At 44.7% G+C, this 144,179-nt stretch overlaps 1 protein-coding gene across 1 annotated transcript; it reads left to right on the top strand.

The window, feature by feature from the left end:
• The first annotated feature begins 29,555 nt into the window (after positions 1–29,555).
• LOC144821669 (E3 ubiquitin-protein ligase TRIM21-like) lies at positions 29,556–97,438 on the top strand. Its single transcript, XM_078678894.1, has 3 exons — positions 29,556–29,663; positions 47,288–47,365; positions 95,802–97,438. Exons 1-3 carry the CDS (start codon positions 29,556–29,558, stop codon positions 96,846–96,848), a joined length of 1,233 nt encoding a protein of 410 aa, XP_078535020.1. The 3' UTR covers positions 96,849–97,438.
• The last annotated feature ends 46,741 nt before the right edge of the window (positions 97,439–144,179 follow it).

Below are 144,179 nucleotides of genomic sequence, written 5' to 3'. Positions count from 1 at the left end.
CTATCAATTAGATCTGGCATAAAACCATTAAGGCGTAAGGCCAGTGCTTTAGCGAATATTTTGCAGTCAAAAACAATGTTATTTCGGCTCGTTTGAACCATAATATTTCACAGTGCAAAGCAATATGTGTAATTTAAACATTGAAATAGTCATCGCAGTTCATAGCAATAGATAAATAGTCACACAGCAGCATTTGTCAAATTAATTCGACAAAGCTCGGATGAAACCAAAGGAACAAAAACCTCGGAAGGAGTCATAAAAGAAAAACTCATAAGGGGTTGGCTAAGTCCCCCTGGGTTATCTAAGCAGAAAATGAACCATATTATGAACAGTCAATACTACAAATAAAAACACGGTGATCGATCTTAAATAAAAAATCCATAAAAGCCACTTAAGATTCATAAAACATCATATGGCGCTGGTTTTTATCCTGTTTTTACCCTGCTTTTAAACTGCTATTTCTTCGCTGCTATTACATTTATAGTTGCAGTTTTGCACACTCGGGGGCGCATACTTATTACAAATATTGTACCTCTCTTGAAGCGTATCTCTGCACTTGCACTGTAGATCATGCTAGTGCGGATGGCACGGTGATCCTTAGACAGTTCCAGCGGGCTGAGCCGGTTAGGTATTCTTACTTCCGGTGGTGAGCGGTCTAGTCTTTCTACCACCACAATATTTAAATGCACATGGAAAGGACGAGCAGCGGACGCACGCAGTGGGCACACCAGCGGAGGGCGTGCCGAAGGCGAGCCCGTCTGCGCCGTCCGCGCCTAGACCGGGCCTAGGGCCATAATCTCTGGCCCTTTAGAATCTGATGTTGTGCAGTATACTATAGAGATGTATAAACTTAATAAGCTTGACTTAAATCAAGGCTGAACCAGATGCATATTGGACAAAGGATCCGGGTCCCACCAGTTTACATGTCCCTGTGGTTTTGCACTTCCCGACCAACATCTGATAGAATCTGGCTTATCAGCTATTATAAAGCTAAAACCTAAACCATTACAGACTCTCAGATGGATAGAGAGACGCTGTGGTCTGATTAATGTAAGGTCACTTGCAAAACACAAAGTGGAAATTGCAGACACTATCCTGCAATACAACTTGGATGTGTTATTCCTTACAGAAACATGGGCAGATCCATCATCCGACTCTGACTTTGTGGTTGCTGTCCCTCAGGGCATCATCTCATCTAGACTTGATATACCCATAAAGCGAGGGGGCAGACTTTCTGTCATCTACCGTGAACATCTTAGAGCAACCTTTTCTCCAGTGCTTAATCCCCATTATGAGGGATGAATTTCTCGATTGAATTAAACCCAAAAAATACATTTAGGGGTACTCTTGTGTATCACCCTCCGGGGTCAAGAACTAATTTCCTTACTAATCTAGACTCACTTTTAGAACCTCATCTTACTACGAAGAGGTTTACAGTCTTGGGGGATTTTAACATACACCTTGAGTTGTTGTCAGCCAAAGACACAGTAATGTTTAGTGAAACTCTAGGCATGTTGGGGCTCACTCAGCTGGTACATAAATCCACACACCAGGCAGGGCACACCCTGGATGGCATATTTTCCTCTGTCCCTGAAATGATAGTTAAAAATATCCTTCCTATCTCTTGGTCAGACCCCTCTCTGGTCCTATTTGAATATCCCTCCCAAATCACACCAGAAGCCAGTACTATTAAAGCACAGGGAAAATATTTTAAAGCATGGAATAAGATAGATATTAATATGCTTGAACTCCAACTTAATCAGACGCGTCCGAGTTTGAGCAAACAGGTGGATCAGGCAGTAGAGGAATACACAGATTGGGTGTACAATGCCTTTACCGCGACGGTGCCAAATGGTAAAAACACCGGGAATCGTAACCGACCCTCAGCTCCCTGGTTCACGGAAGCTCTGCTACTGGAGAAACAAAAATGGCGCAGACTGGAAAGGCTCTGGAGAGTGAAATATGAAGCAGAGGGAAAAGAGAGCTATAAACATGCACTAGCCAATTACAAAATGTTACTAGCTACCGAAAAGGACCTTCTTTACCGAACAGATAGACTCATCAAAAAATTCAGCAAAACAGCTATTTCAGGTGGTGAAGAAGCTTACAACCTTACCCAATAGCTCATTATCAGAGGGCAGCCAATCTTTATGTGATTACATTGCCTGTGCATTCAGGAATAAAGTCAATGAGATATACAACATCTTCACTGCTACCCCCAATAAGACCGTTGAAGTGCTTTCCACCACTGAGACACAAAAGAATGAGCCACTAACCTTCTCACAAGTATCTAGTGAGCTAGTGGGAAAATGTATTCAGGAAACTCAGTCTGGATCACCTTCAGACCCTTGCCACCCGTTCAGGGTAAAGCACTGAGACAGCTCTTATCAAGGCCACTGAGGAGATTAGAACAGCGGCGCCACTGTGCTGATTCTCCTAGATTTGTCAGCAGCCTTTGATACCGTGCACCATGATCCAATGCTTCTACGCCTTGAACATATAGGGGTCAAGGACCATGCCCTTGCTCTAATATCATCATTCTTGTAAAATAGAAAGCAGACAGTGTCCCTTGATCAGTATCAAGCATCTCCCTACATATTGCCATGTGGGGTTCCTCAGGGCTCGTCGTTAAGTCTTCGTTGTTTAATATTTATGTTTCAGAACTTGCACCGTTAATACAGCAGTTCGGCATTAATTTGACATCTTATGCCGACGATACGCATATTGTTGTCGCAGCATATAAAAACACATTATCCCCGGCACTGCAATTTCAGCACTGCATGAGGGAAATCAGCCTCTGGGTGGGAAGACACTGTCTAAAAATCAATTCAGATAAAACCGAAGTGGTGACCTTCGGTAATCTTCAACCAAAATGGAACGGACTGTGGTGGCCAGCTGAATTTGGACAGACCCTAAACCAGTATCGAAGGTCAAAAATCTTGGAGTATTGATAGATAATAAACTTACCTACGCACAACAAACTAATGCCACAGTTTCAGCCTCATTCTATCTGTTAAAGAAACTCAAGAAGGTTATGCCATACATTCCCTATGATCTTAGGAAAACAGTTGTGATTATCTTGGTGCTGTCTAAGTTACATTACTGTAACGGTTTATACCTTGGATTACAGAGACAACATCTAAGAAAACTTCAGATGGTGCAGAATGCTGCAGCCAGGCTCCTATTGAATATACCCAAGTATCAATCAATTAAGGAAGAGATTCAGAAGCTCCACTGGTTCCCTGTGGTGCAACGTTTCAAGTATAAGGTACTCTGCCTATAAAGCATTGAACGGGACTGGACAAGTACTTCTGAAACACCTTTTCTCATGGTATCACCCAGGCAGACAGTTATGGTCTACAAATGCCAGACTAATGTTGGTACCAAGGATTCGAACTGTGAGCTGGGGAGGTCAGAGCACGGCCTACTGTGTGGCCAAATTATGGAATGCTCTTCCTGTTGACATGAGAGAGGCTAACTCTCTTGTTTCCTTCAGAAAAAACAAACTTGGTTGTTTTCAAACTAACCCCTCCTCTTCCATTCTACAGGGTTTTTACTCCAGTTCAGCGCCAAGACACCCCAGGGTATATGTGCACTTTAAAAGTTTCATTAACATTAACGTATAAAAACTGTAGCCCTCTGCTTAATAGCACCATCAAGATAAGTGGCTGCGGAGAAGCAGACCTTGATTGTGGGTAAGGTTTGTAGATAATTAAAAGCAGCTCTACAGTAACAAATGTTGGCCTCCCTTAGGATGAGCAGCAAATAGTGTTTCCTCAATAATGAATAACATTTACAGAATAAAATAAAATGTAAGGTAGTCAGTATTGATAAGTGATATGGGGCGATAGTTCTTGTAGAAAGAAGGATCCGTGACTTTTTTATGAATTTGCAAAAATTATAGCCTCCGTAAACGAACCCGATGTTGTGTGCAATGAAAGGAAATGAGTATTATGCCACCATCAAAAAGGCCAAAGGCCACTTTTATGCGGGGAGCATTGCTCAATCTAAAAATAACTCTAAGGAAATCTTCGCAATTGTCAAGAGTTTCCTGAAGCCATGTGCAGAACGCATGGTCGCTCCCGTCACTAACACTTGGTGTGAACAGCTATCTGGTTTTTTCATAGATAAAATCCAAGCAATTCAGGATAGCTTTGGGTCTGCTCTCCATGTGCAGGCGGAACACCCTCTTTGGGTGACCCCAGACTCAGACCTAGCCTGCACCCTACTGACAGCTTTTACTCCTATTCCTCTGCCAGACACTTTGGCTATTCTTAAATCGCTTAAACCAGGTTCTTCAGCTGATCTATGCCTAGCCAGGCAGTTAGCTGCGGTGGCAGAGGTAGTTAACCCTAAAGTGAACAATATCATTAATCTTTCGCTTCAAACAACCACGGTTCCATCTGAGTGAAAACAGGCAAAACTTCTACCCCTGCTAAAAAAATCTTCATTGAACCCCGCCTCTCTGGCTAACTACCGACTGATCTCACTTCTCCCAGCTGTGGCGAAGGTGTGTGAGAAGGCAGCTCACAAACAGCTCTCTGAGTTTGTGGAGACTTCTGGTGCCCTCCACCCAGCCCAGTCGTGCTTCAGGGCCTCATATAGTACTGAGACGGCCCTGGTTGACATGGCGGAGGCTATTAGAGAGTGCCTTGATTCCGGCGGCAGAGCGGCCCTGGTTTCATTGGACCTCTCTGCCACCTTCAACACGGTACCGCATCGCCAACTCCTGGCCCGTATTTCCGATATCGAAATCTCTGGCTTGGTGTGGGATTGGAACGATTCATTCTTGGCGAATAGAACGCAGCAGGTATGGCTGCCTCCATTCTTTTCCACACTGAGAAGCGTGACCCCAGGGCTCAACGTTGAGCCTTCTTCTCTTTAACATTTACGTGACGCTGCTAATCTATCTGGCCGAGGAGCTGGATGCTAAGATCATAGCGTACGCTGATGATACCCAGCTCCTCTTCACATGGAAGAAAAATGATTTATCTCCTGATTTAGCTAAAAACTGTCTTGCTGAAGTTTTTAAATGGCTAGCGCATGCCCAGCTCAAATGCAATGAGGACAAGTCCGAGATACTCCTCTATGGGTCCTTCCCGCCACATTTCAGGGATGACCTTTGGCCTGAAGCTTACCCCATGCCCAAGTCTATGGGTAGCCCAGTAAAGAAATTGGGGTCTGGTTCAGTGAGGACCTCGGATTCTTACCGCAGATAAAAAAATAATTGGCCGTAGTATGCTTTGGCACTCTGAAACTACTTAAGAAATTCCTGCCATTGCTGCCTAGAGCTGCAAAGGAAATGGTGACCCGCGCACTCATTCTCTCGAGCTTAGATAACGCCAATGCCCTAAACATTGGCCTCCCTGGCTACCAAACTGTCCAAAATGCGGCCGCTAGAGCGCTTCTGGGCATCTCTGGTAGGTCAAGCACAAAGCAACTTCTCCGGGATCTGCATTGGCCTCCGATGGGTCAGCACGTTCTGTTTAAGGCTCTCACCATTGCTCACTGTGCCTTATACAAATCGGGCCCAAGGTATCTCAGGAGACGCTTTGGTTTCTATGTGCCTCACAGACACCTACACTCCACTGGGCAATGCCTTGCTGCTATTACCCGCTACCGCCTCGCGAGAACAGGAGGTAGCTCCCTCTTTGTCGAGGCGGCCAAAGCCTGGAATGCCTTGCCCTACGAGCTTCGAAACATTCATGACCTTAGGCTGTTTAAAAAGCAGCTGAAAACCTTGCTATTTAACTAATCAACCAGACATGGCCTACGCCCCTCTGTCTCCTTTAAACTGGCTTTCGCACCGTGACACTTCTGAGTATCTGTGCGCGTTACAAATTTCGGATAACATAACATAATTAACTTAAATTATTTAGGGAACTGTAGTTTTCTTTACAATGATACCTTTGTTTATATTGGTTTATCTCCTATGCTCTCTGAACATTGTAAAGCGTACCTGCCCTTTTCTGGGTACTACCTTATCCTGTATTTTTTCTCAGATATGATATTATTGTTGTTATTGTCTCTGATATCTGTAAATTTGTAAAATGCTCTTATACCCGCAGGAGTCATGTTCGCGTTATGGAAACCTATCAAAATATCTTTTTTTAAAGTATAATGCAATAAGATCAACAGAATAAATGCCACAGAAAGGTTGAGACTAATAAGGAGAAAAGATCATGAGTCATCATGTGCTGGGATTATGAATTTGACACTTGAAAAAGGGCTTCCTTGGTTGAGTAGAGGGCTTGGATTTTAGAGTAGAGAGGATTAATAAGATTGTGACCCAAATGATAATCAGAAGACAGTTAAACATTAGACAGAGTCTTGGAGAAAACGGACTGTGGAGAGGCAGAAATATTTTTGGTATGTGAAGGATCCAAGGAGGTCTGCCATGGGCTCTAAATGGCAATGGCAGTTTTGAAATGTCAGGGTATATGCCAGATAGAAGTTCTGGAAGAGAGAGGTGGGAAATGAGAGACCCCTGAATGAGAGAGATGTTTCTTTGGGATCAGGAAGTGTTTGAGGAAGTAACAAGTAGGATAGCATTCTCAGGTATAGCAATAAGCTTAAACAGCGTGTCGAGAAGATGAGCGAACATGAGGGGGTACATGGGGTAGTTGAAAGGGAGGGTGGAGTGCAGGATGTTCCATGTGGAGTAAATTGTAGAGATTTTGGAGGAGAAGTAGGTGGTAGACTTCTTTGAGTTTTTATATAGGAGGAAAGCTGATAATGGGCAAAAGAAGCTCGTGATGTAAGTGTTGTGTAAAGTTGAGGGATTGTTTTTGCAGAGTGAAGTGAAGATGCAATGCCAGCAAGGGTCCCCTTACGTCACCATGCTCCTCAAAAGTACAGGAGTTCCTCCATTTGTGCAAAAGTGAGAGCATTTTTCTTCTGATGCTGAGTATCGTAAGGGTTGTCCAAGTTAGGGGCTAACTTCTATAGTCACACATTGTCCAGTTCAATGGCTGCAGCAGTGAAGCACACTCACACTGACGTTCCACATGGACTAACCATAAGTAGCTTACGTTTGTTTGGTTTGCAGACCTCCACTATGCAAGTACATTCATTCATTCATGCATCCGTGCACTTTTCCTTTTAGTCACTGGAGCTGCCATTACTTTGACGTGACTTCGACGTGACTTTGGCCTTATCAATCAGAAAAGGAACATTGAACAGTTTCAGGATAACTTTACAACTTTCCAGATATCACAATTTGAGAACTAATATCTAAATAAAACTATTAGCAATTAACCTCGCTGTAGAAATATAGGAAGTACACAATCGATACCAGCTGGCAGCTGCACACAGAGTCCTGGTGTGCATTACACAAGTGAAGAGGCTACAAACGCAGGCTGACACAGTTCCCTTCTGCAGCTGTGAATTGTGAGTCGAGCCGAGAACAATTCAGTGGCACACATTTCATATCTGGTGCGTCCATCCCTGCCTTATCCTCGGCGTGGCCTTTCTTCCTCCGTAACTGAAGGCAGGGGCGGCACAATGCCTGCTTTTGTGAATGATGTTTGGGGCAGATTGGATGGGAGAGCAGACGCAACGGCTATAGGGGCCCGGGCTGCGTGGGCCTTTGTCTGTCACATAATGTACCGCGGACGCGCCCGCTCATTAACCAGTTCACTGCTGCGCTTCAGTACTTACCGCCGACGAGTAAATCCCGGTTTTAGCCTCTAATCAGCTTGTGTTGTGCAATTAAACCTTGCTAAAACCATTTCAGAAATGATGCGGACCCTGGACGCTAATTTCTTTAATGAAGCTCGAAAAACATTGCAGGGCAGCGGTCTTCTCCATGGAAGTGGGGCGCTTGGTCCCTCAGAAACCTCTTCAATTAAAAAAAACCAAAAAACGCTTAAAAGCAAATGTCGCCCGATTTATGATTACAAATGCACAACTGTATATGCTTCGTAAACTGCAAATCCCTCTAAAGTGTATTTGATTGACGGAATAATTAAGAGAGGTTTAAAGTATTAGGTAGCTTACTTAGAGATTACCAATGGGCCCGCTCGCCATGTGGCTGTTTTATTTTCTTTTGCCTGAATAATGCATATACTTATAGTGACATGAGGAATATGGCATTTAACTGCACACATATATAAACCAGTGCGTAATTTGTAAGATAATTAGTCCTAGGGGCCCAAAGATTTGTTCAGAAGTCCCAGGCCGGCGCTACTCGGGGTGAGGTGCCACCTACCGAGGCCGGGTAGTCTTGGTTCCACTTCATGACTCTTTAATTCACCCCCAGACACTCCTCACCGGCGCTACTCGGGGTGAGGTGCCACCTACCGAGGCCGGGTAGTCTTGGTTCCACTTCATAACTCTTTAATTCACCCCCAGACACTCCTCACCTGTTTAGCTCACTCTTGCAGGTTCTTTTTCATCCCTGCTTTCACCCTTTGTCACTATTTTTCAGTCTTTCTATCCCCTTTTCTCTTCCCCTTTGTGTTTTTTTCTCTCTTTCTCTCGAACAACGTTCCTTGAGCAAAAAAAAGTGCTGTCCCCAACAATGAGGGTCAGAGGAAGGGGGATACCACCTGAAACCTTAGCCGCGTCTGGTGGCTCAGTGGACTAATGCGTCCATGTCAGGGACCTATGTACAACCTCATGGTCACAGGTTCAAATCCTGGCGGGTCCACTCAGCCTTTCATCCATCTGAGGTTGATAAAACGAGTACCATTGAGTTGGGTAACAATGAACATCTGTTATTTAGCGCCAAGAGACCTCTAGGTGAACATGTGCCTTACAAATACTTGTGTTATGTTTAAACCAATGCATCAAATTAACCATTGATTGGAATTGCTCCAAAATGGTATTCCAGATTGGGAGCTGTACATTACAGCAGTCGACTAACAGGAAATGCGAAGCAATTCAGAGGTTCTTAACGGTATGTATGTTGATCAAAAAATAAGTCTCTTTTTCAGGGTGAGCTGGGGTGGGGGCGTTGTTAATTAGACTTTTAAGAAGTCATGATGAGATGTCAAGGGTAGATAACTGTAGCCACCCTTCTTCTCGGAAGCTTACTACAGGGACACACATTGGTGTTGAATAAAGTGGAACATAGGACAACCATGATGGGCATGTCCTTTAGGAGTGGGCAATGGTTTTAGCTAGGCCAATGTAGTGGATATATGTGGGATTCATTTGGTTTTCTGCAGCAAAGAAAAGTTTTCAAAGTGTGCCATGATAGCCTGAGTGTAGCTGTAACCCAGTTGAACCAACTCCACATCAGATTTCAAATGGGCAGGGTATCCACCACCAGAAAATCCAGCTTCTGCAATCCTTATCTGAGGAGATGAGATTTGCTGGGAGGAAAAAACAGAAAGGGGTGCAGGGATCGGGTGGGAAGGGTAGAAGGGCCAGGCTGGCTGTGGTAATCATGACACTCATATGATCTAGGGTAGCGCCTTGAGACCTCACGGTGAGTTGTGCGCTATACAAGAATGTTTGACATTGACATACTACCTTTAGGGATGAGTACGGAAGGGTGGGCGACACTCTGCTCAGGGCTGGACTGGCCGTTTCAGGCACCAGGCATTTTCCCGGTGGGCCAAAAGAGTGGGGGCATTTTTTGACCCATGGGGCCGGTTTTGTCACAGGAGGCTGGTTTTGAAGCAGTGCTGCAGTGTCAGCCCTCTGTAACAAAAGTGGCAGCGGTGTTTGGAACTTGCACCCTATGGGGCAGACACTTCTCAGTAGCATCCCCTATCCTCCCCACTGGGGGAAGTCAAGCGGAATTGCCCGGGCTGGTTTCTGTTCCAAGTCCGGTCGTGACTCTGCACATGGTTGTGGGCCCGAATCATGCTACAGTGGGTTGGTTTCCCATTGTTTCAAAGAGCTATTGAAACTGTCTCTTTTGTAGACAAATATCTCAAGGCTCATTCTTTGCTTCCCACATTTCAAAGCTCTCAGGGTTTTTTTACTAAACATTTACAATGTTCCAAGACTGAGGCACCAAGCATACCTAGGGCTAGATGTAGGTAGATGGCATTTACCGATTCGTAAATACCGAATTTTACCTATTCGGTATTTACAAATCGGTAAATGCTATGTAGGTATTTTTACCGAAAAATTTAACGAATCGGTTCAATTCGGTAATTACCGAATCGGTATTTACCGATTCGGTAATTGCCATTGATTCCTATGGGCTTTGAGGCCCATAGGAACCAATGGCAATTACCGAATCGGTAAATACCGGTTTGGTAAAATTACCGATTTGACAAGGGGGACAGGGTGTCACTTTGACACTCTGTTGACCCCTGATTCAGGCTTGTGTGCCATTGTGCCATGTGTCACACATACATGCCCTTAGGGCCCTTAGGGCATGTATGTGTGACACATGGCACAGGTGTACATGCACAGATGTGCATGTACACAGGAATTCGTTATTTACCATCAAATAGTATTTGATGGTAAATAATGAATTTTGAAGGGTCTGTGGCACTGTTTTCAGTGCCAACTACATCACAAATTACCAATTCAGTAAATTTACAGATTCGGTAATTTACAGAATCGGTAAATTTACCGAATCTGTAAATTTACCGAATCGGTAATTTTAAGGCCCCCTACATCTGAAACTCCAAATACCGGTCGGTAACAGCCGAAATCCGCCGTTACCGACCGGTATTCGGCCACCTACATCTGGCCCCAAGTGTCCTATTCCAATCGACTGTCTTTCATAAGAAACATATGATATCATTTAATCTAAGGCAGTTCAAGTCAACCCCATTTACATCTGAAGATGTTGAGTAAGTTACATTTTGTAGAAAGAGGTTCAATGTTTATATTTCATGCTTTGGAACTCCTAGGAGTTCCTCATAAAAGAGAGACATGCAATATAAAACATAAACAAATTAAGTAACATATCAAAGACAAAAAATGAATGTTAAATGTAAAATAGGTTTTTAAAAAAGTAAAAAACCTGAGGGTTATGTAACAATTGGAGTGCCTCTGCATTTGTTCATACCTAATACTTAAAAAAAGGAGGACTCAACAACTTTCATTGACATAACAGCAAAGCAGGACAAACAAATAAAACATGTTTCACATCCTGGATTCTATTTTGGCATACATTACAAACTGTTGAGGTACCATATCATTTAGAATTTAAAAAGTTTAAACTGAAGCATGTCTAATCTTAATATTTATTTTATTTATTTATTTAACACTTAAAAAAAAAAAACGCCTAACACCATTCAGTAAATTCCATGGCAGATATGGTTGCGGACCATTTATGCAGATTTTACTAAACCTCATAATTTCTTTCTAAGACTACAGAAAGAGGTTAAAAAGAGAGTAAGTATGCCAGAAGTCCCTTATTCAGACAGATAAATTAGTCTTCTAAAAAATCAGCTAGCAGTGATTACATTCCTTTCACACAACTCTAATGCACAATGAAAGCAGAACTAAGTAAAATGGCACTATCTCTCTTTGAGCTGGACTCGTGTTTAATTGACCCACGACAAACGGGGATAGTGCACCATAAGACACTGAAAATAGCCTGTCTCCAGTGCAAAGACTTGTGCATTATCTGGAGACAGAGCAGCATTAAAAATAAGACAGGGATTCGAAACCAACAGGAGGGCCACTGGAATTATGCAATTTGCAGCCATGACTATTTTGCATAAATATGGATTAGACGCATTTACCACATACTCCATCATCTGCTGCAAAATCTGCAGATTTCAACAAAAATATATTTTGTTTCTAGCTCAAATGGATCAAGAGTTACTAAAAACATGGCAACATGTGTTCAGGTACAGTAGAAGGCCTTTTGCAAAGGTTAACTGGTCTTTCATTGGCTTATTTCTATATTTAGGTGTTAAACAGACACTAATGAGTTAAAATCTGTGCTAAACAGTATTTCCATTTGTAAAAATGCCCAAAAATTAAATAATACTATAAAACGCTGCATAATTTGCCTTATCTTGCTGCATGATTTAGTTAACCCTGCTGCATAATGTGATGCTCCCCTGCTGCATAATTCCAGTTGCTCTGGCTAATTCGTTGCTTGTGGTTTGTGAAGGATGCCTGCGGGATCCCTGTGACCCCTTTCCTCCATGTCAAGGGGTGTGCTTCAGTGTCCACAATGACTGTGCACCAATTCTGTTGTGTCACACATACAGTGTGCTTCCCAATAGCCTGTTTGCCTCTGCATGCACTTCTGTAATCAAGTGTGGTCACAGAGGTGAAGCAAACAAATAAAGTGATGTGCAGAATGTGTGCCAGTGTTATCCATATTACTGAAGAGGCCACACTAGTATTGGCTGCCCCTATCATAATAACAAAGTTCACCAAAAGTGCAAAACAAATAGGTGCAAATGCCCACTGCAGAGCCCCACTCCACATCTGGCCCTCCCTCCTCCCTCCCCATGCCCCTGTCCGTAATATGGCCAGTAGTGATCATAAAAGCATGATAGCTACTATTAGATTTCACTTACTCCAACTGCTGGATATAAATTGTGAGTACCCTCACCTTACACTGGCATGGTGAAATATGGCACGTTAGAAATTGAGTTGTAGTTAGATGGATCCAAAGAGTTTGCTTTATCTTGGTTCAAGAATTTGTTTTAACCCAGTGGGAGGGCACATCTGAGCTTGTAAGTGACATTTGATGCTAAAGTGTTGGTGTTTCTTCAGGAATGATACTGAGAAGAATTAATTTGGCGTGTAAGCCTCAAAACCTGGGAGTGTCCCTGTTAAGGGAGGGATTGAAGAGTTCTTGGCGAGAATTTAGGATTGTCTGTGTTACTCACCCTATCATTAGGTATGTTTGTAGTAATGAACATTACAAGAGACATAGGGCATATTTACAAGCCCCTATCGCCACAGGAACATTACTTTTTCTGATGTTCCTGTGGCGACAGGTGCTTCGCCTTATTTCCAAGGCGGCGTTAAGCCACTCAACATGGCTTGAAGCCGCCTTGGAAATAAGGCTCCCTTTCACGCTATACTTAGTGTGAAAGGGGTGGGCAATGGGTGTTGCGGTGGGCGTTCCACCGCAACATCCATTGATTTTGATGCTGCCCCCTATTTACAAGGGTGGCATAAATAGGAGGCAGCCACAAAATTAAGACCAGGGAAAACCTGGTCTTAACATTGTGAATTGACGCAAATGGCTTTATTTCTCTTCATTTTTGCTGCTTCTGTGTGCTGCACACATAGAAAACAGCAAATTGCCATGAATGGTTGTTTATATGCAGGAAGGTGACCAACACATCCGTGGTAGGCCCTCCTAACTGAAAGTAGGGGACCTAAACGGCCACCCTCCTGTAGCTACAGATGGCCCTGGGGACCACCACCCCCAGGGTACAGCTGCTGCTATGTCCTGGGGTCCGCTTGGGTGCTGAGGGTCCTTGGGGGCCAACAACCCCTCCTATTACCTTCAGTAAGTCCCACATAGTGGGATTGCTGAGAAATTGTCAGAGGCCCCAACCCCTTTCCCCACCAATCTGCAAACGCGCCTCCTGGTGCACTACTTGTTAGGGGATGAAGTATCTTTGGATGATAAGGGTCCTTGTGGGCCAAAAAGCCCTCCTGTTACCTGCAGTAAGTCCCACACAGCGGGATTGCTGAGAGTGGTTGGAGGCCCCATCCCCTTTCTCCACCACGCTGTAAACGTGCCTATTAGTTAAAAAGCATAGATATTCTCTTTAAAAAAACAAACCTTTCAGGGACGTTACAATTAGGAAATAGATTTCATAAAAAATTATAAATTCACTGAAAAAAGCAAAGGTTGCAGGTATGTTATAGTTAGGAAACAGAATTATAAAAACCGTAGAAATTCACTGAAAAACCAAAGGTCACAGGGACATTATAGTTAAGCTCAGATTTCACTCATTCAAAACCATTGAAATTCAGCAGTTATGGTTACCTGAGCTAACTATAACTAAATGCTTGATTAGCGCACTGACGAATGTTAGTGCGTCCCTGTTGGCACACTGTATGGTTCGTTATGAAACACAGACTCCGTTATAAATGATGTGTTAATTTATTCTTGATCATAAATTCAACAGTTCATTTGTATCAGGGTTAACTTCAAGGATATTTCATTTCATATCCAATTATGATTGAGTGGCTGAACAATATATATTTGTCAATGCAAACAAACACGCTCCAATGCATTTCGGGCGTGGCCCTTTCTCAAGGAGCTCTGTAAAATGAAAATAAAAAACGCTATTGACTTATTGCGATAATTCAAGAAGTTCGTCTCACAACTTTAAATGAAATGGTGACATGCAACAAAACATGCGACTTTGGTTAAACATAAGGGAGGGGTGTGGGAGTTTGAGGAAGAAACCGTGATGGTGTGCTGGGTGGTGACCGTGTAATTTAAGAAAAAACGTACCGGTTGTTACTTGATGGCGTTTTGTAAGTGATGAGGATAAATATCGCTGTTGAAATAAAAGGTGGGGTTAACAATAGGTCTCTTACGATGAGAATTGCTAATGAACGTTAGCGCATTAAAGTACTAGCTCGCGTCTCAACTTACTTCAGATGATGAAGCTGAAAAACTCAAAGTAAGGTCTGGGAACTCCTCGGTTCGAGGACCGTCAAGGAGACTGGATCGTGGGTTTGTATCCCGCGTTGTTAGGATGTTTAAATCGGCCGGGTGTCCGGACGTGTCATCTTGTCTGATTAGACATTGAAGATGGACTATAGGGCTTTACCAAAAAGTGGCGGCCATCTTGGAATAGTAAAAAACAGCGTGAAGGGAAACTGTTATGAAGCGATAATAAGTGTGGGATGAGATGAAGGCTGGTGGTTGTGTGTATGGAACAATAAAATAAAGTAAAAACATATACAGTAAAGTAAAAACATAATAAGTTACGACATCAACCTTACATATTTGCAATGCGTACTGATACAAGATTGTGCTTTACAGGTAACAAATAAATTCGATGCGATCGTTAAGACCAAATGGTTACAAAGATTGCAATCGGTAAATCCAAGATGTTTCGCGTTGTAAAAGAGTTCTATTGTTGTCTTTGCCTTCTTTCTTTTCCACCAACTCTAGTACCATATATTTCAGTTGCGCTATGTTGTGCCTTAGTTCATGGAAGTGCATAGCTACACTTGATCGTTCATTTCTTGTCCGTATATTAGATTTGTGCTCATTGAGCCGTGTTTTTATTTTCCTATCAGTCTTCCCTATGTTGATTTTTCCACATGGGCATTTTAGAAGATAGATGAGGTTCATGGAGTCGCAAGTGGCATTGACATTAACCTTGAGGTTGTGCCCCCTCATGGGGTGGTTGATATGGTTTCCTCTTATGACATTATTGCAACTGCTGAAATTGTGACATGGAAGGGTACCATTGTATGTGGTTTGTTTGGTCGGTTTTTTGGACAATATCTCTTTGAGGTTCGCTGTCCTGGTGTAAGCGAAAATTGGAGGTTCGCTGAACAATTCTTTAAAGTCTGGTTCAGTGGCGAGTGTACGCCAGTGGTTTAGTACGATCTTTTTGTATTGGTAACTTTGGGTGGAATACTGTGAAACCACAACCATGCGGTTATCTTCTTTTTTTTGTGGCTCTTGTGAGAGCTTTGTTGCGTGTGATAGTTTTTGCTCTTTCAGTTGCCTCAATTAAGATGTCTTGGGGGTACCCCCTATTTTTGAATCTAATTTCAGTTTCTTTCATACGAGTGAGACATGTGGTGGGTGATGATGTTATCCGCTTAATTCGCAACATTTGGCTGTAAGGAAGATGCCTTTTGAGTGAATTCTGATGGAAGCTGGAGTAATGGAGGGTGTTATTTCGGTCTGTTTCCTTCCTGAACAAGTCTGTTACAATTTTACCTTCTGTTAACTCAATGGAAACGTCCAAGAAATTTATCATGTGATCACTAATGTTCCAGGTTAGTTGACTCCTCTGGTCTCTGGTGTTTAATTGAATGAGTTCATCTTCAAGTTTGGTTTTGGTATCTTTCCAGATGAAAAAGAGGTCATCAATGTATCGGACAAAAAGTTTTAAATTGTCTGTCCAATTTTTGTTGTCATAGATGTGTGTGTTTTCAAACTCAGCCATGTATAAATTAGCATACGTTGGCGTGGCGCAGTTGCCCATGGACATTCCGGACAGTTGTGAGTACCAGTGTTGGTCATGAGTGAAATAACTGTGGTAGAGTGTGTAGATCATGAGTTCCATAAGGAATGGTTGTAGGGTCGTGGGAATATCACTGTTTAAAATGGCTTTTTCAATGGCTTCTATCCCTCCACTGTGGGGAATAGATGTATATAGGCTGCTGACATCGGCAGTGCATAGGATGAGGTTCTCACCTTCTTTTATTTGTACTTCAGCGAGTTTAGCCAGAAACTCAGTGGTGTCTTTTATATAGCTCTTTTGGATCTTAACTAAGGGCTGTAGATAACGGTCCAAGAATTTGCCAACCGGTTCATGAATAGAACCTCTGGTGGTGACTATCGGTCGAAAAGGTGGGTTCCTCAAGTTCTTGTGGATCTTCGGGAGCATAGTGATGGTTGGACTGCGGGGGTTCTCTACTGTGAGGTATTTCCTGGTTCTTTCGTCAATGATCTCATCATTCATTGCTTTACTAATGAGTTCCATTAATGTTTTCTTAAATTCAGAGGTTGGATTCCCTTCAAGTAGCATATATGTGTTGGGATCAGAGATGTGCTCCAATGTTTTAGATATATACATGCTGGTGTTTACGATGACTAATGCGCCACCTTTGTCCGCTTTGAGGGATTTGATTGCATTGTTGTTGGCTATTTTTTCAAAATGTCCTTATCTTTTCGAGTGATATTTGATTGTGACTTTTTTCGGAAGTTGATTCTGGCAATATCTTGTTTAACCAAAGTTTCAAAGGTATCAATACTTTTGTGACTACTATGGCGGCATATATGACACGTCCGGACACCCGGCCGATTTAAACATCCTAACATCCTAACAACGCGGGATACAAATCCACGATCCAGTCTCCTTGACGGTCCTCGAACCGAGGAGTTCCCAGACCTTACTTTGAGTTTTTCAGCTTCATCATCTGAAGTAAGTTGAGACGCGAGCTAGTACTTTAATGCGCTAACGTTCATTAGCAATTCTCATCGTAAGAGACCTATTGTTAACCCCACCTTTTATTTCAACAACGATATTTATCCTCATCACTTACAAAACACCATCAAGTAACAACCGGTACGTTGTTTCTTAAATTACACGGTCACCACCCAGCACTCCATCACGGTTTCTTCCTCAAACTCCCACACCCCTCCCTTATGTTTAACCAAAGTCGCATGTTTTGTTGCATGTCACCATTTCATTTAAAGTTGTGAGACGAACTTCTTGAATTATCGCAATAAGTTAATAGCGTTTTTTATTTTCATTTTACAGAGCTCCTTGAGAAAGGGCCACGCCCGAAATGCATTGGAGCGTGTTTGTTTGCATTGACAAATATATATTGTTCAGCCACTCAATCATAATTGGATATGAAATGAAATACCCTTGAAGTTAACCCTGATACAAATGAACTGTTGAATTTATGATCAAGAATAAATTAACACATCATTGATAACGGAGTCTGTGTTTCATAACGAACCATACGGTGTGCCCACAGGGACGCACTAACATTCGTCAGTGCGCTAATCAAGCAGTTATTCATTCAGCGTAGTTGGTCGGTTACGCTACTTGTTGGAGCACCCAAACCTCAGCAAAACAAACCTAAAACTTTGCACAAACCTTCTATGAACCACAGCTGTGCACTCAGCCAACTTTTTTGTTTATACATTCTAACTATAACTAACACACCCTTAATGCAATGCTTACAACCTCACATATTACATCACTCATGACATGGTCAGTGACATCACTGATGACATCTCAAATGACATAACTGATTACATCATCCACAGAATCACTCACACCCCCATACAACCTCTCATATACCCACTCACCCACACAACCATTCACATACCCATTCAGAGACTCATACCAGTACTCACACACCCACTCACTCCTCCATAGAGCCACTCATACACCCACTCACTCACTCATACAGCCACTCATACAACCAGTCACACACCCACACAGCCACTCATAGTCATTCACTCATCCATACAGCTACTCACACACAGACTCATTCACCTATATAGTCACTCACACACACATTCACACACCCATACAGCCTTTCAACACATCCACTCACTCACCCATACAAACACTCAAACACACTCACTCACAAACCCACACTACCACTTACATACCCATTCACACATCCATACACGTACTACATATTCCACTCACCCATACATTAATTCAAACAGGCACTCACTCTCCAATATAATAATTCACATATCTCAATTAACCAAGCACTCACTCAAACAGCTACTCACTCACCCATACAGTCCCTCACACACCCACTCACTCATTAATACAGCCACTGAAAATGCCCACTCACTCAGCAACATAGTCACTCACTCACTCACACAGCTACTCACATACCTACTTATAGGTCACTCACTCACTCACACAGCTACTCACATACCTACTTATACACCCATAGAGTGACTCAAACACCCATTCACACACCCATACAGCCACTCACATACCCAGAAAACCACTCACACACCAATGCCATCACTCAGATACCCACCCGCATGCCCATACAACCACTCACACACCTACAGACATAGTCAGAAATCCAGTCACTCACCCATACAGTCGCTCATGCATTCACTCACACACCCATACAGCCACTCACACACCCCACTCACACACTGATACAGACAGCCACAAACCTACTCAGATCACACATGTTAGAGATAGTATCACTCATTAGTAGTACAACTAGTATACTAATCTAACTTCCATAGTAGGTTAGTATATATGTTTAGCACCCATACATTGTTAATAACACTTACAATCACTGTGAGAAGCTGGGTTTCTGTTGCAGTAACCACACCCCCCCACTTTTTGCTAGACCACTGATGCACTTTTACTTGATTTGCCCTGGGTGCCTGCCAAACTGGTTCCCAGGGCCTGTGCTCTTTCCCCAAAACTGTACATTATACACCCAATTGGCACTCTATGGCCACAGGTCAGCCCCGGTAAATGGTACCACAGGTACCCAGGGCACTGTGATCAGGGAAGACCTCTAAGGGAAGCGGCACTTATTGTGCTATCCTTAGGGGCCCTATACCATAACACCCTCACACTGCCTTTGCAAGCTTGGTATCTTGGTGCAGAACAAATTGAAGAGTCGACATGGCACACATCCTTGTGTGCCATGCCTACAACCCACTGCCCTGGCATAGATCAGTCACCCCTCTAGCTGGGTGCCCTATACCAGTGGTGAGGGTCCAGGTGCATGAGCCCTGTACCCCTACAGTGTCTAAGTCCATTCTTAGACATTATAAGTGCAGTGCTGCCATTAAGAGTATATGGTGCTGGGAGTTTGTCATTACAAACTCCACAACACCATAATGGCTCCCCTGAAAACTGAGAAGTTTGGTACCAAACTTCTCAGCACATTAAACCGACACTGATGCCAGTGTGAGGTTTAATTAAAAATGCACACAGAGGGCCTCTTTCAGCTGCCACCACCAGACATGTTTCTGGACCCCTGGGTTGAGAGCCTGCTGCTCTCTGGGGCATGAATCAATACACATCCTGGGATGAGGTGCCAAGCCTCCTCCCCCAGAATTGGCAGGGTCCACAAAGGGGAAGCATCAAAGGCTTGCCACCTTTGTGAGCTTCCCGAGGCCACTTGCTGCTTTCAGTAACTGGTCCCCACTGGTTTTGACCCCCACTTTGGGCGGGAGAACGGGCGGGAAAAACAAGTGTGGAAGAGAGGTGTGCTCACATCTGCCAACTCCACCCCTCAGGTGGGGGAGGTGAGGTGAAGCACCACACTCAGTCCCCACCATCTTGCAGATGGGGGACCCAGCCAAATAGGGAAAGTCTTCTGCCCCCTCCAACTGGAGGGTGGCATAATAGGGGGTGTACCCACCCCAGGAAAGGGACACAATGGTCCCAACCTTTTTGCCTACCTGTAAGACCCCTAAATCTAGTATTTAGGGGCACCCCTGAACCTCGCTTCCTCAGACAAGAACCTGCAAGAAGAAAAGAAGAAGGGCCGAACAGCCGTGCCAAAGCTGACAAGAGGAGGACGCCCATTGACTTGGCCTGAGCTCTACCCGCCTGTCCCCACCTCGAACCTGCTCCAGCCAAATTCTGCGGTGTCCTGCAGCCAGCAACGTCGAGAAACCCAGAGGACCTGCCTCAATCCCAAAGACTCTGTCTCCCGTGAACACCAGATTTGTTTCAACACCAGATTCCAGTTCCGCAAGGATCAGCGAGTTTGCACCACTCTGCACCCGATGCCCAGGGCCCGAGTTCGAGTGGCCCACGGTGACTGACCCGAGATCCAGTGACCCCTGACCTGCCTCAAGCCTCCAGCTGACACCTGCAGCCTCAAACCGGAAGGTCCCCCAACCATGACCAGGAGCTGGTAGGAAGGTCTGATCCTAAAAGGCACCCCTGCACCCGTCGCCCCCGGCACTGGGAGGCCCAACCATCAGTGCCAAACCAACTCTCAACATCCTAGCTTACCTTTCCAAGTGGTGGTGGTCACACCCAGAAGACCTTTGTCTCCGAGCCTGCAGTGCTTTTGCAAACCAGAGACTCCCCATTGAAAGCTACAGGGCTTCCGACACCAAAACAGCACTCTGCACCTGGCTGCCCCAGTCCAGCTGAGGGTGCAAATTTTGTGCTGGCCTTTTGTCCTGAGCTTAAGTCCATGAGCTTTGCTCCCACAACCCAGTGGCCTGCTCGTCAGCAGCCACCAACTGGAGGCCACCTATCCCCTATTGGATAACATTGGGCCTCAGCACTCTGTATGCGGCCACCCTAGTGCCGCAGAGGGTGTAACAAGAGTGCATCCTTGACCCTGGGAGACCCCTGAGTCTAACCCCAGAACACAACTCCCACAACACAGTACTTACCTTTAAACTGATAACACTATTTTCCTCCATAGGATAACATTGACTGTTTTTCTATGAAAAGTTTCTAAGTGTGGAGTTGGACAGGAAATGTCCCAGTGCAGTATCCAGGTATATTACACTGTGTAAGAAAAGTAATCTCAAAAGTAACTTACCTGTAATTTTACTAAAAATCCCATACAAAGTATATGTACTGTATCCTGAAAAGCATTGCATTATCAGTAACACTACTGTAATCAAATCAAAGTACATTTACAATTGCAATCCAAACTGCAAAGTATTTATCACTTACCTCTGCCAGGCTTGCATGGTTCTAAAAAATATAATAACTAAAAGAATATTTTTATACAAAAACAATTGGTCTTTGAGTGTAAATGTAAATTGATACTTGTATAGCGCTCTACTCACCCGCAAGGGTATCAAGGCGCTTCTACGAATACCGCTGTGGAACCCATCCTGGCTTTCCCTGTGAGGTGTCCACTCCTGGGCACCCCCAAGGTGGAGGCCAGGCATCCTTAGCGTTGTGGGGGCCGTTGTGGAGATTAAGCAAGCTATTGCCCAGAGTTGCAGAGTGGGACTCCATGATTGGAATAGGCACCGAGGCGAGAATTAATAGGTCCGTGGAATTTTGAGCCCAAGACCCGCCGAGGCAGGGAATTGAACCCTGGTCCCGGGCTAAACCTCTGCATCAGGGTCTGCCGCTCTAACCACTGAGCCACACTTCTCCAGTGTGTGAATTCATTTGCTGATTGAGTGTGTACAACAAATGCGTAACACTGTCCTCTGATAAAGCCTTACTCTGCTTGACCACACTACCACAAATAGAGAGTATCGTGCTATCTAACTCTACCTCTAACTACCTTTGGGGTTCCACTGCACTCTGTGCACACTATACCTCAATTTGGCATAGTATATACAGAGCCAGGTTCCTACACTCACTTTATAATGTCATTAAAATGTAAGTATTTTGTAGATAACTATAAATACTTCATATATGTGTGTGTGTGTGTTTGCAATATATATATATATATATATATATATATTGCAAAACGCAAAACCCCCCAAAAAAAAATATATATATATATATATATATATATATATATATATATATATATATAACAAAAGACTTTATCCATACCTGTTAAATACTTACTTTTTCATTTGTAGCGGCATGTGTGGTAGTAAAGGCATATACATGGTAAAGACGTTTGTTGTAAAGGCATGCATTGTAAAGACGTGGATGTTGTAATGACTATATTGTTAAGGCATGAATGTAATGGAAAACCATCGAGGTTGATCTCCCAAGCCTATCCGATGTCATTGTGTCAGACTTTTAAAATTATAATCCCAATCTGCTGCAGAATGAGTAATCTACAAAGAAGAAGTGTTGTCTTCCAGGAGTGCATACGTGAATTCGCATTTTTGGCAGTGGTGATACTAGGGTAGGTAGTGTCAAAGCTGCTGGAGCTGTGTGGTGGTGTTCTGTTGCCTGTGATGGGTTTCTTTATACATTTGGATGAAGATAGATCTGCCCCTCGCTCACCATCCTAGGCCAGTTTTCATTATTATATCTTGTTTAAATCCTTTACCCTCTTCTGAGATGGATATAATTCTGCCATTTCTTGCTCATCGGATTCTTATCCCGATAGTGTCTGTGATGTTGTTTATTCTCACACTCCTCTTTCCCGTCAAACCTCTCTCTCTTTCCTTCCTGTTGATTAGTTATTTAATTTCGCAAGAGGCATTCATTTATATCATATGTTGCATCTCATACCTTTAAATGCATTCTTTCCACATTGTCTATAGTATTGTGTAGTGCGTAGAAGGCACTAGCCCCTAGATTCATCATTGTCCCGTTTTGCGAGTCCTTAATCGCCATTATTAAGGAATCGCTAATAAGGACTTGCAAAACGGGATTCATGTAGAAATCGCAAATAAAATTGCGATTCCTACAGCTTCCTTATTTGCGATTATCAAATTGCTAATCGCAAATAAGGAATAACTCCCCATTCATTCCTATGGGCCTATGGGCCTAAGGGCCCATAGGAATGAATGGGGAGTTATTCCTTATTTGCGATTAGCAATTTGCTAATCGCAAATAAGGATGCGATTTCAAGGGTGCAGGGGTGTCCAAAGGACACCCTGTAGCACCCCTGAAATGCAAATGTACACATGTGTTGCGCACACACATGTCCAAAGGACATGTGTGTGTGTGTAACATGCAACTTAGAAAAATGCAGTAAAGTGCATTTTTCTAAGTTTTCGCTATTTACCACGAAGTTACAATTCGTGGTAAATAGCGGCCAAAAATTTCGATTTCGCAAATTAAAAATGGTTAATGAATTGCATTTAAGGAATCTCAAATAGAGATTCCTTCAATGCAATTCCTCGCAAAAATGTGAATTCTATAATAGCGATTTTTGCATTTGGGATGATGAATCCCAAATGCAAAAATAGCGCTCGCAAAGGGCCAGATTCTCAGAATCCGGCCGTTTGCGAGCCGATTTCACGTTGATGAATCTAGCTGTTACTCATTAAGGAGTAACTGCCTTCTGTGAATACCAAAATGAGTAAATGGTAGTAAGTTTAGGATTTTGTCCTAAGTTAGTTCTGTGAATCGGGCCCAGAGTTCCCAGTAGTAGAATTTATGAAGACATATTCTCCAATGAAAAGAAAGAGCAGGAATTGTACACAAACTACATATTTTGAAAGGTAACTACACAAACACAAACACAAATGAAGGAAATTCACATAGCCATAGACAAAGCAAAATGAACAGGAGAACATATGCAGCTGTAGAAGTCGCGGGTATTCTAGGCTGAGACGACATAAGGCATCAACTGGGATTGTGTGAGAGGAAATAGAGGAAAGGTTGAGCACAGCATACCCATCATAGATATGCACCTGGACTCCGTGATGCTGGACTTTTCTGAAAGGAAGTAGAGCTACTCTTTGAGCAATCTAGTAGTGACTATATTTTTTTGGAACCAGAACAAGCATTAGCACTAGCATTTTATTGAAGTGATCAAATTTCCATCAGAAAGTAATATTCTGGAGCATTTGGAAAAAAAAAACGATGACATCAACTTTATTTCTCTTTTTCAAACAGAGCTCATAGCCGCAGTCCTACTTCCCTAAAACATGATTTGTTTCAAATATGACTTCACCAAATGTTTCCCTTACATATGGGTTAAACATCTGTTCCCTTTTAAGCATGGATTTATGGGATCATTTAGATCATGGCGTATGGACCACCCTGGCAGAAGACTTTCCATCTTTTTTAAAGAATGCTGACTGCCAGGAGGCTATGAAAGGAGCCTGGGCTTGACTTCTCTGACACTCTTTAGAGCGGGGACTATGGGCTAGATGTAGGTAAATCTTTTTTACCGATTCTAAAATATTGTATTTTACTGATTCGGTATTTTAGAATCGGTAAATTAGATGTAGGTAATAATTCGGTATTTTTTACCGAATCGGTAAGATTCAGTAATTACCGAATCGGTATTATTCGGTAATTTTACCAAATCGGTAATTTTACTGAATCAGTAAATTTACCGATTCGGTAAAATTACCGATTCTGTAAAATTACCGATTCTGTGTTTTTAAATGCCCTACATTTCAGTATCCAAGTACCGGTCGGTAACAGCCAAAAATCGGTATTTTCGTCCGTTAACGACCGGTATTTGGAAACCTACATCTGGCCCTATATGTTTGGCGAAATGGGGGCACAACTGATTTATAGTGGCGCTTGTGCATGCTCTATCAAACTCTAAATAAGGTGTTTCGAGGGTAGATGCAATAATGACCTATGACAAATGACCCCGTAAGCTGGCAAAACACGCTTGAAGACAATCAGTGTGCAATCCATGATGTCACAGTGCTTCAGACAATGACACAGATGCTACCACTGAGAATATTAGCTTTTTTAAACTTTCAATGAAAGCCAGAGAATGAGATGCCTTGCAACGTTTTGAGGAATCAGAATAGTCAGTTCAGTGCTTTTCATTGTCAGTACAACAGGAAAGAGAAAGTGGCAATTCCCATCCACTGTGTTGAAACCAGAAATGACCCTCAATCATTTGAAAAGCTAGCTGTCCACTTGCAGCATGAGAACGGTGAGGTCTTCCATCCCCACTACAGAAGGACAAGAGGGCCTTTTTGAAGGCCTAGCATTATAACAGCCTTTTCCCCAAAGTGTTTGTTGGCCAAAGCCCATATCTCTGAATGGTAAGAAAGTGATTTATTAAATGGGGTGGATGGTAGTCCACCACCAGTAATATCGTCACTAACCTGTAAGGTCCAGGCAAGGGTTTCAGTAATTTTGAACCTCAGCTCAACCCCTGGGAGCTATGGTACAGAGCAGACAGGTTCAACTTACAGAAAATGGGTAAAGGATTTAGAAGTACCAAATCAGTTAAAAGGTCAAAACACAATAAACGTTCTACTTAAATTTATAAAAAAATAGAGAAAAATGTCATGGGCAAAATGACAGCAAAACAACAAATAGTTATTAAGGGGAACCGGAGATATGGGTTTTTAAATATTTAAGGCAAAATGTTCCAATAAAAAATAAATTGGCAATCAGTAGTCACTCAAATGGCATTGGTAACAGTCCAGCCCAAACTGCCAATGGAACCAAGCTATATCTGGCTGATGAGCCCTAATAAGACTATAACCAGGCTTGGGTTGCTAGTGTTACAGTTCAGGGAGCACCTGGGCTGTAGTGGCATAATGAAACTTGAGGGGGCCCCCTGCAAAGTATATGATGCCCCCCCCCCTCCCTCTAGACTCACTCAGGACCTCTTAGGACAGGTTTTTGTGCTGAGGGGGCCCCCTGGAGCTCAGGTTACTCTGCACTGTGGGGGCTGCGGGGACCTTTGTTATGACACTGCTGGCTGGACTGTTCTCCTTGAATTAGTGTCAAGACTGATTTACATATGGCTGGATCAAACCGGAGGAGGCATGGAGAGCAAAATAACGATGGACTGGGAATACCAGTGGCTAAGACAAATTCAATCATTTCATCCATAACTTTTTTTATACTTCAGTGTGGCGCTATAAGTGGAACAGGCATGACCAGATGTGATTCCTTTGTACACTTCCCCACTGGACCCTGATATATCTGGGTGATGAGCCCTAATCGGGGTGAAACAGGTCCTGTGTTGCTTGGTCCTGGTTCAAGGAAGGCCCATCCTGGCATTTCCGTCTGGGCTTTTCACACTGGAGAAGGGTCAAGACTGATTTGCATATGGCTGGATCCAAACTGAGGCAGCATGCCATGAAAAATAATCAGTGACTGAATCAGCTACACTAAGTCCTGCAGGTATAGTCATTCTTCAATTCACGGCTGACACAGAAGACTTATGACTTGATACAAGACTGAAAGGGTGTATTTTAGGGATTCAGAGGGTTTCAAAGGGATTCTTGCTCCAGTGAATGTCTCAGACCCAACTGGCCCCTAAATGTGTACCGAAACATGCTGGCATAATACCTGGGGACCTCACCACACAGGCTCCCTGGATCTCATGTTTTAACCATATTATATGGAGTGGGAATTAAAATGTACACAAACTCACCCCTTCCACATTTTCACAGTACTAGTTTCTGGTCCCTGAGAAAGGTTGCAAATAAACAGGCATACTTCACCTACTTCTTGAACTAAAGAGCTTTGAGAACACACTGTTTGTGACCATGCCATATAAACAGTGAAGGAGGGGCACGATGATGAAGAATGTCACTTCAGTGAGTTAGGGCTTTCGTCTTTTTTATTGGGAAAATAGTAAAACCATGGATCCAATTTGGTAGTCATTGGGACTCCTAGTAATGTCACAAAACTATGAGGGATTGTCAAGTACCTTGGTGGTGAAGCTACTGTGCAGTGACCAACAGGTTTGCCCAAGCATAGGTCAGTAGGACCAAGAATGTCAAGTAAAGCCCATTTTCGTTCTTTCTTGTTGTCTTGACTGAACCTGCATCAGATATAGATATGATAAGGTTGTCAGGCAGTCAAGCAGCTTTCCAAAATAAAGGACAGTTATTGGTTGTTTAAAAAATACAGATGTTAGACTTATTTGATTGCCCTTGTGGATCCTCCAATGGTGCGTTTGACCCACAACTGTGCAGATGTATTTGCCAAGGTACACCAACAGTGATGTTTGTGACTGTAATTCCAATAATAGTTTTACAGATGGAATAAAGGAAGAAACATTTTACACAGAAGATGTGCCATTTAATGGCACATCCTCCACCTGGGAGTCATTGACAGCATTTAATCTATGTCAGGGTTATCAAGTGCATGCTTGTGCTTGAACAAGTTGCAATATTGGTGCACAAGGTTGATAGTAGCGGAGAAGGTGAAAGCTTGTGTTTGCAGAAGTATTGTTGAGAAGCATCACTTACCAGGGAGTGAGTCATTGCTATAGGTTCAGTGACAAGATGCCTCTTAGGAGTGTAAGGGCAGTCACAAAATCATTAACATAAAAGGACACGCCACAGGCCCAAATAAAAGCAGTTTCTTCTAAGTAAAGAAAGAGGGCTGATGTTCTTAAGTGAAACACTCCAATTTACCAGCCAGTGGAAATAATACACTTGTCAACGACTGGACATTGAAAAGGTCTGTTAGATTTTGCTCTTAATTGCACAAGGAAAGGGCCACTTCTCCCAGTAACCACAATACCACCCTGCACAGAATAGTTCATGTGAAATGTGAAAGTATTTCCTTTAAAGGGTTCCAGTTAGGAAAGCCGCAAAGGCATTTTGTAGTTCTTGAAGAAAGATGAAGATTGATGCAGAGGTAAATTCCAAGGCACTAATTTCTCCCTGACACAAAGCAAGAGGAAAGAGCCAAGCAGAGACATCCATCAGGAGATCCAAGGGCGAGTCCAACAGTAAGGACCAAACTGTGGAACAAAAATTGCATCAAGTGAGTGATGAACCTGATGAAAATAAAGGAAGAAATACTTTGCAATAATTCAACACTCATAAATGCCTCCTTATATAAGATTAAATCAGTAATTATATCACAGAAAATACCTCATCTTGCATTGGGAACCTTAGACAGCTGCAATTCTTCTTCCCAGAACAGACCACCATCTTTGAAAGAGCAGTTCATAAGGCACGTCCATTCACTTGTCCTGTAATCCATGGCCTAACAGAGGAAGGCGAAATCCAAGTTTGGAAGCCTTTGCGTAGCCCACAACTCCTCAGTCCTGTCTCTGTCTTTTCTATCTGGCACTGTGACAGTCTGCACTCATACGGTAACATCATTCCAGGTTACCACAACCGTGGAATGCTAGAGCATCAGTCCGCGTGGGCCCCAGCCATGTGCTGAGTGCACCCCCTTATGACACACTACCTGTGTGGGTTGTATGATAGAGGCACAACTGTATAAACCACGCGTGCCTTTACTACACAGCCTAAACCATGAATGCATCTTAACCACACATTCCTTTACGATGTATGCCTTTACCACATAATTCTCTGGTAGGGCACGAATGGTAAAGGGGTATGCATGGCGAAGGTTGTAACGCCCTCCCCCTGACCTAAGCTTCAAACTCCCCCATCCCCACCCTGAGGTCCAAATACCCCTACCTCCTCCCAACCCCCACGCTGTCCCTAACCATTAAACACTACCTCATCCCCCTCCCAGCAGTCCCTTGCATTGTCCCTACAACTACCCTGATCCCTTCCACTGCCTTAAGGCAAATCCTTATTTAACAAAACTTCCCTGACACCCTCCAGCATTATAAACTATCCGCCCTCATCTAAGCCCTAAAAACTACCCAACTACCTATTCCCCTCCCCCTGCCCTAAGGCCTAAAACCCTGTCCCTTAACCTGATCCAGCCCAGCCCTGACACAGCCCTGACCCATTCCTAAAAACTACCCCACCCTCCCCTAAGCCCTAAAAACTACGAGACTAACCATTCCCGTCACCTGCCCTGAGGCCTAATACCCTAACCCCTAATTAAAAAACTATCCTCGACCCATCTTCCTTCCCAAAAAGCTACTCCCGTCCTACCACCAGTCTGGAAAACTACCCCTGACCCCCCTTGTCCTGAAAATGACACCGATCCCCCAGCCCTGAAAACTAGCCCGAGCCCCTCCAGCCCTGAAAACTACCTCCACCCCCTCTAGCCCTGAAAACGACTACGACCCACCCCAATCCAGAAAACTACCCCCGACCCATCCCCCAGCCCAGAAAACTACCCGACCCCCCAGGCCAGAAAACGACCCCAACCCTGTCCCAGCCCAGAAAACTACACCCAACCCACCTCCCAGCTCACAAAACTACCCCGACTCCCCGGCCCCGAAAACTACCCCGACCACCCTTAGCCCAGAAAACTACCCTATCCCACCCCAGCCCACAAAATTACCCCTTACCCCCACCAGAAAACTACCCCGACTCACCTCAGCCCACAAAACTACTCCTAACCCCCCCAGCCCAAACTACAGCCCAGCCCCACTTACCTCACAGCGGATATCTTCCTGTGAGGTCTTCCTGATTCCATCCTCATCAGTCAGCAGCTAGACCGTGCACTGCCTTAACCACGCATATGTGTGGTTAAGGCATATGCATGGATAAGGCAAGCATGATTGAGCTTGCTGTGTCGGAACACGCGTGGTTAAGACCACAGTGTTCCGATGGTTTCTCACCTGTGTGGTATGTGCATCATCATCTTCTTGATACTCAAGTTCTGGTAGGTTTGTGATATGTCTACATCAATGAAGAAGGTGGGCCTCAACATGTTCATGCATGTTCTAACATGTAAATGAAAATGTAGGGCATGATGGGATAGTATACCTTAGAGGCAGAAGAGTAATATTTTTCTATGAAAGAGGAGGTTAGCAGGACAAACATGTTTGATAAAGAGAACTGCACATTTGTATATATCATACAAATGTATATATTCATCGGTTTTGTACTGCAAATAAGTAAGGTATGTTGAGGCAGTCAAACTTTGGTTCTAGGAGGCAAAATGAATATGTTTACCTAACTGTTGGTTATGTTTCTTTTCCCAATGCAGCAGTGGAGAAGAGGCAAATTACAGACTAGACCCAATATGTGTCTAGCAATTTGGTACTGTAACATATTTTATTTCATTGTCAGTTTCATATCTCTAAAATAATCATGAACAACCATTCACTATTGAAGACGTTGCCATTTCATAATTTTTCCCCTTTTATATTGCTCAGGCTGATTAGATGGACTACTAACTGTACAAAACATTTGTTTGCAGTTAGTGGGAGTATTTTTTACAAAATAAATAAATAAGGGGACTGTTTGTACATTATAACGTGCAACCCGAGTACTGTGGTTTGCATGTGGGTTCGACCTGACATCCTTGGTGCTGGTTTCTCCCTAACCTTTTGTCTTCAGACCTCCTGTTTTTGTTGATTTAGTAGTTGCTGGCCTTAGGACTCTGCAAACTTTACCATTGCTAACCAATGATAAAATGCGTGTGTTCTTTTCCTAAAACATGGTAATATTGGCTTATACCCAACTGGCAAATTTAATTTTCTTTTAAATCCCTAGTACAGTGTGATTACATGCCCATTTATTAAAGGCTACTAGTGGGGCTGCAGCACGGTTGTGCCACCCACTTAAATAGTACTTTAAACATGTCTCAGGCCTGCCACTGCACAGCCTGTGTGTGCAATTTAAACTGCCGTTTCAAACTGGCAAAATAAACCTTTTGTCAGGCCCAAACTTTCATTTTTACTACATTTAAGTCACCCCAAGGGTAGACCCTGGACTGCCCAAAGGGAAGGGTCCAAAGTATTTAAAAAGGAGGACAGGTACATATGAGTTTTACTTGTCCTAGTAGCGAAAAATTCTTACATTCATTTTTCATGGCTTATCTCTCCCATGGGATAACATTGGAGTTGTTTTATTGCATTTTATAAGTGTAATTTCCAAAAGGGAAGAGATACCCAGTTCATGCTTGGTGTCTCTGAAATCCTAATTTAAAATCCTAACTTTCTTGCCTTAGCTATTTGGTGCCTGCCACCTGTCTCTGGGTCACATGACTGGGTGTGGGTGGCAGTTGGGCTTTTGTGTATCCCTCCTAGACAGCAACACACAATGGGAGCTTAGATCTGACTGCACGGGCCATCATTGACAGGAAGGGAGGGATGAGCTGGGCACAGCCTCAATTACAATTGAATATGCTGTGACCTGTCTCCCTATAGTTAGTCGGGAGCCAAGGACAGGAAGGCAGGGCATCTATGCACTTTAAAGTCATGCATCTAGAAGTCTCTACCCCACTTTAATGGCACAACTGTGTATAAATACTAGACTGCAGACACCAACTCTACAGTACACTTCTGGACCTGTGGATACCCTGCCAGGAAGAAGGACCGCTGTGCTGCTACAAGGATTGCTACTCTGCTGGACTGCTGTTCTAGGGGAACTGCTGCCCTGCTGTGCTGACCTCTTTCTTTGGAAATAAATACTTGATCTGCAGCTTCATCTTGAACCCAGGCCCAGAGTGACTCAAAGGACTAGTCTGCTGGTCTCCTGATCTGAACCTCAAGGACATGAAAGGCTCCCCAACAACCCTCTCCTTGATCCATCTGCAGTGAGGTACTGACCTGCAAAGTGGTCCCCCAAAGGTCCTCAACCCTTGGCGTTGCTCAGGGGCTCTTAAAATCAAGCTTTTGGGCTCTTTGCAAATAGCCATTCCCACCCAGACTGCGCTGCTCACACCAAAATTCAGCATGAGCTACCACCAGCCTGTCTTTTCGCACAGCAAGCATCTATTGCCCGTGGAGGACAGCCAACATGGAGCACCAGCCCACCAGTCTGCAATGCCCAGTCTACTCTTCCCGTCATGCCGACTACCACCCACAATGCTCTTCTCGCTCCACACGACCCTCTCCAACGTGAACAGGACTCTTGACACAAAAATTGAGAAGGTGAAACTTCAAGGACTAGTCTGGGACTGTATCCGACACGCATCCAGCAACAGCAGCTACATTTGACTTTGACCTGGTCCAGCACGACCAGATAGCTGTGGTTCGCGCTTTCTGCTTTTAGGCGCTGTATTACACTTTATTCTGCAAAACTTCATAACATCAGTTCTACTGATTTGTTATTTGTCATTTTGGTTTTGTTTTATTTATTGATTACGTTCTATTTTTCTAACCTGGTGTGGGATCTTTTAGTGTGGTTGTTTAATTGTTTTTCCGGTTTGAAGAGTTGCACAAATACTTTGCACATTTCCTCCAAGGTCAGCCTAACTGCTCTTTGCCAAGCTACCAGGGGATTGAGCTTAGGTTAATTTGGGGTTTGCTTGTGCCTTACCCCGACAAGGATTGTGGTTGCTGCTTGACCGGGGCTCACACCCCAGTCAACCAGTAACACGATTTCAAAAAATGGGCATCAGGCACAATGTTTCTTAAGGCAGTTGTTGTTAGTGGATCTTGAGTTCACAGAGGAGAAGGAACAGAAATGACTGACAAAGATATGATGCAAAATGAAAAATGGGAGCACTTGGGAACATATAACATTAAATAAGATTAGTGTATTATCAGATAAAAGTGGGCGTATAAGTGTTAAAAAATAGACTATTTCAAAATTATGTTAGAAAACAATTTTTGCAAAATCCACATACCTCTGAGCCTGGGGTGAGGTAAAGTAAAAAATCATTGAACTCAGGGTATATTTCCCTACAGTATTTGAACTGTAGACCTTTTTGTTACCTATTTTTTCAAGGGCAGTGTATGGGATAAGGCATAAGAACTGTTTTTCTCCAATGGCATGTTCGAGTTTAAGTAATTGTTACACATGACAGCCTTATGAGGGTCTTCCTCCAACTTTGTTCGCCTACCTCCCTCCATTTTCTGTACCCATTTTTGCTGGCTCTAGGACTATGCATACTTTTGGCTCTACTAATCAGTGATAAAATACTTGTGTCCTCTCCCCCAAAATATGGTAACATTGGATCGTACCCAATTGGCATATTTAATTTACTTATAAGTCCCTAGTAATGTGCAATACAGGTGCCCAGGGCCTGTAAATTAAAGTCACCCCTAAGGACAGCCCTTGGCAACCCAGGGGAGAGGGTGCTATGTAAGCAAAGGGAATGACATGTGTTTGTCTGCTTTAACATGTCCTGGTAGTAAAAAACAGCTTATTTTGTTTTTCACTATGGTGAGGCCTATTCCCCTCAGAGTAGCACTGGGAATTACCTCACGTGCTTCTAAGTGGTTATTCCTGATCCCAGGGGAGTAGCTTTATCATGTTTGGTATGGGTGGAATAGTAGTTATAAATGTGCTTTGTTGGTAAGGTTGGATTTAACACTACTAGTTCAGAAATGCTACTTTCAGACAGTGGGCATTTTCCTGCTCTTAATCTTGCTCTATCTGACTTCCAGCCTGTCTCCAATAGACATCTGAATGGGGTGACAGTTCCTATTCGTGCATTCTTCACCAACACCGATATACATCCCTCTGCATAAATCTGCATTCTGATGGCCAGCCTGGGCAGACGGGAGGAACGGGGGCTCACAGCGGGCCATCAAGGAGCAATGACGTGACCCCACACAAATGGCTGGTGATCCCCATAGTCAACCTGGCAGACAGGACTGGCTTGAAAGGGGAGCTTGTGCACATCAAAACCATTCTTTGAAATTTCCCCCACAACAAAGGTACATTTGGGTATAGGTACTGGGTCTCTGACCCTCCCAAATCAGACACACTGGACTTAAACCAAATCTCTTTCAGAAGAACTGTGGTGCTGCTCAAATGACTCAACTGGATTGTTTTCTGGAAGGACTGTTTTCCTTCTTGTTGCCCTGCTGCCTACAGTTCTCTGAGTCTGCTGGAAGGAGAGCTGGACTCTGCCTTCCCGCCAAAGTGATCTCCAAGGCCTTGTTAGCTTCCCTCCTGTTTCTGAAGTCTTAGGGACACATAATGTTGAAAATAGCAATGTGTATGTACATAAGCGGCGTTCATTTGTGTTCACAGTACCCCTTGTTGTAAGCAGAACGAAGATCGCTAAAACACTGACTGTGTTATCCCGCTAGCATAGACCCATGCACACACGTACACGACAGCCATTTTAGGTACCATGGTCTCTCTGTTTGCGATCGATCACCAGCGCCCCTTCCCTGACCCTGCAAGCTTCCCCCATGCACCCTGACCGCCCCCGCTCTCACATGCACAAGTCATGAGCCCTCCCCTCCCGCATGACTCTGTCTCTGAGAATCACACCCCGCGCCTGACCAACACCTCCTTTCCCTCCATGAATACCCCTCCTTTGATGACCTCTTCCTCTGAACCTAATTGTCTACATGGACCACTGGTCATCCCTTAGCCTGAGGATACAGTTTATTGCCCACTACTGTATGCACTCGCCTCTCTTGAAAAAGAGCCACTATTGATCCTGACCTCCCCACCCCCTGAGATTCGATCAGGAGCACACATTCCAAAGGAATCAGCAGAACACTCAGCTGCATGACAGCCCCCTCCTATTGTATGGAGGATAAGGGCCCCTACTGTAGCCACGTGTTGGAATATCTTCGTACTTCACAATGTCTTGATTGTAATAAAGGATGCCTGTGTGCCACAAACCTGTGTATAAAAGACGAAGCCTCAGAGAAACTTGTTAGAGCACCTCCCGAAGACACAATGCGAGTGTCCCAAATGACAGGCTCTCCTCATGAGAAATAAACCTTTTTCCTTGTCTTCCTGCTTCCAGCGCCCGTCTCTTTATTTGGTAATTATTCAAGAAGGGAACTAAGAGTCGCCCTGCACCAGCAGCCTGGGCATCGGGTGCGATATGGGCTCACTTTTCTACAATTGGCGTCCCAACGCGGGGCCCATCAGCGACATAAGGTCCGGTAAGAGAGGTCCAGACGATGAGGTGAACATCTAAATGATTGGAGTATACCTGCCTTGAGAGGGCCCTCGTCCGGCTGCCGATTGAATGAACTTCACCGATTCCGAACGGACCTCTCTCAAATGACCTATTGTCCTGACTGGAATCCCACAGGAATGCTGCGGTAAAAACATGGAGAAAGAGAACGATCGGGCGCTGGAAAAGGGAAGGCGAAGAACTGTCCACATGGTCCGGTCCGGGTAAGGTCGTGACACACGACAAATTGCGAAATTGATTGATTGATTGTTTGAAAATACTAGTATTACTCACTTTATTGTCTCTGAGAGATTCTCTATTTGCAAACAAGCACAGAGTCGCCATACTCTGTTTAGTCTTTGCAGATAGTGAAGGATAGGTAATGCAGACTTTTGTCCCCATTGTAATCCGTCATACCTATTTTTCTCCCCATTGATTGATTGTTTGAATCGAGCATTGAATTGTTCGAAGTTGGTTCTCTTAAGGATCTTCTCTGCCTGCAAACGGGGAAGAATAGGAATATTCTCTCTCCCTTTGCAGATAGTGAAGGGTAGGTAACGCAAGCTTTTAACCCGTCGTGCCTATTTCGTTCCTCATTGATTGATTGATTGTCCGAACATTGACTGTTTGGAATTGTTCTTTTTGGAGGTATTCTCTGTTTGCAAATAACGTGGAATAGAAATGTTCTGTCTAGTCTTTGCAAGTAAGGAAGGGTAGGTAATGCGGACCTTTGTCCCCCGTTGTAATCTGTCATGCCTATCTACTCCCCACTGATTGATGCCCCAGTCTCACCCGGACCATTCACTAGAGGTAGGTCATCTGGCCCGACCGGAGAGCACCCCTAGTGAAAAGGACATATGCAATAATAACGAAGTGATCACTGTATCCTGTTAACAGAAACTTTAGCATGAAACAACCTGGAAAGAAAGGAATAGGAAAACGAAATCAGTAGGCCACTGATGAACTTTTTATTAAATAACGAACAAGGAAACGATAACAATACTTAATGATAAAACCTATTATTGTCCTAGAAACAATAAACGTTAGAAATAAGCCCTTAATAAGAAACCTGAAAATGATAAGAGAAGCCAAGCTTGACATTGCGACGGCCACGAGGCAACGAGGCTTCATCGCCCCTCATTGCTCCAAACATGTCTGTCCCACCGCCTGCCACGCCCAAATAACGGCAACCTGGGAAAGATACAAGTCAGCAGGCATCCGCCCCCTTTCTGGAAACTCCCAAAGTGCAACAGGTTTGCGGCTACGCCCAGCCGGAAGCAACACATGTAGGGCGGGTCCTGCTGCCAACCGTCGGCCGGAGATCATCACATAGGGTGTAGCCGGAGGAGAGGCCGAGGCCGACGGGACCCGGCCAAGGGGACTGCTACGACAACCCTGGAGAGTTGCAGGGGGGGGAATGTCCGTGTCCTCGACCCCCCCCTCTCTCTCCCAGTCTGGACCAGCATCCATGGAGGGCCTGGGAGTGGAGAGGCCACTACACGAAAGGCCCAGGAGAGGCGCCACACGCCAAGGCCTGCCCCACCGGATGAACCAAGGAACCCGTTCCTGGGGCCGGAGCGAAGAGCGTCCGGCCACCATCAACCAGAGGCCCGGCCCAAAGACGGACGGGACGTTTCTTCTTTCTTCTATAATTGCTGCGACAACACTGGTGGGGGATGTCTTGCACATGCCTCCGACCCCCCCGCCCTCATCGCCTGGTCCGGCCATAACAAATGTCAAGTGAGACGCCGTGGGGTGCACCGGGAGGGAGAGGCGGCGCGAACGAGCCTCTCCCACCTCCTCAGGTGGAGGCTCCCCAGCTGCGCCCTCAACGCACCTCGCACCCGGCAAAGGGTTCGTCCACTCTTGCGGTGCAGCGACGCTCCACGCACCCGGAAAAGGGTTCATCCACTGTGGCGATGCTGCAACACCTCGCCCGGCAGGTTGGAGCCCGTCTGCTCATTTGACCCCGCGATCGCCGGTAGCTGCCGAACTCTCAAAATGGCGGTCGACCTTGCAAGAGTGGGCCCAACATGAAGGAATGTCCCGGTTGCTTGTGGATGCCACCATCATAAAAGTTCTCCTCGTCCCTGAAGATTCTAGAGGAGCCGCGGGAGTCCCCGACTCCCGCAGATACCCCCGATGGGGAATGACTGCCATGATTGCCCACGGAACGATGGAAATGTAGCCGCAGGACGTCGGCGCTCCCATGCTGGCGCCAGCCTCAGTTTGAATGACTAGAATCCTGCAGACTACAGTTCGGATCAGTTCCGGTGAAAACACAGTATGACCCGGTAGAAAAGATTGTTGCCTCCCTCCCCCTTTGACTGATGGTTCAGACCACCGATCCTTTCTTTTGCCCTTTGACGGAACTCTTTGGACTGCCAAAAGGAAGCTCTGGGCCAATCACGAGTTAGTAGAGATTTAGACTATGCCTGGTTCTGCCTGACTGCACCCAAAATGGCGCCGATGCAAATGAAACTTTCAACTCCTTGTTGTACCCCGATTGTTCAGCCCTGGTGTCATGAGATATGTATGCAGGGTTTTTTTAACCACATGGATTGATATAGGATGTGTACTGATTATATGTTCGGACAATTAATTGATTCAGGATGTGTACTGTCAGTTCGGGAAATGAATTGATATGGGATGGGTACTGGTTATATGTTCGGACAATGAATTGATATTGGATGGGTACTGATTATGTGTTCAGACAGTAAATTGACATCAGATGGGTATTGATTGAACATTCGGACAATGAATTGTTGTTAAGTTTGACGCATCATGATTATTGAAAGTTCGAAGCCCAACACTTATGACACTCGCTCACACTGAAGTCTCGACATGATTTTATTACACTTTTCGCACTGTTTATGAAATTAACGACCACCGACTCCATTAAGTTTTCCACTAATAAAGTATCCCCACATCTACAGTTCCAGCCTGCTCCGTGGCCGGCCCACGGGGTTGTAGGCCCGTATTTGTGCACCGACATTCTTATTAAAGATTTTTGGAGAAAGCAAATATAGTTGTCCCGCGTAAATTGATAAGTCTCGAATGAATGATCACTATTTTCGATATAACTAAAATATAGGTGAAATGACTCAGCTCGATTAGATAAGGGTTAAAGGGTATAGTACGCAGAAATACTGCAAACATGAATGGTCCATGTTTTTGTTGTATGTACTTTGCACATTTTTGTACAGCCTAAAGCAACCGCTAAAAGACCCTGGAATTCAGTCTATACTTTATATGCCACCTGTATCAGGAAAATTGTGCTAAAATGCCCCTAAGTCGCTCCGAAGGAGTGCCATCTGGCCTCACTACATACGATCCGTAATACCACACACTGGCTTCCGATAATCATCTCTCCCACACTAAAAGGTTCATCTGGGCTTAAATGCCGAGTTGGCAAGAACTGCGTTCCGTGGAGATAGACCGAGTATGTAGTAAGTAAAAGCCTTTTCGGGTTTATGCGCGCTGATGTGTTCTTAAATGCTGCCCCCGCCCCCCTTCTTTTTCCCTCTTTCTGCAGGTCACTTTGGAACATCGATTAAGAATACAAAAAAGGAAAATGGTGATCTAACGGACGAAGAAGACGGGAAAAAGGCGTTCGATTATGGTGCCCACGCGGTCCGAATAATACCACCAAAAATAATGTGCACACATGATTAAGCACTCCACACTTAACTAAATAGGGAAAGTTTAGGGTATATTTCGAGGTAAGGTTTACACAAGTATCCTCCGCCGAGAGGACTAGGAATATTGCCAATATTTAAAAACCTACTACCCCCCCCTTTTTTTTCGCATCCTCATAGACATGTAACTCAAAGCTGCCCCATTGTTCTCCAACTGACACCGACTATTGTCTCAGCCTGGAAGCACATTTGCTAAAATGACTCGAAAATACCACCGTGAGCACTAGCCCGACCATGTTAGTTCATGACCAAGTGGCAGAGACGTAAGTGTGTGCAACCACAACCTCCAGTAAAGGCAGCCGACAATAAAAAGAAAAGAAAAAGTAAAGAGAGCTTAGGATGCTGAGAATGCGCAGCGTACAGGAGGAGATCATTTTGGCCAATAACTGTTCTATGTTTTGTCTTGGATTTTTGTATATAATACATGTACTGTCTCCCCCGTCTGAGTTTGTGTGTACGTGATGCATGAATCTACGTCATCCCTCTGCCTGTGTTTCCGTATTACTTAACCCCTGTTGTTCTGTGTTGTGCGCGCACTGAATGGCCCATTGTTGTACCTCTCTCTCTCTCTCTCTCTCTCTCTCTCTCTCTCTCTCTCTCTCTCTCTCTCTCTCTCTCTCTCTCTCTCTCTCTCTCTCTCTCTCTCTCTCTCTCTCTCTCTCTCTCTCTTCCCTCTTTCCTTGTATGGTGACGTTGTGCCCCTCCGGCACAAAACATAATTGGGTTTCCTCGAACGCAAAGGTGTTCAGCAAAATTGACCAAAACCAAAACGATTGTGACTTGCCATATTACTACCTCTCCTTTCTGCAAAACGATAGAACCCGAGTTGGTAGTGAAGGAAAGGACAGGTAAGACGACGGACGTCCCCTAATCTGGCCTTTTATAAGGGAACTATAACGTCAATGGTCTTCTGTTTCTCAGTTCGTTAGAAATGCGATCCCCAATGCCCCGATTGCCCCACCCCCCTGCGCCTAAGTGCGGATATCCAGAGTACCCCACTTCTCCCGATCGACCCCAGCTCCCTGCCCACGCGCCCCGATTAACCCTAGCCTCATGTCAGCTACCCACGAAACGTAATTGATGACCTTGATTAACGGTCATTTCCCAGGAAAGCCATGTTCAACATCTGCCCCCTTCCCCCTTCCCCCTTCTTCATGACGATAACGCCCCTGCTTGCAAGAGTTAGCCGACCCCGAAGGGAGATGTAAGATTGTCGATACTTGGGTTAAAGGGAAGGACGAGTCTCTACATAAGGACTCGATTTTGAATTTGACGTAATACACTGTGTATAAAAGTCCAACTTCTCTCATCATATGTCGCAAATGAACGCTAAGCAGGTCTATGAATTCAATAAGCAATGCCCTTCTACAGACTCCATAAGTGACGACTTCTGACTGTGACCGATGAACTTATTCCCCACCTACATAGGATTGGGGACGGAATTGAGATGTATAAATGTCTTCTCCTGCCAGTTTTTCTAAAACTTGTTTTCTACCCATTCAAAGATACAATCACCGGAGGAGAGGAGCTGGACATAACGCACAGCCTGGCCACAGATCATGGAGCACGTGTGACGACCAAAGGTGGAACTGCAGAGCAACAAGACGCGGGACGAGGCATAACTTTCAAACTCGTCCCCTTTTGAGTCCGACTGTTGGGCTTGCCTGCTCGTTGTCCTTTGCTCCCTTGGTCCCTTGGTGTGTTCAAAGATCTGGCCCCACTCCGCCCTCTCTTCCCTCGATTATTCAACAAACTTTTTCACATAAACTTTTGACTATAGAATGAGGTTTTGCCACGGAAAAAGAAAAGACACGCAGGTGCCCAGCTTGAGGCACCCCATAGAAAATAAGTTAGGAAACAGGACTGTGATCTAACAGCAGAGGACTGATCGCACCCTGCAACGTGTAAGGATGAATCCGAGCTGGACCTATAGCTCCACCGCCGGTGCTCAGCAGCGCCAACAAAAGAAGACGGACTCTGTTAAAAGACATTGCGACAAAGACCCTCCCCCTTTCCAGAACTTTCTACTCACCCCTTGACTAATTGCTTGTATCGAATTGAATCCCTCCCTCAACCATTTTGTATTGCCTTTTAAAATGTTTCATCGGTCACTCATGTAGTTAGTTTTTCAAACGTCTCTTATAGTACTGACAAGACCCGAAGGTATCAGAGCATTTTTCCTGTATGTTGATGTCACTGGAGAGACAATGTGAACCTGATTTTATAATGTGTCAGAACATTCTTCCTTGATTCTACACCGACTAAACATTATGCCGATCTCTAGGCTTGTATGAAGAACCCAACAGATGTAAATTAACATGTATTGCATTCTGCCTATAGCATCGACTAGATAGAAATTGAACTTGCTTATGTAAAAAAAGCGGCGACTGTTGAAAATAGCAATGTGTATGTACATAGGCGGCGTTCATTTGTGTTCACAGTACCCCTTGTTGTAAGCAGAACGAAGATCGCTAAAACACTGACTGTGTTATCCCGCTAGCATAGACCCATGCACACACGTACACGACAGCCATTTTAGGTACCATGGTCTCTCTGTTTGCGATCGATCACCAGCGCCCCTTCCCTGACCCTGCAAGCTTCCCCCATGCACCCTGACCGCCCCCGCTCTCACATGCACAAGTCATGAGCCCTCCCCTCCCGCATGACTCTGTCTCTGAGAATCACACCCCGCGCCTGACCAACACCTCCTTTCCCTCCATGAATACCCCTCCTTTGATGACCTCTTCCTCTGAACCTAATTGTCTACATGGACCACTGGTCATCCCTTAGCCTGAGGATACAGTTTATTACCCACTACTGTATGCACTCGCCTCTCTTGAAAAAGAGCCACTATTGATCATGACCTCCCCACCCCCTGAGATTCGATCAGGAGCACACATTCCAAAGGAATCAGCAGAACACTCAGCTGCATGACAGCCCCCTCCTATTGTATGGAGGATAAGGGCCCCTACTGTAGCCACGTGTTGGAATATCTTCGTACTTCACAATGTCTTGATTGTAATAAAGGATGCCTGTGTGCCACAAACCTGTGTATAAAAGACGAAGCCTCAGAGAAACTTGTTAGAGCACCTCCCGAAGACACTATGCGAGTGTCCCAAATGACAGGCTCTCCTCATGAGAAATAAACCTTTTTCCTTGTCTTCCTGCTTCCAGCGCCCGTCTCTTTATTTGGTAATTATTCAAGATGGGAACTAAGAGTCGCCCTGCACCAGCAGCCTGGGCATCGGGTGCGATATGGGCTCACTTTTCTACAATAAGACTTCCTGCAGTTCTTTGCTGCTGCAGGGCTCTGCCTTCTGTGAGTCCTAACCTTGCCTGAGGTACCCCCTCCAAGTTCTAGGTCTCAGAAGGGGATTCTGCAGCTGAGTAATTGCCCAATTCATCATGATGCAGTGCGAAGCCTCGCAAAGCCTGGCTGCAGTGCGGACAGCTCTCAGAAACTGCGCCAGACGGCACGAGTACAAAGTCTCACAAAACCTCACTGCACAGCCTGTCGGAATCAATGCCTGATGATCCAATTTACAGTTCAGTGGACACAGGTGGACCCCTGTAGCGGGCCCGTGCTCCATCGTGGTCGGTCTGGACTTTGGATTTGCACTGGCAACTTACGACCTTTTTAGTGTGACCTGCTTCTAAGTACTTTACTGCATTTATTTCTTCAACATTACATTACTTCTACATGGTGGATATTGATAATTTTGATCTTGTTTTTCTCAGATAAATATTCTTTATGTTTCTAAACTATTGTAGAGTCTCTTTGTGGTCTGTTTACTGTTTACTGTATTGTTGTAAGAGTTATTGCACAAAACTTTACACACTGCCGTCTAAGTTAAGCCTGTCTTCTCTGTGCCAAGCTACCAGTTTGGGATTGTGTTGCGATTTACCCTAACTAGAATTGCAGTTCCTACTTGGATAGGGTGCTAACCTCTGCCAACTGGAGATGCGATTTCTAACAGCAATCAAATGAGGAGCAACTTACAACTCACTCACAAATTGAGCAACGGGTGAGTTAATAATAGCATGCTCCCAAGAGAATGAAAATGTCCTACGTCAATAGAAATTAATGGTACATCTCTTTAATATTTTTATAATACGTATACATAATAAAACAATGTCTAGTGCTGATAGAAAATATAATGATCGAATAACATTTATGCATTGAAGTTGTAATCTCCTTGGAGCCAGTGGGAGAGAACAATAGTGGGTATAACAATGCAAGCGACAACATGTAGGAGTCAAGACACTTAGCCTAACATCACCATTCCCTCAAAAGGAAGTCATTTAATCTCCCCTGTTTGAAAGGACGAACATCTGCAGGGCCTTCTGCAGCTACAGGTGAGTGGGTTGAAAAGCCACGGGGCAGAAAAGCATTGACGGAGCAGCTGCCAAGTGTATCGCAACTGAAAACAGATGTGAGGCCCTGAAAGAAAATCTCAATTTATGAGATTGCAATGGAGTAAATAATTTACTAAGATTGCCACAATGAAACCAGCAATAAGCAAAATACATGTTTCACTTTGAAACTATTTAACATTTACGTTGAGTTTCTGATCTACGAATTATAAACTGTGAAAAGAGACTTCCTGAAAGCCAGGGATGCTGAAGTCCTGCAAGTCAAACCTTTACTGTAATCCTTAAACCACACTTGAAATTCTGGCTCCGGCCAGAGGAAGAAAGACCCAGTTAGGTGTCAAATCAACCAACAGTGGTACAGTGGAGAGCTTGCCAAGCTGCAATACACCAGCTGCAAGCAGTGGTGGGAGACGATAAACGAGACTGGCTGGAAGACATATTGAAGAGACTGGCATAAAGCAGCCAAGAAGGTTTAATGAGCTAAATAAATCTATGAAGTCCCTAATCAAATAAAAGAGATTCTCGGCATTTACCAGAGATTAGTTACTCCAGATGCATTGAATTAAGTCTGTATCCCACCAACATGAAAAACAGGTTCCGGGGTCCCGATTCACCTAACTACAGACCCATCACCCTCCCTCATTTACAGTCTGCCCTGGGTCCTTCAGGCTCTCATAAAAATCATAGCAGAAAACAACTCATGAACCTTGCTTGGTAATGTCCATGGAGCACTTCTGCTGTAGTTTCTCCTCTTTTCCTTCTGCCCCTTGGTATATTCCCTCCTCCCCTCCCTGTTTGGAACATTCCTGCAGTTTGCGTTAAACTTCCTTTCTGTATCCATGATCAACACCTTCCTGCTGACCTACTCAGTGTAATCAATCTCCGCCATTGTAACCTACTTCAAATGATACCTTCTGTATAAAAACATCCCTTTGTAACTAGAGATTTATGTTCAATACCATCCATCTCCAAGTCTTAGAACAGTATCCGGTTAACTCTCAAATGCATTCTAATGACTAATGACAGAAATTAATTTCTGACTGGAAAGACAATGGAACCAGGTTAACATCACTTCAGGCCATGATCACACACTACAAAGAATAAGGCAGAGTTTCCTCTGCCTAAACGCAGCCAACGCTTCAGGTGCTGCAGAGAGGAGAGGCCCACTCACTGCCATCCATTGACTGTCCTATGTGTCTGGGAGAACCCTCATCTACCTCACTTGAAATAAATGGTTCTTCTAATTCCCATTCATGCACATAGAGATTTCTGTAACACTATTAACATGAACTGCCTAAAGAAAGTAACACAAGTGCTGCAAAGATTTCAAAATCCAGCAGCTAAAGTGTGTCATAATTTCCAAAGGGCTTGAGCACATAATGCAAGCCCTACCCACCCCCGATATCACAGAGGATGCAAGAATCACATTTACAGGCCTCTGTGCTGCGGATTAAAAAACAACTAGGCAAAGGTCTAGGTAACATGCCATGCAGAAATTGGTACCCCACTATTTGTTGTCTCTAAAGTTACAAAGCATTACCACACATCAGTCAATGGACCAATGTAGATAATTGAGTATTTGATTGAAGGGTTGAAGACCCGTCTCATTTAACAACCACAGACCCAGTCAGGGTGAACCACAAAAGCCACCAAATGCACCTGTGTTCACCCTTTGGTAGCTTAGCACAAAAGAAGTCAGCCTGAACTTAGAGGCAATGTGTAAAATGTTTATGCTGCACTCAAACAGTAATAATGTGAAACACAACACAAGAATAATCCCACCCCAATGTAGAAAAATAGCAAACATTTTAATAAATGAAATGATACCCAAAAAAATAAAATCCAATTAATAGAACCAGGGTCATGATTTGTTAAATAGTTTAGTGAAAAATAGTGCCTAAAAGATCAAAGCACAAACCGCTGACATCTAGTTGTGGGAGACCAAAGCAAAGTTGAAAGTTATGAACGTCTGCGATGGAGCGCGGTTTTGATACGTAAAGTGGATTACACCTGGCCTCGGTTTACCTTCAGACTTACATGAAATTTTAAAGAAAAATGTCTGAACAGGTAAAGATCAGTGGGGGAAAGGCAGACAGAGGTGTCTGAGGAGAAGGTGTCATTATCAGGGAGTGTCTGGATGAAGTTGTGGTGCCAATTTCTACTTTCGGACATTGTAACTCTTTTGGAAGTCGAAAATATGCAAAAGTATTAAGCTGCAGACTGTAACCAATGAGGGTTCCACAAGGCCAGATAGCCTTCCGAAGGGGAGCCTCCGAACTAAATTTGCTGCTGTGGAGAAGAATGTAGTAGGAGCTACCGCAAAGTCGGGTTGACCAACGACACACCATGGGCGGATCTTGCAGGTCTTCGATCAGTTCTCAGGCCACTTTTTGGTACAAAATTATTTAGGTTCTCAGCTTCTGTTTGTGGCTGTTTGGGCAACTTTAGCACCACTAACAAAGGTCCAGGACTGGGTGGGCACCACTGGACGGGTAGGACTCACTTCCAGCAGGGTACAGGTACAGGGTTCAAGTTGTTGTAGATTTCTGTGCCCCTGTAGCTCACAATTAGCCATTGGAGTCAGTCTGGCAGTCCTGGAATCAAGCAACAAGGCAGGCTTCATGCAGCAGGGCAGTCCTCTGGAGTACAAAGTAGGCCTCATCAGCAGGGCAGTCTTCAGAAGTACAAGGCAGTCCTCTGAAGTACAGGGCAGTTCTTCTGGTGGTCCTTCACATGTGAAGGAGGGAAATTAAGAATTGGCCTGAGTGTATGATATTTGAAATGGGTGCCAGTCTTCTAAGTGGGAGAAACTTCCAGACTTCCCCCACATCTGGTTCTGGAAAGGTTCCATCTTCTCCTGCCCAGATTCAGAGGGGGTGACAAAAGCCTGGTGGCAAGTTCTTTGTGTGTGTGCTGAGGTAGCCCCTTTGAAATGTGAGTGGGACAGGGAACAGCTGAGTCCCTCCCATCCTGGCAAGATGGCCCATTCTACCAACATCTAGTTCCCCTTTGTCTCATTGTCTGGGAGAAGTACACAAATGCCAAATGCCAACTTTTAACTGTCATGTGACCCATGATACAGACTGCTGACATCAAATGGTTAGGACAAGAAAATGTCAAATTTCATACGTGGGATTTTCAGATCTGTGGCTTAAAATCCGACATTACCTTTAAGGAAGATTTGAAATTATAATTCCCTTGAGACCAAACATGACTTTTTTATCTGTTCCCTATCAAAGGTTTCCACTTATTCAATGTAAGAACATAACTGAACATTATCCTAATAGAGAGGTAGGCTTCTCAGTAGTACAAAGAATGGCAGTTTTTCACTACGCGGAGATAAAAAAATTAAAAAGTACATGTCCAAATTTTTATATACACTGCATCCTGCTCTATGGCCTTTTTAGGGTCTACATCAAGAAGGACATATTGTATTTAAAAGAGATGTTTAGGCCTAGCAAGAGGTTTTTTGCCAGGTTGCATTGGCAGTTTAAAACTGCATACAGGTTGCAATGGCAGGCATGAGACATGTTTTTAAGGGCCACTTAAGTATCAGATTACAACAATGCAGTACTTACCTACTTACCTGACAATCCGCACTGCCTGCTTCACAGAGATGTTAGAGACCCAGTTTCTACCTGTGATATGAATTCCCACAAGGGCAATGTGGTAAAGTTTAGGAGAAAGGTCTGGATTGGACGCTGTCTTTGGTGCCCGGGAAATAGTTGTTGAACCTTAATAAAAAAAAAAAGAGAGGATTATGAATTGGCCTGTTCTGGAAGCATGGATGTACCTATTCTCCAGTGGGTTGTCCTGTAGTGTGCTTAGTCCTTCACCTACCTGCAAACAACTATGTCAGTCGTGGCATCCGTTGTGTATTCGTAGTTCAGATTCGTCTCGGGACCTGTTAATGTACAGTCTAGGAACGTAACAAAACATGTGTATTACACCCAAGGTTATCTCTCATACAGTTCCTGTTGACATACAAATGATGTAACACACTACGCTGCCATAGTGCGCGTACTGTCACGGTCTTTGGCCACTATAAGTGTAGTCCGATACTTCTCAGATTCCCCTAAGTTCTTGACCCACAGGTAACAAGGTTAAAAGTTCCTCATGTTCTGAAGGCTCGCGGGCACTGTCTAATCAAATGTCCAAAAAGCAAATGTTCCACAAAAAGCAAATGTTCTCAAGAACCAAGTTATGTTCACTTATGTCATATGTTCAAGTACAATCTCATTCATAATCAAAATCAAGTGAGTAGACTAGAGCGTGGCTTCTGCGTTATGCAAACTTCGTTTTACACCATCTAAATGGGCTCATTGGCTTGTGGCTGCGCTAGCTTGCATTTGCTACCTTTTTAACGTTGAATTGTTTGTTCTTTCTTTCAAGTTCAAGAAAGGCCGAGTAGCGTGGACTTACTTCTTGAGGAGGATGGACCATGGTGGCTGCTTGACAGCTTCACTGCAGGTAAGTGCAGGTCTTTTGGTGCTCCTCTGATGTCCAAATCGGGTTCTGGACGTTTGGATGTGCTTTATATGGGAAAACCACACCCAAGATTGCTGCTGAGAGATGCTCTGGTCTTACAAGATCTCTGCAACTCTTGTGGTGGGCCCTGCAACAGTGAACAATGGCAACAGGCATATTGACTCACTGCAAGCTACGGCGCGCGGTGCCAGTGGCAATCAAGAAAACTCTTTTACCTTATATGACTACTAAACATTGAAACCAAATAAAATTTGCACATTGAAACTAATTCAAAACCAACACATACATGTATAGGTACTGGTGCACAGGTTGGAGGGCAAGCTTTTATGGGATGAGGACTAGCTTCTCAGGCTAGGCCCAAAACTAGCATGTAATATACAGGCCCTGGGTACATGTAGTACCACTTACTAGAGACATATTAGTAAACGAAATCTGCTAAGTGAAGGTAAGCCAATGTTATCATGTTTCAAGGAGAGAACACAAGCATTTTAGCACCAGTTAGCAATGGTAAAGTACAGAAAATTCTAAAAGCCAAAAAAACAGGTTCAGAAAACAGGAGGAGCAGGTGCAAAATGTTTGGGTGTGGCCTTGCAGAGAGGGCCAATTCCAACAACAATATGAACCTGAATCATTGACGTTCAAATTGTGCACTTTAATTGAATGTGGCACTGATATAAGAGCAAGATTACATTTATTTCAATAAGTTCCTCGAAACTGAGCTGTTAAACATGCCTTTCATGGGTGTCCTCTAGAGGAGAGGGGTCCCGAATCCCGATGGAAAAAAATTGGACTTAAGTCCTTCGTGACTAAACCATAACATTCCCATTTCTCAAGCAGGCGTTTCTACAGCCTGGTGCTTGAACTAACTGAGAGATGATGTGCAGAGTTTGTATAACATTGCTAAATAAATAAGTGAATCAATTACTAACTGATGCAGTGATGACCAATCATATTAACTTTTATCTGCAGTTTTCATTTCTCTTTTCTGAGATGAGAGAGCTGAATTCAAGCTTCATAAGTGAAACTGAAATGCGATTATATTTTGATCATATCGCTAGCAACATCTGTTTCCAGATATTTTGAAGGTATATGAGTGGAATAGAGCTACCATCAGTGCAATGCACTCCTATTTATGGATTGAAAGTGAAGTCCAATTCCAAAATCCCAAAAGTTGACTGTGCTTGTTAACCTAGAACTGAATTTGCTGTATCCACTCTCCCTAGAGTATAAGCATTCAAGACAAGCACTGGCAACGCCAGTAGATCTCAAAGATAATAGGCCGAGCAACTAGCTTTTCTAATGCTTTCTTTATTAGCACTAACATGCCAAAGTGTACACCAGTGCATTACAACGCATGTGCCCACATGCAGATGTATGGCCAGCCCTCTTATAATGAGATTTCTTTAGAAATGCAAGATTGCTGCATGGTTGTGCATGTATGATTCGCAACACATCATGTTGCATGCTCCATAACACACCAGCAGTAATTTTAATTGATCATTTTGTAAAGGTAAGTTAGAAGTATTAAAAATAAAGAGCAGGCCAGCGGAAAAAAGAAAGAAAACATCCGGGTAGCACTTTCTGCCAGCCAAATCCTCATTAAAAAAAATATGAAACCAATAATTGATGATGAGGAGTGCGCAGCGGACAGGGATGAGTCACATCAGGGAACAGAGGGAGGGGAGTACATACAGAGTGCATGGCAGCAGAGGAACAAGTGAAGGAGAGTCCAAGGAAACACCCCTAGTAGCAAGTACTGATACACAGTGAAAAAAGCACCCTGAAGGTAGCAGTGGGAGGATATACCTCGTCCATTCAGTACTCTGTAAAACCACAATACTCCTGGACAGGACAGACACAAGAATAGGAAAGAAAAGCTTCGAACAAGAAAAGATACCTGATATAGACAAGAAGGTCATCCAATCATAAGCAAGGGGATGACCCAAACGCCCCTCTAAAGTTTATGTTTTGTGTTAGAAACAATAGGTTTGCCTAACAGACTGCCTGTAGCTGAGAACTAGAAAGGCATCATTGCCCTCTTAGGCGTTAGACTGTTCAAAGATTATTCGTGCTTATCTGTTCCTTTAATTATTACTACCTCAATATCTAATAATTCTGTAAATTCGAGCCTTCAAACCCATAAGGAAAAATAAAATTGCATGCCAGAAAATATATATGGGTAAAGAAGTGTAATAAGAACTGGAACAGTGAAGGGAACAGAGGCACAGTTGAGAGGTCAGTGAAGGACACATATAAAATAGACACACTTCAAAGGAGATATTTTTTTATGCAAAGTCCATATGGTGGTGATATAGGCCATTGCCAGGTATTTCAGTTTAGTCAAGTCAAAATCTTTTATTCGATTAATCATTTTGATAATCATAAAAAGTACATCATAGAAAAATAAATACATTTGCATTAAATAACATTGTTACATTACAGTACAAAATTGGTTCAAATGAACGAGGATTCAGTTAAACATTTACTCCATAGCATTACGGACCGTTAAACATGATTTCAAAAACTGCGCTACATTCTTTGCCACGTATTGAGTCTAGTTGTTGAAGTGCTAACATGGCTGGACGACATGTTCTCAACCCGATTTGACGTAGGAGTGGAATAATCCAACGTTTACGCGCTTGGCCATAGTAGCGACAGAATAAAACAACGTGAATAGTCGTTTGAGGAGAGACATGATCGCATGGACAATTAATTAGGTCATGCGACCAGTTTGATACTGTTGGAAAAGAAACAAGACGAAAAAACAAATTGAAACGAAACCTGGTTAATAGGTATTTCTCATGATTCGATGTAAAAGAAGTAAGGTAGGGCTGGATACCTAAGGACATTTGAACCATCAATGCATGAGCATTTGCTGGCTTATGTGCTTCGGTGGATAGACGCAATTCTCTTAGATGGTTAAGGCATTGATTTTTCAATGCTTTTCTGCTTATTAGATCTAGGGAGGATGGCTCAGTGAAGTAATGAATGAGATTCAGGTCCTTCAGAAAATTGGCAACATACGTTAACCATGGAATTCGCTTCCAGGACGACATTTTTAAACAATCAGAGATCAGTGCGCGGGTTAGGTGACATTGTGGCTTAGTCCAAATACGGTGCCATAGGAGAATTGGTTGACATTTGATGTTATCCGATAGAAAGTCAAAACCAAGCTCGATATGGCAACCGTATATTGGCGCGCTCTGTGGAAGTGCCAGAAGATATTTTGTAAAGCAGTTTTGTATTTTTTGGAGTTCTTCAGTATTTATATAACCCCAGACACCTGATCCATAAGTTGCAATACTCTGGCACTTTGCTTGATAAATTTTGATCAGCTCAGGTGGGGCCGGTTTACCCAATTTTCTGGAGAAGGAAACGAGAGCCGAAGTCGCTCTCTGGAAGAGTAATTTCCTACTTGCCATCGCCCTTTTCCAAGTTAACTGATCATCTATTAAAATACCAAGATAGGGATATTCCCTGGTTCGTTCTAATTTGGTTTGATCAATATAGAGATGTTTGGAGTTTTTTACTTTGGGGCCCGTGTACATGACAAAGGTCTTACTTTTGTTCACTTTTAGGCCCAATGAAAGCATGTACTTACAGTATTTATCAAGTTGTTTTTGAAGCTGTACTAGGGTTCTGGCGAGTATAACGGAGTCGTCACCATATAGTAATGCTGGAATAGGGCGGCGGTTGATGGTAGGTAGGTCCTGGCTCCCTTCTAGCATGGCTGTTTCCAGCCCGTTAGTATAGAGATTAAACAAGAAGGGGGCCAGGACACAACCCTGTCTGACTCCACGTGTGATAGGGAATGAGGATGACAATTCTCCTCCCAGCCCGTACCTGACGCAGGCTGAGGCATCGGAATAAAGCTCGCGCAGGAACTTGATGAGTGGAGGATCGACACCCATTTCTTCCAATATAGACCACAACCTGGCGTGTATCACACAGTCGAACGCCGCACTAAGGTCGACGTAGACCAAGTATAAGTTGCCCCGTTTAACCTTCACGTACTTTCCTATTAAAAGGGTTAAATTTAGGGCCTGTTCTACAGTCCCCAGTCCCTCCTGGAAACCATACTGGAGATCGGTAATGATGTTCTTATCCGTCGCCCAATCCTGGAGACGTTCCAGGATTAGGCGACCCGCGATCTTCCCCAATGAGTCCAGGAGGGAAATGGGCCTGTAACAGGCTGGGTTATTTCTATCGCCCTTTTTGAAAATTGGGAGAAGGATGGAGGAGGACCAAGAATCCAAAAGGCCAGTTTTTAAAACTGCCGCCATCAGCTGGGTAACGATTGGGGACCATAAATCAATATTAGCGACAAATATATCAAGGGGGACGCCGTCGGGGCCAGGAGCCTTTCCGGTTTTTGAGGAGGATAGGGCGTGCGTGATCTCACTAAGAGTGAAATGCAGATCTATTGGATATATCTCCGTTTTGGGGGTGTCAGCTAACGAATCAACCTGAGCAGGGCAGTCCGAGGGGGAATCACTAAAGATCTTTGAGAAGTGAGTCAATCACTCGTCTGCGGTCACAGCCACATTCAAATGCTGCTGTGAGTTCTCAGCGGCCATAAAAGGGGATTTGACTACCTGCCAAAATTGAGAGCTGTCCTTATTGCGGGTACTCTCATGTAATTGAGCCCATAGTTTTTTCTTGTGATCTTTTTTACAGTTAGTTCGAGCCTGTTTATACTCGGATCTAAGTTTAGCTACTTCGCTTTTGTCTCTGGCTTGATTATGTAGAGCCTTTTTTAAAGCGTTCAACGCTTTTCGACATTCGGTGTTAAACCATCTAGGTGTTGATTGGTTACCTGGATTGTGATTACAAAGTAATTCGGCCTGGATTACTTTTAGGATCTCCCTAAAGCTAGATATAATTTGCTCGGGGGGAGAATCCACCGACAAACAATTGTTAACCCATTGGGATGCCTTTAATATAACCCTTTTAGTAGTTGTTATGGGGTCAATCTTTGACCATTTCACAGAGAAACCATTAGTTCTGTCCATGGTCAAGGATTTCTGGGTCAGTTGGCTCATCCTTATGGGATTAGAGTCGATGGTGGTCAAGTTAAAAGTAATGCTATTAGGGAAGTGATCGCCTGAAACTTCTGAACCTGTGAAAAACTGAGAAAGTATACCCTTTAGGAAATATGAACACAGAATAAAATCTATAGTACTTGAACAATCCCTGCCGTGAAAAGTGGGTTTAAATTCCACGGGGGGGTCTACAAGTTCGTTGGCATACATCAATTCTAAAGATGTGATGCTGTCGTTAAAAGAATCACCTACGTGGGAATGAGCAAAATGAGTCATTGGGCTGTCTTGTTCATCTAGGATGCCACAATTACCGTTTTTATAAGTTGGACATAGTGGGACATTAAAGTCCCCACCCCATACTAAATTACAAGCAGATGATAATTTCTTGGAGCGTTGTTCTTTTATAAACAAAGAAAGTCCTGAAACAGTTTTTACACATTCTACAGGAGGTAAATTGTTATAAAAATTAATAAAACAATATGATGTACCATTGTTAAAAATAACCAATAATATTTGGTAGTTCAGAGTGGTATGGAGAATGGAAATATTCCTTGCTGGCAGATTGTTTGAAACATATATTACTAAGCCGCCCATGGGTCTACCGTGGGTGGATGGACTCGCTGGAGAATGGAATGTTTTGTAGCCTTGTATGTGTAACGGGTTGATTGTCCAGGTCTCCTGTAAACAAATTATCTGGTATGTAGAAACAAATTTCAACCATGGTTCAAATGAGATCTTTGATCGAAGACCTGCTACATTCCAGAATAGTACAGATACTTGCGAGGTCGATGATGTTGTAGAGTTAGGAACTAGTATTCCTGTTGGAGACAAAATGTGAGAGGAAGTCTGATTGTCTACGTTATCAGAATGGAGCAGAACCTCAACATTTTGTTGTAAATGTGCATCTGTTGGAACCATTAGCTCTACAATGGGGGGTGGAGGCATAAGTCGGGGAGGTGAGGTCGGAGGTAATAAAGGTCTAGATGGCAAAGGTGATGAAAGACCTAAAATAGGGGGATTCCTATTATCCTGGTTGTTGGCCGATGGTGGTCAATCCACCATCTCTAGGCAATCAAATCTGTTGTACGTGGGAATACCCCTCCAGTCATAAGATGATCTAGTGTCTCCACCTCCATGGCCCGTCCAGGATGGCCAGTCTGGTTTTCTGTTCCAATTCCCTACCTGTGTCCAGTTCCACTCAGGGCCTGAAACGTAGCGTTTAGCTGGAGGGTAGAAGAAGGACAGTCTTTTCGTACCTATTCCTTCTAGTGATATTTGGGAACCCCCAGAGGAGGAAATATATTCGACCGTTTGGGGATCTTCAAAAGTTATTATTACACAGTCTCCGGGAATGGTTTTTGGCTCTTTCCCCACCCAAGGAGCCCTGCGAACTGATGTGACTCTGTTATTAGCATATGGAGGAAGGGGCCTGTTAATTGATAGCCAATGTAGCACTTTGTTTTTTAAGGACCATCCTGGTTCCTCTGAGTTTGAATGCAGGTCGGGAACCCCGGTCATAATAATGACATATGGGGTTGCTTCTGGCGGGAGGTGGGCTGGGCGAGGACCGTTTCGCCTGGTGTTATAAGCGGCATTTTTAGTAGCGGGTGTTTTTAATGGATTTATTGCATGAAGATGCGTATTGGTTAGCACTGTTGGCAAGGGCTGAACTAAAGGGGATGGAGTAGCAACACTCCCTTTTGCAGCGGTAGTGGGTAACGTTTGTTGCACGTTCGAGCTCGTTGGTTTCTGGTGGACTTCCACTATAGTAGTTACAGATTTATGTGATTGGAGGGATTGATGGGTTGTTGGTGGTCCTGCTTTATTAGTTTTTAAGTTAGTTGTTGTAGATATTTGGGCCACTGGAAGAGTAGGAGTTGGAATAGAACTCTTCTTGGAATTTAAATCAGATAGTAGTGATGCTAATGATTTTTCTATCTTAAGCAAAGATAGCTCAATAGGTTTCATGTATAGTTTAATTAATGTCTCTAAAGAAACCAGTATATGTGTGTCATGAGTGCAAGTGTCCCGCCCATTGCCCACATTACCACTAGTGGTGGGGTTGAAGGTGTCGGATGAAAGATTTATAATATCTGCCAATATGGCGGTAGCCTGTTGTTGGGGCAGCGTTGATTGGCTTATACCTTGTTCAGCAGTAGGAGACTGGACCATAGATTGGGTCTGGGGGATAATTTGAGGCGATTCCTTTTTCCCATTACACTCCTTTCTGTTTTTTGGAATAGCTCCTTCCCTCTGTCCCCTAGTATTAGGTGAAAGAAAATCCTCCTGAGTTGGATTAGTAAGGAGGGACGGAGTTCTCTCGATTGATAGGGGTGAGTGGGATGGGGAAGGGTGTGATAGTTGCGTAGCTGACAGATCGATGGTCACTGATAAGTCCACAGTGCCCGGGGCCATGTTGGTAGCTAATAAAGCACCGGGTTCTGAATTACGTAGAGGGGTTTTGGCTGCAGCCAATAGTCCCAGAGAGGATCGCTTAGCTGTAGCAAGATCTTGGGAGACCCTCCTCTCTAGCAATAGTACGCCTTGATTTATTGCGTCATTTGCTTTTGCAATAAACTGGTCAATAGGGCCTATTTTCTTGGCAGCGTGAGATGGTTTGCTGCTTCTGGTGTTTCTTGGTGACATACTTGCTATATGGATGAACAATGGTCTAATTTGGAATGAAAAACACCGAGACACAACAATAAATTAGCAGGTGGTTTGACACGTGAAAGTAAATTCGATGAAATGTCAATGGAGTGGCCCAGTCCAGTCTTACCCGGTCTTGAACGGGCTTAAACGATCCCGCCCTTGGCCCGGGCTTCGCCCGGCGTCCCGCGAGACGGGGGTGACGCTCTATTTCAGCGCCTCCTGGCGCGCAAATGTCGCGGCGTGCGCCGCTAGGAATGCTGGGTCTTGTGGTCTATTGCCCTTCGACCGCGCTCCACTCGGCAACCCAAACTCCAAGGTGACAGAGGAGTCGGGCGGCGCGAGGCGGGAGGGCTGGCACCCAGATTGGTGGTCCTGGACAAGCAAGTGGACGGCAGATTTTCAGGCAGCAAGAGCTTTCCACAACAGTAAGTTCCCCCCCTCGACCGGGGTGACGCTCTATTTCAGCGCCTCCTGGCGCGCAAATGTCGCGGCGTGCGCCGCTAGGAATGCTGGGTCTTGTGGTCTATTGCCCTCCGACCGCGCTCCACTCGGCAACCCAAACTTCAAGGTGACAGAGGAGTCGGGCGGCGGGAGGCGGGAGGGCTGGCACCCAGATTGGTGGTCCTGGACAAGCAAGTGGACGGCAGATTTTCAGGGAGCAAGAGCTTTCCACAACAGTAAGTTCAGTTTAGTGAATAAATGTATTCACAATGTTTGACCAAATCAGTCGTAAGATTCATAATAAACAATCTGAATCCAGGAATTTTTCTTAAGCTTATGATCCGCTTGTGACCATTACTGAGGGCCTGATTTTCAATAGTTGTGTCAAATGATTTTGGATACTAAGAGGCTGATTACGATGGCGGTGAAATCGCGACCGGCAGCCTGCCGGTTGCGGTTTTACCGCCATCGTAAAGCACTTCTCTGCCTGCCAAATTACAATGGCGGGCGGTGTGCTGGCGGATGCACAGTCTGTTCACCATGAGTCCGCCACAGGCAACCGTTACGATTGCCTGGCGGACCCACCCTGCATCAACAATATTATGGCGGTGCCTAGCAGGCACCATCATCCATATTACGATGTTGCCTCCCCACCAGCCGGTGTATGGCGGTGAAACCTTCATTCATAGGCTGGCGGGGATTCCATTGGGAGGCCCGTAGCGGGTCCTCCTTGTGTTGGGGGAGGTAGGTATGCACAGGGGGGGTACCTGAGGTACTCCCCTACACTTCCCTGCACCAGGTTGCTGGCACTGCATGATGCCTTCCATGTAATGCAGAGAAATGCACACACAGTATTTCTGACATTGGAGCGGGTGCTGCCGCCAGCAGAACCCACCGCAATGTCAGAGATACACAAGTGACTGCCACAGTGGCGGTCGCATGGTAATCTTGTGTGCAGGACCTCCACAATCCAGGCGGGAGGTCCCAAGCACCGGCACAATAGAGGACGGACTTCCGTTCTTCCACAATCGTAATGACCCCCTAAGTGTAGAAAAAAATGTACACCACTGGTTTTCAACTTATTTTATATATTTAGTGTATGTGTTGAGCAGTTCTACCACTAGGGTATTGAAGGAGTCTATCTGGTCCTTCACACCATTCTACACCAAATAAACTCAATATTGTATTTTACACTAGGGCCTTCATTATGGTTTGCACTGTACTGGCGGGGTACAAGCTAATCATTAAATTAACATTACCATGCTATAATACCCTGCAGTGTTACACAATTAAGAGTTAATTCCCACAGAATTGAAAACTTGTGTTAACCTGATTTACCCAGCTGAAATTCTGCTCAAATTTCCCTGGTCCATGGGGGGAAAGAAATGGGAGATTAACACACACATGACCACCTGCTCTGAATGGGGAGAAGGTGCTGAGTTTGGGTGGTGGGAGGCAGTGGCGGCTACCAATATAAAATGTGGTGGCCGCGATGGCCAAAAACCCACCAGTACTGTTCCTGCCAGTGCAGCACTTCTATCCCCGAACATGTCCACAAGCAGGAAAGGGAAGGGATTCCTTCCTGCTCATGGAACGCAAATCCAACCCATCCTGGAGGTGCTCCTATGCTGTTTTCAGCAGTAAAGCAGCTTCAGGATTGTTGGGAGCAGGCTAACCTAGCACTTATTTTGAGGCTGGGGACCTGTGTAGCAACCCTCCTGGCTGTCTAATAGCCAGGGGATTGCTGGGTCTACAGTGCGCATGTCGGGCTGGCTGTAGCAAGAGAGCCAGCCAACCCGACATGTGCAGGGCAGCTGTGATCCTACAATGCAGATTTCAGCCCAGCCCTCACATTTGCGCGAGCTGGTAGAAAATAAAATGACATGGCTATAAATTGACATTGACATGCCATTTTTTTTCTTTGTGAGTGCCTGCTGCACTGCAGCAGGTGGGGTGACGCCACTGCACTCTTTAGGAGGTCCCACCCCTGGTGGGAGGAGAAGGGAAGAGGAAAAAGGTTTCCTTGCAGGTGGGAACATAACATACTCCCACTTACTGAACAAATAGTTTGGCAAGGACAGGGATGGAGTTTTGGTTGCTTTTGCAGCCAGAGCCTCATGTCATCTAACCTGTCAGAATTGTTGGCCAGTAAAATCGGGTCTAGTGCTCTCGCACCCAGGAAAACTGGGTGCTGGGACTCTGGGCTATTCCTGATTGGGTGCAACGGTGTCCCACCCAAGGGAACTGCTCCACCTGGCTATGAGAGCTTAACTGTAAGAGGTGAATCAATGTAACTGTTGACTGTGACTCACAAGTGCATCTTAAACCCACTTCTTGAACATTGTACCTACAAATTCTGTTTTCTTATATAATTACGTACTGATTTCAATCAACAAAGGGACAAAACATGATTATTCTAGCCGCGTTAGCGCATAAACATTAAATGAAATATATACGTATCCTGGCCCCAATTTATAAGCAAATTACTGAAACAAAAAGTAGTTGTTGTTAGGATAGGGCCACAAACCTCCAGGAAATATCAGACAACTTGAATAAACAACCAATGGCCTGAAGGGACTCTGTACTCATGGCGTAGGCCCCGTAGTCCATGCAGAACCTCCGTACTGCAGCTATCCATTGAGGGGCCCCTGCTACCAATGCGCGTCCCACCAGAACCCCCGCCAAGAGTGTGGGGCTATGCGACCTGTGCAGAGGCCCTTTGTGAAAAAAAACCTTAGTCTGCAAATTATGGCCCACTGCTTGGATAAATGAAACATGATCTATAAAATGAGCATATGCAAGTATTGTCAAAGTTTGGGAGAACATCAGCAGGAAAAATAGCTGTGCTACCCAAAATCCTCCTCGTTGTTCCAGTAATAACGCTATGTCCGTTTGTGCAGGATATTCTTAACTATGTGCGCCAGTCCCTTGCAGAGATACGCTACTCTGAATTTCCTGAATATGCCTCTTCATGAGCAGATCAGGATAGCAGCACCTGGACAGCGGCCTCGCATATCAGCTAGACACCAATAACTTAACACCTGAGGGAACGTTCATATTCCACTTGATTATTTTTCAAGGTGTCATCCACTAGGATTATAGACTCTCATTTTGTACTTTTTCAGTTTCCACAAGGAGTCTTCCATTACCAACTCTTATTTGCACTATTCTGTTTGACAGGAAAGAATCCCTTTAGAGTAAGAACTCAATACTGCTTCTGCATTCTTTCTACAAGAGGAATCAGTGGAATCTCATCTTGCACAGTGTTAGAAATGGGATTTCTGGGTGGCTAGGACATGCGCCAAAGCCAGGCAGAAACCACCACTCTAGTCAGTGTAAGGGAGTTACATGCTGAAGATAACCCCAGCTCACCCCCTTGGTAGCTTGGCACGAGCAGTCAGGCTTATCCCTGAGGCAACTTGTAAAGCGTTTGTGCAACACCATTACCAACTCTTATTTGCACTATTCTGTTTGACAGGAAAGAATCACTTTAGAGTAAGAACTCAATACTGCTTCTGCATTCTTTCTACAAGAGGAATCAGTGGAATCCCATCTTGCACAGTGTTAGAAATGGGATTTCTGGGTGGCTAGGACATGCGCCAAAGCCAGGCAGAAACCACCACTCTAGTCAGTGTAAGGGAGTTACATGCTGAAGATAACCCCAGCTCACCCCCTTGGTAGTTTGGCACGAGCAGTCAGGCTTATCCCTGAGGCAACTTGTAAAGCGTTTGTGCAACACACACACACACACAGCAGGAACACACTAGGCACACTACCAAAGAAACTCCACACAAGGCTATATAAAAATAGCCTTTGTATTATCACAAACACATTAGAATCATAATCACAAATGTACACTGTGCCACCTGGCACTAGGCAATATTTCACAGGGGATTATATACATGTCAGGGACAATCGGGCCACTGTCAGAACTATTAGAACAGGTAATAACACAACCAGTAAGTACTGGCAAAATACTGTACTCAGCATCATCACAAGCAGCATAAACGCATTATGTCTGTATCACATTAGGCATAAACAACATAGCATGACATTTGGCATAAACACAATATGCTACACCTTAGGAACTCGCCCTACAGAAACACAGAATGATCCCTGGCCAACTCGCCTCCCTTGGGGGCCCATCTGGCTGTCCCAAATGCCCTTTGTCCCAAAAGTCAGGGCGCTAAATCATAGGACCTTCCAACTTGTCCTCTGGCTGCCAATGTAACCACCACAAATGTGCGAGATGCACTGGAGGTGAGGGTGCCTCTCACCCCTTACTCGTTCTGAAGAGAAATGCCTCCTGTCATTGCAGCTGTCTGCGCTCTTGCGGTGCAGCTGAAGAAAATGAACCTTGGCACTACAGTGCCTTGAGAGCCCAACTCCAGGACTCTTAAATGCTAAATTTCCCCCCTGTTGCAGCTGCCCTCCAACAGGCGGTGAAGCCGTGCAGATCAGCACTAATGCCCACAATGCATCGAGAGACCCCTTCACCGGGGCTCTCCTCGTGCCCCTCCTGGCACCACCACTGCTCCAATTTCAGCCCCACTCACTGGGCACTTTGTATACTCCTCTGCTCTCTTTGGGCAGGGGGAAGGTACCAACAATGTTCCTCGGCAGGCCCCCACTCCCAGGGCCTCTCCTCACCTTGCCTGGCAATGCGGAACATCGACAGGGAGCCCGCGAGGCTACGATCCTTCTGCTTGTGAGGCTCCAATCTTCAGGCAACCTGCGGGGCTCCCACCGGCACCCGGGGGCCCGCCTTCTTCCAGACAGGGGATGCCTGTTTGCCGCGTTGGGCTGCCTCACCTCTGGCCTGCCGTCAGCCTTCTGGTACTGGCCCCGCCCACAGTCAGGAAATGGACGCCTGGCTTCCGGGTCGCTTTTGGCGGTGGCTCTCAGCATGAAGAAAAATGCTGGGTAGGCTCCCGCTTTAACGTGCATAAATGCGTTGTGATTTCCCGCCCAATGTGGCACAGAAATGCGGGGTAGGCGTTGGGTAGTCCCCACGCCGGGATTCCCCCTGAAGACTTCGCAGCCCAGCGCTGCAGGGCTCCAACACCCTTCTTGTCTCTGCCAGATTGGAGTCCCTTTTTCTGGGGCTCCAGCAATAATGATGTAGCACTCACGAGGTGCTAGGACCAAACCCCAAAAAGGCAAGGCCAGATCTCAGGGCATTCCAGCAGAGGGGCAGTCCCTCGTGGTGGTTCCTCCTGGTGCCTAGCAGGTACAGCAGCACCCAAGAACAGCACAAGGAAGCACACAGAAATGGGGTCACAGCACCAATATTTATATTGCAATTCACTTTGTTCTGCCCTGGCACAGGGCTTGGAGAACCAGTCCCAGCTGGTTCTGGGGGTACTGAAGCACTCTGTTTACAATGCCTCTCTTCCCCTTTGTCAGGTGGGGGCTCGGTCATCAGACACACCACAGGGGGGCAGAGCCAGCATTCACCCAGCATTCAAGGTCAGGGGACTACTCCTCCCACTACTCAAAAATCCAGATCTCCTATTCAGCCTAGCTCTGACTCACCCTGCCCCTCTGGAGCCACACATCTCACCAGCCCCTGTCACTCCAGAGCCAGACATGCAATACACATAACATAAACATAACATGTGTATTTGTAAAGCGCACGTTCACCCTAGCAACGGGGCATCTTGGCACTGAAATAACAGATGTGTATTGTTACCCAACTCAATGGTACTCATTATATCGACCTCAAATGGATGAAAGTCTGAGTGGACCCGCCGGGATTTGAACCTGTGACCATGAGGTCGAACACAGGCCGCTGCAGTATATGCATTAGTCCACTCAACCACCAGACCAGGCAGGCAGTGTTACATAGCACACAGAAATGCCAACCTCTAAAAGTGGCATTTCTAAAATAGTGATAATAAATCTGCACACACCATTGCGCAGAATTTATTATAACTATTCCAAACATACCAAACCTGACCACGCTGCTCCTCTCATATCAGGAATTACCACTGAAACACTTATCAGGGAATCCCGAATGCATTCCTATGAGAGGACAGCCTCACAGCATTGAGAAACCAAAATGGCTGTTTGTCACTACCAGGACATGTCACACACTTAAGGTACATGTCTTACCTTTCACCTACAATGCTAGTAGGGCTAGCTAGGGCCTACCTTAGGGGGTGACTGACATTCAGAAAAAGAGGGTTACAGACGCGGCAACCATTTTGGGTGCCATGTCACAGCGGCAGATGGCAGAGGCCTGACAGGTTTGAAAGGCTACTTTGGTGGGTGGAGCAAGCAGCCCTGCAGCCCACCAGAAGCATTTAATTTACTGGCCTCCAGGTATATGAGATACCACATTACTGGGGCTTGACAGGTAAATTAAATGTGCCAAACAGGTGTGGAGCACTCTTACCATGTTTACCACAGAGAGCACACACACTTTACACTGGACACACTGAACAGCAATGCTAAAGTGCCCAGAGTCCTAAAACCACCAACACCAGGTCAGAAAAAAGACTAAGAGGAAGACAAAAAAGTTCAGGGACGACCCTGCAAAAAGGGCCAAGTCCAACACACAGAATTCGGGTTGCTATTACGACATGTATGGTATTAACATGTTAATTTGAATGTGTATATGTTTTGTAGTTGTGTGGGTGTAATACACAATATTCATCAACACTTTTCATATTGCTGTTAGCAACCAGTTATATTGGATGTAAAACGAGACATATCACATAATATTGAAGGTAGCTCTCTTTGGAAAACAATGTGTAAAAATGCAGAGTGTTATTCACTGATATCAAATCAACTCTAATTACAGTTCAGGTCAGAGAAGTTATCGAGTTTCATTCCAGGACAGAGAGCTGAGAATACACACAGTGTCAGCAGATATATATCATAGATATTATTAGATGCCAAACAAATGCCATGGACGTTATAAAATTCTTCCCTTGTCTTTAAATATCAATGCACCTGCAGTGTAGTTCGGGTGCAGCTGTGCTGGCAGGCAGTGAGACAAAAGACAATGGGCCTGATTTAGATCCTGGCAGATGGGTTACTCTGTCACAATGGTGACGATATCCTATCCGCCGAAATATAAATCCCATAGGATATAGTGGGATTTATATTTCGGCGGACAGGATATTCATCACCGTTGTGATGGAGTAACCTGTCCGCCAAGATCTAAATCAGGCCCAATGTCTATGCTTCTCTTGCTTATCCCATTCTACTTTCCATTGGTCCACTTCTGAGCTACATATTGTGTAAAGTGGGTGGTATGTTCCTAGAAATATAGATGCTCACGTCGCTCCTGTTGGATCTGGATTGCACGGATTGTGCATTCTGACACTCTGTCCCTGCCAATCCCATTGATGGAAAATGATGGATTTAGGCCCAGATCTCTGTACTGGGGGTGAATGTTTGACACTGTTCAGCATTCCTTCCATCAATTGCTCTTTTCCATTTGTCTACTTAAGTAGAAAGGCTGGGCCCAGACGTGGCTCCTGTGCTCACCATGCCACTGGAGGCAAGCTATCCTGGCTGATGTGGGGTGATACCCCGAAACCGGTTCCAGGATGCTTGTTTCCAGTCCAGGGAATACCTGGCCTGTCAGTTCGGGCTGGACTATTCCCATGGAGCACAGGGTCAAGTCTAATTTGCGTATGGATGGCCTAAACTGGAATGGCATGGTGTGTAAAAAATATGATGGATTTAGGCCAAGATCTCTGTACTGGGGGTGAATGTTTGACTTAGTTCAGCATTCCATCCATCTATTGTTCTTTTTGCATTTGTCGCAGTAATTGGGAATGGTATGCCCAGACATCGGTCCCGTGCTCACCATGCCACTGAAGTCAAGTTAGCCTGGATGATGAGGGGGTAATACTCTGAAAGCGGTCCCAGGATGTTTGTTTCCAGTCAAGGGAGGACGTGGCCTGGCAGTTAGGGCTGCCCTGTTCTCATGGGGAGCAGGGTCAAGACTGATTTAGATATGGCTCAGTCAAAAAATGGAATGGCATGGTGTGCAAAATTTTTTTAATGGATTTAGTCCCAGATCTCTGTCCTAGGGGTGAATATTTGACATTGTTCAGCATTCCATTTATCAATTGTTCTTTCTGCATCTCATTATTTCAGCAGTTCTGAAGAGAAATAGAAGATGTTATTAAGTTGAGCAAGAAACCTAGACTAGCAAGATTTCAGACAAATTAACCAATACAAATAGGTGAGCTAGCTACCGCCAACATTGCCAAGTACTACCAAGAGAATGGAGTGGGGAAGGTCAAAATCAAGCAAACAATGTTGTTATGCAGATCAGGTCATAGCTGGAGAGAAAGATCTGGAAGGTGCTGTGGTTAGAGAGCAGACACAATGACTATGTTATGTTCTCTTCTCTGGTCATCCTGTCCACCCTTGAGGTCTGGAACAAAATCACTACTGAACAGCAATTCACTACATTCCCTACACCGTTCGCTCTGTTAATGAGCACCAAAGTATCTCTCAAACATTCACAAGGACAAGGACTGATAGAGGTTTTATAAGACGGGGACTTCTTCAAGAGGACAAATAGTATTCCCTATTCAAATGGGGACTATAGTTTAACAGAAGCTGGGAGGGTCCCCTGTTTTCACCTGGGTCATTGGGCCTTCTATCAAACAATTAGGCCCTTTGCTGCTGTGCAAATGAGTACATTTGAAAGGCGGCTTAAAACTAAGGCGGGCGGCAATGAGTGTACCTCTGAAATACACAAACTATTAGATCATACTGTTACTGAAGTAATATCTATAACAGTGTGCACAAACTGACTAAGTGCCTGATTGAGAGTTTGGCAGACTGGTACTTTTCCCATCCACCTTATTACAAATGCATTTTATCCACCGAATGCACTTGTAATAGAGCAGACAGGATATCTGTCATGTTTGTGATGGAGTATCTGGGCACCAAACTCTAAATAGGGTCCTAAGACAAGAGCCGCTGTCTTCTGAAATTGTTCACTATTTAAATTACACAAATAGGATAAAAGACCCTGGAAAGTTTGCTGAAGGGATGCAGAGAGTTGGGTACCTGGCCAACTTACAGTGGCAATGGCCTAAGCCACACTGAGTTTGGTCTGAGGTGTTGAGCACTAAAGATGTGATCTTACAAGCTTCTATTATAACTTCTATGGGGAGAGGAGTTGGCCTAACGGCTAGGGCGGTCGACCTCGAATCTCTGGGTAACTGGGTTTGAGTCTCGGCAATGATGCGGAACATCCTGTGATTCTGGGCAAATCCCGTAATCTTCCCGGGCCTAACAAAAAAATGAATGTATCCTCATGTAACGCAACTGGTACTATGTAAAGCTCTCTGATACCCGATACCTTCGGGTCAAGTTCGCACTATATAAAACTCTGTAAAAATAAATATTCCTAGATCTACATCATACACCTTGCTGAGACTTACAAACCCAAAGACCATTGTGGATGAATAAAAATGACTGAATTTCAGCAATGCCTCTTAATGCCTGAATCATAGGCATCTGGGGCTAGATGTAGGTAAGTTGTATTTACCGATTCATAAATACCGATTTTTACCGATTCGGTATTTATGAATCGGTAAATATGAAGGGGGGAGATGTAGGTATTTCCAGATGTGGAAATACCGATTCGGTAATATTCGGTATTTACCGATTCGGTATATACCGAATCGGTATTTCCTATTGATTCCTATGGGCCGTGAAGCCCATAGGAATCAATGGGAAATACCGAATCGGTAATTACCGATTCGGTAAATACCGAATTCTGCAAGGGTGCAGGGGGTGTCACTTTGACACCCTCTGACACCCCAAAAATAGGCATGTGCGCCATGTGGCACACAGACATGCCCTAAGGGCATGTCTGTCTGTCACATGGCTAGGTGTGCATGCACACATGTGCATGCACACCTGAATTCGGTATTTTAACACCCAATTGGATTGGGTGGTAAAATACCGAATTTGTAGGGCCTTTGGGACTCTGAAGAGTCCCACCTACATCTGAAAGTTTCTGAATCTGTAAAAATACCGATTCGGTATTTTACCGATTCGGTAAATTTACCGATTCGGTAAATTTACCGAATCGGTAAAATATGCCCCCTACATGCCAATTCTTAAATACCGGTCGGTAACGGCCGAAATCGTCCGTTACCGACCGGTATTTTGGCTCCTACATCTGGCCCCTGGAATCCAGGCCATTCTTCTGTGCTCTCTTCATTATAGTCTGCATGTACGTTGCATTGCTTCCTAGAGAGGGTTGAAGAAATGGTTAGATAGAAGAGTCTTATAGAGTCTAGAGACTATCCTTTGTTTTAACCTTATCTTTACAAATAGTCAAGCATCAATAATAAAGGGCTATCTTTCAAGTTTCCCTAGTAAATAGTGGGATGCTTGGTTGAACCTCTAGAGTTGGGCTCCCCCTTTCTTATCTGTTTTTCTGTATTTGTCTGTAAATCATGGAATGGTGTTGAGACATTATCCATAAATAGTTTGTCCAGGTTGTGTATGTCTGCAACCATCCATGCATTCAAGAAGATAGTACCACCTCCTATTCGAATGGTTGCATATTACCAGATGGCGGCCTGTTTATTGTGAGAGGATCCACCTTGCAAAGGTCCACCTTTATAGGATACATTCAGTGAATGATATCACAATATGTTCAAAAGCCCAATCAGACATCATCAAAGCATTGTGCCACTGGAACCAAGCTAGACCCATCTGACGAGTTTCAATAACGGAGAAACCCATCATGGGTTGCTTGTGTTACAGTTCATGGAGGACCTGACCTAGCAGTTCAGGATGGACTGTTCCGATTGGAGCAGAGTCAAAACTGATTTGCATAGGGCTGGTTCTAAACTGAGGTGGCATGGTGATCAAAATAACGATGGGTTGGAATGCTAGCCAAATTAATTTCCAGTGGCTTGACTTATGGCAAGTATTCCTCCCATCACCTTTTATGTGTTTGATCATCAAACAAAGAGCATTCTAGAGTGCTTTTTGTTGTCAGTATTAACTTTATTCGAAGTTATCATCAAATCATAAAAGTACATACAATACAGAAAAGCCCTCATAAAATGAAAGAAAAAGGAATCTCCCTGAATAAAAACAAATATCCGCTATATCATAATAAGAACACATAAGTACGGTGATAAAATATACTAACACAGACATAGCGTAATATAGTACAACATAGGTGCCTCAAAAGAGATACAAAATTAATAACAGAGACACATACTGACACAGTTTAAAATTCCAATAAAAGTACTCAGCGCCAATGAAAATGCCAGATAAAAAATTTGACACAAAATAACACACAATAGGAGATTGTAAAAGTTGTAAAAACAGAAACGCAGATCTCAACTAACTGAAATTTAAGAGCAAGAATAGCAGACGGATACACTGATAATGTAAACTATTAAATTTGTGACAAAACATGACAATGTGCTTTTTGTTGGTGATTGCTAGTGATAAGGGACTGGGTAAAGATGTTTATTCTCATTACATTTGGTGGTGGAAGGTAGGGATAGAGCCAGTGGACAAGCCAAGGCATATCCCACAGGAGTATTTACACCAGTTGTGAACAGTGTAAGTAGTGTAGGAGGATTCCATGTGTAGCCTCCCGATGTGTCTTTCTGCTATAAACGTTGCGTCTTGTAATCTTTGTCTCATTGTTCCAAACACGAAGGATGTAAAGTTTCCATCCCATGCCTCAAAGCTGGAAATTGGCATGATCAATGGCAGCATGCCAAGTATGTAACTGAAGCAAGTCACTACCACTATCTTGACTAGCTGAGATATTTTCCATAGAGATAACCTTATTTTGGAGCAGCAGGCATAATAATTGTCTGTGTTCTAGAGAAGGTGGTTCAGGTTTAGATCTAATGTATTCCTCCCCCATTATACTGCCTTCACTGAAAGCTGTAACCCTTAATAGATGAGATGGGGGTAATACTGGGCAGTGTTTTGCGCTTACCCCAGTTTATTCTGTATGATGCAAAAGATGGAGTGGTAGTTGATTACAGACAGGGAGCAAGCAGAAATCTAAGAGTAAGTTGTATGTCATCTGCAAATAGCAGAGGGTTGGAGATCCTACCTGTGTGTGATTACCCACAATCTCAGCGGTGGCTACAGCGTCAAGGAAGAGGAGCGTCACCCCACTGCTCTTTCAGCAGTGCACACAGAGAAAACAAATGATAATAAATCAAGTTTGCTGTCACTGAGACGACTCTTGGGGGTGGGGCCATCCTGATGGAGAGCCAGTAACAGAGAGGAGGGATGGTGGGCACTCAATGTGCAAATTGGTTTGGCCGGCTGTCTCAGCCCAGCTAAACTGACATGCAGACATTAGCATTTCTCCAGCCTGAGCTGTGTAGTACGGCTGGGTGAAGAACATGCACAGACTCCCAATCCCTACTGAGCACCACACCAGGCCGCTCAGTCCAATTGTGGTACTGCCCTCATGCCGGTAATAGCATTACTAGCATGAGAGCAATTTCAGGATTGGCTACAGGGTGTCTCGGAACCTGTGATTTGGCTGCTGGGAGTCAACAGGAGCAGACAAGCAGAACACCACAGAGGCAGCGGCCAGCAGATAAGCAATATTTTCCTTTCCCTATTTTCTCCCCTGCATTGCCTGTCCCACCCACTTTGCCTTCACAGTCGCCAGTGCACACTCTATGTTTTGTTGTTCTGCAGCAAGTAGAACAAATAGAAACAATAATGGGAACAATGTTCACTCTTGCTTTGTGCTTCTAATTGCAAATGTATCGGAAACAAAACAATGTATCCAGGCTATTATAGTGTTATGCAAGAATCTTATTTTGGCAATGAAATCATTCCCCTATCCTGCTGTCTAAAGCGTTCAGCATAGGTTGACCCAACTAATTCTGTGTCAATGATTTTGTCTTCTTTGCATGACTCATATAAGATGTCAACCAACTGTGCCTTGCACATCTTAAAGAATTCTTATCAAGAGCCATCTGCTGTGGTGGGTTAGCAATCATATATGACCATGCAGACCACAGCAATCACCTCTGATAATTCTCCCCCCAGAAGCTCTCTCTCTTGCTCAGATGGTATATTTAAATTCCAGCCCTGTAATGAATTATTCTTCCTCCTAAGTTGAATCTTGTACATCAGAGTTGTACAGATCTGTGTGAAAAGCAGCAAACCTGTTTATTATTTCCTAGGCAACTTGTAAGCAACTCTGTTCAATGCTGGAATTGTCTGAGACTTTTCTCTTTCTTTAAGCTGAATGGCTAGGAACCTGCCAGCCTACATACACTTAGGTAACAGGGCACATTCAGCATTCGCGGTATAAAGAGATTTGAAAGCTAATGTTGCTTGTTCAGTTCCATTTGATTATAAAACATCCAGGGGCAGAAGTACAAGGATTTTTTTGTAAATCACAATTAGGAAATCACTATTCCTAATGTATGAAACTATTTTGAGTTTCATTAGTGATTCATAGTGGGTCACAAATAGACCTACCTCATGAATATTAATGAGGTTGGTCGCAATTTGTGATCCACTGGGATTCGCTGCCATCACAGGGATGGTGGCCTGCTGGGGTCAGCACTCTACTATGTCTGTAATTGGTTTTTAAAAAGCAATCTTTCTTTTTTTTTTAAAACTAAGTCCTTTTTCCTTAAAGGAAAATAAGATGCCTTTAAAAACAAAAAAATCAAACTTAAAAGTTAAATTTTTTTAAGAGCAGGCAGTGAATCATTGACTGCTCTTAAAAAATATTTTTCCACCCACTCTTAAAGAGGAGGGGGTCCCTTGGTGCCCCCCTCACATTTGCGAATGGGTTACTACCAACTGTGAGTTGGTGGTAAATCTCAAATGTTTTGTGAGCGTATTTTGGTCACAAAACATTCGTACATGGCACTGAGATTTGGTATTAGGAAGGGACGCCCTCAACACGCCCCTTCTAAATACCGAATTGCAAACCCAAGATGCAATTTGGTAACAAGTTACCGAATTGCAAATTAGGCATTGTACATAGGAAAAAGCATTTTTGCGGTCGGAAACAGTCCGATTTTGTGTTAGACCGTTTGCAAACACAAAAAAGCTTTGTACATCTATCTAGCACTAAGTTTCTTAGCATTAGCACATGTTTGATGAAGGCCTGTAACTTTTGGGGAGCGATGAGTTTTGTATCATTTGTTCTCTCAGGGATGCTTTAAGAAAATGACAATTTGCGTGGACACCCCTTGACTCTTTGCTAGATAGTATTGTTGGTGCATAGATTCTGAACACGGAGATACTGCTGTCCATTGCCCAGTGTATTTGGTGTTTTCCCTAAAAACCTGTAAACCTGGCTACTCCCTGATTGGCTTACTTATAAGTCCCTAGTAGATGGTACTCTGTGTACACATGGCCTGTAAGTTAAATGGCGCTAGTGAACTGCAGCACCTATTGTGCATCTACTAAAGTGACCATGAAAACCATTAGTTTAGGCCTGCCACAGCCGCTGAGCATGGCAATTCTAAAACTATTATTTTGACCTGTTAAAATCATGTTTTTAACAGGCCTGAACCATCATTTGTAATACTTATAAGTCACTACTAAGATAAGCACATAGGGCAGGGTGTATTTCATAAAGCAGGGCATGTGTTCTGAAGCTTACATTTCGTGGCAGAGAAAAATCTTCAAATTTGTTTTTTAGTATGGCAAAGCTGGATCTCCCATAGAAAAGCAATGGGTTACATTATAACACTTTATAATGCATAACTCTATTTTGGGAATAGTTAGAACTATGGTTCAGCAACTCATATTAATAAGAATTTAAAATCCAATGTGATGGCTGACTCACATTTTAAATTATTTTGGTGGATTGTCACTTTTAGAAAGTTGGCATTTTCCTACCTAAAACATCTAATAGCCTTTTCGGAGCTAATCCCCAACTGTTAACTGACAGCCTGCTGGGAGGTGTGAATGGCTCTCAGGAAAGGGAACAAAAGAGCCTTAGCTGTGAGAAGATGTGACCTCTTCCTGACAGGATGGTGTGAGGGTTATGCCCACCAACTGCACATACTTCAAAGGGGCATCCCCTGTCACAGGCAGATATAATTCACACCTAGGCCTGCCCCTGCAATTGTCCAAGTAGCCAGAGTGGCACCAATCCCAGTAGTGGGAAAACCTGTTCCATAACTGGTTTGCAGGGGGAAGTTCCTTATTTCCTCAGAAACGCCTCGGGCCTGCCCAGAGCTCTAACCAGGTAAAGAATTTTGGATTTTGGCAGAGCAGGACACTCTGGGATTGTTTAGGGCCACAATCTAAGGAAGAATGTCAAACTGGGTAGGGTGCCCCTGGGATCTTTTTCCCTATTGATCAGAGAGCTTACCCCACTGACAAGCGTGTACCTGGGCTAAAAGTGACTCCACTGGATACCTTCTTTATGGACCTGAGACAGACGGGTCCAGCAGTGTTATGGGGAAGGCAGAAGAAGGATTGCTCCTGCTGAACCCTTTGAACTTCAGAATGAAGACTGTACCTACTGTAACCTGTGAAGACGAACCCCAGGGGCTGGACCTGCTTCCACCTGAACCCAAGATAGAAGAGTGGACTCCAAAGGGTAGTCGACTAGCCTTCTGTTAAGCTACAGACACAAAAGCTGCAAGAAGTCCACCTTCCTAAAGAGCCTAGCTAACCAGTTCCAACTAGATGTGCCCTGGACTCTGTTGGTGGCTTCACCAAAAAGTGAGTCCTGATACCCAACTGGTGTCCCTAAGGTGCTGCATCCCTTGTATAACTGTCAGAGTGAACACCTCCTGCATAAACGCAGGTGTCAAAAGTAACCGGCTGGCAAGGCACCTTACTTGGGCGCCAGTTTAGGTTTTCTCCCACTCAGAGTTTTCCTGCCAATAGTCAACAGCTTCACTGGCAGCTATCCAATCTTGTCTAACCCATCTCGTCCACAGCTTGCTGAGAATTTTCGACTTCCGTTCCAGAGACTAAGATTAAAATATAGGCGGGAGGGCTGTCCTCTGCCAGGGCAAAGGAGTATTTTACTCTGTCTTCCTGTCAAACATCCTGACATTCAAATTTAGAAACATCCATTGGGCCATCGGATTCAAGCATTCAGAGGAAGTGCCAACAAGGTGGTGCCTGTGAATGAATTGACGTATGTCTCTGTCAAACATGATGGAGCCATACAGCAAAGTTAAAAGCATTTTTTTGTATTTTAAAAATAAAACCCCAATGAGGGATTTTGTTTTTGAAAACAAAAAACAATACCACCTCACCATGGGAGTCATCCCCCATGGCGAGGGTGGCATTTTTTTGTTTTAACTGCTTTACCACAGGGTTTTCCTGACAGTGATGGGCAGTAAAAAACAGCTATATGTTTGACCATCTGAATTGAGCAGGCGAATATATAGACAATTCTATGATGACCCTTACTCTGTCGGGCCATCTGCGATGTTTGGCCATGTCGGAGATGGAGTAGTCACCAAGCCATGGTCCATCTGCTTTTGAATATGGAGAGCAGACTATCAAGTTGGTGGGAAAGGGCCCTCCATCACCTCTGCCATGGAGTACCCTTTCTACCAACTTATAAACTAAGTACTAAACCAGAAGGTAAAACCTTCCACTGTACTGAACCAGGTCCCTGCATTCGACCCGTGGCTCGGTCGGCCTCAGCTTTTGTCTAGCCCAATCTAGTGTGATCTGATACCTGTGGCTGGCCCTCTGCGATATTTGGTGGTAGAAATGTCTAAAACATTGAAAAATCATGTCTTCGGTTCCCTACATCCAATTTTTTTATTTTGGTGTTTATTAGCTCATTCAAATTTTCTGCATTTTACATAAACTGGAGTGGGATTTTGTTTTACTGCGTTGTGTTACTTTATTGTGTTTGATCCTGTTTAACTGTTTGGTATTGTTAAATGTTCTACCCATTTCTCCTAAATTAAGGCTGGCTGCTCTGTGCTACATCTACCAAGGGTTGGGCCCGGTTTTCAATGAATGAGACCTAACTACACCAAGTAAAGAATAGTGTTATTATTACTTGAAGAGGACAACCATCCTCTGTAAGTAATAACCCACTTTCTGACAGATGCCTTCAATGCCACCCTAAAATACACTAACACAGACATAGTGTAATATAGTACAACATAGGTGCCTCAAAAGAGATACAAAATTAATAACAGAGACACATACTGACACAGTTTAAAATTCCAATAAAAGTACTCAGCGCCAATGAAATATGCCAGATAAAAAATTGGACATAAAATAACACACCTTAGGAGATTGTAAAAGTTGTAAAAACAGAAGCGCTGGTCTCAACTAACTGAAATTTAAGGGCAACAATAGCAGACGGCTACACTGATAACGTAAACTATTAAATCTGTGACAAATCATGACAATGTGCTTTTTGTTAGTGATGAGGGACTAGGAAAAGATGCCTGTTTTTTTCTCAGTACATTTGGTGGAGGAAGGTAGGGCTAGACCCAGTGGACAAGCCAAGGAATATCCCACAGGAGTATTTACACCAGTTGTGAAAAGTGTAAGTAGTGTAGGAGGATTCCATATGTGCCTCCTGAGGTGTCTTTCTGCTATAAACGTGTCTAATCTTTGTCTCATTGTTCCAAGCACAAAGGATGTAAAGTTTCCAACCCATGCCTCAAAGCTGAAGATTGGGATGATCAATGACAGCATGGCAAGTATGAAACCGAAGCAAGTCACTACCACTATCTTGACTAACTGAGATATTTTCCATAGAGATAACCTTATTTTGGAGCAGCAGACATAATAATTGGTTGTGTTCTAGAGAAGGTGGTTCAGGTTTAGATCTATAATGCATTCCTCCCCCATTATACTGCCTCCACTGAAAGCTGTAACCCTTAATGGATGAGATGGGGGTAATCCTGACAGGGCAGTGTTTTGCGCTTACCCCAGTTTATTCTGTATGATGCAAAAGATGGAGTGGTGGTTGATTACAGACAGGGAACAAGCAGAAATCTAAGAGTAAGTTGTATGTCATCTGCAAATAGCAAAGGTTTGGAGACCCTACATGTGTGTGACTGCCCACAATCTCAGCGGCGGCTACAGCGTTAAGGCAGAGGAGCGTCACCCCACTGCTCTTTCAGCAGTGCACACAGAGAAAACAAATGATAATAAATCAAGTTTGCTGTCACTGAGACGAGTCTTGGGGGTGGGGCCATCCTGATGGAGAGTCAGCAACAGAGAGGAGGGATGGTGGTCACTCAATGTGCATATTGGTTTGGCGGCTGTCTCAGCCCAGCTAAACTGACATGCAGACATTAGCATTTCTCAATCCTGAGCTGTGTTGTACAGCTGGGTGAAGAACATGCACAGACTCCCAATCCCTACTGAGCACCACACCAGGCCGCTCAGTCCAATTGTGGTACTGCCCTCATGCCGGTAATAGCATTACCAGCATGAGAGCAATCTCAGGATTGGCTACGGGGTGTCTGGGAACCTGTGATTTGGCTGCTGGGAGTCAACAGGAGCAGACAAGCAGAACACCACTGAGCCAGCGACCAGCAGAAAAGCAATATTTTCCTTTCCCTATTTTCTCCCCTGCATTGCCTGTCCCACCCACTTTGCCTTCACAGTAGCCGCCAGTGCACACTCTATGTTTTGTTGTACTGCAGCAAGTAGAACAAATAGAAACAATAATGAGAACAATGTTCACTCTTGCTTTGTGCTTCTAATTGCAAATGTATCGAAAACAAAACAATGTATCCAGGCTATTATATTGTTATGCAAGAATCTTATTTTGGCAATGAAATCATTCCCCTATCCTGCTGTCTCAAGCGTTCAGAATGGGTTGACCCAATGTAAGCGTGGAGTGGGAGCGGACCGGAATAACAGGCGTGGAGGCCGTATGTAGTGGGCTATCACGTAGCCGGTTTTATTAAAGTACAGGGTTCAAGGGATGAGGTACACAAGAGAGAAGAGGGATCTGGAGGGCGGCTGTTCCTGGTCGGTGGTGATGGTTCCTCGACTGGGGATGGTCGCCGGTCGTACGCTGGTTGGCCGGTCTGTTGAGGCACTGTTCGGTTCAGTCGCGGGACGGTGGCTCCTCGGAGGTATGTAGAGGGAGAGAGAAAAAGTGGCCGTTAGTTCTTTTGGTCAGAACTACTGTTGTACCTTTTACCGTCACCGGGAGTGTGGGGGAAGAAGAAAACTAACGTGAGGCAGGGGGTGGGAGAGGAACGAGATGGAAAGAGGCAGCACGGGTAAGGAGGAGGGTGACTCTGTGCCGGTAGGGGAGGGGTGCTATTAACAATCGTGACAGTGACACACACGGATATATACACTATTACACAGTGCGAGGTGTATGGTGAGGGAGGAGCTATTATACAGATACTATTTTACAGACGATGATATTTACACAAAGGGAGAACAGGTACTCACTTGGCCCACCGCAACTCCGTCCTCGAGTTGCGGCCGCTCTCCAGCTTCCTCCTCTGGCCTCCACCAGTCCTCCGTCCAGACGTCGTCTCCTGCTTCTGGTTCCTCGCTCTGCTCCCGGGGTTCGTTGCACGCCGTCTCCTGCCACGAGTCTTCCTGCTTGAACGCTCGGGTGTCTGCTGTTCCGGCTTTTCTGTGGTCCGCCTCCGGACAGGGGGAGGGACTTCCGGGGTTACGGGGAAGCACTTCCGGTTTCTCCCTCGTCGGGACTGGTTCCTGTAAGGAAGAAGAAAGGGGTGGAGTCCTGGTTGTTATGGACGCCCTTGTGTCGGAGGACTGCCGCCAGGACCGGTAGGGGAGGTGCGGCATCGGCGAGGTAGGGATCGCGGCCCCATCACACCCAACTAATTCTGTGTCAATGATTTTGGCTTCTTTTCATGACTCATATAAGATGTCAACCAACTGTGCCTTGCACACCTTAAAGAATTCTTATCAAGAGCCATCTGCTGTGGTGGGTTAGTGATAATATATGTCCATGCAGACCACGGCAATCACCTCTGATAATTCTCCCCCCAGAAGCTCTCTCTCTTGCTCAGATGGTATATTTAAAGTCCAGCCCTGTAATGAATCATTCTACCTCCTAAGTTGTATCTTGTACATCAGAGTTGTACAGATCTGTGTGAAAAGCAGCAAACCTGTCAATTATTTCCTAAGCAACTTGTAAGCAACTCTGTTCAATGCTGGAATTGCCGGAGACTTTTCTCTCTCTTTAAGCTGAATGGCTAGGAACCTGCCAGCCATTTGAAAGCTAACTTTGCTTGTTCAGTTCCATTTGATTATAAACGTCCAGGGCCAGAAGTACAAGGATGAAAATTGTGCATACCTAAGTGCGATTTTTCGTAAATCACTATTAGAAATTCGCTATTCCTAATTTATGAAAGTCTTAGTGATTCATAGTGGGTCACAAATAGACCTACCTCATGAATATTAATGAGGTTGGTCACAATTTGTGATCTAGTGGGATTCACTGCCGTCACAGGAATGGTGGCCTGCTGGGGTCAGCAGACTACTATGTCTGTAATTGCTTTTTAAAAAGCAATCTTTCTTTTTTTTTAAAAGCAGTCCTTTTTCCTCAAAGGAAAATAGGATGCCTTTAAAAACAAAAAAATCAAACTTAAAAGTTTAATTTTTTTAAGAGCAGGCAGTGGATCATTGACTGCTCTTAAAAAAAAGGAGGGGGTCCCGTGGCGCCCCCCTCTTATTTGCGAATGGGTTACCACCAACTTTGAGTTGGTGGTAAATCTCAAATGTTTTGTCAGCATATTTCGGTCACTAAACATTCGTACATAGCACTCAATCAATCAATCAATCAACAAAATTTGTATAGCGCGCTACTCACCCATAAGGGTCTCAAGGCGCTGAGGGGGGTGGGGGAATGGGGGGTTGCTACTGCTCGAACAGCCAGGTCTTGAGTTGTTTCCTGAAGGAGAGATGATCCAGGGTCAGTCGTAGGTGAGTGGGGAGGGAGTTCCATGTCTTGGCTGCTAAGAAGGAGAAGGATCTTCCTCCGATGGTGGATTTCCGAAATCGTGGGACGGAGGCGAGGGCGAGGCTGGCGGATCGGAGCTGGCGGGTGGGTGTGTAGAATGTGAGGCGGCTGTTGAGGTACTTCGGGCCCATGTCGTGGAGAGCCTTGTGTGCGTGGGTGAGGAGTCTGAACGTGATCCTCTTGTTGACGGGGAGCCAGTGCAGGTATTTCAGGTGGGCAGAGATGTGGCTGCGGTGAGGGATGTCCAGGATGAGTCGTGCTGAGGCGTTCTGAATGCGCTGGAGTCTTTTCTGGAGTTTGGCTGTGGTTCCAGCGTAGAGGGTGTTCCCGTAGACCAGACAGCTGGTGACGAGGGCCTGGGTGACCGTCTTCCTGGTTTTGGTGGGGATCCATCGGAAGATCTTTCGGAGCATGCGCAGGGTGTTGAAGCAGGATGACGAGATGGCGTTCACTTGCTTGGTCATCGTGAGGGAGGAGTCCAGGATGAAGCCCAGGTTGCGTGCGTGGTCCATTGGTTTGGGTGCGATGCCCAGGGCAGGGGGCCACCAGGAGTCGTCCCAGGCAGAGGGAGATGGTCCGAGGATGAGGACTTCTGTCTTGTCTGAGTTCAGTTTCAGACGGCTGATCTTCATCCATTCTGCGACGTCTCTCATTTCTTCCTGGAGGTTGGCTTTGGCGGTGGCAGGGTCGTTGGTGAGGGAAAGGATCAGCTGGGTGTCGTCGGCGTAGGAGATGATGTTGAGGTTGTGTTGGCGGGCGATGGCTGCAAGAGGGCTCATGTAGACGTTGAAGAGGGTGGGGCTGAGTGAGGATCCTTGTGGAACGCCGCAGATGACTTCGGTGGCCGCGGATTGGAACGGGGGGAGGCGGACTCTCTGGGTTCTTCCGGCGAGGAACGAGATGATCCACTCTAGTGCCGCTCCTTGGATTCCGGTGTTGCTGAGGCGCTGTATCAGGGTGCAGTGGCATACGGTGTTGAAGGCTGCTGAGAGGTCCAGGAGGATGAGGAAAGCAGTTTCCCCGTTGTCGAGCAGGGACCTGATGTCGTCGGTGGCTGCGATGAGGGCGGTCTCGGTGCTGTGGTTTGCTCGGAAACTGGACTGTGAGGGGTCGAGGGATCCGTTGGTCTCGAGGAAGGCGGAGAGTTGTCTATTGACGGTCTTCTCAATGACTTTGGCTGGAAAGGGGAGGAGCGAGATGGGACGGAAGTTCTTGAAGTCCCTGGGGTCTGCGGCGGGTTTCTTCAGGAGGGCACTCAGCTCAGCATGTTTCCAACTCTCCGGGAAGGTGGCGGATGCGAAGGAGCTGTTGATAATGTTCCGGAGTTGGGGTGCGATGATGGAGTCAGCTTTGTTGAAGATGTGGTGTGGGTAGGGGTCGTTCGGGGAGCCGGAGTGGAAGGTGTTCATCAGGCGGGTGGTGTCTTCGGTGCTGACAGGGGTTCAGGTGCAGAGGGTGGTGGTGGGGGGCGCTGGTTTGGTGGTTGATGCGTGGTCAGTGCGCCGAAGCTGTTGTGTATGTCGGCGATCTTGCGGTGGAAGGATGAGGCGAGTGAGTCACAGAGGTCTTGCGAGGGAGTGATGTCGGTGTTGCAGGTGCTGGGGTTGGAGAGCTCTTTACCGATGCTGAAGAGCTCCTTGCTGTTGTGGGTGTTGTTGTCCAGTCGTTCTTTAAATGCTGTCTTCTTGGTGGTGCAGATCAGCTGGTGGTGTTTGCGGGTGGCGTTCTTGAGGGCTGTCATGTGTTCTGCTGTCTGGTCGTGGCGCCAGGCTTTCTCGAGGGTGCGGCAGGTTTTCTTGGAGTTTTTGAGGTCGTTGGTAAACCACGAGGCTTTCCTGCTGCCGGGTCTGCTGGGAGGGTTCTTCAGTGGTGCGAGTTCGTCGGCGCAGTTGGTGAGCCACTGTGTGAGGTTGCGGGCTGCTTTGTCGGGGTCCGTCGTGTTGGTGGGCGGGTTCTGGCTTAGGGTGGTGATGAGCTAGCACTGCGATTCGGTATTAGGTAGGGACGCCCTCAACATGCTCCTTCTAAATACCGAATTGCAAGCCGAAGTTGCAATTTGGTAACAAGTTAACGAATTGCAAATTGGGCATTGTACATAAGAAAAAGCATTTTTGCGGTCGGAAACAGACCGATTTTGTGAGTTAGGCCATTTGCAAACACAAAAAAGCTTTGTACATCTATCTAGCACTAGGTTTCTTAGCATAAGCACATGTTTGATGAAAGTCTGTAACTTTTGGGGAGCGATGAGTTTTGTATCATTTGTTCTCTCAGGGATGCTCTAAGAAAATGACCATTTGCGTCGTCATCCCTTGACTCTTTGCTAGATATTTTTGTTGGTGCATGGATTCTGAACATAGAGATACTGCTGTCCGGTGTTTTCCCTAAAAACCTGTAAACCTGGCTGCTCCCTGATTGGCTTACTTATAAGTCCCTAGTAGATGGTACTCTGTGTACCCATGGCCTGTAAGTTAAATGGCGCTAGTGAACTGCAGCACCTATTGTGCCGCCACTAAAGTGACCATGAAAACCATTAGTTTAGGCCTGCCACAGCCGCTGAGCATGGCAATTCTAAAACTATAATTTTGACCTGTTAAAATCATGTTTTTAACAGGCCTGAACCATCATTTGTAATACTTATAAGTTACTACTAAGATAAGCACATAGGGCAGGGTGTATTTCATAAAGCAGGGCATGTGTTCTGAAGCTTAAATTTCGTGGTAGAGAAAAATCTTAAAAGTTGTTTTTTAGTATGGCAAAGCTGGCTCTCCCATAGAAAAGCACTGGGTTACATTATAACACTTTATAATGCATAACTCTAGCTTGGAAATAGTTAGAACTATGGTTCAGCAACTCATATTAATAAGAATTTAAAATCCAATGTGATGGCTGGGTCACATTTTAAATTATTTTGGTGGATTGTCACTTTTAGAAAGTGGCATTTTCCTACCTACAACATCTAATAGCCTTTTCAGAGTTAATCCCCAACTGTTAACTGACAGCCTGCTGGGAGGTGTGAATGGCTCTCAGGAAAGGGAACAAAAGAGCCTTAGCTGTGAGAAGATGTGACCTCTTCCTGACAGGATGGTGTGGGGGTTATGCCCACCAATTGCACATACTTCAAAGGGGCATCCCCTGTCACAGGCAGATATAATTCACACCTAGGCCTGCCCCTGCCATTGTCCAAGTAGCCAGAGTGGCACCAATCCCAGTAGTGGGAAAACCTGTTCCAGAACTGGTTTGCAGGGGAAGTTCCTTATTTCCTCAGAAACGCCTCGGGCCTGCCCAGAGCTCTAACCAGGTAAAGAATTTTGGGTTTTGGCAGAGCAGGACACTCTGGGATTGTTTAGGGCCACAATCTAAGGAAGAATGTCAAAATGGGTAGGGTGCCCCTGGGAACTTTTTCCCTATCGATCAGAGAGCTTACCCCACCGACAAGCGTGTACCAGGGCTAAAAGTGACTCCCCTGGATACCTTCTTTATGGACCTGAGACAGAGGGGTCCAGCAGTGTTATGGGGAAGGCAGAAGAAGGATTGCTCCTGCTGAACCCTTTGAACTTCAGAATGATGACTGTACCTACTGTAACCTGTGAAGAGAAACCCCAAGGGCTGGACCTGCTTCCACCTGAACCCAAGACAGAAGAGTGTACTCCAAAGGGTAGTCGACTAGCCTTCTGTTAAGCTACAGACACAAAAGCTGCAAGAAGTCCACCTTCCTAAAGAGCCTAGCTAACCAGTTCCAACTAGATGTGCCCTGGACTCTGTTGGTGGCTTCACCAGAAAGTGAGTCCTGATACCCAACTGGTGTCCCTAAGGTGCTGCGTCCCTTGTATAACTGTCAGAGTGAACACCTCCTGCATAATCGCAGGTGTCAAAAGTAACCGGCTGTCAAGGCGCCTTACTTGGGCGCCCGTTTAGGTTTTCTCCCACTCAGAGTTTTCCTGCCAATAGTCAACAGCTTCACTGGCAGCTATCCAATCTTGTCTAACCCATCTCGTCCACAGCCTGCTGAGAATTTTCGACTTCCGTTCCAGAGACTAAGATTAAAATATAGGTGGGCGGGCTGTCCTCTGCCAGGGCAAAGGAGTATTTTACTCTGTCGTCCTGTCAAACATCCTGACATTCAAATTTAGAAACATCCATTGGGCCATCCGTTTCAAGCATTCAGAGGAAGTGCCAACAAGGTGGTGCCTGTGAATGAATTGACGTATGTCTCTGTCAAACATGATGGAGCCATACAGCAAAGTTAAAAGCATTTTTTGTATTTTAAAAATAAAACCCCAATGAGGGATTTTGTTTTTGAAAACAAAAAACAATACCACCTCACCATGGGAGTCATCCCCCCTGGCGAGGGTGGCATTTTTATGTTTTAACTGCTTTACCACAGGGTTTTCCTGACAGTGATTGGCAGTAAAAAACAGCTATATGTTTGACCATCTGAATTGAGCAGGCGAACATATAGACAATTCTATGACGACCCTTACTCTGTCGGACCATCTGCGATGTTTGGCCATGTCGGAGATGGAGTAGTCACCAAGCCATGGTCCATCTGCTTTTGAATATGGAGAGCAGACTATCATGTTGGTGGGAAAGGGCCCTCCATCACCTCTGCCATGGAGTACCCTTTCTACCAACTTATAAACTAAGTACTAAACCAGAAGGTAAAACCTTCCACTGTACTGAACCAGGTCCCTGCATTCGACCCGTGGCTCGGTCGGCCTCAGCCTTTGTCTAGCCCAATCTAGTGTGATCTGATACCTGTGGCTGGCCCTCTGCGATATTTGGTGGTAGAAATGTCTAAAACATTGAAAAATCATGTCTTCGGTTCCCTACATCCAATTTTTTTATTTTGGTGTTTATTTGCTCATTCAAATTTTCTGCATTTTACATAAACTGGAGTGGGATTTTGTTTTACTGTGTTGTGTTACTTTATTGTGTTTGATCCTGTGTAACTGTTTGGTATTGTTAAATGTTCTACACATTTCTCCTAAATTAAGGCTGGCTGCTCTGTGCTACATCTACCAAGGGTTGGGCCCGGTTTTCAATGAATGAGACCTAACTACACCAAGTAAAGAATAGTGTTATTATTACTTGAAGAGGACAACCATCCTCTGTAAGTAATAACCCACTTTCTGACAGATGCCTTCAATGCCACCCTGTGCTAAGGAGCCTGCTGCCTTGTTTTCCTTTCAGAAAGATATAGATGTGGTCTTTCAGCCTTTTCTTTTTAGCAGGTAGTTTGTTTCTGGAAACTTCCATTCACCCCAGTATAGGTGAGGCATTAGTGAGCCAGCTGTTTTACATCAGTTTCTGAGCTATCTTGCAGCTGGAGATGTCTGGAAGTAGTGAGACTATGGTGAGGATGTAGTTTAATCTTGACTGGCAATCATGTAAACACAAACGTAACATGAATTCACTTTCGGTCACGCGGGCAAGTCTTGTAAATCCACCAGATCATGGTCCTCTATCACATCAAACAGTATGGCCATGTTGTTGACATTCACAAATACGCCCCGAGTACTCCTTCTCAGTATAATCCAACAGAATGATCATTTATGTGGGCATGGTCATAAGGTTATGATTACGGTTTGGCCAAAATGTAGGCACTTCTATAATGGTTGCACATATAATGAGGAGTATGTTGATCAGTGAGCCTATCTGCACGATCATGTCCACCGGATCAAGATTTAATAATTGTAGCTTCCAAAGTCCATTTTCCTGCATACGATCATACATGGTGCCAAACACAGACTATTTTAACTTGGTATGTTCTTAGTTGGATATATTTTGTCTCCTTGTAATTCCTGGAGGTGGCTGGCTCCAAAGTCCTACCTGTACAGCAGCATATGCTGCTTTTTGCTCGTTTTAAAATGTAAATAGTTTCTCCCGTTTACTTTCCCAATATTACCTCCAGCCAGGGAGCAAATGGGGAGGCTTTGGAGTAGGTGAGCTGTACTTTGCTCTACTCCGTCTTGAAATGTACATTGTGCATACCTTAGCTCACCAGTACTTGTAATTCCAGGCCATGCCTCCTTCAATGCTGGCATATTTAATTGTACCTGCAGTAGATTCATGCAGAGGGTCCACTATCTATGCTTGTCTATGTCCCGACTGTGCCAAGTGCCATGAAGCCTGTGTCTTTCACCTCAAATCCATCAGGTAGTTTAAACTACTAAGTCGTCCACCTCCATAGCCTCCATCAAGGTAAGTGCACTCAATGGTTTATCCTCCCTTCCCTCACTCCAAAGGGTTTTTCAGTTGCGTCAAATGTACATTTTCCTCCCTCTCTGCTCCACATAATCTTGGCAAGTAGTGGTATCCATCTCTCATTATAATTACCTTCAAAGGGTGAACTGTTTCTACATCAGCATTCACTTCCTGCACAAACATCAGCTTGAAATCTTGATATTTATGTTATCTCTACGCTCCGGATATTTATTGAAACCTTGTGGCATCCCTATTCTACCCCTGACAGCATCCATCATACTCCATTCAAAACTTGGACAGCCCTGTGGGACAAGGAATCAATAATATCAAAGGCCGCTGAAAGATCTAAATAAACAACTGACCTGAGTCACCTCTGTCCAACATCATTCTGAGATAATCAGCTTTCAAGATCACCAATGGCTCCAAATCTAGCTCTGGTTGAAAAACTGCCTGAGATGCCTCCAGAAGGTTATTAGATTGAATTTAAGCTTGAAATTGCATCATGGCCACACTATCTAATAGCTGATCCAGATATGGGTTCAGTAAAATGGGGAACAAATTAGCAGGATCATCAGCATTTACTCACTTTTTTTAGAAGAGAACCAACTATGGATTATTTAAACTCTCTCAGATCCACTCCTGACTTGAGTGAGGTGTTTATAATCTCTGTAATGTAGGAGGCCATTGCTACTCGAGTGCCTTGTCAGAAACTAGTGGGACAGACATCCAAGGGAAATATTATTAGCCTTTTGAGTCTTCACAATCCTCTACTGAGTTTGCACTAAAACCAGTTTGTGATGGCAGCTGTCCGGTATGCCCAGATGAGGGTCCCTTGCTCTCTTTGGATTCAAGCTAGCCTGGCAGATGAGAGGTGTTACCCCAAAACCGGTCACAGGATGCTTGTTTCTGGTCCAGGGAAGACCTGGTCTTGGCAGTTCAGGTTGGACTGTTCCCATGAGGGACAGGGTAAAGACTGATTTGCATATAGCTGTGTCTGAACCGGGGTGACGAAGTAAGCTAAAGAATGATGATGGATTCAACCCAGATCTGTGACTGGGGGTGAGTGTCTGAAAAGTTTCAGCGCTCCTTCCATCATCTTATTGTCTTTGCAAATATATCTTCATTGCCACGCTAATTGAATTGTGTTTGTGTAATGCTATGGAGAATTTGACCTTTTTCAGGCTGATCATATTTTCTCAGCCAGATGACTTCAGACTTTCATAGCTGCAGTTCCTTCTGTTTTAAGTTTATGGTGAACTCAAACCGTACTAGTAATGTCTCTCTCACTTCTCCCAGGGGCATGCAGGGTATTATTTGCCCCACCTTAATTAAAAGAGTGAGATATGTTGTGACCCGGCCCCCACCTTGGCCAACGGCAGAGGAGGTACTTTGCTCTCTACGCTCACCTTTGTCAAGGGCACAGGAGTTGTCTTGTGCCCTACATTTTGCCCTGGGGTGTGCCTCTGAGATGTGGGGACTGTTTTCACCCCACACGCTGGAGGGCAGACAGCAGTCCCTGAGTCCCATTTACCTGAATGCATTTGCAAAAAAGCACCAGGGCATATTTATCTGTCCAGGGCCTCCTGTATCTTCTGCTTCTGAGGGTGACGGCGGCAGCAGAGTCCCTTGTGTCCTGTTCACAATAGAGAACAGATCTTTACTCCAGCTCTCAGCTGAACGAAATTTGTAGATTGGTTCAAGCAAAACTACATATTAGGCAGCATTTTGAGCAGCAGAATCACTACATACAATGACCCAGTGGTAATCAGTGCCGGAGTATACGCTTTGGAGGCCCCTAGGCAGTCAACATTTTGGGCCCCCTGTGCAAATTATCTCCTAATACGTTTTTAATTTTACCAACTGAGGGGCTCATTATAACCCCCTTGCACGGCCCATGTGTCCATTTTCCCCATGTTAAAAGTGACGCGCCTGTGGTGCAAATGCCTTGTAAACAAGCCCTTAATAATTTTACCCCGTTTGATGCATCAGACATCACGACGGGTGTGTGCGGAGGACGGCCGGGGGCCTTCCGAACCACATCCACTCATTATTTCTCCTGCAGAGGAATTTACGCCGTGGTCAACGGGTTAATAATTAACACGTACACAGTTTGCACCAGATTTTTTTTACAAACTGACAGCATCCAGAAGATGAGTTTGTAAGAGAGAAACTGTCATGTGAATCTAATGTCAATGGTTTATGTACTTTATGTTGTTAATGGGTATGTTACATTTATACAGTATTTTCTCTATAGAGTCTTTAATGTAAAGTTTTCGTTTTTTTAAGTTGATTCATTTTTTTTAATCTTTTAGAAACAATTTAAGATAGCTTGACCGTAATTATCTTTCAAGATCAAAGGAGTGGGCACTTTTCCCTGGGCCTACTTTGCCTATTTGGTAATCCGGAACTGGTGGTAATGCCAGTGGGGGCCAGCACAGGTAGGAGTGGTGAGGCGTGGGACGGGGCGGGGTGGGGGTCCGGGAAGTCGACAAAACGATGACATAAGTTGAATTAAACAAAAAAAATAAAACCACTTTCCTTGCGCTCCCTGCATCACCGCAAGCGCAAGGTAAGTGTTTTTTATTTATTTTATTTAACTTATCCCATCGCATGTCGACCACACCGGCCTCGCCCCACTGCCCCACCGCTCTTACCTGTGCCGGTCTCGACTGGGTAATACCAAAATGTGAGGTAACCATAATACATTTCGGTGATTTTACAGACCTCAATTCATTGCCCCCTTACTACGAGGGACTCATAACTTTTTATAGTTCTCTTCCTGAAGATAAATCAGTCTATTTAAAACTGAAAATAAAACTCATACCCGTGGGTAAACCTATTGCAGTTTGAGCACGTTAAGGCCATTCCTTGAAATACACTGTAAAGCCACCGTTTTTCAAATCTTATACTTGATAAAAGTTTCAAATATTATGATTTGAAACTGAAATGTATCTAAAACCCCACTGGAAATGCTACAGAATTCAAACACCAGAGACTTGTAACTAAAGCTAAGAGCAAGGTCAAAGTGGCTGGCATGAGATGAAAGGACACAAATCCTTTAATGAACCCTACCCAAAAATAGCAAGCTTGGAATAGGGCGGGCTTGCTCAAAAGACAGCACGCAAAGGATGGCTTTCTCAACATTTAATATGAGTATGCGGTATGGAGATGCGAGAGTGGGAAGCCCGAAAACCTTTGCTGTACCCCAACTTTCTAGCTTCACTACTCATTAAATATGACGTGTGCTCAGTATTTTAAGCATGCTAAAAGATTCTCTGTTTATGTTCGGTAAGGCGATTTCTTTGCAGCAAAGTGGAAAAGGCGAGCACATGTCTGTGGCGACTGAAGATTTTTATAACTGCTTCACATGCTGCATGGAAAGTAAAGAGCATTACCCAAGTTGAATAGGAAATAAACACGTGTCTCTCAGTTAAGGCCGAGGAATCTTTGAGGTGTGGCCGCTGGTGCAGAATCCAAACATCGATTCGACGTCATAGGCATGGCCAGCCGTTTTTTTGCTTACTGGCCCGGGTCCCCGAGTCTAACTGGGTGACAACAATCTCCTTTGTAAGAAAGAAATACTGGAAAGTTTAATGTGGTTTGAGAGAACGGAAACTGTCAAACACCTTCGAGACATAGAATACACCAACAAGTGGGTCACTGCAAGAAAGAGATATGACGACATTTCCAAGTATCTGGTAAAAGGTTTTATAAACTTGCTTGCCTTTTGAGTCAGTGAGTAGGCTGGCCTAACCTCAGGGCCGCAATGTGAGAAGTTTACATCCAGCTTTCTGCTGAAGTCACCGAGGGCCACAACTTAAGAGATGAGGCAGAGGACTCAACTTTGAGATCTTCCCTTCTGCAAAATTAGGCTAAGAAGACTCACCAGTACATAATCTTTTCTACAACACCTAAGTGAAGTTTAAATGCTGAATTAGATCTATAGTAGGGCATTCTCTGAGCCAATCATTATTGCTTAAAAAAGCATTTAGTGTTGTTTTAAAATCAAAATCTATTTCATGATTGCTGCACTAATGCTTATATTTTGACTCTTAATGCAGACGCTCCTATAGCCAGGGATCTCCACCTGATGGGAACGAGCATCAGGAGAGTGAAACAGACAATTTCATGACCATGCAGAAGGCCTGAAGGTCGCTTTCCTGGCATAGGATTTCAGATTCTTGCAGGCAGACACCTTGAGCGCAGTGCTTAATTTGAGCCAGGGATTTCCATTGCTAGGCACCGGCACTTAATTGTCAACACCGGCACTTATAACAGTCCACCACATGGTGTCACTTTTGTCCTATTTGAAAATGTGTAGAACAACAGTTGTTTAATAATTTAATATACATTAAAAATGACAAATACTTGCTATCCAAGCTAATCTTAAATCTTGGGTCACTTGTACGAGTGTGAGATAGTTGTATTTGTACTCTCATTGTCAGTGCTGGCTGGGGCAATGAGTGGTGCAAGCTGCAGTGGCCTCCATACGGGGTTATTTATTTTTTATTTTAAATTAAGCACTGCTTGAATGATGAGAGTTTACATTTGAATATTTAGGGGATTATATAGAATTTGGTGAATGTGGAGTATGCACTAAAAAATAGGTTCTTTCTGCCCTGTTAAGAGTGTATAGCCGTGTATATAAACAAAGTAGGTGGAACATTCTTCAGTTATATTCAGATGACCTAAAGCTGCAAAAGACCCTTAATCTGTCAACCATCGATACTAAGTAGCAGATGTGTTATATACTAAAAGGTCAATCCGTAAAATCTCATTTCAGAGTGGTCGTAATCTGACCTACTTTAGGAATATTGATGAGGTAGGTTGTAAATTGTGATTTACTTCAACTGAAAGCCAAATCAGGGAGTGGAGCCTGCTAGGTCAGCATACAACCACGTCTTTGATCACCTTTCTAGAAAGTAAACAATTTTTTAAATTGCAGACTGATTTTCAAAGAAGAAACGTGGCCGTATTAAGTTACTTGAGAGTTTGTAATGGTTTCCAGGAGCACTGCCTACTCCTCAACAAACTTTCACATTCTCAAAGGGGAACAGGGTCCCAGGGTGTACTTTCACTTTTGCAGATGAGCTACCACTCCAACATGGATTCAGTACATTTTCACTGATTTTGGTTGGTTAATGTTGATACATCTGAATCAGTGAATCAAATCATGTCCCTTCTAAATACGAATTGAATATCTGTTTCTAAACTCCTATAGTGATCTGGAAAAGTTTCCTATCGCTATGTAGGTTTAGTACATAGAAAAAAGGGTTTTAGGATGTCCAGATTCTCTGATGTGCTTGTTCAGAGGCTTTGTGAATGCTAAAACCATTCAGACATCTGGGCCTAAATTAATTTATGCATTACGTAGCCAGTTATAGCACATCAAATATTGCTCACCTTTTAAACTATGGAGTTTATTGCCTGCACGTGAGACATGCTCTCTTCTTTTTATCTCATAGCATACTAGGACCAGATATATCAAAGGGTTTTACTCATTCTGGGCCTAATTACGACTTGCTACACCCCCAGATTGAGACCACTTTTGTGGTATGGGGGGCGGGCAGCATGGCGGTCCCACTGCGGTGTGTCTTCCAAAGGTGGCAGTTCCTTTGAAAGAGGCACTGCGATGGGAATGCCACACTGGGCTCTTGCACTGCATGGACTCCATGCAGTGCAGGAACCTGGATGCATGCATACAGGGCCATAAGTCGTGTCCCCCTGCAGACATCCCCAGGCTAAGGGGCTACAGAGTGCCCTTTAGGGCCCCTGTTTTCAACACCACCAGACTTCATGGATGAAAGACCTCCATGAAACAGCTGTCTGTCCTGAAACTTGTAATAAGCATGGCGGTGCCGCAGCAGCACCACCTGTATATGGCATAGGCCCTGACCACCGAGCCAGCTGCCCAATTACAGTCTGACTGCCCAAGTCGTAATTGGGTGGTTGGACACTGCTGTGCCACCACAGGTCTGGAAGTCCTCAGACCGCCAGACTCATAATTTGGCCTTCTGCGTCAATGGTAAACTATGTAGGTCTGTAGAGACATTAACCCAACCTACCTCCTACCTGACTGTGTTTGGTTGGTTTCAGGAAATGGTCTTTTATACTTTATTACATTGATGAAGATGTAACTGTAGAAAGGATCGATTCTCCAGTTAAAGGAGATGTGTTGATTGAGATCAATCTATACACTTTAACCCGTTGCGTGCTCGTGACGGAACTGCTCCGTCACGAGCCTCGGGTGGGCTGTGCTGGTGATGGAACGGTTCCGTCATGGCCCGCTCGCCGCGCCTGCACGGCGCAAATTCCGTGCCTGCGCTGAGCGTTCTACTAGGTGGGCGGGGCGGCGATGGAACCGGTCCGTCACAAGCACAGCCCACCCGAGGATCGTGACGGAGCGGTTCCGTCATGAGTACGGGAGCACCGCACGGCCTCCCCTCCCCCTTAGCGCTGCGGCGGCATAGCCGCCACAGCTAAGAGGGTTATACCTTCGTTTCCAATTAGATAACATTGTTTAGGAGGTTAGGCGTTCCTGATGACATTTTCAAAAGTCCTCTGACAGCATAGGAAGTTCACCTTTGTTTTGTTTTATTTTCAAGTAGTTGAAGACACCAATCTATCATCCACCAATTAATTAATTTTAGGCAGTCAATGATGATGCTGAATTGGGTAGCTGTCTCGTTTGTGGTAATATAGAAGGGGTGGGGTAAGCATGCGATTGATAATTTACGTTAAGCGGAGTGATTAAACATATTGAAGAAAATTAACAGGGAAAATTCCGATGAACGGTGAAAGTCAGAACCAGGTTTTCAGTTTCAATTGGCCACTTGGTTAATTCTGTGTTCCATTTGTGACGAAGGCCTTAAACCATGCAATTGTTTTACCTAATATTACTAGTTTCTTTTGCAGTTTACGATTCCTTGATTCTAAGTGCTGACTGTGGTAGATAGGTCCAAAAATACCAGTAACCATAGATTGCAAGTTGCTCGTTACAAGAGATCAAAACGGTGAGCAACTTCTTAAATTTACGGAATCTTAACCTTGTCCAGTAACATGCCTTTTGCCTCTTAGTCAGTAATAGTGCCCACACAATACATTTCTAACATGGTGTCTCTAGGGTCCTCCCCCATCCCAGGAGCGCAATCCTGGGGTCCATGTGTGTGTTGCACTCCATCATATTAGTTAGGGTTGTCATCACTGCTCGCCAGCATGCCTGGACTACAGGAATGCCTGCTTCCTGGGAGCTGCAGCAAGTGCAAATAGAGTCCTTCCTGAGGCCATATCTGCAGAGCGCTTCTGGAGTGTAACCTGCTCCCTGAATAAACTTAAAGTGCATGATGGATAGTCTGCTGCTGCTGAAGCATATCAGACCTGTTTGTGCACAGCAAAACCCCCATTCCTCATCGGTAAGTTCTAGGCCCAGTTCTTCCTCCCAGCCTGCACAGGCCGCCAAGACTGTCAGTGGTATCTCCAGGACCCAGGGATACAGTGTGCTTGATGGTAGTGGCTCCCTATATTTTTACTTGGGTCAGGATGTTTTTTGGTTCAGCAGGGAACCCAGGAAGGTTATCTTAAACTGACCCTACAGCAGTGCTTAATTTGAGCCGGTGATTTCCAGTGCTCAGCACCAACACTTAATTGCCAGCATAGGGTCTTATGACAATATGCCACATGGTGGCACTGTTTTTGTGTTTTTTAGAAATGAGCACAATAACAGTTGCTTATTGATTTAATATACAATAAAATGACTAATACTGGCCACCCAAGCCATTCTTATAACTTTGGGGAGCTGGAATAGTCTGAAGTGCCACACTTCAAGGACTTTGATTTTCGTAGGTGTGTTTGTACTGTCACTGGCAGTGCTGGTCAGGGAAATGAGTAGTGCAAGCTGCAGAGGCCTCCTGACGACAGCCCTGTAACTTACTCTTTTATTTTTTACAAATTAGGCAGTGCTCTACAGACAGAAATATAAGAAACCGACGAGTGGTGTGGATGGGCTGGTTCCCTTGAATTCTCTCAGTTTGAGAGAGGCAGTATCTCTATGGGATGTTACCCCATGTTGTCAGCCCACGGGCTGCTAACTGAGGCATCGTCTTTTCTTCGTGAGTGAATGAAGGTAGTGGTAGATAGCTGAGTGGTAGATGGGATGAGTAGAAAACACTTAAACCCATTTTCGTGTGCAGTCCATCCCAAGCAATTGTTGTACATGTGGTCCTAGCAATAAGCCAGTGTGTTTGGGGACTGGTGTTCTAATTAGGGGTCGCAGACAGATGGGAGAAGCACTATCCTTCTCAATTGCTATGTGTGTTAGGTAGGTTGTGGGTGACTAGGGGTACCAATGTATCGCAAAGTGGGCCTGAGCACAGTTGTAATATGATCATAAGTCCAGAGCAACTAAGCCCGCCCTGTAAAATGCAGGCACATACTTCTGACCCATATCCACAAAGGTAATGGTTGGAGATTTACTTCAGTTAAGGAAAGGAGTAAATCTCTCTCTAGAGTGGAAATGGGATTGGAACTGCCCCAAAATAAACGAGGTGAATCTACCAGGGAAAATAGTTTCCTCGAGGAAAAATAAACTTGCAATTGCACAATTGCAGGGTATTTTGCAAGTGTGACTATACAGTGTACAAATCCAGAGGCAGAAATGCAAGGTGCCACAAGAGTACTCATGCAACCTGTGACCAGCACAGATTTCTAGAGATACTGTTGATATAATTGACAAAATTGCTAAAATTCTGAAATCAGCTCGAGATAATAAATAAATAGATGCAGTGCTCCAAAATGTTTTTTGTTCATTAGACCCACTATGTTCACAGTGGTGGCCACCATGGCTCGCGAATGGCAGGGGTGGGCATGTGGGGGGATGCACGTTGTAAAAAACAATAAAAAATAAAAATAAACACTTACCTTGCCTCCAAGTCCTGCAGCTTTGCCCCTACTCTCCTCTTCGGACTCGAGGAACAAGAAGCACAGCCAGGCTCCCCTGACCAAGCACAATGCTGCAATGCAGTGTTGTGATTGGTAAGCATTCAAGCGCCACTGACCAATCAGAACTCAGCAATGCAGCATTGTGATTGATCTGACTGTCCTGGTTCGACACTCAGCTAGGGAATGGGGGCCTGGGCAAGTTCTCCACACAGGAAAGTGTGCATGACTGCTTCGAGCAGCCAGAGAGGGCCAGTCAAACAGTCATTTGCACTTAGGATTGGGTTAACCACTCCTACCCTGCCCTGCTCCCAGAGCAGAGCAGCCCCTTCCACCCACCCACCCGCAAAGAATCACAGAAACATAGAATGATAATAACTCAAAGTTATTATCATTTTATGTTTCCATTACTTTGCACTGATTGAAAGCAGTGGGGTGACGCTCCTCTACCATAGCGGAGGAGCCGCCACTGCATGCTCAGCGTTCCATCATAATGGCGCTCATAGCTGCCAAGTTTTCAGACTCCTTATGTGTTACATTTCTTTGGTTTTATTTGGCATGAGTGACATTCTGCTGTCAATGTGAGACACTTAGAGTGACACTTTCTCGTGAATAAAGGTAAGCGAAGAGGAGTATTTGAGTGCCTTTCTGTGAAATGTCTGTTACTCCATCCAAGTATATCACACAGGGAACAAGCCAGACCTATTGGTGTTGCCAATGCCTGTTAGCTGTATCAGATCCATGAGTAAAAACAATGAGGTTGTTCTGCATAAATAGTGTGGAAAATGTTTCAATTTTGAGAATATAGAACTGTGAGTTAAATATTGGTAAGTCTGTGGAGGCATTAGATATATTCGGAGTGCCTCAAATACTTCTGTTCTCTTCTTCGCATCCCTTTCATCTTTAGTCTCTCACTCTGACATTAGTCTCCCAGCATCTTTCTGAAAACCTCTATCTGTAAATCTCACACGTCTTCTTCCTCTTTTCAGTCTCTTTCACTCTCCCACATTGTAAATACAGCATTTCCGTTTCCTGAATTTGGTTGCTAGTATTTCGACAGCCAGCATAAGACAATTGCACATGCAACAATTGCTCTGTAGACAATTTGAATGAACTTGCGTTCAAATGATGTCATGACCCAATGATAGGCAATGTGAAAACTCTTACTGACCTAAGTGAAAGCAAATAAAACTACTTATCTGGGCCCAGGCCAATTTCCTTAGCAATGAGACACCTCTCCTCAACCTAGGCCAGGCTTGTGACTGCTTCCGGGTTCGCCTAGCAAGCACTGGCTGCTGAGTGTAACTGACCTCACAAAACCACAGCATGTGGCTGCATAAAAAGAGCTTTTATAATGTGTGACATAAGCCTTGTAGCGCAGTTGTGAGTGCAGCACCACTAAAATGCATTAGTCTAACCCCTGATGAGTGGTATTTGACAGGGCAATAGTACATATGACAGAGGGATGAAGATGAGTCCAAAGTCAGTTGGGGTCAGATCTACGACCTCTGAATAAACCAGGGCTTGGACTGTGGACCAAAACCGACCCTGGCAAAGTGCTCGTATGACCGCGCTCTTTGCCAGGGCCTGTTTTCGGCCTTTTTTGTTACAGGGCCGTTTTTGCAGCGTTGCTGCAAAAACGGCCCTGTAACAAAAACGGCCCCCAGGAGCCCAAAACCGGCCCCCACCCTTGCGGCGCACCGGGGGATTGCCCGGTGCCCGCAACGGCCAGTCCGGGCCTGGAATAAACTGCTCTGTTCTTTGACATATGTGTCTGTTTGGTCTGGATACCACCTCTTACGTGTCCTACCCAACGTTCAGCCTCCTCAGCCACAAACTGTAACAACTCAGGACAACATTATGCACTCAGTCATCCATTCATTCGCCCATCCATTCATTCATTCATCCATGCACTCACTAACGCATATACACTCATTTATTCATTCCAGGGGCGGCCTTAGGCATGTGCAAGCAGTGCACCTGCACAGGGCCACCAAACCCCAGGGGCCACCACGCCAATATATATCCTTAATATAATAATCCTCTGAGAATGGATACATAGTTGCGTGGCGGCCCCTGGCAGGGATTTGGCGGCCTCCGGCTCTGTTCCACTTCCAACCACCCTGACCCCCCCCCCCCCGCCACCCTCCCCTTCACTGGCCTCCGCGCTCTGCCCCACCCGGACCCCCTCTTCCGGGGCCCCTACCTACGCTCCCTGCCCAGGGCCGCAGGGCCGCCATGAGCCTAGAGCCGCCCCTGTTCATTCTCACATCTTCTTGCTCACTGATTTGTCCATCTATGCACTATCATTATCTTATTCATCCTTTGACTTGTTCATGCACTTCATAATCACTCCATGCACTCACTTGCCCATTCCTTGTTCCGTGCATTCTTCTAGTTATCCACTAATCTATCCGAGTAGCACTCATTCATACCCTCACTCATCCTACCTTTCATTCATCCATGTACTCGCACACACTCATACCTAATCTACTCCACCAATCACTCCACTATCCATTCAACCATCCATCCATCAACTTGAAATTTCTTTCACTACTGGATCATGTGGTTCCAACTTTTGTACTTATGGTTTGTAGATTTGCACCTGTTTCAGTAGGCCTCTTGCACGAGGCACATCGTCGTGAACTTGATCCTGGACTCCTATATTAGCCCAATGTTTACGTTTTGCTGTTGTGGTTCCTTCCAGTAACCTATTTCTTCTAGGAATTGACTGCCAATGCATTTGTCTAGGAAGATAAAATAAATCAGGCCAGGGCGATGAAAGGCTGAGCACCCCTATTGAAATTCGCGTTCCATGGTATCTTTTCTTCCCAGTAGACGACATGTGTTGAGGGTATAGCCTTACATGAATTCCAGCACGAATGTTATTTGAGAACTTGGCTATCACCTACAAAGTAACTCTGAATAAACATTGCGGGGTCCACTTTCTGCAGCTTTCAGTTTTATCCCACACCCTAGACAGGGCCTCAGAGCTGATAATTCAATATATCATTTGAACCCACTTTGAAAGTTGAACTGCTGCTAATAAAGCGTTTTTTCAAGAGTGTTTTTGACATTTTTCACAGGCTGGTGTAGTGATTCTGAGACTGTATTGTTCATGTGAAACTAGGCTAGAGTCTAATGTGTTTCACAACATTGTCAAGTTAGTGAAACTTAATAAAAACAAAAGGGTGGATACTGAACTCTTGTTTCGTAAATATGTGCTTGGCTGCTCTCTGAAAGTGTGTCCATGCCAAGCTTAACATCAGTGGGCGGTGTACATACACACAAAGGAACGTGCAAGGACGAACCTGGAGAATAGATGAAAAGGTGCAGCTTTTGACTCGACTTTACAATATCTAAATCACATGTGCACGTAGTGCAGAGTACTTATACAAATATGCGCATTCTCATACCCTTCATTTACACGTCTTATACACGAGAAATGAAGGCCAGAAAAATATATTTTGGCATGCATCCCATGCTTAATTTGAGGCAGAGGTTGAAGGTGCGACCCACTAGATCTCATTTTTGAGGTCCAGCACTTTTTTGATTTAAATTGCATTGGTCGGCTGCGTAAGCTTCAACTTTCGTGTAGCTCTACAAGGTGTGCGTTCCCTCCCACGGGTGACACAGGTGAAATTGGTTCAATGCATCAACGATAAATGTGAAAGACAGATTATTGTAGCCGCATAGAACACTAATAAATGTGTTAGTGAAATAGAGTTAATGCTTTTGGGTTACTAGCAATCTCCATGAAGAGATTAGGGACACAGTGGCAACAATAACAGACCTAGTACATTATTTACAAAATAACACACACAAACAGTGTACAAAGAAGAATGAACGCTTCTAAGTGAAAAGTATTTATTACTATACGAACAATCTGTTTCTCAGTACATCTAAAACAACTACACAGAATACTATACCAACGGCAGAAAGGCACATTATGAATAACAAGAAGAACATTTACATTTCTCTCATGGGTAAAATGTCATCTAAAACCTAACACCCTAATGCCAGCTTGTAAGCTCCATGCTATGAGAACATGAAAGGAAGAGCAACTTGCAGTCTAGAGTTTCTTAGTTGGAAGAGGCGCACTGCATACCTTGTTGACAGCAAAGGCTGTCTTGATCAATAGAGACATGAAGACAGTGGGCCTGATTCACAAAAGCAAACTTATACTGTTGTGTAGGTTTATGACTGTTTGGTATTCACAAAGGGATGTAAGAGAGCAGAAGAAAGCAGGACTGCGTCCAAGGTGGAGGGAAACTTCAAGAACCAGGTGGAGGTGATCCGTAGTACATTTGAGCTTCTGAAGAAGTTTCTGGACAAGGAAGAGCAACAACTTCTGAGCAAACTGGAAAACGAACATAAAGAAAATATGAAGAACATTCAAGAGAAACTGAGTGAATTGGAGAAGCAGCAATCCACTCACCGGGACCTGATCACAGAGATAGAAGGGAAGTGTCAGCAGGAGGATGTGGAGCTACTAAAGGAGGTGAAGATCCTCTTGAGCAGGTGTAATAATTTGAAGACCCAGAAACCTCCAGAAGATGCGGTTGTGGAGCAGACTCTGAAGATCATTGGAGAACATTCCTCCTTGCAGAATAAACTCTTCGAATTAAAAGAAGTATTTCCTGCAGAACTAGACAGAAGATACATCAAACCTGGTGAATCTACTTTTCCTGCACAACGGGAGTGGACGTACATTAGAAGCTGTGCAACTGCGGTGACCCTGGATCCGGACACTGCTCATCAGAGCCTCATCCTGTCCGAGGCCGGAAGGAGCGTGAGGCACGGAGACAGAGCACAGGATCTGCCTGACACGCCCCAGAGATTCAATCTCTGCCCCATTGTCCTGGGGAGAGAGAGGCTGAGCTCTGGGAGGCATTACTGGGAGGTGGAGGTGGGGAACAAGACTCGCTGGAGCCTGGGGGTGTGTGACGAGGCTGTGAACAGAAAGGGGAAGGTCACACTAGCGCCTAAGGGTGGATACTGGACAGTGTGGCTCAGAGATGGTAACTATCAAGCTGGCTCCTCCTTACCTATCACCCTGACCCTCCTTGTGCCCCTTAGAGCTATGGGTCTCTTCCTGGACTATGAGGCGGGCAGGCTCTCGTTCTACAATGTGGATGACCGGTCTCTGCTCTTCACCTTCTCCGGGGCCTCCTTCCCCCCCACCCTGCGGCCCTACTTCATGCCAGGACTCGGGGAGAGAGGGAAGAATGCAGGGGCACTGCGGGTCCTGCCGGTGACACAAAAGTGAGAGCTGCTCTCAGCAGCTGCGCCCAGTACAAATGTAATGTGGCGCTCACTATAACTCAGCAGCACATTAATATCCACTAGCCCCAATCACCCCCTCCTCCACCACATATTGTTTAGATTCATTCTTTTAAGCTGGTAGTCACATTAGAACAGCAGTGTAGTTTCTATATCAACCTCTGCTCTCCAGTTCTCCACTAAAGAGGAAACCAGCAATTAATTAGTTTCCGAAGCTGTGCTGTTCAAGGCCGGTGTATCTCCTTAGTAGTTGAGTGTTGCTGAGCATAGCCAGTAAGTGTAGGAAATGGCGTCCTGCTGCCCCTCCACCCCCACCTGCGAGCCCATGAAATACACCTCTTCCATCAATCAGGGACACTGCAGTGAGCGAGGATGCAGCCCACACTTTTCAGGCGCATTCTTCAATGCAGCCCACCCTCCATATTCCTCAAATATCAGGGAGTGCTGAAAAGTATAATGTTAACCCTATCATGTTTGTCTTTTTGATTTGGAAATTGTCTTGGTACTGACTAGAGCATCTCAGTAGAATGGATCCAGTTGTGCCCTTGTTTCCTTTATTAGTTTTAATAAAGACCAGCAGTCCTTCCATTAAAAAAAAATAATAAAAAAAAAAACAAAGGGATGTAAGAGTAGTATTTTTACAAGTGATAAGTCTCATCACTCACAAAGATAGAACTGTTCTATCTTTTTATGTGCAGAGACTCTGCACTCGTAAAGATACTACTCGTAAATCCCTTTGTGAATAGCAACAATCGTAAACTTACCCAAAAATGTAAGTTTCCCTAGTGTTCCCTGTGAAGGGCAAATACACACTACTGTCTTCCTCCAACATACAGGTTTATCTGCTACAGGTTTCGGGTGAGTTGTAAAGTGTGAAGTGTGCTGGCAGCAGGTGAGACCGTCTCTGACAAGATCTTGGGTGATAATCTGGGTGATGGACCTCTTGTGGCAAGTGGTCAAACGGCAGTCCTTATATACTAACTCTTATCAGAAATTGGAATTTCTTACGTGAGTTTAAGAATGTCTCACGTAGATTATGTGCATCAAGACGTTTCCTTATGAACATATAAGTTAAAGGATGTCAGTTCAGACTACACTATTTCGGCTATATGTCAGCTAGTTCTAGGCCACTGGATGCTTGCGGTAAACCCTTCATATGTATCAGAGCAGTGAAAAGTTACAGTTGTAAGAATCAAATGTGTGCACTTCCCCTGCTAGTAACACATTGATGAAGACACTTATGGGTTTGCTTTTAACTTAATGTATGAGTTTTAACCAATGCTTATTGAGCTGTTGGTTGCAGGTGGAGCCAACCAGCACTTATTTCTGGGCACCAATAGTACATTTTCTTCATCTGACTTTGACCCAGAACAAGAGAGATAAACACAAAAAAGGGGGAAAGGTAAAGGAAGAGAAAGACGGTAAAAGAGTTACAAAAGGTCAAAGGAGGGACGAAAAAACAATGTGCATGAGTTAGTTTGAGGTATTGAGCACCACAAACTCTGGAGCACTGGCAGCAGTTTCTGAGCAAACCGATTTGGCACTGGCACTTAATATGCAAACTAAGCACCGGATGTAACCCAAAGTTAAACAGTATCCCAATCTGTACACTGTGTTATGAAACTTTGGGGGCAGTTCTAACTAACTTGTTGGCAAAGTCAGCCCCATTTGGTACGCAGTGTCACTGAACCTGTATATTTAAACAGGCAACTGAAACTAGTTTCTTAACTTATATGAAGCTGATAAACTCATATTCTGCTGAAGGATCAATACTGGATTGTTATGCACAATACAGTTTGGCTTCTGATAATGCCATATAGAAGGTTTTCTTATTACTCTGATTGATACATTTGCAAACATTACAGCATGCAGCTTGAGACAAAGGCTATAACTGGTATTAACATATTGGAATGTTGAGTGCTCTATTGAAAACAATGGAATACTCCAGGCTTCTAATAGACAGTAGAAGCCCGGAGCATCAACATTCCAATTTTTGTTCACAGCAACAGCTATGTACATAGGCCTTTTGGAGCCAGAGGGGTTTTCATCCTCCTTGGGCTCCGAGAGGCCTTTGTTTTAACAAATTAGAACATTCGGCCCTCTAGGGGCGGAATGTTCAAATAGTCTTAGAGCCCTCGGTAGCAGGCTTTACCGGCCATTAAAGGCCAACTCCCTTGTTAAAAGCCCTCGCCTTAGGCTCGGCCCTTTAACACTGGAGCAGGCCTTTAATGGCCAGTAGAGCCTGTTATGGAGGGCTCTAAGTCTATATTGTAGAACATATATAGTGCTTCATACCAATGATGACACTATGAAGCCCTTCTGTTGCCATGAGGTTTCTGTACTGTCATTGATGAGCTCATGATTGATGGGGTGTTTATTGTAGTGAGGCTTACAGTGGTGGTGTTGATATTGATGTGCGAGGTTCGAAATAGGCTGTAACAAAGTGCAAGGAAATGGTACCTGTGAATAAGCAAGAGGTGTTTTTAGTCTAGCGACCCCTATTGGGTGGTCCTTAGGCTGCACTTGCAACACATTAAAAGTAGACGAAAGACTCGTACACACGCTTTACTGAAATTGATGTTTTATTGACAATGAGAAAGTTGCCAATGAATCATTATATGTTATAACGGAAGTCTTCGAAAGGTTAACAGTCAATTTTAATGACTGTCATTAAAATGTTTTGAAATGTTTACTGGCAATCAGAATGTAAATAGTGAGCCATGACAGATCCTAATAATTGGCCTTGTTATCATCCTTAGGGATATTTATTTGTGTTGCATCGATTTATTGTGAAAAATATCTGCTTTTAATATTGTAGTGACACCCTGACAAAGCCAGTAGGCCTGCCTTTGATAACAACATCCTCTTATCTTGTATAGGTGGGGGGTAATGTGGTTACAGGTTTCAGGGTTTGCAAGGGGTGAGAACTTTTAGGATAGTATAACCATAGGAATTTCCACCTTCCTACTTTTACATATTTGAAAATTAATACTTATTATTGAGCAGTGTGTTGGTAATAAAATACTTTTCCTTTTTATAAGTAAAAGAGCTAATTATATCTGAATTATTGGTTCATGTTTGTTGCATTTTGTGGGTTTGGGTACCAATCCAGACCACCTCCCATGCCCACGCCTTGGACTGCTCTCGCACGTTAGCCTAAAAGAGTCAAGTGCTACAATAGGGTACTTGGCTGCCAGTAGATGGAAGGTTGTGGACATATGATCTGTGAAATACTCAAATCCTTTGCAATTAATAATCCACTTTCTCATATTCATTCTCTCGTTTTTGTGAATCTTGAGGGTAGTAACTTAAAATTAAATACCACTAGCATAACCTAGATGGGAAAGTACTTGGAGAGAAACCTAGGCAATGGATCATGTGACATAGGGATCGCATTTTGTAAAAAATATTCTTTATTAACTTGTTTTAGTTGTGCTATAAGAGAGAGATTAGAGACCATAATCATTCCTAAATTAATTCCTTGGTTTGGAGGGTTAGGTGGTGAGCCAAGTTTTCTTAGCCAAATTTTGAAATAGTGACATTTTGTCCATTTTTAATATTCTACTATCTCAGACATGTTTAGCATCCAGTGGTCAACCGCTTGAAGCCATTAGGCACAGACATTCAGACTTGATGGATTGTCAAGCTAGAGTATTATTTGTATGGTGTCAACATAACTGTAGTGTTAGTTGAAGGAGAAGATGAGATCTTGTTGAGGGTTAAGGTACATGTGTTAGAACTGATGGGTGGTGGTAGTGCCTTGAGGAACTGTTGGTCTGGTGGAGGAGCAATGGTTACATGAAATCATAAGGGATCCTTTAAAGAGAAAGCAGTGAATCTTGTCTATACCTACATTTTCAACTCTCAGTAGCAATGATAGGGGATGAAAAGTTGGACAGCAGAGTAGAGTTCAAGTAATAGAGATTCAATGAATCAATAGTTGCCTTGAAGCCCCATGCAGCAATCAGTGTAGACATGCCATGACCTAGTCGGAATTTGATTTTTTAAACAGATAGAAGGTTGTTTCCTTAGATGAATGCTGAATATTGACTTAAGGCAGATTATTTACTGCCTTTGCATAACAATTCGCCATTGCATATTGGCAAATCAATTGATCAGTTGTGTTGCTGCCTTTTTTTATAGGTTTGATACAGGAGGTTTTGAGTTGTTGAGTTTGTGTTGCTTTTGTCTGCCATCATTGATGTCTGGCATCTACAAAGGAGGTACACTATATTTTTATTTATTGATTTATTTCCTTTTTCGGTACTTATAGCCATTTTAGCATAACCTCAGCATGTTTTGAACATGCAGAAATATATGAGAGTTAGTGGCGAGTAGCATTTTAGTACATTTGATTGAACAGATGGTGGGGAATTGGTCACTCAGTCAGCAGTAATGGACAATCCATAAATGCAGACTGCCATTAAGTTTGACCTTAACTTGATGAAAAAGCTGCGAGACAGCAAGAGTTTGACAGCTTGGTGAAGAGGCAAGGTTTATGTGTCGCTCTAGCCATAAGTTAAGTGTCTCTATGTATTGTTGTGCATTTTAGGCAATATATTAGCTGTGGCCTTGTGTGTTATGCTGCACCCACCTTTATTACCCCAAATCACTAAAATATGGTTTGAATAATTATGTTATATTTGTTGTAAATGATTTAGCAATCCACAGACACAATCACATTTAAATTGGAGGGATGGCATGGTGCCAAGGAAAGTGGACCCTTTTTCCATCTACAGTAATACAAAACTTGTCCCTTTGGACAGACCGAAGATATGCTGCTTAAATAGTGACGTAGACTTGGTGTCTTTATAGGAAGATTTGGGAGCAGTTGCTGTGAATCTGATGGATGCTGTGCATTTATTTCACTTGTTGCACATGTTTTCCTTCATCCATCTGTGTCGTGAGTAAAGTGTACAGTCCACCCTTCTTCTCAAGTACCTTTAAAAAAATGCTCGTCTTTCAGGTTGTGCTTACATTTGTTTACACCTGCATATCCATCTTCTTGCTTTCATTTTCTTACTTCTATTTCTAGTTCATGTGTACAGCATTTGTTATCACTTCAAGAAATCTTAAGTACTAGAACAGTGCTTCCCAAACATTTTAGGACCACAATCTACCTTTTAGCATGACCAACTTTCGTGACCCACCTAGCTTTAATCGAGATGAGGCGGGTTATTTTTTAATATAACAAAAGCATTGTGTGGTAACGCACTGTCATTTGCAGACAGCATATTTCATTGAAATGATCACTAAATTTGCATATATATATAGTTTCACCTTGAGACCCTCACTGGTGAGTAGCCACGCTATACAAACTCCTGATTGATTGACTGATAAAACTATATTGCACACAAATGATAATGCCTGGAAATTGGGTTTCAATGAATATTTATCATTTGCGCATCACCTAGAAATTTTTTCTTTCCGAACTGCTGAACAGATATTTACATTTTCTTGAGTGTTACAAAAAATGACATCCCACAGGCTTCTTTACCCACTCTCACTACCCTAGCATAATTATCACATAAATCACTTTACTTTTCTTTCTATGACTGCAGTGTGTGAAAAGTTTGTAAACACCAATACCCATGTTAACAAAATAAGCAGCAATTTCTCAGGAAAACAGGGGGGCATATTACCAACAACTAGCGATAATTATCGCTATGTTGGTTTAGCGGCGATATTTTTATCGCCGAGCTGCGGCGATTTTTATCGCTTAGGAGCCTTGATATTATCAAGGTTTATCTCCTAAGCGAAAACAAACGGCCGAAATGCATGAATATCGCTGAAAAGTCAGTGATATTCATGCATTACCGAGCTAATGCTCTTAGCCATGTTATCCACCTACCATTGGATAACATGGCTAAGAACTGCTCAGGGGCAGGTGTTAGCTTTTGGAGTCTCCAAAAGTTGGTAATAGGAGATAGCGATGTTAGCGACTGTTTCCAGTCGCTAACATCTTGGCACGCCCACTTTGCATGTCATTAGTGATAAATATCACTGACATGCAAAGCGGGGCCCAAGATGGTCGCTATCTCCTACTAACTGTCGCTAACTGGTGTTAGCGACAGCTAGGTAATAGGGAGATAATTTTATCTCCACTTTCTTGGCTTTTAAAGCCAAAAAAGCGGAGATAAACCCCCTTGATAATATGCCCCATAGTGTGGCATTTGATCTTTGTCAATGAATTACTGCAAATGTGAAAAGATAAATACACAATTTAAAGGCATTCTTAATTTAATGTATGAACTTTCATGGACCACCAAATTTGGCTTATGACCTCACCCACACCGCATTAGAAGATATGTTGATTCTATTGAAACTATTTGCATAATGCTGACACAGCTGTCTGATATGCATTATTTTCACTGGGGTTGTTACGTCAACATCCTAATGTGGAAAAGTCAGCCCATAACGCACCCGATGCCCAGGCTGCTGGCGCAGGGCGACTCTTAGTTCCCATCTTGAATAATTACCAAATAAAGAGACGGGCACTGGAAGCAGGAAGACAAGGAAAAAGGTTTATTTCTCATGAGGAGAGCATGTCATTTGGGACACTCGCATAGTGTCTTCGGGAGGTGCTCTAACAAGTTTCTCTGAGGCTTCGTCTTTTATACACAGGTTTATGGCACACACATCCTTCATTACAATCAAGACATTGTGAAGTGTGAAGATATTCCAACACGTGGCTACAGTAGGGGCCCTTATCCTCCATACAATAGGAGGGGGCTGTCACGCAGCTGAGTGTTCTTCTGATTCCTTTGGAATGTGTGCGCCTGATCGAATCTCAGGGGGTGGGGTGGTCATGATCAATAGTGGCTACTTTCAAGAGAGGCGAGTGCATACAGTAGTGGGCAATAAACTGTATCCTCAGGCTAAGGGATGACCAGCGGTCCATGTGGACAATTAGGTTCAGAGGAAGAGGTCATCAAAGGAGGGGTATTCATGGAAGGAAAGGAGGTGTTGGTCAGGCGCGGGGTGTGATTCTCAGAGGCAGAGTCATAGGGGAGGGCTCATGACTTGTGCATGTGAGAGCGGGGGCGGTCAGGGTGCATGGGGGAAGCTTGCAGGGTCAGGGAAGTGTGCCTATGATCGATCGTGAACAAGGAGACCATGATACCTAAAATGGCTGTCGTGTACGTGTGTGCATGGGTCTATGCTAGCGGGATAACACAGTCAGTGTTTTAGCGATATCCGTTCTGCTTACAACAAGGGGTACAGTGAACACAAATGAACGCCGCTTATGTACATACACATTGCTATTTTCAACAGTCGCCGCTTTTTTACATAAGCAAGTTCAATTTCTACATAGTCGATGCAATAGGCAGAATGCACTACATGTTAATTTACATTTGTTGGGTTCTTCATACAAGCCTAGAGATCGGCATAATATTTAGTCGGAGTCAAGAAAAGAGGTTCCGAAACATTACAGAATCAAGTTCAGACTTTCTCTCCGATGACATCAACATACAGTAAAAAGTGCTATATGAGACTTTTGGACTTGAGTGACCGATGAAATATTTTTGAAAGCAATAAAAATTGAGGGGGGAATTCAGTTAGATGTAAACAACTAGTCAAAGGGTGGGTAGAAAGTTCAGGAAGGGGGGTCTTAGTGAAAATGTATTTTTCAACGACGAGCCACCACTGGTAGACTCTGGTAGTCCGTTTTCTTTTCGTTGGCGCTTTTGAGCACCGGCGGTGGAGCTATAAGTCCAGCTCGGAATCATCCTTACGCGTTGCAGGGTGCGATCAGTCCTCTGCTGTTAGATCACAGTCCTGTTTCCTAACTGATCTTCTTAGGGGTGCCTTATGCTGGGCACCTGCGTGTCTCTCTTTTTCCGTGGCAAACCTAATTCTATAGTAAAAAGTTTATATGAAAGAGTTTGTTGAATAATCGAGGAATGAGAGGGCGGTGTGGGGCCAGATCTTCGAACACATCAAGAGACCAAGGGAGCAAAGGACAACGAGCAGGCAGGCCCATCAGTCGGACTCAAAAGGGGACGGGGACTTCAGGCACGAGTGGGTCAGCAAGTCGAGGGCTTCAAGGTAGCCCTTCATTCTTTCATCTGCCGAGTTTGAAAGTTGTGCCTCGTCCCGCGTCTCGTTGCTCTGCGGCTCCACCTTTGGTTGCGGTCACATGTGCTTCATGATCTGTGGCCAGGCTGTGCGTCACGTCCAGCTCCTCTCCTCCGGTTATTATATCTTTAAATGAGTATAAAAACAAGGTTTTAGAAAAACTGGTAGGAGAAGACATTTATACATCTCAATTCCGTCCCCAATCCCATGTAGGTGGGGAATGAGTTCATCGGTCACAGTCAGAAGTCGTCACTTATGGAGTCTATAGGAGTGCATTGCTATGGAATTCATAACCCTGTTTGGCGCTCATTCGTGACGTACGGGGAGAGAAATTGGACCTTTATACACAGTGTATTATATCAAACTCAAAATCGAGTCCTTATGTAGAGACTCGCCCTTCCCTTTAACCCAAGTATCGACAATCTTACATTTCCCTTCGGGGTCGGCTAACTCTTGTAAGCAGGGGCGTTATCGTCATGAAGAAGGGGGAGGGGGCGGATGAAAAACATGCTTTTCTTGGGGAGTGAACGTTAATCAAAGTCATCAATTTCGCTTTCGAGGGTAGATGACATGAAGCTGGGGTTAATCGGGGGAAACGGGGACGCTTTGGACAGGGAGCTGGGGTCGATCGGGAGAAGTGGGGTACTCTGGACATCCGCACTCAGGGGCAGAGGAGCGAAGCAATCTGTGCATTGGGAATTGCATTTTAGCAAACCGAAAAACAGAAGGCCATTGACGTTATAGTCCCCCCATAGAAGGCCAGATTAGGGGACATCCGACGTCTTACCTATCCTTTCCTTCATTACCAACACGGGTTCTATCGCTTTACAGGAAAGGGGAGGTAGTAATATGGCGAGTCACAATCGTTTAGTTCCGGTCAATTTTTCCAAACACCTTTGTGTTCGAGGAGACCCAATTAGGTGTTGTGCCGGGGGGGGGGGGGGCACAACGTTACCATACAAGGAAGGAGGGAACAGGGGGGCTTTAGAGAGTGAGAGAGAGAGAGAGAGAGAGAGAGAGAGAGAGAGAGAGAGAGAGAGAGAGACCGCCCTCTAAGTGGTCCATTCAGTACACGTATGACATGGAGAGAGAAAGAGAGAAAGAGAGAGGGAGAGAGAGAGAGAGAGACGTGTACAATAATGGACCATTCAGTGCGCGCACAACATAGAACAACAGGGGTTAAGTAATACGGAAACACAAGTGGAGGGATGACGTAGATCCATACATCACGTACACACGAACTCAGACGGGGGAGACAGTACACGTATTATTTACAAAAATCCAAGACGAAACATAAAACAGTTATTGGCCAAAATTATCCTTTTCTGTATGCTGTGCATCCTTGTCATCCTAAGCTCTTTTTACCTTTCTCTTCTCTTTTATTCGTCGGCTGCCCTTACTGGTGGCTTTGATTGTACACACTTACGCCGTTGGCAATTGGTCATGAACTGACCTGGTCGGGCTAATGCTCACGGCGGTATTTTCGAGTCATTTTAGCAAATGTGTTTCCAGGCTGAGACAACAGTTGGTGTCAATTGGAGAACAATGGGGCAGCTTTTAGTTACTTGTCTATGAGGATGCGAAAAGAAGGTAGTAGGTCTTTAAGTATCGGCAATATCCCTAGTCCTCCCGTCGGAGGGTACTTGTGTAATCCTTACCTCGGAATTTTCCTTAAACTTTCCCTATTTAGTTAAGTGTGGAGGGTTTAATCATGTGTGCACATTAGTTTAGGTTGTATTATTCGGAGTGCGTGGGCACCATAATCGAACGCCTTTTTCCCGTCTCTTCGTCCGTTAGATCACCATTTTCTTTTTTCGTATTTTTAACCGATGTTCCAAAGTGACCTGCAGAAAAGAGGGAAAAAGAAGGGGGCGGGGGCAGCATTTAAGAATACATCAGCGCGCATAAACCCGAAAAGGCTTTTACTTACTACATACTCGGTCTATCTCCACGGAACGCAGTTCTTGCCAACTCGGCATTTAAGCCCAGATGAACCTTTTAGTGTGGGAGAGATGATTATCGGAGGCCGGTGGATAGCATAGGTCACCCAAGTGTGGTTTTACGGATCGTATGTAGGGAGTCCAGATGGCACTCCTTTGGAGCGACTTAGGGGTATTTTAGCACAGTTTTCCTGATACAGGTGGCATATAAAGTATAGACTGAATTCCAGGGTCTTTAGCGGTTGCTTTAGGCCGTACAAAGATGTGCAAAGTACATACAACAAAAACCTGTACCATTCATTTTTGCAGTATCTCTGCGTACTATACTTTTTTGATCCTTAAACAGTGGTCATTTATTCGAAACTTACTAATTCACACGTGACAACTACGTTTGCTTTTTCCAAAAAATCTTTAATAAGAATGTCGGTGCATAAATATGGGCTTACAACCCCGTGGGCCGGCCACGGAGCAGGCTGGAACTGTTATATGTGGGGATACTTATTAGCAGAAAATTTTAATGGAGTCGGTGATCGTTTATTTCATAATCTAAAAGTACGACAAGTGCAACAAAATCATGTCGAGACTTCAGTGTGAGCGAGTGTCATGAGTGTTGGGCTTCCAACTTTCAATAATCATGATGCGCCAAACTTAACAACAATTCATTGTCCGAATGTTCAATTAATACCCATCTGATGTCAATTTACCGTCTGAACACATAATCAGTACCCACCCAATATCAATTCATTGTCCGAACATATAACCAGTACCCATCCCATATCAATTCATTTCCCGAACTGACAGTACACATCCCGAATCAATTAATTGTCCGAACATATAATCAGTACACATCCTATATCAATCCATGTGGTTTAAAAACCTGCATACATATCTCATGACATCAGGGCTGAACAATCGGGGTACAACAAGGAGTTGAAAGTTTCATTTGCATCGGCGCCATTTTGGGTGTAGTCAGGCAGATCCAGGCATAGTCTAAATCTCCACTAATTCGCGGTTGGCCCAGAGCTTCTTTTGCCAGTCCAAAAGTTCCGTTAAAGGGCAAAAGAAAGGATCGGCGGTCTGAACTATCAGTCAAAAAAAAGGGGAGGGAGGCAACAATGTTACTACCGGGTCATACTGTGTTTTCACCGGAACTGATCCGAACTGTAGTCTGCAGGATTCTAGTCATTCAAACTGAGGCTGGTGCCAGCATGGGAGCGCCGACGTCCTGTGGCTACATTTCCATCGTTCCGAGGGCAATCATGGCAGTCATTCCCCATCGGGGGTATCTGCGGGAGTCGGGGACTCCCGCGGCTCCTCTAGAATCTTCAAGGACGAGGAGAACTTTTATAATGGTGGAGTCAACAAGTGACCGGGCCATTCCTTCATGCTGGGCCCGCTCTTGCAAGGTCGATCGCCATTTTGAGAGTTCGGCAGCTACCGGCAATCGCGGGGTCAAATGAGCGGACGGGCTCCAACCTGCCGGGCGAGGTGTTGCAGCGTCGCCACAGTGGATGAACCCTTTTTCCGGGCGCGTGGAGCGCCTAGGGTGCAGCTGGGGAGCCTCCACCTGGGGAGGCGGGAGAGGCTCGTTCGCGCCGCCTCTCCCTCCCAGTGCACCCCACGGCGTCTCGCTTGACATTTGTTATGGCCGGACCAGGCGATGAGGACGAGGGGGGGGGGGTCGGAGGCATGTGCACGACATCCCCCCCAGAGTTGTCGCAGCCATTATAAAAGAAAGAAGTGGCGCCTGGCATGTTTTCGGGCCGGGCCTCCGGTCGATGGCGGCCTGACGCTCCTTGCCACGGCCCCAGGAACGGGTCCCTTAGTCCATCCTTGGGACAGACCTTGGCGCGTGGCGCGTGGCGCCTCTCCTGGGCCTTTCGTGTAGTGGCCTCTCCACTCCCAGGCCCTCCATGGATGCTGGTCCAGACTGGGAGAGAGAGGGGGGGGTCGAGGACATGGACATTCCCCCCCCTGCAACTCTCCAGGGTTGTCGTAGCAGCCACTGCGGCCGGATCCCGTCGGCCTCGGCCTTTTATGATCTCCGGCCGACGGTTGGCAGCAGGACCCGCCCTACATGTGTTGCTGGGCGTAGCCGTAAACCTGTTGCACTTTGGAAGTTTCCAGAATGGGGGCGGATGTCTGCTGCTTTGTATCTTTCTCAGGTTGCCGTTATTGGGGCGTGGCAGGCGGGGGGGACAGACATGTTTGGAGCAGCGAGGGGCAACGAAGCCTTGTTGCCCCATGGCCGTCGCAATGTCAAGCTTGGCTTCTCTTATCATTTTCAGGTTTCTTATTACGGGCTTATTTCTAACGTTTCTTGTTTCTAGGACAATAATAGGTTTTATCATTAAGTATTGTTATTGTTTCCTTGTTCGTTATTTAATAAAAAGTTCATCAGTGGCCTACTGATTTCGTTTTCCTATTCCTTTCTTTCCAGGTTGTTTCATGCTAAAGTTTCTGTTAACAGGATACAGTGATCACTTCGTTATTATTGTATATGTCCTTTTCACTAGGGGTGCTCTCTGGTCGGGCCAGATGACCTACCTCTAGTAAATGGTCCGGGTGAAACTGGCGTATCAATCAGTGGGGAGTAGATAGGCATGACAGGTTACAACGGGGGACAAAGGTCTGCATTACCTCTCCTTCCTTACTTGCAAAGACTAGACAGAACATTTCTATTCCACGTTATTTGCAAACAGAGAATACCTCCAAAAAGAACAATTCCAAACAGTCAATGTTCGGACAATCAATCAATCAATGAGGAACGGAATAGGTACGACGGGTTAAAAGCTTGCGTTACCTACTCTTCACTATCTGCAAAGGGAGAGAGAATATTCCTATTCTTCCCCGTTTGTAGGCAGAGAATGATCCTTAAGAGAACCAACTTCGAACAATTCAATGCTCGATTCAAACAATCAATCAATGGGGAGAAAAATAGGTATGACGGATTACAATGGGGACAAAAGTCTGCATTACCTATCCTTCACTATCTGCAAAGACTAAACAGAGTATGGCGACTCTGTGCTTGTTTGCAAATAGAGAATCTCTCAGAGACAATAAAGTGAGTAATACTAGTATTTTCAAACAATCAATCAATCAATTTCGCAATATGTCGTGTGTCACGACCTTACCCGGACCGGACCATGTGGACAGTTCTTCGCCTTCCTTTTTCCAGCGCCCGATCGTTCTCTTTCTCCATGTTTTTACCGCAGCATTCCTGTGGGATTCCAGTCAGGACAATAGGTCACTTGAGAGAGATCCGTTCGGAATCGGTGAAGTTCATTCAATCGGCAGCCGGACGAGGGCCCTCTCAAGGCAGGTATACTCCAATCATTTAGATGTTCACCCCATCGTCTGGACCTCTCTTACCGGACCTTATGTCGCTGATGGGCCCCATGTGGGCGCCAATTGTGGAAAAGTCAGCCCATAACGCACCCGATGCCCAGGCTGCTGGCGCAGGGCGACTCTTAGTTCCCATCTTGAATAATTACCAAATAAAGAGACGGGCACTGGAAGCAGGAAGACAAGGAAAAAGGTTTATTTCTCATCGCACCCCACCTGCGGGACATTATCAACACCTCCTTCGACACCGCCACCTTCCCGGAGAGCTGGAAGCACGCCGAACTCAGCGCTCTCCTCAAGAAACCCACAGCGGACCCCACCGAACTCAAGAATTACCGTCCCATCTCGCTCCTCCCGTTCCCGGCCAAAGTCATCGAAAAGACCGTCAACAAACAGCTGGCCGCCTTCCTCGAGACGAATGGATCCCTCGACCCCTCACAGTCTGGCTTCCGAGCCAACCACAGCACCGAGACCGCCCTCATCGCTGCCACCGACGACATCCGAACCCTGATGGACAACGGAGAAACAGCGGCCCTCATCCTCCTTGACCTCTCCGCGGCGTTCGACACTGTCTGCCACCGCACCCTAGTACAGCGCCTCGGCAACATCGGAATCCAGGAGAAGGCACTGGAATGGATCACCTCCTTCCTCGACGGAAGAACACAGAGAGTCCGCCTACCACCGTACAAGTCAGAGACCACCGAAGTCATCTGCGGCGTCCCCCAAGGATCCTCGCTGAGTCCCACCCTCTTCAACGTCTACATGAGCCCCCTCGCGGCCATCGCACGCAAACACAACCTCAGCATAATCTCCTACGCCGACGACACCCAGCTGATCCTCTCCCTGACCAACAACCCCGCCGCCGCCAGAACCAACCTGCACGAAGGGATGAGAGACGTAGCCGAGTGGATGACGACCAGCCGCCTGAAACTGAACTCGGACAAGACGGAGGTCCTCATCCTGGGCTCCTCGCCCTCCGCCTGGGACGACAACTGGTGGCCCCCCGCCCTGGGCACCGCACCCAAACCGACTGACCACGCACGTAACCTGGGCTTCATCCTGGACTCCTCCCTCTCCATGACCAGACAAGTCAACGCCGTCTCCTCATCATGCTTCAACATCCTACGCATGCTACGGAAGATCTTCTGGTGGATCCCCACCGAGACCAGGAAGACCGTCACCCAGGCCCTCGTCACCAGCCGACTGGACTACGGCAACGCTCTCTACGCCGGAACCACCGCCAAGCTCCAGAAGAGACTCCAGCGGGTCCAGAACGCCTCAGCCAGACTCATTCTCGACCTCCCACGAAACAGCCACATCTCCGGACATCTGAGAGACCTGCACTGGCTCCCCGTCAAGAAAAGAATCACATTCCGTCTCCTCACCCACGCACACAAAGCCCTACACGACCAAGGCCCGAGCTACCTCAACAACCGAATCAACTTCTACGCTCCCAAGCGCCACCTCAGATCAACCAGCCTCGCCCTCGCCGCCGTCCCCCGCATCCGAAGAGCGACAACAGGAGGAAGGTCCTTCTCCCACCTGGCCGCCAAGACCTGGAACTCCCTCCCGACTGACCTGCGCCTGACCCAAGACCACCTCGCCTTCAGGAAGAAGCTCAAGACCTGGCTGTTCGAGCAGTAACGGCACCCCCCCACCCCCAGCGCCTTGAGACCCTACGGGTGAGTAGTGCGCTCTAAAAATGTCGTGATTGATTGATTGATGAGGAGAGCATGTCATTTGGGACACTCGCATAGTGTCTTCGGGAGGTGCTCTAACAAGTTTCTCTGAGGCTTCGTCTTTTATACACAGGTTTATGGCACACACATCCTTCATTACAATCAAGACATTGTGAAGTGTGAAGATATTCCAACACGTGGCTACAGTAGGGGCCCTTATCCTCCATACAATAGGAGGGGGCTGTCACGCAGCTGAGTGCTCTGCTGATTCCTTTGGAATGTGTGCGCCTGATCGAATCTCAGGGGGTGGGGTGGTCATGATCAATAGTGGCTACTTTCAAGAGAGGCGAGTGCATACAGTAGTGGGCAATAAACTGTATCCTCAGGCTAAGGGATGACCAGCGGTCCATGTGGACAATTAGGTTCAGAGGAAGAGGTCATCAAAGGAGGGGTATTCATGGAAGGAAAGGAGGTGTTGGTCAGGAGCGGGGTGTGATTCTCAGAGGCAGAGTCATAGGGGAGGGCTCATGACTTGTGCATGTGAGAGCGGGGGCGGTCAGGGTGCATGGGGGAAGCTTGCAGGGTCAGGGAAGTGTGCCTATGATCGATCGTGAACAAGGAGACCATGATACCTAAAATGGCTGTCGTGTACGTGTGTGCATGGGTCTATGCTAGCGGGATAACACAGTCAGTGTTTTAGCGATATCCGTTCTGCTTACAACAAGGGGTACAGTGAACACAAATGAACGCCGCTTATGTACATACACATTGCTATTTTCAACACTAATGAAATGAATAACTCACTGAATATACACAATGTGTTGCGAATGGTTAATTCCCACTGTAAATGTTGCTAAATGTAGCCAGTCTTAAGTCTGCCTACTCCTACAATGGCAACCACAAGATGGTGGATGACCACTTCTTCGACCACGCAACCGCAACTTCTGTTAAAACTTGGAGATTAGGGCATGTTCATGAAAAACTGGATCTGGCTTGGCTTAGTAAGTAATGGCTCCATGTTGCTATCCCAAATGACAGTAAACATCACCTGAATGCAAGTGGTCTCTTACAACATAAAATCTATTTCTATATAAATGTATTATTCACCTGTGACTTCATTGAAACACACTCTAGCAAGTATGTGGAGGATATACAACATACATGCTTTACAATGTAAACTGTTTGAGAGATGACGTCCCTAAGTAGATCAGGAGCAAGGCAATTTTCCTGTTTTGACCTTTCACAGTAGCCCTCGTCCCAGTGCACTTCAAGGCAAACTTTACTTTGTACCGGTCATTTACATGAACACTGTCATGTAACTAGTGCAAGGATCAGCGTTACTGTAAATACTGTACTTGAGGAGGGTTTTTTTTTTACTGTGGTTCACATGTGCTTGGCTGCTCAGGTATCTGGCGACCAGGTGAAAAATTGGGAGGCGTCACTGTTATATATTAGGTCATGGTTGCAGGCATATGGTATATAGAACATAGAACCTATAATTATAAGCTACATTTGCTGAAGTTTATGGGAATAGGTTTTATTTGTTTTCACAAACTTCATGTAGTTGGATATAAAATCTATGAAAATGGGGTCTATAAGAAGCCACTCAGGAGGACTGATGCAAGAGATTAGAAAAACCATTGTTTAATCATCAGGTAGGTCTTCCGGTCACCCAAGAGACCAACAGCAGTTTTGGGAATATGGTACCATGGTGCTGATTCTGTCAGAAAGCAACTTCTGAACTGCTGTGCAATCTCTTATACTCAAGCATCTGGGCAAAGCCAATTCTGAGCTCCAACTTCTCCAACACTCACAGCGTATATTTTGCTTGTGGTAGTATTCCTCATCAAAGGCCTAAGGAAATATAACCAGGTCGACCCGACCCAACCCTGATGCAATTCCAGTGGCTATCCTTACAAGGTTTCACCAATTTTTAAAGCAGCTGCTTCAGTTACAAAGTCATAAGTACTGGTACCCTGGTGCCTATCTGACTGGCAAGCTTACTATCTCAGGTGGCTCTTAGACACCCACTGTCATGACACCATAAAACTGGAGACCAAAGCCCTCATTTCAAGTTTGTCAGAGTAGGGCAAGGTATTTACCACACAAGTTAAAAACCATGACACAAGGTTGAGGTATTTACCATGTGTGGTAAATACCTCCTGTTCTGAGTTTTGAGCAGAAAATGAGGTATAATTTGGTTTTTAGTACATTGAATTCCACTTATTTTGACTTTTCACCCAACAAAAATCAGCAGTTTTAAAATTATAATTTAACACTAAACTCTTAACCTCAGTCTTTACATGCACCCCATGAGTGTCATGGTTTTAACATTGTGTTATAAGCTGATGACATGCTGCTTAATATTACCCTGTCTCAGGATGAGGGCTCCTCTGCAGCTCGGCTGAGCTCTTGTTTGGTCAATTTAGCTGAGTGGATGGAACTTAGTTGCATCAAACTAAATGCCGGAAAAACTGAGGTTCTCTTAGTAGGGAAATAACCGTCTGGTGCTCTGCTTGGTGGCCGAATGTACTTGTGCCTGTACCGCATGCGTATACACAGCGGTAATGCACTCACGATTTCAACAATACTCTCTAGTCTCAATTACTCAAAGGTACTCTGATTGGTGTGCTGATTCTGAAGTGGATCAACCTGGCCACAAATTCAGAAAGAACATGAAAACTAGTACAACCTATCCTAGACAGAATCTGCACTACTTTTGTTCACTCCTGCAGAGTGAAAACTTTTTTAAACATGATTAATTAAACCATTCAAATGAAATATAGCAAGTTTGCAATTCATACGAAGATGCAAGATCAATTTAAACAAATATATGAAAAAACAATTCATCCAGCATTGTGCGTTGCTTCTTTTATTTAAAAGCACTGTTGCTTGAACTTCTGAAATTTTCAAATAGCATGGATTTACAAGCTTGTCAATGGCAAATCCCAATGCATTTCGGGTGCTAGTTGCACCCTTCTTCAGGGGTATCTAAGAAAACATATAACAAAATCAATGTGGATACTACATATCAATATAGAGACCTAACAATCATCCGGGGGATTTTATATACATGCGTGGTGCATGTCAAGTACAGTTAAAAAGAATAAGAGTGGCACGAATCAAAAGGCTGAAATGGCCATGAGTGATACAAAACGACTCTCTAAAAAAATGTGAGCAGACAGAAAACCGAGTCCAAAATCTTGTGAAGGCACCAACAAAATATGTGCTTGTTAGTGTGAACAGTCTCATCATGCATGTCCATTCAAGAACTTGAAAATCAACAATATGCGTAGAGTACCTGAAAGGAATGGCTAAGCTTGACTGACAAGCTTGTATACCAAATGAAAACTCTGAAACATAAAGGTAACAACCAGTGGGTGGTCATAAATCTGACAGTGAAACACTCTGTGTAAGTTCTCACCTATAATATAATGAGGTCTGCTGTGAATCGCCTGAGTCAACCCGTGAAGTCTGCTCATGCAGGTGTAATGTCGCCAGTGGTCACTAAAAAACAGGAACACAGTAGCCAACATCTGTTAAAGCTGGTACCAGTGTAGATAATAAGCATGAGATTCCTCAAAAGAAGTAGTGTCATGTCACCTTTACTGAAATGGAGTGTCTCTCAGATGCTGTGTGCTCAAGTTAAAGACCGGCAACCATCTGTTAACAGAAATGTCGGTCTGATCAGTATGTGTGTGAACGTCATGAGCAACTCACTCGTATCGCCCCCCTGCAAAAACCCCAAACTCACTAGTATGTTGCAAGCCACAATCTTCACTGTCAGGAACTCCAATGTCTCACGTCCACAGTATGCGCAAAGAAAGCTGAAACCGGTGTGGGACAATATTAATACATTTTAATGTGCGAAGAAGAAGCTTCCAGATGTTTTTGGCAATCATGACAACTTTCCTTTCACCCATCCTAGCTTCCTTAACCTTGGGTTTGGCCACCAAGACTGAAGGGCTCTATTTAAATGTTACCACTAAAGGCAAGAGCTGAGATATACAGGTCTTTGGTTCCAGAATCTCCATTAGATGACGCAGTGAATATGGAATTGCATGTGTGCTGAGACCAAAAGCTAGTACAGGCTTTCCAAGGGCAGCTATACATGGTCCCAAGTTTCGGAAGGTAGGGGAAGTCAGGAAGTGGTAGGGTTTAGAGGATGACAGTAATAAATATAAATGTGATATAAAGTTCTAGGCGAGGGTTCTCCAATGTCAATCCTGGAGGAGCGATCCATGCCAGATTTTTTGAATATCCACATTTAGATAAATGTAGTTATCTTAAAAATCTGACATGGATCTGGCCTTCAAGAACCAGCATTGCAGAAATCTTTTCTAGGCAAAAAATAGAGGTGAAAAGAGTGTATCTGCAGACTGAACCACCATTCTTGAGACCCTCACGGGTGAGTAGTTTTTTCCTTCATGACTTATGCATAGTACAGTCCGATAATCATGGAACTTGAGGCACTTAATATGAGTCAGTTTAACATGTGCTAGATGCTGTTAAGAAGTAAATAGATGAATGCGGCAGATTTATTTAAAACTGAATTTTTATAGGTCGGCTACTTCCTTCCTCCATTCTAGCATATGTAGTCCACATCCCTGGGCCTTTGTTCACTTCCCACTAGCGTGTTATAGAATATTGACATTCTGAGCAATTTAGGGTTGTTAGTGGTACCCTGAGTGTCTTTGACAGTAAAGGCAGTTTTGTTTCTTTTTGAATGTTCTGATGGAGCTGTTCTAACACCTAGAAAAATCTCTGCGGCTTTAGAACCTGATTTCGAGTCTGCAAACAGGTACTCCATCTCAAATGTAACGGATATCCCATCTGCCTTATCACAAGTGCCTTATGGTCTATGGCACTTGTAATAAGGAGAACAGTATATCCATCACACTTGGAAGTTCTGGTACAAAGCATGTATTTTGAGCTGTTGGTTTCCGGTGCTCGACACCACCACTTAATTGTCAGCACTGGCACTTATGACAGTCTGCCACATGGACTAATTTAGGTATGAGCACAACAACAATTGTTTATTAACCCCTTCGCTGCGGGCAAATTCTGCCAAGGTGTGAGGGGGGATAGGGTTGGGCATGGAGCTCCCGTACTCAGGACAGCTGCAGGCCGTCATAAATCACGGTGGGCGTGCGCTCATGACGGCCGGGAGCCGTCTGAACTCCGCCCACTGACTAATTCTCTTGCACAGGCGGGGAATTAATACCACGTGGGCGGAGCGGCAACCTTCGGACGGCTCCCGGCCGGCATGAGCACACGCCTACTGTGACTCATGATGGCCGGGAGCCGTCATGAGCACTCAAGGAGTTAATTCAATTTACATTTACAATGACTAATACCTGCCTCCCACGCCATTCTTATAGCAACGAGAGCCTGGAATAGTATGAACTGTCATACTTGTAAGAGTGTGATGATGAATCATTTTATTGGTACTGCTGACGAGCACCCTGGCACTAATTTATTTGGAAGCTAAGCACTGCTGGTTCGCCAAACTCTAAATCAGTCCCCACTCTTTATTTTATTTTATTTTAGAAGGGTTGATGATCCCAACAGAATTAATCTTTTATTTTCCTGCTGTGGGCCTTGTGAAGTGCATGAGTGGGTTACACACATGGCATTGTGTCTGCACAATATACATAATAAACACAGACATCAGCTAAAGTTTGCAGAGCTTTTTAGATGAGACCTAGTGGGACACACAGTAGACACCTGAAAGCCATGCAATCCCTGGCCTGCATATGCATCATACTTGGCCTGAAGCCAAGGGATGTTGGTGGTATGTATATCATTTTAGTGGCCACATTACAAAGGTTTCCTGTGAAGCAACAGTACTCCTCTTCATCAGTATTAAACACCTAACAAATGTACTTGAAAACCTTCATTGAAATGACTTTAAATGATCAGAAACCTCCACCCCCCTGAAATTCTCCACACCTCAACCGTGCACTGCACATAAAACTCTTAACGTATTTATACACAGGTTTTGTCATGTTCTATTGCAAACCACTTGCAGTGGCAACATGGCTGTATTTCCATGGTTGTAAGAGATTGTTTACATGTTCTTCGGCATTTGCTCGTTTCTGCATGTTTTCATGCATACAGGACACAAAGGAGCTATTCTTTCTGTCTTTTTTGCGCGTTTTTTAAAAATATTTATGTGCTTTATAGTCACACTTTAATATCACAACATGGACAAACATGTGGCATATTAGCTCCATGGTTAATAAAATAGCATGTTCCATATTTATAATGTATGCTTTACTTGTGATACACTGTACTACATTTTGTTTCCTATAGCCCAGGAGAACAGATTACACATCCATGAAGACCTACCTACATTTAGTAGGATCTCAGCCAAGAGAACATTTGTCCATGCTGATTCAATTTAAATAAATCCATAGTGAGGGATAACACTCTAAGAGGCCACAATACACTCATGTCTCTCTGGAAATTAGACTCAGTGGGTCCAACACCTAGAAAGAGCATGGGAACGATTCCCTTATCCCTCCCTTCTGCTTGTACATGTGCACTATCCTACAGTTATTTAACTGGTCTTTTATTACACTGACTGAGAAATTACTGTCAGTGCTTTTCATGTGTAATTTGTAAGTGCACCCATTTTACGTAAAGGGATTATCAGGGCAGACGTGTACCCCATAGGTCACGTTTCTAAGTCCCTTTTAAGGTACGATCCATACATAGTGGCAAGGATGCTGGTCCAATACAAAGCCAGGCCGGTAGATTGATTGGCTGTATTAATGCTGATTCAGGAAGTGTATACAGAGCCAGATATGAACACTCTTTGGGCCTCATTAAATGAGGCCGCTTGCTGCCCTTTCGCCCTGCTGGAATGGCACTTTTTTGGCAATCTGGTTGCGCAATGTGCAGCGGTATATTTACAAGGCCACGTAAAGCGATAAGGCCGTAGGCCTTGTAAATATGAGCCCTTTTCATGCAGAACACTATATAAAAAGGGGAGTTCCATGGGTGTTTCTGTGGGGGTTCCCACGCAAGTTAAAAATAGTACTGTAAAGAGCCACACAAACACACTGTTAGAAATGGGATTTCTGATTTGCTAGGGCATGCGCCTAAGCAAGGCAGAAATCACCACTCAGGGCAAGGGAGTTACATGCTGAAGATAACCCCTGCTCACTCCCTTGGTAGCTTGGCAGAGCAGTCAGGCTTATCCCAGAGGCAATGTGTAAAGCGTTTGCGCAACACACTCACACAGCAGCAACACACTAGGCACACCACAAAAGACACTCCACACAAGGTCATATAAAAACAGACTTTGTATTATCCATAAAAACATGTTAGAACACAATCACATATCTTACACTGCACCACTGGCACTAGTCAATACTTGACAGGGATTACAAAAATCACTGCCCATTCGGGCCACTGCCATAGAATATCGCAGTTAGGGCGCCCAGTAACTACTGGTAGGAGCCCACTCTGCATAACACATTATGCATAAACATCAGCAGTAGTGAACAAGGGTAAATATTAGTAATGTCCACATATTATAAACGCATCAGGCAATAGTTATAACCATCATTACTGCACATAACACTGGCAGAGTGCACACATTATAAACGCATCAGGCATTAGGCATGGCGTAATAAGCATATACAGCGTCAGGCAGACTTAGGGGCCAATTATGATGGCGGACGGACCTGAGTCCATCCGCCACCATAGAGTAGAGGGGAACGTCCGCATGGGCAGCGGCGTTCCCCCGTGAAGATTAGGATGTGACCGCCAGGGTGGCGGTCACATCCTCTATCCTTAACATTGCGGCGTGTGCAGCTGCACCCGCCGCAATGTCAAAAATGCATACTTTGCTTTTGTATTCAGAAAGCGGCAGGCACCGCGCGGTGCCTGCCGATCTCTGCATACAAATGCAGGGGGGTACCATAGGTACCCCCCCATGTGCACCCCCACCCCCCCTTCACCTAGGGGGCCCGCAACGGGCCCCCGCAGTGAAGTTCCACATGCTTTTCCACGGCGGAAAATCCGCCGCGGAAAAGCATCTTTTCAAGCATTTCCTAATATGGTGGACGGTGTCTGAGAGACACCTCCACCATATTAGAGCTTTTCCGCCGCGGTTGTAAGCCAACCGCGGCGGAATAGCTGCGGACGGAAACCAGGACCCACCAGCCATCCTAATGTGGCGGTGGGTCTCTGGTGGGTCCGCTGCGGTTTTTCCGCAATCCTAATAGGCCCCTTAGTGTGAAGCCTAAATCATAGTCCCCAAGTATGGACACATGAGAGTGGGGAGGCATACACTGCATCCTCCTGCGGGGAGACCTCACTGGATCCTCCGCGTATCATACACTGGGGTGCGGCAGTCCGTGAACACGCGGAATGCTGTGGTTAACGGCCGCACCTCCTCAATAGCAGCTTAAGAAAAACCATGCCCCCAAGGTGCAAGCCAACACGAGCAGCTGCTGCCATCCACATAGCGTTTCTGGGATTGGGGTCTCTGAGGGGCTTTCTCTCCCTGACACAAACTGTACCATGCCCCCCAATAGTGAGGAAAGGCGTCGCGGCCCACCTTCAGGCGGCGCAGCGGCACGCGATTCCGGAGGCTGTCGTTGGGTGCTCTTCACTGGGGGCAGTTTCATGAGGCCTGTGAGGCGCCGGTGCCCGCACCATGCCTCCGGCGGTTCAAAGCAGATGGGAGCCTGCGAGGTTCTGCTTCCTCATGGAATCGGGCCCCACTCACAACCAGGCTCAGCCATGCCTGGGTTCCTGTTACCTCTCTTGAGTCCCATTTTAAGGATGGGACCGTTTAAAAAAAGAAATACAGGGTAGGCTTCCGCCGAACCTTGGACATATGGCCTCTCCTGCCGCACTTCTGGAGAGAGAAACAGGGCCTCGGCCTCTTGCAATGGTTTTAGCCATTCAAAGCCCTTTGTATTGTCTACAAGGCAATAAACAATGTGGGACCCAAATTTCTCAGGAGTTCATTCAAGCCTTTGGCAACCCCCAGAACGCTTCGTTCCAATACTGCTCATCTGCTTCACGTACCCAGAACAAGGAAAGTTAACTGGGGAGACAGATGTTTTACCATCGCAGCCGCAAAACTATGGAATTCCCTTCCTTTTAATATAAAATCCAGTCCAACGCTAATCATCTTCAGAAAGCAGCTAAAGACATGGCTGTTTTCTCAATGATATGATTATTCATAAATCATTCAAAATACTGCCTCAGAGATCTATTTTATTGGTATCAGTTTTAGCCCTCAGCGCCGAGACACCTAAGGGTAATTGCAGCGCTTTAAAAATCGCATAAATAAATAAATAAATAAATAGCCCTCACCACACGCTCCCTTTAAGGTACCACAGGATGCTCTTCACGCTCTCTCCAAGGAAACACAGCCCTTACCACGTGCATTTGCCAATCAGCCCAGGCAAGCCACCAAGCCCTGGTGGATCTTTAGAAGGCAGGGACCAGGCAGGCCAGCACACCAGGGCTCTTCGCAAAAAACACAGTTGATGGACAGAATGTAGAACAATGTCATACATTCACCCCAGTACAAGGATCTGGGCCTAAATCCATCGTTTTTTTGCACTCCACACCACCCTGGGTTTGACACTGGCTATATGCAAATCAGCTCTGACCCTGTGCCTCATGGGAACAGTCCAGTCCGAACTACCAAGCCATGTCTTTCCCAGACCGGAATCAAGCATCCAAGGACCGGTTTCTGGCTATCAGCCTTCATTCAGCCTGGATAGCTTGACTCCAGTGGTGTGGAGAGCCTGGGACTCACGTCTGAGCATACCCAGCCCACTCGGGGTGAAAATTGCAAAAAACACAGTTGATGGACAGAATGTAGAACAATGTCATACATTCACCCCAGTACAAGGATCTGGGCCTAAATCCATCGTTTTTTTGCACTCCACACCACCCTGGGTTAGACACTGGCTATATGCAAATCAGCTCTGACCCTGTGCCTCATGGGAACAGTCCAGTCCGAACTACCAAGCCATGTCTTTCCCAGACCGGAATAAAGCATCCAAGGACCGGTTTCTGGCTATCAGCCTTCATTCAGCCTGGATAGCTTGACTCCAGTGGTGTGGAGAGCCTGGGACTCACGTCTGAGCATACCCAGCCCACTCGGGGTGAAAATTGCAAAAAACACAGTTGATGGACAGAATGTAGAACAATGTCATACATTCACCCCAGTACAAGGATCTGGGCCTAAATCCATCGTTTTTCTGCACTCCACACCACCCTGGGTTAGACACTGGCTATATGCAATTCAGCTCTGACCCTGTGCCTCATGGGAACAGTCCAGTCCGAACTACCAAGCCATGTCTTTCCCAGACCGGAATCAAGCATCCAAGGACCGGTTTCTGGCTATCAGCCTTCATTCAGCCTGGATAGCTTGACTCCAGTGGTGTGGAGAGCCTGGGACTCACGTCTGAGCATACCCAGCCCACTCGGGGTGAAAATTGCAAAAAACACAGTTGATGGACAGAATGTAGAACAATGTCATACATTCACCCCAGTACAAGGATCTGGGCCTAAATCCATCGTTTTTTTGCACTCCACACCACCCTGGGTTAGACACTGGCTATATGCAAATCAGCTCTGACCCTGTGCCTCATGGGAACAGTCCAGTCCGAACTACCAAGCCATGTCTTTCCCAGACCGGAATCAAGCATCCAAGGACCGGTTTCTGGCTATCAGCCTTCATTCAGCCTGGATAGCTTGACTCGAGTGGTGTGGAGAGCCTGGGACTCACGTCCGAGCATACCCAGCCCACTCGGGGTGAAAATTGCAAAAAACACAGTTGATGGACAGAATGTAGAACAATGTCATACATTCACCCCAGTACAAGGATCTGGGCCTCAATCCATCGTTTTTTTGCACTCCACACCACCCTGGGTTAGACACTGGCTATATGCAAATCAGCTCTGACCCTGTGCCTCATGGGAACAGTCCAGTCCGAACTACCAAGCCATGTCTTTCCCAGACTGGAATCAAGCATCCAAGGACCGGTTTCTGGCTATCAGCCTTCATTCAGCCTGGATAGCTTGACTCCAGTGGTGTGGAAAGCCTGGGACTCACGTCTGAGCATACCCAGCCCACTCGGGGTGAAAATTGCAAAAAACACAGTTGATGGACAGAATGTAGAACAATGTCATACATTCACCCCAGTACAAGGATCTGGGCCTAAATCCATCGTTTTTTTGCACTCCACACCACCCTGGGTTAGACACTGGCTATATGCAATTCAGCTCTGACCCTGTGCCTCATGGGAACAGTCCAGTCCGAACTACCAAGCCATGTCTTTCCCAGACCGGAATCAAGCATCCAAGGACCGGTTTCGGGCTATCAGCCTTCATTCAGCCTGGATAGCTTGACTCCAGTGGTGTGGAGAGCCTGGGACTCACGTCTGAGCATACCCAGCCCACTCGGGGTGACGGAAACCAGGACCCACCAGCCATCCTAATGTGACGGTGGGTCTCTGGTGGGTCCGCTGCGGTTTTTCCGCATCCTCTGGGCCGGCGGTGGCTTCCGCCGGCCCGGAGGATGCGGAAAAACCGCAATCCTAATAGGCCCCTTAGTGTGAAGCCTAAATCATAGTCCCCAAGTATGGGCACATGAGAGTGGGGAGGCATACACTGCCTCCTCCTGCGGGGAGACCTCACTGGATACTCCGCGTATCATACACTGGGGTGCGGCAGCCCGTGAACACGCGGAATGCTGTGGTTAACGGCCGCACCTCCTCAATAGCAGCTTAAGAAAAACCATGCCCCCAAGGTGCAAGCCAACACAAGCAGCTGCTGCCATCCACATAGCGTTTCTGGGATTGGGGTCTCTGAGGGGCTTTCTCTCCCTGACACAAACTGTACCATGCCCCCCAATAGTGAGGAAAGGCGTCGCGGCCCACCTTCAGGCGGCGCAGCGGCACGCGATTCCGGAGGCTGTCGTCTGCCTCGAGTCCTCATAGGCTGCCCATCTTACCACACGGCCAGCGAGGGCAGAGGCACTTCTCCGGCTTCCCGGCTCTGCTGGCGGGACCCCTTCTTACTCGCTGTGTGCTCTTCACTGGGGGCAGTTTCATAAAGCCTGTGAGGCGCCGGTGCCCGCACCATGCCTCCGGCGGTTCAAAGCAGATGGGAGCCTGCGAGGTTCTGCTTCCTCATGGAATCGGGCCCCACTCACAACCAGGCTCAGCCATGCCTGGGTTCCTGTTACCTCTCTCGAGTCCCATTTTAAGGACGGGACCGTTTAAAAAAAGAAATACAGGGTAGGCTTCCGCCGAACCTTGGACATATGGCCTCTCCTGCCGCACTTCTGGAGAGAGAAACAGGGCCTCGGCCTCTTGCAATGGTTTTAGCCCTCACCACACGCTCCCTTTAAGGTACAACAGGATGCTCTTCACGCTCTCTCCAAGGAAACACAGCCCTTACCACGTGCATTTGCCAATCAGCCCAGGCAAGCCACCAAGCCCTGGTGGATCTTTAGAAGGCAGGGACCAGGCAGGCCAGCACACCAGGGCTCTTCAGCATGGCAGCAGCTTCGCTCCCACGAGTAGGGAGCCCAAGATGGTGGTTCCTCTTGGGGCCTCAGCAGTTCCACACGTTCAAGAAGTTCCAACAGTTCCATAGACATGGGGTCACAGCCGAAATATTTATAATACCAAGTGTCTTTTTTCTCCACTGGCTCATGGCTCTGAGTAAGTTCAAACCATTTCTGGAGGGCACTCAAAAATATCCTTACAGTGCACAAAACTCTCCTATTGTAAGTGCCATTATCGTCGAAGGCAGGCACAGCCCTATTCAGATGCAGGTGCTACTTCTCCCAGCACTCCAAATGCAGACCAGGCCTATTCAGCCTAGTGCTGATTCATCCAGACTCTCTGGAGCCACTGCACATCCCCAGCCTCTGTCACTCCAAAGCCACACAGTCAATAAAAATCCTAGCAAAGGACCAAAGACACATAGCACAGATGAATGCCTTCTTCTAAAAGTAAACACAAGGAGATAATGAACGGAGCGCTGAAACATTTCAGATACTCCCAGTCACAGATCTGGGTTGCATCCATATCTTCTAAAAGTGGAATTTCTAAAAGAATAATAATAAAGCTGCGAACACCAATACGCAGCATTTATCACCATTATTCCAAACATACCAAATGTAAACATGCTACCCCTCTATTGTCAGGAACTACCACTGAAATACATATCAGGGAATCCCCAATGTATATGTATGAGAGGGCAGCCTCACAGCAGTGAGAAACCAAATAGAATATCATTCACTACCAGGGCATGCCACACAGTTAAGGCGTATGTCCTACTTTTTACCTACACCACACTCTGCCCATAGGGCCAGCTAGGGCCTACCTTAGGGGTGACTGATATGTAGTAAAAGGGGAGTCACAGACATTGCAGCCACTTTAGGTGCCACGTCACAGCGGCAATTAACTGAGCGTGCAGGCCCTGCAGTGGCAGCGGCCTGAGACAATTTTGAAAGGCTACTTTGGTGGGTGGCGTAAGCCGCGCTGCAAGCCCACCAGTAGCATTTAATTTACTGGCCCTGGGTATATGAGATACCACTGTACAAGGGACTGACAGGTAAATTAAATATGCCAAATTGGATTGGTGTAGACCCATTTTACCAAGTTTACCATTGAGAACACATGCACTTTAGCACTGATCAGCAGTCCTAAAACCACCAACTACAAGTCAGAAAAAATACAGGAGGAAGGCAAAAAGTTCTGGGATGACTGCAAAAAGGGCCAAGTCCAACACACACACACCTGGATCATTCTGAGATTAAGACAATGGGCCTCCTTACATTTAGCGGATGCCGGACATCAGTCAAAAATTGAAATCTCTCCTGTCCATCCCAGTTGAAGTGCATAGATACCATTTAAGTTTTAAACAGGGTGGGCTGCTGCTTCTTTGCATATAGTCCACATAAGACAAGTCTTGATAAAGCCCAATATTTGGTAAACTGGTATGATAGCTCAACGAGGTAAGGTAAGCACGATTTTCTGAGCTCGGTGTAAGCTGCATGTTACAAACTTAAACCCCCATGGAATTGATTGATCTTTTCACCCGTCTGAGGTTGATCAATTCAGTACTATAGAGCAGGCAAATGTTAACACCTGTTGTATGCGGCACAAAAGAAGTTATAAGTCAGCAATGGAAAACTAGTTATTACATCTGAAGACACATTGTTTTTCTTAAGTTGCAAGGATTTGTGATATAATTAACTACATTACAGTGCTAGTATAAGGAGGAGATGTATATAATAACAAAACACATAATTTTCTCTCTCTACACAACAAATTACTTAATTAGGCGATAATTAAATAAGTATCAACTTGTTATTGTTTGGTGTGGTTATAATTTCTTAAAAAAGGAGGCCATACTTCTGAATGTTTTTATACATATATTAGGATTATGAACAGTATGATCAAAACTCAGCCTGGGGGCAATTTATTCGTTCCTACTTGAAGGCTGTTGCAAGGGCTCACACCTACGAATAACACCAGCCATGCGTTCTAATGACACACACCTTTGAGTTGGAATGCTATACCACTTAAGAACAGGAGTGGGTAATTACCATAACTTTAAGATGGCCTGTTTTTGTTTCGTAATCATCAGACTCTGCATGCAGTGCATGCTGGGATATTTACATGGGAGATTGTCGGTTTGATGCTTTGGGAAGATGACTTTCAGTGAAGCCACTTTGCCATAATGCCAGATATAGCAGAAGTTGAATCAGGCACCAATGTGACACACTATTCACATCACAGGCTTATTGCACTTAAACCCTCACACAGCTCTTCTTTTATGCTGAGAGGTTAGTAGACGGCCATGGAGTGGAAAGCACAGAAAGTAAACAGGGTCTTAAAACCTCCGTTTACTCTCTACTTTTGCTGCCACCTATCTGAGCACAGAAACCAGGGGACCAAATGGTATGATTGGGATACTTGCCACAACCTAATCTCCGGGATGAAGGGCTCTATCATGCTGAGAGAAATTAGTTCTGAAATAAAAATTAAACTTGCAGCCTATTTTCGAATTGTGCTTTAGAAATGTGTTTAAGCTGCTGCAGAAATGTTTTCACTTAAAAAATGACGCATATTCATTATTTCATTATGTGCATACAATAGAATGAGAAGGAATCCTTATTAATGCTGCAAATAGATATATTAATCACATATATATATATATATATATATATATATATATATATATATATATATATATATGTATATATATATATATATATGCATACAAAAACTGGATCAACACCGGTAAGGAAGCACTCACTCAGGTAAAGTTAAGTTTTAAACCAACTGCTTTATTTTAGCTTACTCGTCTTCAACCCAACGCGTTTCGCCTTCAGCCGAAGGCTTGATCACGGGTGCTGAGCCACAACACGAGCTTTCTTTTATTTTTAGTGCACAATGGAAAAAAATTGACAGTGATAAATGCAAATGCATTGTGGGTGACGTAGTTTTTCATGTGAAAATTAGTGTTCAAGTGCTCAAATTTCATTAAAGTTCTGTTGAGAGCAATTATTCGAATATGCATGGACAATTATGACCAATTACTTTCATTGTTCATGGTGTTCAAGTCTTTGGTGACTGGCTGATTTGCCATTCTTATGATGTACTACAATCTCACTGGTGAGTGATTTAGATGAAAACCAGGGGTTGTTGCATTTTTTTTTTGTTTTTTTTTGGTATCTATATTTCCATCACGTTATAATTACATTTCTCTGGTGAATTTTAGGTTCATTAGTGTGATTATTTCATAGATGCACATAAAGTTCTTCAGTTTGATTGAGACCTCTTGGTTCGAAGGTCCTGAAAGCAATGATATGTTTTGATTCTTTCTGTCTCAATGCTTTTCGCCGGTTTCCTCCTCTTTCTGAATCCACTTGTTGGTCAATTGCACAATATCTCAAGGTTTCCCAGTTATTGTCATGATATTGGCTCATATGTTTGGCAATTGCGTTCGATTGGTCTCCATGGGTAACAGCTCTTGTATGTTCTAGGATTCTTTTTTTGGCCTCAAAAATAGTACTCCCTATATAGCTTTTGGCACAGGGGCATGTTATCATATACACAACAAATGTGCTTTTGCACGTTAAATGTTGTTTTATTTTCCACGTATTTCCTCCAAACATGGTGATTTCCTTGGTTGCTGCCGCTATTCTGCAAACCTTGCATTGTCTGCAAGGCCAGAAGCCTTCCCGATGTAACCAATTCAGGTTAGGGACATTTTTAAAGTGTCTGTGAACCAACTGATCGCCCAGATTTTTTGCTCGGCGGAAGGTAACTTGTGGATGTTCTCCAATGATTTGTGCCAATGTATGATCTGAACGTAGTATGCCCCAATGTTTTTTAATTGCTTTGATCAGTGTGCCCTTTTCAGCATTAAAGGATGTTACAAGTCTGAATTTATCATCAGTTTTCGTTTCTTGAACTTTGTGTAGAATTTGCTTTCTATCTGTTTCAATCACCCTTTTGAGGCATTTTGCCACTGTGTTCGGTTGGTATTTTCTCTTAATGAACCTATTTGAGGCCTCTAAGCTGTGTTTTTGGAACTCTGGTTGTTTTGAACAATTTCTTTTTATTCAGAGAAATTCTCCATATGGGATACTTCTCTTCAATTAAGAAGGTTCATTAAGAGAAAATACCAACCGAACACAGTGGCAAAATTCCTCAAAAGGGTGATTGAAACAGATAGAAAGCAAATTCTACACAAAGTTCAAGAAACGAAAACTGATGATAAAATCAGACTTATAACATCCTTTAATGCTGAAAAGGGCACACTGATCAAAGCAATTAAAAAACATTGGGGCATACTACGTTCAGATCATACTCTGGCACAAATCATTGGAGAACATCCACAAGTTACCTTCCGCCGAGCAAAAAATCTGGGCGATCAGTTGGTTCACAGACACTTTAAAAATGTCCCTAACCTGAATTGGTTACATCGGGAAGGCTTCTAGCCTTGCAGACAATGCAAGGTTTGCAGAATAGCGGCAGCAACCAAGGAAATCACCATGTTTGGAGGAAATACGTGGAAAATAAAACAACATTTAACATGCAAAAGCACATTTGTTGTGTATATGATAACATGCCCCTGTGCCAAAAGCTATTTAGGGAGTACTATTTTTGAGGCCAAAAAAAGAATCCTAGAACATACAAGAGCTGTTACTCATGGAGACCAATCGAACGCAATTGCCAAACATATGAGCCAATATCATGACAATAACTGGGAAACCTTGAGATATTGTGCAATTGACCAACAAGTGGATTCAGAAAGAGGAGGAAACCGGCGAAAAGCATTGAGACAGAAAGAATCAAAACATATCATTGCTTTCAGGACCCTCGAACCAAGAGGTCTCAATCAAACTGAAGAACTTTATGTGCATCTATGAAATAATCACACTAATGAACCTAAAATTCACCAGAGAAATGTAATTATAACGTGATGGAAATATAGATACCAAAAAAAAATAAAAAAATAAAAATAAAAATGCAACAACCCCTGGTTTTCATCTAAATCACTCACCAGTGAGATTGTAGTACAGCATAAGAATGGCAAAACAGCCAGTCACCAAAGACTTGAACACCATGAACAATGAAAGTAATTGGTCATAATTGTCCATGCATATCCGAATAATTGCTCTCAACAGAACTTTAATGACATTTGAGCACTTGAACACTAATTTTCACATGAAAAACTACGTCACCCACAATGCATTTGTATTTATCACTGTCAATTTTTTTTCATTGTGCACTAAAAATAAAAGAAAGCTTGTGTTGTGGCTCAGCACCCATGATCAAGCCTTCGGCTGAAGGCGAAACGCGTTGAGTTGAAGACGAGTAAGCTAAAATAAAGCAGTTGGTCTAAAACTGAACTTTACCTGAGTGAGTGCTTCCTTACCGGTGTTGATCCGGTTTTTGTATGCATTTTTACGACTGGTTCTGTCGTTTTGAGGAGACAGCACCACTCTACTACAGAGAGCGCCGGCGTTCCCTTCCTAGAACCACGCCACGATAATATATATATATATATATTTATATATATATATATATTCCAAATTAAAAGCTCCCAAAATTGAAGATGCCGCACTCTGTGTGCCTTGTATCCTTTTATTTGCAGGGCAGCACATACGCTCTAACTTGATAGACACACGGTTCAATAAAAAGCCTTCATTTAATCCAAACGCGTTTCGGGCGTCCTCTCGCCCTTGCTCACTGGAATGGCTCACGCGGAGTAGTAGCAAGAACCAGTGGCTCGCAATCGTGATGTTTTCTTGTCTCGCCCTGTGGGCGTGTCAGCATAGTGCATTATGGTTAAGAAAGTCTCCAATTTATTAATTCCCTTAATGGATGTCACTACACAGTATCCTTCACAAAGTTCATAATCCCATAGTTGGTTACTGCATTTCTCACAAGGTTGTTGCTGTGCTGTTTTTGTCCCCTGCAAATAAACATGTCGATCCATCTGTGCCGTGTTAGTAACGGTACCCGACCCACACTTCAGCAGGGGGCAGGGTTGGATTGGTATTAAAATTCGGCCCGGGCACGCTAAAAAGAAGTGGCCCACATTTGCATATTGTCTTTCCGCAAAACACTGCTTTGTCAAAATATTATTAAAAACGGGAGGGGGGGTAAAAAAAATGTGTGGATTAGTTTACACTGGTGAAACACACCTGAAAACAAGTGAAGCCACTTCTGCTCAGGCGCCCTACCCCTGCTCAATATGCGGCCCAGCGAGAGAAAGGGAGTGACACATCTGCACTGATAAAAGGGAGGTAATGGACGCCCATCTTCCTCCAGAAAGGGCACCCACTGGGCCGCTGGCGGTATCCGAACAATGCAGACGCCCCCCAAATCGGCCGTCCAGACTGCTAAAAAAAAGCAGCCCACAGCTGGAACTGGACACCGGCCCCTCGGGCATTTCCCGAGTGCCCGCATTACCAATCCGACCCTGGCAGGGGGGCATCCTCGCGACCTGGAAATGCTGCTACATAATCCAAATGAAAAACTCCCAAAATTGAAGATGCCACACTCTGCGTGTCTTGTATCCTTTTATTTGCAGGGCAGCACAAACACTCTAACTTCGTCGACACACAGTTCAATAAAAAGCTGCCATTTAATCCAAACGCGTTTCGGGCGTCCTCTTGCCCTTGCTCACTGGAATGGCTCACATGGAGTAGTAGCAACAAGCAGTGGCTTGCACTTGTAATGTTTTATGTCTCGCCCTGTGGGCTTGTCAGCATAGTGCATTATGGGTAAGAAAGTCTCCAATCTATTCATTCCCTTAATGGGTGTCACTACACATTCTCCTTCACAAAGTTCATAATCCCATATTGGGTTACTGCATTACTCACAAGGTTGTTACTGTGCTGTTTTTGTCCCCTGCACATAAGCACGTCAATCCATCAGCGCCATGTTAGTAACGGCGATCGACCCGCACTTCATCAGGGGGGCATTCTTGCAACCTGAGAAGGCCGCTATGTGATCCAAACGAAAAGCTCCCAAAATTGAAGATGCCACACTCCTTGTGTCTTGTATCCTGTTATTTGCAGGGCAGCACAAACACTCTAACTTCGAGGACACACAGTTCAATAAAAAGCTGCCATTTCATCCAAACGCATTTCGGGCGTCCTCTCACCCTTAATCACTGGACTGGCTCACACGGAGTAGTAGCACCAAGCCGTGGCCCACACTCACAATGTTTTTATGTCCTTCCCTGTGGGCGTGTTAGCATTGTGCATTATGGTCAAGAAGGTCTCCAATTAATTCATCCCCTTAATGAGTATCACTACACAGTCTCCTTCACAAAGTTCCTAATCCCATAGTAGGTTACTGCATCACTCACAAGGTTGTTGATGTGCTGTTTTTGTCCCCTGTAAATAAGCACATCGATCCATCAGCGCCGTGTTAGTAACGGCCTGAGACCCGCACTTCATCAGGGGGGCATCCTCGCAACCTGGGAAGGCCACTACAAAATCCAAACGAAAAGCTCCTAAAATTGAAGATTCCACAGTCGGCCTGTCTTGTATCCTTTCATTTGCAGGGCAGCACAAACACTCTAACTTCGTGGACACACAGTTCAATATATAGATATTGCCTACTGGCAGTCCCACAAGGACACCCAGGGCCACAAAAAGCATTTTTGTTTTTGAATGGCAGAATTAGCGCTGGGGTCGCGAATCCAGATCAAAATTTTACAAAAATGAGGTGCAGGTTCCCGAGCTTCATTTTAATGAGGCCCCGGGGTGGGCCAGGTACCAGGGGTAATGCCAAAATGAAATAGCGAGGGCCCCTGCAGCCCCGGATACCGCCACCTCCCCTGGGCTTCTTTCAAAATGAAAGCATGTGGGATCCTAACCCCCGCACGTTGCCCCGGGGACCGCCACCTCCACCGGGCTTTTTAAATTGTATGCGGGGGGCATGCATATTAGCAGCTCCCGCTTGCTCAAAAGCAATGCTGGGTCCCGCAGGAGGTGGGGAGCCAGCGGGACCGTGGGGGAATTGGGGCTCCCCCCACGGTCCCCAATGCAAAGGGCCGGCTCCAGGCGATGGGGTCCCTCGGGCCAGACGTGGCCCGGGAGGGGGGCCACGTGGTCCCCTCCCTTTTATAAAAAAATGAAGGCTTTTTACACCACTCTCCAAACACAGCTCATGGCGCACTACTGCTTGGAGTATGAAGTGTACTTGTGTCCTGAAGGCCCTTAGGACACATGTGGACTTCATCCTCCGAGCAGCAGTGTGCCAGAAGCCACATTTGCAGAGTGGTGTAAAAAGGGACGTGACCTTGGACAACCTCTCTGCAATTCAGCTGTGTGACGCTTACTGGAGGTACCTGGTGGGCTAGTTGGCCCCCGGGACCCTCAGTATTCAAGGGGACTTAAGCCCCCAACTTAGAAAGTGCTAGGGGGCGCGTTTGCAGAGTGGTGGGGAAAGGGGAAGTGGCCTTTATCCACCTCTCAGCAATCACACTGCGTAGGGCTTACTGGAGGTAAGAGGTTGGCTAGTTGGCCCTTAAAGGACCCCCTGCAGCAAAGGGTACTTCAATCCCCATCCAAGAGCGCGCCAGGGAGCACATTTGTAGAGTGGTGGGAAGAGGGGCTGGCCTGCTCTTTGAACTTAGCAATGCTGCTGTGTGGGACTTACTGGAGGTAATAGGAGGGGTAGTTGGTCCCCAAGGATGACCTTGGGGGCCAACTACCCCTCCTATTACCTCCCGTAAGTCCTGCATAGTGGGATTGCTAAAACTTCTTTGGAGGCCATTTCCCCTTTCTCCACCATTCTGCAAACGCGCCTCCTGGCAGACTTAGGGATGTGGATGAAATCCAATTTACCCCTGAGGGACTTTGGGGGCCAATAAGCCCTACTGGTACCTCCTGTAAGCCCTATGCACCGAACTTCCTGAGCACTAGTCGGAGGCCCAGCACCCTTTCTCCACCACTCTGCAAACGCGAGTGTTTGCAATGTAATAGGTTATGCATTTGTGGGAATTAGAGCTATTGGCATTGTAAATGCAAATGTTTTTTACTAATGTTTTTTGGAGTGGAGTGCATGTGCGTTGTGTATATTGGAATTATGTGATATGCTGTGCAGTGAAATTATGTGGATGGAAATTATATGGTATGTAGTGTATAGGAATTATGTAGAGTGGAATTATGTGTTATGGAGAGTAATTATGTGGTATGGTAGTCTGTGTTGTGGAGTGGTAACCTCAGGTTTAGTCTTCATCGTTTCTGTCTCGTTTCTCTGTCTGCACTCATCGTCCCTTTTTCTGTACCTTTCCTGTCTGTTTTTGCATTTCATTTGCCTCTCTGCACTTGTCTTACTTCTTTCTACACCTCTGTTGCTTCTTTCAGCAATTCTCTTGCCTCTTTGTGCACTTCTCTTGCCTGTTTCAGCACCTCTCTTGCCTCTTTTTGAACCTCTGTTGGCTCTTTCTACACCTCACTTGATCATTTCTACACTTCTCTTGCCTCTTTCTGCACCCCTGTTGCTTCATTCTGCACTTTCCATGCTTCTTTCTGCACCTGTCTTGCATATTTCTGTATCACTGCTGGCTCTTTATGTACCACTTTTGCCTCTTTTTGTACTTTTCACGCCTTTTTCTGCACCTCTCTACCCTCTTTCTGCACGTATGTTGCCTCTTTCTGCACCTCATTTGCGTCTTTCTGCACCCCTATTGTCTTTTTCTGTACTCATCTTCCCTCTTTCTGTACCTTTTTTGCCTGTTTTTGCATCTCACTTGCCTCTTTCTGCACTTTTCTTGCTTCTTTCTACACCTCTGTTGCTTCTTTCAGCAATTCTCTTGCCCCTTTGTGCACTTCTCTTGCCTGTTTCAGCACCTCTCTTGCCTCTTTTTGCACCTCTGTTGGTTCTTTCTGCACCTCACTTGCTCCTTTCTACCGTTCTCTCAATCTGCACTTTCCCTGCTTCTTTCTGCACCTGCGTTGCTTCTTTCTGCACCCCTGTTGTCTCTTAATGTACCTCTTTTGCCTCTTTCTGCATGTTTCTTACCTTTTTCTGCACCTCTCTTCCCTCTTTCTGCACATCTGTTGCCACTTTCTTCAACTCATTTGCTTCTTTCTGCACCCCTGTTGTCTCTTTCTGTACTCGTCTTCCCTCTTTCTGTACCTATCCTGTCTGCTTTTGCATCTCACTCGCCTCTATCTGCACTTTTCTTGCTTCTTACTACACCTTTGTTGATTCTTTTAGCAATTCTCTTGCCTCTTTGTGCACTTCTCTTGCCTGTTTCTGCACCTCTCTTGCCTCTTTTTGCACCTCTGTTGGCTCTTTCTGCACCTCACTTGCTTCTTTCTGTACTTCTCTTGCCACTTTCTACACTTCTCTTACCTCTTTCTGCAGCTCTGTTGCTTCATTCTGCACTTTACATGCTTTTTTCTGCACCTGTCTTGCTTCTTTCTGCACCCCTGTTGTCTCTTTATGTACCTCTTTCTGCACTTTTCTTGCCTTTTTCTGTACCTCTCTTCCTTTTTTCTGCACATCTGTTGTCTCTTTCAGCACTCGTCTTCCCTCTTTCTGTACATTTCCTGCCTGTTTAGAATCTCACTTGCACTTTCCATGCTTTTTTTTGCACCCGTCTTGCTTCTTTCTGCACCCCTTTTATCTCTTTATGTACCTCACTTGCCTCTTTCTGTACTTCACTTGCCTTTTTCTGCACCTCTAATGCCTCTTTTGGCACCTCTGTTGCTTCTTTCTGCACTTCTCTTGCCTCCTTCTGCACCTCTTAGTTAGAGGTAATTTTAATCCCCCTGCCCTATTATGTACTAGGGCCATACAGGGGAGGTCATGTCAATCACAGGGGCACCCCAACCCATAGTGTACCCTAGTGTATGTAGGTGTGTTAACTGTATTCTAAGTGTCTTTCAGTATAGCAGTGGCTCCGGGCCTGGTTAGTCAGAGTCAGTTACCACCAGTACCCATCAGCAAAAAGTTAGGGGCGCTGAATAACTTTGCAACAAGGCCTCTTTCTGCTCCTCTGTTGGTTCTTTGTGCATATATCTTGCTTCTTTCTGTACCTTTCTTAGTCTTTCTGGACATGTCCTTCATCTGTAGGCATAGTTAGAAATTATCATTTAAAAAAACTTTGAAATTTACTGAAAAAACCACAGGTTTCAGTGACGTTATAGTTAGAAACTAGCATGTAAAAAACCTTTGAAATTCACTGAAGAAACCGTAGGTTTCAGGGACGCTATAGTTAGAAATTAGCATTTAAAAAACCTTAGAAATTCACTGAATGGGTGTATCAAAGGTTATATTAGGGTATGAGGCGGTACACCAGATTATCATATTGATGATGTCATCAATGATGTCATTTGAGATGTCATCAGTGATGTCACTGACCATGTCATGAATGATGTAATATGTGACGTCATCAGCAGTGCATTGCGGGCACGCGAGTTATAGTTAGCTGAACTAACTATAACGGGGGAATTTCAATGGTTTTGTATGAGTGTAATGTCCAGCTAACTATAACATGTGTGAAACCTATGTTTTTTTCAGTCAATTTTTAAGGTTTTTTAAATGCCCACTCCTAACTATAACGTGTGTGAAACCTATGGTTTTTTCAGTGAATTTCTAAGGTTTTTTAAATGCTAATTCCTAACTATAACGTGTGTGAAACCTATGGTTTTTTCAGTGGATTTCTAAGGTTTTTTAAATGGTAATTCCTAACTATAACGTATGTGAAACCTATGGTTTTTTCAGTGAATATATACATATATATATATATATATATATATATATATATATATATATTCACTGAAAAAACCATAGGTTATAGACCATATATAGTTAGGAATTAGCATTTAGAAAACCTTATTTTACTCACACAAAACCATTGAAATTCCATATATAGTTAGTTGCACTAACTATATATCGCGCACCCGCAATCCACTGCTGATGATGTCACATATTACATCATTCATGACATGGTCAGTGACATCACTGATGACATCACTGATGACATCTCAAATGACATCACTGATGACATCATCTAGTGTCTGTGTGTTTTTGTAAAGTTTAAATACGTTTTACATATTGAAGAATGACTGGATGTATGGAAGACTGAGTGTGTGTGTGGCTGGCTGGGAGGTGTGTGACTCTGTGCATATCAATGTGTACTTGTATCAGTGATTGTATAAGAGAGTAAGTATGTGTTAGTATATGTGTGAAAAGTATGGTGTTCTGTGTTTAACTATAGATGAGGAAATCGAAGTGTGATTGATTCTTCACAGGACTGACTAGGTGTATGAGTGCATATGATAGTGTTCTAATAATAACTGACTGTATGTATGAGTAATTGTATTGGTGAATGAGTGAATGTGTGTGTAGACGTACGAATCAGTGAGTGCGTATGTAGTAACTGGTATTGGTGTGTCATGATGTCATCAGTGATGTCATTTGAGATGTCATCAGTGATGTCATTTCAGATGTCATTAGTGATGTCATCAGTGATGTCACTGAAGTATGGTGTTCTGTGTTTAACTGTATAGATGAAGAAATGGAAGTGTGATTGATTCTTTACAGGACTGACTTGGTGTGTGAGTAACTCCATGGATGAGTGGCAGTGTGTGACTGTCTGCATAGGTGTATGAGTGCATATGATAGTGTTGTAATAATAAGTGACTGTATGTATGAGTTATTGTATGGGTGAATGAGTGAATGTGTGTGTAGACGTAGGAATCAGTGAGTGCGTATGTAGTAACTGGTATTGGTGTGTCATGATGTCATCAGTGATGTCATTTGAGATGTCATCAGTGATGTCATCAGTGATGTCATTTGAGATGTCATCAGTGATGTCATCAGTGATGTCACTGACCATGTCATGAATGATGTAATATGTGACATCATCCGCAGTGGATTGCGGGTGCGCGATATATAGTTAGTGCAACTAACTATATATGGAATTTCAATGGTTTTGTGTGAGTAAAATAAGGTTTTCTAAATGCTAATTCCTAACTATATATGGTCTATAACCTATGGTTTTTTCAGTGAATTTTCAAGGTTTTGTAAATGCTAATTCCTAACTATATATGGTCTATAACCTATGGTTTTTTCAGTGAATTTCATTGGTTTTTTAACAGCTAATATCTGTAGCTGTAAAATGTATTCTTCTTTAAATCCAAAAATATATTTTATATGTTTATGAATAATTTTTTTTTAAAATATTTTTTTTTCTTCGTTCCCGCTTCGCGAATCGGGAAGCTTCCCGTTAGCTGACCTTGATGCAGCGAAATAGACCGCGAGCCGGTAAACGTTTCTTTACCGCAAGTGCCGCGTTAGAAAACAACATCGTGACGCCTCCCGTCCGCATGACGTTTCACGTTGTCGCGTGATACGTCATATGACGTGCTACGTTAGCTAACTGGTACGCGAAGCGAGTCGCAAACGCAGGTTTCTGGAAGCAAACCGGGAGGCCCTACAAAGCGCTTAACGTAAACACAGCAAGTCATGTGACTTGGTAATAACACTTTTCATTGGTTCATTTCACTTTTGGTTTCCTAATGATGTAAGACTAGGTCATATAATCTAAAATGAACACTTTTGATTGGTTGAGAACTCTTGTTTTTCCCAAATGATGAAAATCCCTCCTTCTTTCCTCACTCTGACTTTCATCATTGTGAGAGAAAGACCCTTTGTGATCACTGAGCAATGGCTTCTTTAGTAGCTTCAGCTGGTGCTTCCCCACCACCTCCACCACATCCAAGGAAGAGTGGACCACCTGCTCAAGTTATAATTCAGCAAGAAGAGGAAGAAGAGGAAGACGAGGAAGAGCAGGAAGAGAGGCAGTTTTTGCCTGAGGAACCCAGGACGTCTCACCGGAAAGAAAACTTCATTTGGCAATTTTTTAAAATCCCCAAAGGTCAGAAAAAAGTAAATGCAAGATACGTAACTTGCCTTATATGTCAAGATAGACTGTCCAGAGGAACCGAGAAAAAATACAGTTTCGGAAACTACACAATGCATCGCCATATGACTAGGTGGCATCCTAACAACTACAGTGCTGCACAGTTTCGGAACGACCTAGATAATCTCCCTATTATGGCCAGAAGATCTGTTGTACCGGAAGTAACGGGACCAGAGGGCAGGGAGATGGTGCCAAATATACAAATGAGATTTGGTGAAGTAAAACACATCTGCGTATTTTGCGATGGATTCATTTGCTACGGAGAAAGAAGCATCACTCTGATCAACAGAGCTATTGACTATCATATGCAAGTTTGTACGAAACGCCCAAAATAATAAATACTTTTTTTTTGTTTTGTTGCTCCTGTTGAGCCCTTTACAATGAATCGTTTTCATTGCCCCCTCCAAGAAAAACCCCAAAAAATATAAAACTGTTCAGAAAAATTCAAAAAAAGTAAAAAAATGTTCTGAAAAATAATAAAAAAAATATAAAACAACAAAAACAATAAAAAAAAAGTTCTTTTCAGAACTACCTCCCCGTTAATAAAAAATTGGTACAATATTTGGAACTGTGCCAACCTCTATTTCTCTTAGTTCGCTTCCCAGTTCGCTCGCCGGTACGCGAACCGGAAGCGAACCAAAAACAGTAAGTATAAGGGAAGGAAACAGACACTTATGTTAAAAGAAAGACAGCTATAGGGGAGTAAACTAGAGATACTATTACCCGTAATCCACTGCTGATGATGTCACATATTACATCATTCATGACATGCTCAGTGACATCATCAGCAGGATTGCGGGTTTTTTGGCAACGTGCCTTATCCACGGTTTAATAACGCTGCCTTTTGCTTTATATAAGTTTTCAAATTGTATGAAATATATACCAATAGGTCGTTATGAACCTTTAGGTAGTGCTTTTCTTCATGAGGTCTGGTCGCTTCCATACACATACAGATGTTTCAAAGATGATCAAGAAGTTTATCTGAATGGAGAGGAATGCACTGAGACGCCAGATCATTCACTAATGTGTAGGCACATACAGTTACACGGTTCATGCAACAAACACCGACCAAATATGGCTTGCGTGTTGCAAGGCACGCCAGTTCCTGCTATCATCCCCACGTTCAAGTTGTTGGAAAATGGTAGTTATTTGATGCTCAATAATGAAGATTGTTCTGAGTTAATTAAAAGTATTCCTTTTATCGTAACAGTAAGTGAACGGGTTATTTGCTGCAGAAATGTTCTATTTTCTCCCACACATGAACATAGGGAGTTTTCAATCTGGCCACAAATACCAACCTTGGGAGAGATTTCAACGGCATGGCAAGAATAAGAGCTCTTTTGTCTCAGAGAGAGGTGGCCTTGAGTTCGGCCCGTGAAACTTTCGTGCTTCACATAGCGAACACCCGTACAGAGGTGCAGACCCTTTTCAATTCAGATTTGCCTTTCAATTTCAGCAAGATGGTTCGGACTATCTTTAACGCATCCTCCACAAAGGCCCTGGCGCACTTTTTTAAAGTTGTTACCAGTGGTCTCGTGACTTCATTTGAGAAAATCTTTGGAGTCATCCCTGCTTTCTTTCATTCTATTTTCTCCACTCTGCTTCGTGGATTGGCATTTTTACTTGCATTACCAGCGGACGCTCTTGTGCTTTTTTACATTTTTAAATATGGATGTCCCTCCTATGCAACCTCCCACCCTGCAGCTGCTGACACTGTTCCGCAATCGCATGCTAGAATATTATGGCACAATGCCGTTGGCGATATTAAGCACGGCATATGGATTATCTTTTCGATTCTCCTACTTCACCTGTGTCCAGCCTGTATTTCACTGCCTGACCTGTGATTTCGATTGGGCCATTGATTTGTGTCTCTGCGGACCGGTTTCTCCTGACGTCGACTTTAATCAGCTGATGACTCCTATCATTACTCACGAGTTGGTTTGTCCTGGCGAAAGGATTATGGCTGTGGCATTGATGCATGGACTAATTGGTCCCTGGAATTTATTGGCGGCAGTACAGTCTTTCTTGGAACAGAGCTTTCTTGAAAACCCACCGAGCTGTCCTCTGATGGTGATAGAGGATCCGGTGCTGGGAGAGCACGTATGTTCTTTTCCGCTTTTAAATTGGATGGCTGAACTGTTTTCGGATGAAGACGGTGACTTCCTATTGGAGGCTGTTGCAGCTTATTTTGCATACACAGTTATGTCATAGACCTTTTTCATGTTTGATATGCTGAGTACTAGCATTTCATTGACAATTCATTGACTTATTTGTCAAGTTTTTATTATTTACCTTGCCTATTGGCTTAAGACTCGATAAAGTACTTGGCTGTTTTATTTTTCTTTAGCATTAAATTTTCCTAGTTTTTAATGCTTTACCTTGCGGACCGTCCACATATAAACTTGCAATCTGCTCTCATGAGATGGCACTTCTATTATCTTATTCAGTTCGTTTCCGGATCATGGGGAGGTGTCATCTAGGTCCTGGATATCTTTACACCGTGTTAAGATAGCATGGGCTCATTACCGGTTTAAACGCCATTTTTCCTTTTTTGCAACTTCTGCACACGACACTTAGTTGTTGCTTTAGCTTTCCACCTAGTAGTTCATCGTGGTTTACATGAGAATAATATGTTATTGCTCTACTATCTGCTTTGCTTGTTAAACTATATCTGTACAGCGAGTGCTAAAGTTTCAAGAACAACACGATACAGAATTGTTATGAGGTCTGATCTCCACGACTTCATACTCATAACATAAGTGCAACTTCTGCCAATTCTGGGCATGAGGCGGGTTTTATATTGCTTTGCCGAACACACATACACAACAGTTGATGCGGTTCACATGAAGAGAGAGCTGGTGTATGCTGATGTGATTCCTTCAAATCTAAGACACTAAAGTATGGGCACGCCCTAAACCAACACAAAGAGACCTTCTTAGCAAATAATATAATATGTGTATTAGGGAGGGTGAGATATAAGCAGCCGCGGGCCGTGGAGGGAGTTACGGTGAGGCAGGGAGGCGGGGAGGGGGAGAAGCAGGGTGGAGCCCTCTCTACCCTGCCCCTCCCCCTCCCCGCCTCCCTGCCCCACCGTAACTCCCTCCACGGCCCGCGGCTGCTTATAAGTGTTGCTAACTCTTATTCATTTACAGCATGTTAACATACTGTCACCATTCGCTTTTTATGTACTAGTAACTATGCTGGTAATTTTGCTACTGATAATATGTGTACTTGTATTCTCCACCCTGCTTCTCCCCATCCCCGCCTCCCTGCCTCACCGTAACTCCCTCCACGGCCCGCGGCTGCTTATAAGTGTTGCTAACTCTTATTCATTTACAGCATGTTAACATACTATCACCATTCGCTTTTTATGTACTAGTAACTATGCTGGTAATTTTGCTACTGATAATATGTGTACTTGTATTATCTAAGATACTACGCCTGAGAAGACGGCATTAGTAAATAAACATTTCAAATACACATGTGTTCTTCTTAACTCCATGTTCTGGTTTCTAAGAAATATATAACGACCGACTGTTCATGAGTTCCACGTATCCTGAGGTACTATAAGTTCATATTCTGGATTGTCTAAACATTGAGAGTTTGTTATATCCAATGTGACACTGTACCTAGCTTGCTAAGGAGTTTTTGATTACTAACGTGAGTTTTGGGACACCCTAATTCGCCGAGGTTCCAATCCTCTGTCCACAGTTCTGTGTGAGAACAGAAACCCTGCGACAGGGGCACCCCCGACCCTTGCTGGAGCTTCATCACACTTGCGATACAACTCCAGCAATGCGCCACCTTTACGGCACAGATACATCACGCATCTGTGCTGTTTTTGCCCCATGATGCGCCGCATTGTAAATGCAGCACACCATAGGTGACGGAACAGCGGCACAGAATGACTAACACATCCCTGGTGATGCGCCAGTCATCATAAATGTATCCCTATGCTTCTTATCTTGTTAGAGATGAACCGCCATATGTATCATCAAAGTTTTTTGCATTTCCTAAATAGCGAACTTTAAGGAATAAATAGCGATTCTTTACCATTCCTAGTTTGCGATTAGCTATTTGCTAATTACAAATTACCCATTCATTTCCTTCATTTCCATAGGGCGGTTGGACTCACTTTTAGCTCGAACGGCTGAATGGATTTCCACGAAACTTGGCAAAATTGTAGGGACTGGTAGCCCGATGTGCCTTTGCTATGTCTCAAGATATATGCTCCAGTGGTTTTTACGAAAATTAACTTTGAAAAATATATATTGGGCTACATTGGCCTATATATATGTTGGAGCCCAAATGTAGCCCAATGTAGCCCAATGAAGCCCAATGTAGCCCAATGTAGCCCAAAGATGGCCGCCAGACACACAAAAAAACAAATGTAGCCCAAATATCAGCCAGATGTAGCCCAACTATAGCCCAGTGACAGAATGACCAATCAGCTTCGCAAACCTCCGTTACGCGAAGCGGAGCGCTGTTACAGATATATATCTTTTTTTGAACGTTAATTTCTCAAAATCCACTGGAGCACATATATTGAGACCTAGCAAAGGCACATCGGGCTACCAGTCCCTAATATTTTGCCAAGTTTCGTGCAAATCCATTCAGCCGTTCGATTATTATTATTATTATTTTTTTTGCCCCGCGGGGCCCTTTTAAAACCTCCACATCAAACCTAGGGGGTCAGCGAGGATCTACTATGCCCCCTTATGGTTATTTCCCCCTTTGTTTTGGCCTCCTCTTGTCTCTCGATCCTACCGAGAGACAAGATGGCGGCCGCTACGGACTTTTTGGAATGTTGACAGACGCCAGAGAACCAATCAGCTTCGCTTCACAAAGCTCCGTTGCGCGAAAAGTACGCGTCCTGGGACGCTGCCCGGTCCGCTGTTACAGATATATATCTTTTTTTAAACGTTAATTTCTCAAAATCCACTGGAGCACATATATTGAGACCTACAAAAGGCACATCGGGCTACCAGTCCCTACAATTTTGCCAAGTTTCGTGCAAATCCATTCAGCCGTTCGGGCTAAAAGTGAGGCCAACCGCCCTATGGAAAACTCAATGTTAAAAACATGTTTTGGGACCCCCCTTTTTTCTCGGCCCCCCCTTGACGAACCCCCCCCAAATTTTTAAGGGCTGCTCAGAAACAAAATGTGCCATTTTCCTGAAAATTTCAGCCAATTCCGTCCACAAATGGCAAAGTTATTAGACATAGAATTTTCAAAAATCCCATAGAGAAAAAATCCTAACTATATATACCTACTGGCGACCGCCAGTAGGTAATATACATATATATATGCTTTCCGCACTACACTTCCCAGAAGTCTCATTGGAGCCTCCCATTGGCGGGTGAGTTATATGAAATTGGAGAAGTGTAACGGGTGCGCACACCGCTTCCGTTAAAGCCCCTGAAGAGAAGCAGATGGAGCTTCGAAACGCGTCGGGCAGATCCATTACGGAGCGGCGTCTACGAGCGGATCCCCGTCCTCACCTACACATAAATAAAGCTGCTGCTCGCGTGCTACTCATAAGGTGGACAACCTTGGAGCGTGAATCTATATGCGGCAGTCCAGCCGCAGAGTATGCACCACCCCGTTAACGTGGGGGTCACGGCAGTGAAGTAGCAGCCGTACATGGGATCGAGGACGGGCCCACTCGTGGAGTCCATACAGGACTTGATTGTGTGCTTTCCGCACTACACTTCCCAGAAGTCTCATTGGAGCCTCCCATTGGCGGGTGAGTTATATGAAATTGGAGAAGTGTAACGGGTGCGCACACCGCTTCCGTTAAAGC

This window comes from Lissotriton helveticus, chromosome 2_2, assembly GCF_964261635.1.
Source record: "Lissotriton helveticus chromosome 2_2, aLisHel1.1, whole genome shotgun sequence".
NCBI classification, from domain to species: domain Eukaryota; kingdom Metazoa; phylum Chordata; class Amphibia; order Caudata; family Salamandridae; genus Lissotriton; species Lissotriton helveticus.
The sequence above is the reverse complement of the archived record's forward strand: the minus strand, read 5'-3'. Positions and strand labels throughout refer to the sequence as shown.

Coding starts and splice junctions, on each gene's coding strand:
- LOC144821669 (XM_078678894.1), top strand. CDS start 29,556: ATGATTGAGCTTGCTGTGTCGGAACACGCGTGGTTAAGACCACAGTGT. Junction 29,664..47,287: donor TTCTTGATACTCAAGTTCTG/GTAGGTTTGTGA, acceptor CTTTCTTTCAAG/TTCAAGAAAGGCCGAGTAGC. Junction 47,366..95,801: donor GCTTGACAGCTTCACTGCAG/GTAAGTGCAGGT, acceptor GTATTCACAAAG/GGATGTAAGAGAGCAGAAGA.